This window comes from Melanostigma gelatinosum (genome assembly GCF_949748355.1).
Source record: "Melanostigma gelatinosum genome assembly, chromosome: 17".
Lineage (NCBI taxonomy): Eukaryota > Metazoa > Chordata > Actinopteri > Perciformes > Zoarcidae > Melanostigma > Melanostigma gelatinosum.
This window is the reverse complement of record NC_136650.1, coordinates 11,524,744-11,667,951: the sequence shown is the minus strand read 5'-3', so window position 1 is coordinate 11,667,951 and position 143,208 is coordinate 11,524,744. Positions and strand designations below refer to the sequence as shown.

The 143,208-nt window shown below is 43.2% G+C and overlaps 8 protein-coding genes across 12 annotated transcripts in view; 6 read left to right on the top strand and 2 right to left on the bottom strand.

Annotated features, from left to right (window-relative positions):
* Positions 1–65,554: 65,554 nt before the first annotated feature.
* Positions 65,555–91,969, top strand: pard6gb (par-6 family cell polarity regulator gamma b). Its single transcript, XM_079287490.1, has 3 exons — positions 65,555–65,843; positions 69,757–69,979; positions 90,348–91,969. Exons 1-3 carry the CDS (start codon positions 65,772–65,774, stop codon positions 91,421–91,423), a joined length of 1,371 nt encoding a protein of 456 aa, XP_079143616.1. The 5' UTR covers positions 65,555–65,771; the 3' UTR covers positions 91,424–91,969.
* Positions 91,970–94,342: 2,373 nt separating this feature from the next.
* bloc1s4 (biogenesis of lysosomal organelles complex-1, subunit 4, cappuccino) lies at positions 94,343–97,596 on the top strand. The gene is made up of 5 exons (XM_079288388.1): positions 94,343–94,704; positions 95,665–95,736; positions 95,853–95,954; positions 96,408–96,542; positions 96,678–97,596. Exons 1-5 carry the CDS (start codon positions 94,387–94,389, stop codon positions 96,774–96,776), a joined length of 726 nt encoding a protein of 241 aa, XP_079144514.1. The 5' UTR covers positions 94,343–94,386; the 3' UTR covers positions 96,777–97,596.
* Positions 97,597–99,448: 1,852 nt separating this feature from the next.
* LOC306791097 (nuclear transport factor 2-like) lies at positions 99,449–103,002 on the top strand. The gene is made up of 5 exons (XM_079287723.1): positions 99,449–99,497; positions 101,768–101,888; positions 102,311–102,382; positions 102,551–102,649; positions 102,863–103,002. Exons 2-5 carry the CDS (start codon positions 101,784–101,786, stop codon positions 102,977–102,979), a joined length of 393 nt encoding a protein of 130 aa, XP_079143849.1. The 5' UTR covers positions 99,449–99,497; positions 101,768–101,783; the 3' UTR covers positions 102,980–103,002.
* A 376-nt stretch (positions 103,003–103,378) lies between these two features.
* rrm2b (ribonucleotide reductase M2 b) lies at positions 103,379–107,699 on the top strand. The gene is made up of 9 exons (XM_079288324.1): positions 103,379–103,540; positions 104,024–104,188; positions 104,485–104,601; positions 104,740–104,873; positions 105,279–105,373; positions 105,778–105,911; positions 106,256–106,360; positions 106,516–106,629; positions 106,925–107,699. The coding sequence occupies exons 1-9, from the start codon at positions 103,493–103,495 to the stop codon at positions 107,075–107,077; spliced, it is 1,065 nt and encodes a 354-aa protein (XP_079144450.1). The 5' UTR covers positions 103,379–103,492; the 3' UTR covers positions 107,078–107,699.
* A 288-nt stretch (positions 107,700–107,987) lies between these two features.
* mtdha (metadherin a) lies at positions 107,988–115,050 on the top strand. Of its 2 annotated transcripts, none has more exons than XM_079287917.1 (12): positions 107,988–108,348; positions 109,219–109,317; positions 109,400–109,511; positions 109,756–109,923; positions 110,092–110,142; positions 110,432–110,593; positions 111,341–111,418; positions 111,574–111,645; positions 111,839–111,966; positions 112,220–112,330; positions 112,470–112,569; positions 112,705–115,050. In XM_079287917.1, the coding sequence occupies exons 1-12, from the start codon at positions 107,998–108,000 to the stop codon at positions 112,770–112,772; spliced, it is 1,500 nt and encodes a 499-aa protein (XP_079144043.1). In that variant the 5' UTR covers positions 107,988–107,997; the 3' UTR covers positions 112,773–115,050. The 2 variants fall into 2 exon arrangements, with proteins under 2 accessions (XP_079144043.1, XP_079144042.1); XM_079287916.1 differs by having other exon boundaries at positions 111,338–111,418.
* A 2,051-nt stretch (positions 115,051–117,101) lies between these two features.
* laptm4b (lysosomal protein transmembrane 4 beta) lies at positions 117,102–126,741 on the top strand. Of its 2 annotated transcripts, XM_079288754.1 has the most exons (8): positions 117,102–117,358; positions 118,488–118,605; positions 120,136–120,209; positions 120,304–120,426; positions 120,678–120,776; positions 122,584–122,679; positions 123,106–123,136; positions 124,745–126,741. In XM_079288754.1, the coding sequence occupies exons 1-8, from the start codon at positions 117,266–117,268 to the stop codon at positions 124,981–124,983; spliced, it is 873 nt and encodes a 290-aa protein (XP_079144880.1). In that variant the 5' UTR covers positions 117,102–117,265; the 3' UTR covers positions 124,984–126,741. The 2 variants fall into 2 exon arrangements, with proteins under 2 accessions (XP_079144880.1, XP_079144881.1); XM_079288755.1 differs by lacking the exon at positions 123,106–123,136 and having other exon boundaries at positions 124,745–124,952.
* Positions 126,742–129,740: 2,999 nt separating this feature from the next.
* Positions 129,741–132,056, bottom strand: rpl30 (ribosomal protein L30). Its single transcript, XM_079287881.1, has 5 exons — positions 132,005–132,056; positions 131,842–131,890; positions 131,170–131,315; positions 130,578–130,708; positions 129,741–129,841 (listed from the first exon to the last, which is right to left on the bottom strand). Exons 2-5 carry the CDS (start codon positions 131,860–131,862, stop codon positions 129,789–129,791), a joined length of 351 nt encoding a protein of 116 aa, XP_079144007.1. The 5' UTR covers positions 131,863–131,890; positions 132,005–132,056; the 3' UTR covers positions 129,741–129,788.
* An 8,018-nt stretch (positions 132,057–140,074) lies between these two features.
* Positions 140,075–143,208, bottom strand: part of LOC306791019 (2-iminobutanoate/2-iminopropanoate deaminase-like) — a 3,705-nt gene continuing 571 nt past the window's right edge. For all 3 annotated transcript variants that reach the window (XM_079287616.1, XM_079287615.1, XM_079287617.1), the window contains 5 exons: positions 142,626–142,731; positions 142,254–142,308; positions 142,078–142,146; positions 141,029–141,084; positions 140,075–140,535 (listed from right to left, as the gene is read on the bottom strand). In XM_079287616.1, the coding sequence (XP_079143742.1) occupies positions 140,449–140,535; positions 141,029–141,084; positions 142,078–142,146; positions 142,254–142,308; positions 142,626–142,731 (373 nt within the window). In that variant the 3' untranslated portion in view covers positions 140,075–140,448. The remainder of the gene's footprint in view (positions 140,536–141,028; positions 141,085–142,077; positions 142,147–142,253; positions 142,309–142,625; positions 142,732–143,208) is intronic.

Below are 143,208 nucleotides of genomic sequence, written 5' to 3'. Positions count from 1 at the left end.
TTCAATTTCTACACTGAAAAACCTATTCACATTTTCGGCGACGGCCATCTTAGAAAAATCTAGGATTTTCAGGTGGATACCGGGCTTTTCTGAAAGAGTAGTTCCTAGGCATTATTCATGCCAAATTTGATGCTTGTATCACCGAGTGAAAGATTCTAATGGAATATTGACTTAATCTGCCGCACTAAAGCTGTGGAGCTATGCGTTTTGAATTTACTTCGAGGCAGAGTTAGCAGGGATAACTTGGTTTACTCTGTTTCTGTTCGATGCACCTGCAGTCATTTAAAGTTCTAACAATTCATTTTAAATCAGATTTACAACAACCTTTGTGTGGTAATTACATCAAGGTGTCAAGAAGACAAATCAGAAAATCAACAAAGATCAAGAAAAATGAGGAAAATCAAATAACTGAAGGAGGGTTTGAGGCGGGGGAGGGGATCTTGTGTAAATGTGACCCAAGTATAAACATTGCGTTTTCCAAGACCGCAATTTCCTGTTTTCCCAGGCGATTAGAGTGAAATGTAAGCCTGGAGGAGTCACGGCACGGTCATTTTCCTCCTGCGCTTTAAAGGGGGCTGGAAGAAGAGCGTTGAGGAGGGCCGAACTGCTGAGCTCAGCCGAGCCCATCATTTACATATGTGTGTGTCGCTGCTGAGCACACCCCGAGCACATTGTTTCACTTAACTCCCTCCACGCGCTGCAGAGTGTTTGTGTGTGTTTGTTACGTTGCAAACCGCCGCACAACAATTCCCCCCGTGTCTCATGAACCCATTTAGGCAACTTACAGCGATACATACATGACATCTGCTAGAAAATAACGTGAGATGATTCATGGGAGTGAATTTGAAGACATTATTGTGTTTGCTTTTGAAATCTTATCTAATAAGACATCAAAAGGGTGTGTGAGGATTACACACACAGTCTTAAAAAAGCATAGCGGTGTGCTTGCAAACACATTATTCTCTTGTTTCATAAGTGACTATGAAGCTCCTTATCGGCTTTAGGTCCAGAAACAAGGGTCGGGCTGACCAGACCTTGGTCACGTGAAAGTCGGGGTTGACTGGGTGCTCACAGGGAGTTTTCCCTGGGAATGTTTTCAGGATGAGGAGGCCACGCTGTCCTTCACCACGGGGCTTCACAAGTCTGTGTGAAAGCAGCACCCACACCCCCCTCCATCAACTGCCTTCTCTTCAAGTTGTCATGGTGATGCAACCTTTACCAAACTCAATGTGATCCCTTTGGAAGTCAGATCATTATCCACACACGTTGAGGAAAATTGCAGCACTCCCACTAAAAGGATTCATTTGTCATTCAAATTAAATGTGATTTTCTTTTTCCCTCTATACTTTGGCCGTGACACTTTGTGTGCTGAATATGGCACCAGCTGATGGTTATTGTGAGGATGTTTAATTTAAGATTTGATTAGTTTGCGTGACAGAGCTCCAGTCGCCATGTTTCCCACAGCATGTTCCTGTTTCTTAGTCATACGTTTTTTTGTGAAAAGTGCTAAAGATGGTACAGAAAGAGGAAGTGCTCTTGAAGTAAAGGCCACGTCAAAAATCAGTTAAAAAATAAAAATAAGACGTGTGACAATCAAAGAAATGTGCTTGTAAAAGAAGAAAAACAATCTGCCAATGGAACGATTGAAAATCAACTTGGTACAATTTCTTGAAGAAAGCTGTAATATTTAGGCCTTTCAAAATCAGAAGAGAGCTTGAACTTAGCTGGGAAAACTACTTGAACTGTATTTCACGAGTATGAGGAAGTGTTGTCTGTCAAAATGAACCTGTAATGCTCAAAAGTAGTATTGCTTAACCTTTCACCACATATTCAAGATGCTTGTGTAAAAACAAGTCCCTATATCTCACTGACATGGTACTTGTGTGTCTTATATTAAGTGAGATATTTTGACTTGGTGAGATTTGGGTCTATAATTGTTTATGTTTATCAGACAATGATGGACGATCAAAGTCACATGAGCTTTCTTACAAACTCCTGTTTTTTCCAAAAGTGTTGTAATAAAGTATTCTCTGGACTAATATACAAACAACGGGACAATAAACGTCTGTCTTTGGGAACCAACATTCTCTAAAACGGAAAACGAGTGATATCAAAATGATATGTGACTTAATTAAAACGTCTAGTGCGCTTCACAAAAAAAGACATAATGTTGACTCACGAGTCGGCAGTGAATCAGTGGTTAGTGCCCCATTAGACAGTGAACCAACAAGAAAGCGGAATCATTTGACAGTAAACGAGGCTTTGGATCAAACATAATGTCCCATTCCAAAGAAATATCCATCTCTATTCTTCTCCATTCAAACAGAACCAAATGTGCCGTTCACATGTGTAGGCGTCATCATGCAACAGAGTATACACCTGTGGGATAACCTGACCGGCAAAGCAGCCCACGGCATGAGTCAGTAAGCCCTCACCGAGTGTGTGGTTCCTACCCACCGAGTGTGTCACTCCGCTTCCCTTTTCACCACAATATGCTGTCAGGGCGACACAACGACACGTCGGAAGAGGAAACTTTAGTCACCGAGTGTGTTGGAGATGAGCCTCGATGAGTGTTTTCTGATCCAGTTTACAGTAATAAGTCACTACTTGGTAAAGGCAGTAAATGACGGCGCGCTATCTTCGCCTGGTTTTTAATATCAGCATTTCTCGCAGAGATAAAAGGACATTTGGAAGTCCTCAGAGATGCCGTTATCTGATCTGCGCCTTTATTGGAGTTTCTCTCCTGCCACCGTGTCTCGTTTTGCCCCTCTTTATCTCTCTCATTTCATCCGCCTCCCTTTTTCTCTCTATCTCTGTCTTTTCTTCCGCGGTGCTCAGGCTTATCTCTGAAACTGCTCTCTTTTATTCTTTCTCTCACTCTATTTCATCCATTGATCACGTCTTTCGTGAACGACGTCTTGGTTTATTTCTACCATAATTCGATTGTTCTGTTAGTTTGTGTTGCTTTGTACTTCTGTAAAAAAAAAAACCTGAAAGAGAGCTGAGGAACTGCAGAAAGCGAGAAAGTGGAGCTGAGAGGTTGCCTCGAGAGAGTGTGCCGTGTTGCCCTCCCCCCCTCCCCCTTTGCCTCCCTCCTCTCCCCTTCCGTCTCTCTCCTCAACCCTTGTCCCTCCTCCCCGTCTTGCCTCCCTGGTGTTTATTGCCACTGGTGTGTGTTTGTGCGCCTGTGTATGTGTATGTGCAAGTCTGTCTTTGTATATGTGTGTGTACGTGTGTATGTGTGTGTGCGTGTGTGTCCATGCACAATGGATGGAAACCCCGAAAGTTGGCCCCATGACAAGTGACCCCCTTCTTCTCCCCGACTCCCCGTAGCAGAAACCATCAAGAAAAAGCAGACAGCGCTTCACACACAAAAAGAGAAAAGAAGAAAAAAAAAATAGAAAGCGAGACGAGGAACAGAGAGGGGAGAAAAAGAGGGATAGAGCAGGGAAGGAGGGCAAGCCCAGCTGTAAGCAACACAATGCCAACGAGAGCTTGGCAGAGGCTCAAAGCTGCTCCGAACGAGTGCCTCTAACTAACCTCCCCCCCCCGAACTCCTTCACCCCTCCCTGACAAATTAAAAGTGTTTGGTGCTGTAAAGCATGGGGGAGAGAGGGAGGGAAGAAAGAGGAGGAGAAAGGAGAGGTGGGGGGGGGGAACAAGGGAGAAGATGATATCGGGAGAGGGGACACGGGAAGGATTAGGAATTAATGCGTTTCTGCACCGGCTTAATCCTAATGATTACACCAAAATAAATACAACTCAGTTGTAGTTTCTTTTTTTTAGTTTTCCATTTGATGTTGGTGGCAGATGCCAGGGGGCAAAGGTGGTCAGAGCAGGTCTCCAGTCTGAATGGACCGCTGTTTTTTTTTCTTTTTTCTAAACACGTGCAAAAAAGTGTTTCTAATTATTGCATTGTGCAAATACAGCATGCTCCCTGTCTTTTCCATTACAGCTCTCAAGGAAAATCAATCACGGAGGAATAAAAGAGCAAAACGAAAGGAGGAAGGTGCGTTCCTGTGTGTGAGTGTTCTCAAAAGGTGTGGGCATATCAAGATACAGGGGATGAACAGATCCCAGTGATTCACAGTTTGAATACTTCACACACCCACAACCAAAACACATACAGACTTGCAAACACACACACACACACAGACACACACGTAAAAGAGTCACGCCAAGCCGCTCGCACAGGAGGAAGCCTCAAGTTAAATGAACCACAGTTGAACCCAACCTGGCGCTCAACCTGACATCAGCACTTCCATCTTCAAACCCGTCCGTAACCATAAAACATGAAAACAGACCATATGAAGGCATTGATCTTGTTAATGGCATTCCACATTTGGAGCCGATCCTTCGCCGTCAACACTTACACATCCTCCAAAAGACACATGTGGGCTCACATCTGTGGGGCATCTTTCTCAAATCTTTGGTTGCACTTTCACTGTCCCCTAGCAGCAGCTGTGGCTGTGAAAACGTTGTGCGTGTGTGTGTGTGTGTGTGTGTGTTTTAGAGGCAGTGAGATTGCTACCGAGAAGTTCGATGTTGTGTCTTCCAGAATAGCACAGGCAGATAGTTCAACTCTGGCAGAAGAGGATTTAAAAAAAGCTAAATGGATCAATTGTTTCGAAGCCAGAGTTTGTGAGATTATTGTTTTTTTTAACAACCTTTCATTCTCTTTCTTGTAAATCCTTTCATCGAACAGAAACTGCAATAATCAAACCACAACAAGCCTCCGATGTAGGGTTTGCCTGTTCCAAAATTCTTCAAATCATTGGTGATTAAATCATAAGTGAAGTTTGTTTTGGATTGATTGCAGGGATGTTGCTCTTATTGTAGCTGAACACATTTTAAACAGCTGTCTGGATTTGACTGATTGGGTAACATATGATTAATCAGGTTTGACTAAACTTGATTAGAGTTGAATGACCCGAGCTGGTTTTAATTGACCAAATCTGCCATAATACATTTGAAGTGACCGCGTGCTTTGGGCTCCGATTGCGTGAGTCAGGAGCTTGTTCAGCAGTGTTACCTTGAGAAGGTTCGGCTGGTCTGGAGTTTCTAGGGATTGAAAATAGGCCACTGGAACACGACGTCCACCCCTCAACGGTCTGAGAAAGAGGCCCAACTCCACCCAGCCCTTCCCTCTCCTCCTGCCCTTCTTTTTCTTTTTACCAGAGTGTGAAAGGGAATACTCTGCCCCACCGAGACGGCCCCACATTCCTCCATTACAGATGACAAGCCGCCCCCCCCCCCCCCAAACGCCACAACCCTAAACCCAGGCCTCTGCCGACTCTGCAGCCTGCTGTTTCAAATGCCTCAGGTTTCACCCGGGGAAAATCCAACTTTGGCAAATCATCAAATTCGACCCCCACCCCGTCAAAGACTGCACACACATTCAAGTGTACTCCTGATTGCCCGTGCTTTGCCTTTCTCTACCACCCGTTGAAATCCTTCCAAAACCCATCAGAGGTGTCGTGATTGATGGCAGCGAGTGTCCGTCTTCCAATTGCTCCAATTAGGTCAGACGCTCCAGTGAGGCACAGCGGCTCTCCATTAGTCCCGTCCAGCTTTGTTTCTCTTCTCAGACCAGGTGGCGAAGGGTGCTGTTTGGGCGGACTTTCTGTGTTTTGTCTGCTGAATTGTGGTACATTATGACTTCTAAACACGAGGGGGGCGGGCACATGCCGTGCCGGCGGGGAGCTAAGGATTTACAGTCCAATCAATCAACATTGTCATGTTTAGTCTGTGCTTGTCTTTCACTACGGGAGGGCTGTCTGCTACTCTTCTGGAGACAGCCGCGTACACCAGCCTTTTTCGACGTCTGTGGAGAGTTCTGGAGAAGTTATCCTCAGAATAACAACAAATTGAGATCGCCTCAACTCAGATAGCGACAGTGTGTGTTCAGATGTAATACCCTCCCCACTCACGAAACCATCATTTACATATGTGCAGCCCGACGGTGGCTGTAAGTAACCGTGAATCTATGGGGGCATTTTGTTTTTGTTTCATCAGCGTGTTCCCAATCACAAATCTACTTGCAATACTGCAATGTGTGACTGTGTGTGGTCTCTTGATTAAAAGATGATTGCAAGAATAAAGGGAAGGGAAGCAATGCGTCCTCCTGATGGATCGGCTCTTATCCGATCCAAGGGTTTACTTTGGTTCCATGTTGCTCTTTTATGATCAACCACAGTCTCAGTAAAGCTCGTATGAATCTATATCAAAGACGACAGAGCGCTCTCAAATGGACAAGTAACATGAATGCAAACACAATGCCTCGAACTGGGTTCCATCCACACAAGCATATCCACATTTCTTTGTTTCCACATTTGTTGTTTATGTCCACATTCAAGTCCCTGTTGCGGGCTCTTTGAACAGAACACCAAATCCCTACCTGCTTACTTCAAAACGATCAATAAAACATCCATCGCTGTATTATTTCTCTTTCTCTTGTTTCCCGCTCCGCATTGTTGTAGTTTGATGAAAGAGCGCAAATATTTCCTTTCAGTGCATCGCAAACCTTGACCACACGTCACCCTCTTTATCTCCCATCATCCTCGCCTCTGTCCACTGCGTACAATGCAATCAGTGAAAAATGCCATGGAATTCCTCATCCATCATCTTTGGTGCCACGAGGAGAGGAACTCGCAGGTCGCCCCAGGACACATCCATTCATTAAGCCGCTCCACCCCAGAGGAGGAATTGGACCGCGGGCTCCCAAGTGTATCAGCGTGTCACCTTGAACAAATCCAGATGATTAAGTGACAAGCACTCCCACGTGAGGACGCTTTATTTCCCAGGAAACCCCAACACTTCCCCTCCTATCCAATTTTCAAGATGCAAATCTTGAAATGTTGTGATGAGGAAAAAAAAACATGCCTCTCTCTCTCTCTGTCTCTCTCTGTCTCTCTCTCTCTCTCTCTCTCTCTCTCTCTCTCTCTCCCATGCAAGCAGTACTAATTGCCTTTCATAATTAGCCCGGTGACAATAATTGTTGAACTGATAAAGCCGAGTGCTGTGTGTGTGTGTGTGTGTGTGTGTGCCTTTTGATAAAGTGGGTCATCAATGAAATGCCCCAAATTTATATCATACCAGGACAATTCCTATACGCACATTTCCTGACAAGTTTTCACATTGTTTCTCTGCTCTTGTCTTCTGTGCATGCAGTGAGGGAGAGCGTGGGTGGGGGGGGGGGTCATTTTATAAGATGCATCCCACCAATGGAGCCTCTGCAACCTCACAGACAAGAAGCTGGCATGTAAATTTGGGGAAAGCAAGACAAGGAAGAGTTTTAATTAGCCTGGTTAAGTAGGCGCTCGCGAAGCCGCCGGGGCTCACCAGGGGGATTACGACAGATTTATTTAGCCAAGGCTGCAGGAGACGCTGCGATATGATATATTCCAACAACAACAATAGCTCTGTAATCACGCTCCAACCCCAGAACCCCGGCTAATCTATTCCCGTGTATCGAAACGAGCACTCATTTTATTCCCTCTCATCTAGAAGTCAAGAGTTTTGTTTTTTCTTCCCCCCCCCCCCCCCCTCTCCTGTGTTCAACCCTTGTGGGCAATTTAGGGAGGCACTCAGACATGCTAACACAATCAACAATCAGGTCGTTTGCTCTCTCTAATAGGCACTCTGGTTTTCAGTAAAAGAAGCCGTATTGTTTATTTGATTGTGTTCACCGGGGGAGAGTCCACTGGGGAAGTATTTGTTACACGTGGAAGGCGGAGGTGGGGTTGTACCGGCAAAGAATTGTTGCCTTTGTTTCGGAGAGACTACTACAGGAAGTCTGAACATCGAGGCACAATGCAAAAACCATAAAAGTTGCTCTCAATTCAAAGCCCTGTATTCAGAGCTTAGTGTCATTTTGGGACGCTTGTGGCGCACTTGAGTGAGAATGCGGTTCAGCCCCCCCCCCCCGACTTGAAAAGCAAATGGCTTTTCAGTTTGTATTGTCATCATACAAAAACATGCCAGCAATTTAGATCAGGACATTTCTAGTGGCGCTTGTACACCACGAATGTTTGTCCGTCTAAATGTTAATAGCTGCATCTTTGTAAATGTTGTGTTGAGCGCATGAAAAACAGGATTGTGAGTTTCATGCACTGAAGTAAAGTGTAAGGGAAATGTCACAGGTAACAGAAAAAAAAAACAGCACACAGTGTGATGCTTATCTGCGGTGAAGCCTACCCACTGAAAAATCTAAATCGAAAGCCCACAATGTGTAAGAGAACAAACCAGTCTGGATGCAAGACGTAATCCACTTGCAATAGCAGCCCATGAGGGAATTCAGCAGGCCTGTTGTTTGTCTTTGCAAGTTTGTGACATGTTGTCACCTGTCCAAATACCCATCAAAACCATATGGGACCACACACACACACACACACACACACACACACACACACACACACACACACACACACACACACACACACACACACACACACACACACACACACACACACACACACACACACACACACAGTAATTATTGACAACACATAACACCTGTTTCTATTCCGCTTGGGTAGAGCACTGAAAAACCCATATGAGACATGCTGTTTTTCCTGAAAGGCTTTAGAGGACCAGGACACAGACACACACACACGACTAACAGCGATCTACGTGCAGTAAGTCTGTATAATGGTGTATGGTAATTTTTTTGTCTATTTTACTGAGAGTGTAGTCGTGCAGCAACCCAGGCATTTTAAAGGGTTGAATTAGAAGCAGCAACATTTGTCATCAATTTTTGTTTTGACAGGGCCATGTGGCAATTTTTAAATTGTGAGTCAAATTGTGTTTGACGAATATGACACTGTGTGGAACAGAAGAATAATTACCATGAAGCCGTTGTGGCAGCCGGAGGGGCAACCTCAGAGGAGAAGTGGTAGAGGGACGATATTGCCGGACATGGAGGCGGAGCCCCATGTCAGGGAGTGGAAAAGAGCGCCAAACCACCATCAGCCCAAACAAGCAACACCTGAGGAGGAGAGCCGAGGGAGCGACCACACCCTATCGGAGGAGGAGGAGGGGACTATAAAAGGGCCCCGGACACAGGAAACTAGGGGAGAGTAGGAGTGGAAAGAGACGGAGACACAGCAAACGCATTGGAGACAACTGGCTTACCCCTTGATCACCCTGGAACGTCTGACTACCCGCCCGGCTCCCGACCCCTGCCTGTACGACTACCCTGCTCCTGCCCGCGCCCTGGACCGTATGAGGAATACCCGTTGTGCACCGAACCGTGGAAGTGAACCCCGACCATCCCTCTGGAAAGCGGACAGTGTATTGTTGAGTGTCTATCCTACCTCTATCCACTCTCTATCTTCAGTAAAAACCTCACTTGCACCATTTATCTACCGACTGGTTGTGTTTATTGGTCCGTGTTGTCGTGAAACCCCCTTGCCACCCCGGGGGCTGTCACAATTTGGTGGAGAATGTGGGCACAGTCCGGTTCTGGCAACACTGACCGATAGACCGACCAACCCAGTAAGCATGGCCACCCCGGTGCCATTTCAAGAGCTGCTAGCGGGGCTAATCGCTAGCAACCAGGAAACCCAAAAACGCCACGAACAAGCCATGCAAGTACAAATGCAAATCCTCCAAGCACAGCAGCAACAACAATACCAACAGCAAGTACACATGGAGCAGTATATGGCGGTACAAACCGAACGCGCGGAGGCGATGCAAAGCGACATCAAGGGCATGTTACAGACACAACAGGAGCAACGTACCGTGGAGAAAGCCAACCCAGCGCGCTTCCTTCTCAAGCAGACGGCAGCTGACGATGTGGAAATATTTTTTCAGATATTCCAGACAACGGCACTCCGGGAAAAATGGCCAGAAGAGCACTGGGCTGAGTTGATAGCCCCCTTTTTGATCAACGAAACGCAAGTAACGTATCAGGACTTAGAGCGCGCTGGAAAAGTTGACTTCCGGGTGTTGAAAGCGGAAGCGTTACAGCGATGCGGGGTCACGCTGGTACTAAAGGCACAACGATTTCATGAATGGACATATGACACCTCCCTTTCTCCGCGAGCCCAGATGCATGAGATCAAGAGGATTACGACGGCCTGGCTGCACGCAGAGCCCACCGAGGTGTCGCCCACCGATCGTGTCGTCATGGACAAATTCCTCAGATCCCTCCCGTATGAGGCAAAAAAATTGGCCGGCCAGAGAAACCCCCGCAACCTCGAGGAACTGGTAGAGATCATGGAGGGTTACCACGCAGCACAAGCGTTAGTGCGTGGGGGAAGAAACCCGAAAGTGGAGGGGTCCACCCGCAAAGAAAAGATGAGAACGGAGGAAACTACCTATGTGTCTCCCTCCTTTCCCCCAGGCTTTCCCCGACGTCGGCCGGCGGGTGGACCGGAAGAGAGGAGGTGCTACCACTGCGGCGAGATCGGGCACATCGCATGGGAATGTCCTCACCGCCAGGACGCACCCATGACCACGGCCAGTGAGGGGAGTCGCCCATGCGGACTGATTACCGGATGCTGGGCCACTCACGAGGACCTCATGCCCCTCACCCCGGTCAAAGTAAACGGCCGCGACGCCTCCGCGATGGTGGATTCCGGGAGCGCGATTACCTTGGTGAGACCTACGTTTGCTCAGTACCCGCTCCTAACCGGCACCCGAGCGGTCACGTGCATCCATGGGGAGACCCGCGAATACCCCACCACCGCCCTCGAAATATACACGACGAGGGGTAGATACGTCGGCACTGCAGGAGTAGTGGAAGGACTCCCCGTAGAGGTGCTGGTCGGCCGAGACCTGCCCGTGTTCCAGGAGCTGTGGCGCAGCCTGGTGGTGAAACCAGGTACGACCCCTCACCGAAAGTCCAAGAAGAAAGCCATCTGTGGGCTGGGGGAGGAGATCTCCACCGATCCCCTATCGGAAGGAGTCGCCAGTGCCGTGGCCCGGGCGTTGGTGGAGGCCACCCAACCCAACCCCGAGGACGTATATGCCACAGCCGTCGAGAACGACGGACCCTCCAGCCCCAGTGAGCCCGAAGGAGAGGCGCCACCCATCCCCGAGGAGGCAGATACCCCCTCCCTCGAAGAAGAGGAGCTGGCCGGGCTGTTCCCCCAGGACCCGGAGGAGCCCATCTTACCCGGGCCCCTCACAGGGAGGTTTGGGACGGCCCAGTTGGAGGACCCCAACCTAGCCCACGCCCTTCGGCAGGTGGCCGCCGTAGACGGACGACCACTGGACGGGGTAAGAGACCTCCCTCCCACACATTTCTCCATTTATAACGGGCTCCTCTACCAGGTAGTAATAAAGGACGGGGCCCCCCTCAGGTTGTTACTGGTACCACGTCCTTTCATACCCTCTGTCCTCCAGTTAGCCCACTCCCATATCTTAGGTGCCCATCTAGGAGTGGAGAAAACCCTGGAAAGGGTGAGGGCCAGGTTCCACTGGCCCGGAATAAAAAAAGCCGTGGAGGATTACTGCCGGAGCTGCCCCGAATGTCAACAAGTGGCCCCACAACCCCATCACAGAAACCCGCTGGTGCCCCTGCCGATCATCACCGTCCCCTTCAGCAGGATCGGGATGGACCTAGTGGGGCCCCTACCCAAGACCAACCGGGGACACAGGTACATCCTGGTGATAGTGGATTACGCCACCCGGTATCCCGAAGCCATTCCCCTACGCTCTATGGCCACCAAGGGCATTGCAAGGGAGCTGGTGATGTTGTTTTCCAGGGTCGGAATACCGGAGGAGATTCTCACCGACCAAGGAACCCCGTTCATGTCTAGGATCATGAAGGATCTGTGTGGCATGCTGAAGGTGACCCAACTGAGGACGTCGGTGTATCACCCCCAAACGGACGGACTAGTAGAACGATTCAACCAGACACTGAAGAAAATGTTGAAAAAAACCATGGACCAGGACGGGAAGAATTGGGACCAACTGCTACCCTTCCTGATGTTCTCCATCAGAGAGGTGCCCCAGGCATCTACCGGATTCTCGCCCTTCGAGCTCCTGTACGGTCGACGACCCCGGGGGCTACTCGACCTGGCCAAAGAAGCCTGGGAACACCAACCCTCCCCCTACCGCACCATGGTGGACCACGTCGAGGAGATGAGGGTGAGGATGGCATCCCTCTGGCCCATCGTCCGAGAACACATGGCCGAGGCACAGGCGGCCCAAGCCCGCGTGTACAACCGGGGAACCCAACCCCGAGTGTTTAACCCAGGGGATCGGGTGTTGGTCCTGGTACCCACGGCGGAATGTAAGTTTCTAGCCCGATGGAGGGGGCCGTATGAAGTAATGGAGAAATTGGGGCCGGTAAACTACCGAGTCCGGCAACCAGGTCGGAGGCACCCGACGAAGGTTTATCATGTGAACCTGCTCAAGAAATGGGTGCGTAGGGATGCCATGCTCTGTTTCTCTCTCTCTACCCTCCCAGGAAAAACGGAGCCAGTCGAGGTACCCGTGGGAGAAGAGTTGACCCCCCGGCAGAAGCAGGACGTCCGGGAAATGGTGGATCGGTTCCGGGACGTGTTCTCCCCGGACCCCGGATACACCACACTGGTGCAACACCGGATAATCACCGAGCCCGGGAAGAAGGTGAAGCTAAGGCCGTACCGCATCCCCGAAGCCCGCCGGGGGGCGATAGAGAGGGAGGTACAGAGTATGCTGGAGGCCGACATCATCGAACCCTCGACGAGCGAGTGGTGCAGCCCTATAGTGTTGGTTCCGAAACCCGATGGCTCGGTCAGGTTCTGCAATGACTTTAGGCAGCTCAACGCCATCTCAAAATTCGATGCCTACCCGATGCCCCGGGTGGACGAGATGATAGAGCGCATCGGGAGGGCCAGATACATCACCACCCTCGACTTGACTAAAGGCTACTGGCAAGTGGCAGTAGCCCCCGAAGACAGGGAAAAAACGGCCTTCACTACGCCCATGGGACTGTACCACTATAAGAGGCTGCCGTTCGGTCTCCACGGAGCCCCCCCCACGTACCAGAGACTGATGGACCAGGTACTACGTCCCCATCGAGAATACGCGGCAGCCTATCTGGACGACATCGTCGTGCACGGGGAGGAATGGGGGGCTCACCTCCAAAGACTGGAAGCCGTCCTGAAAGCTCTGCGAGGGGCGGGGCTGACAGCCAACCCCAAGAAATGTCGCCTCGGCCTCCGGGAAGCTGACTACCTGGGGTACACCATCGGCCGCGGCTGCGTCAAGCCCCAGGTAGGGAAAGTCGAGGCGATCCGGGAATGGCCCCGCCCCCGCACAAAGAAACAGGTACGAGCATTCATTGGGCTAGCTAGCTACTATCGACGGTTTGTTCCCCAGTTCTCTGCTCTTGCAGCACCCCTGACGGACCTAACAAAAAACCGGCTGCCAGATCGGATCGTATGGACGGCAGAGACCGAGGACGCCTTCGAGAAGCTGAAGGAAGTACTCTGTTCTGAACCAGTGCTGGTGACCCCGGACTTTACGCAACCATTGGTGGTACAGACAGATGCCTCCGAGACCGGGGTGGGTGCCGTCCTGTCCCAGCTGAGGGATGGAGAGGAGCACCCGATCACATACGTAAGCAGAAAATTATTACCGAGAGAAACGAGATACGCCACGGTCGAGAAGGAGTGTTTGGCCATCAAATGGGCTCTGGGGGAGTTGAAATATTATCTGCTGGGACGACACTTTACCCTGGTCACGGACCACGCCCCCCTGGTATGGATGTCCCGTTCAAAAGACAATAACGCCCGGGTCACACGCTGGTTTTTATCCCTTCAACCATATGCTTTCTCTGTTGTCCACAGATCCGGGGCCGCTCATGGAAACGCGGACGCCCTGTCTAGACGGGACGCCCTAGGTTCCTGGAGCAGTCCTCCCCCCAGGTCGGATTTAAGGGGGGGGGGTATGTGGCAGCCGGAGGGGCAACCTCAGAGGAGAAGTGGTAGAGGGACGATATTGCCGGACATGGAGGCGGAGCCCCATGTCAGGGAGTGGAAAAGAGCGCCAAACCACCATCAGCCCAAACAAGCAACACCTGAGGAGGAGAGCCGAGGGAGCGACCACACCCTATCGGAGGAGGAGGAGGGGACTATAAAAGGGCCCCGGACACAGGAAACTAGGGGAGAGTAGGAGTGGAAAGAGACGGAGACACAGCAAACGCATTGGAGACAACTGGCTTACCCCTTGATCACCCTGGAACGTCTGACTACCCGCCCGGCTCCCGACCCCTGCCTGTACGACTACCCTGCTCCTGCCCGCGCCCTGGACCGTATGAGGAATACCCGTTGTGCACCGAACCGTGGAAGTGAACCCCGACCATCCCTCTGGAAAGCGGACAGTGTATTGTTGAGTGTCTATCCTACCTCTATCCACTCTCTATCTTCAGTAAAAACCTCACTTGCACCATTTATCTACCGACTGGTTGTGTTTATTGGTCCGTGTTGTCGTGAAACCCCCTTGCCACCCCGGGGGCTGTCACACCGTTTTGTCTACTTTAGGTGTGCAGATTTCTAGTAAATGTGACAGGTGATCGTGCAGCTCCGGAACCCGTTCATGGACAACGTATCCTCCTCATACAACGGTTCGTATGATATCCAACAAAAAGGTGTTTTTTTGTGCGTTTTTTCTGCAAATGTCCAGGAACATGAGTGTGCCTGCGCAAGCTCCTGCGATGAGTTTAGGCAACAAAATGACTTGGTTAGGTTCAGGGAAAGAACGTAGGGTTGAAAGTACACTAGAGAAGAAAGAAATAAGCCAACAGGGATTTCTGGCTTCACACGACACACAAGCAGCAATCTGCTGGGTGGAAGACCGGTGTTTTAGACCCACTCATCCACTGTTGACCTCACTATGTGAACTTTATCACTCTTTATACTCCGTCACCTGCTCTTGCTCATGATTACATGGATTACAAACGTATTGATAATGTGGGTTATAACCGAATTACAGTGCATTAGCTTTCGTAGGTACAGCTACGAACAGCCAGCGTATGAGAACAGCCTGTTATGGGCTACAGCGCAGCAATGGCTCGGGGCAGTGTGTCAACTTTTATGTAGTAGGCCAGATTTGGGAAAAGAGGCTCATGGGATCTTGTCCACTGAATGCGCTTCAAAGTTGATTGAAAACAGAGCATGATAGATTAACACACTCCAAAGCACTGAAAAAGCATTTGAGGTAACGTGTATACCCTGTTAAAAGCCACCATATCCACACACATACATAAACACATGTAGGTGGACGGCAGGCCAAAACACAGACATGCTCCTGGGAGCACAGTGAAGCTCTACAGGCCGACCTCACCCCCTTCAAACAAGCCACAAAGGAAAACATGATCTTAAAGTAAACAGGAGGCAGACAGAGAGAGGGGGGTTGGAAGACAACCACGATTTAACTACAGAGTGACGCACCGTATATAGATGTGTGTGTGTGTGTTTGTGTGTGTAAAGATCTGTCCATCTTTATTTTGTATGTTCCCACTTACTGTACCTGAGTGTGCGCGTATAACCATGTATTTAAAAGGTGCTCGTGTGTGCGCATGCATGCGTCTGCCTCCATATGTGTGTGAGTGAGTAAACTCACCACAACCCTGCAAAACACACGCACACACACACACACCACCCTCCCACATCGCTGATGATGGAGCGCCTTTAATAGACTGTGTGTGTGTGTGTGTGTGACTGTTTTTGTGTTGGACTCAAATGAAAGTGAGACAGAGGCTGCTGAGGGCGGCCGATGCTCTCCGTCCACATGCTTTGTGATTCAGCGGGCGTTGGTGATGTGGGCAGAAAAATCGTGACCGAGGTAAAGCTGGTCCAACGCGCCGCCTCGCTCATGCGCTGATGCCTCATTTACTCACAGGCCTCATTTCATTAAATTCCCCCCAAAAAACTTTTTATTCCTGCCACAAGTTTTTTTTCAATTTCAGCACCTGAAATTGCATGATAAATGACCCGACATCTGCACAAGACTTGACCATATGAAGCACTTTCTTGATCATTTTCACCACGGTTGCATAATGCAGACACTGCAATTTTCTGGCTTGAAAACAATGCGCTCAGGTGATTTATCAAAAGTGATTAAGCTGGAGGTGCACAGCTGTTGTGCTTATGGAGATCCTGGCAGGTTTTGTTACTTTCCACTTATTAGAATTCTCTTTTTTCTCATGAACGTCGTAGATCAACGCTCTCTTTTGGCTATTTGTGGAAGCAGGGGAAAAGGCATATTTGACATGACAAAAAAAACAGACATGACTGAACGTACTCGGAGGGAAACTTACAAATTAGCCTCCGCTGAGGATTCTGACGTGCCTTCCCAAAATGAAAGGCCATGACAATTAGCATGAACCTCCCGTCCCGGCTCAGCCGTCTGCCAAGCCAAGCTGAACTTGAGGGGGAGCAGGCGTTTTTCTCACTGTTTTAACATCCTCCCTTTTTCGTTTTAATTAACACCTCAGTTACTCGGGGTGTTTGGGTTTCCTCAGAGGGAGCGTGCGGGAGCCTGTTTTTTTTTTTTTTCCTCCTGGAAGATCGTCACACCTGTTCAGTCAGCAGGTGTTCCAGTCATCTCTGCTGAGCAGGAAAAAAAAGACCAGAAAATTCCAGAAACAGGAAGCATAGGAATCTGACACTGAAGTGATTTGATCAGAAATGATAGGAATACATTAAATGTAAATACGCAGACAAATCTGGCTTAATTTGCAGATTCTTTTCATATCTAAAGATATTTAATTTTTTCCAAGCAGTTTCTACCCATATTTGTGCCTTTTTTTTCCTCACTCTGTCTAAAGCAGGCAGCAAAACAAGTCAACACCATTGTCAGGCACATTAGCTATTCAGTTATTCTCTTTTTTCTTCTTCACAGAATGCTTGAGTGTCTGCATTTGAATATCGACCAGGACTGTCACACAGCTTTCAGGTGAGCGCAGAAGCAGAAATATACAACCCAATAACAGTCCTTGGCAGCTGCTGTATTTTTCTTTTGTTTTCCAAACTAGATATGAGCACATATTTTCCAGTGTTAACGCTCGTACGGTATAATTTCACGTCACAGGACTTGTATTGCGTTCATTAATCTACCCCACTTGACAGTTATTTGGTCCAAATTTGATTTGCGGCTGTTGGTTTTGATCGCGGACGTATTGGGAATGATTTGAAAGCATTACGTCCTCCCTTGAATCCATAATAAATTTATTACACCTTTATGGAATATTGCAGAGACAGGATTTGTGTGGTTTAATATTCTGTCTACAGTCATATGCTGGGGAGGAGAGTGATGCAGATGTCAAAACCTTCTCTTGCTTTCTCTCTCTCTCTCTTTCTTTGTTTCTTCCCCTCTTTCTTTCTTCTCTACTTTCTAATGTCAGAGTTTATTTTGTACCATCTATCGATCTACCTATCGTTTTGTCTCTCGTCAGTCTCTCTCCCTCCTTCTCCTCAATCTCGTAAAATGTCTCTCACTGTTCGAGCACATCCTCCTCCCTTCTCCCAATTAGACATATGAAGTCATCCTCGGCGTATCAATTGGTGACTTTTACACCCATTAATATGCCATAATTATTTCATTTCAGATTGATCTGCCTGCGCCATCGCAGATGGTGTGCGCACTGAAGCTCCGTTCCCTCCGCTGATCAAAGGGAGTCATTTTAATTGGAGCCTTTTCAACGCTAATTGTTCTCTCCGTTGTAAATCAGTGTCTCTTAGTCTCCCCAGGTCTTTGTTAGCAAATTGTCTTGGCAGTTTCCTTGTTTCATCTTGGATGGAGTTTTATTGCATTGCATAACTGTGTGATTGACTGTGCTGATTGCGATACGCAATCAGAGAATTTGAGGATTTGATCCCACTGCCAGTCATTTTAACACAGATGATGGCGAACATGTGCTGCTACTCGAATATTATTGATAGCTGGGATGATGGTTTCTGTGTGATCCATTGTCTAACTAAAGAAATACATAAAATGTTTTACTCTAAAAAGTGAACGCCAAGAAAAATGAATCAAATGGTGTTGAAATGTGTCACTGGATGCTCCCCCAGACTCTGCAGTTCTACAGCTTTAAATCAGCTTTTGGCTTTTTGTCCAAAGCTCCAGCCAACAAAAACAGCACCTGCCTTTGCATGTCCATCAGTAGCCCATTAACTCATGTCTGGTGGAGCAGACTCTTTAAACTGACCAGAATGTGGCTGGCTCAAAGCCTCTCCTGTTGACGTATGGAGATAAATGGACTCTGGCCTGCATTGTCCTGCTGACACGCCCCCATTCAGCTTCATTGGTCTTTGTGACAGGCCAATGGGGGAGATATGCAAATGAGATTCAGAGGAGAAAAACTCCGAAATATTTTCATTTTTTCATGCATCAACCTCGCTCTACTGAATTTTTTTCTTTTTAGTTTTTATGTTAACCCCTAAAAAAAACCAACAAGTAAAAATAGTCCTAAAGGTGGTCGTTAAGAGGACAAAAACTATTCTTGTTTGTGTCTTGCATGAATGATTTCTGACCTGTGACCTTCCCTAGAGGGAGTGGGTGATGGTTTTTTGGGTTTGGGATTAGGTTGGGGGTTGGATGACCGCCGGGCCGAAGGCAGGAAGTGTAAACCGATACGTATCAGACCCTCATTTAGATCTGAAGCGATGGATTTTCATGCATGACCGCAAGAAGAGCTCTACACTTCATACACACTTGGTAAGGCCATGGTGCACAGATCATTAAAGCAGAAATAATCCTGCAGTCTGACTTTTGAGCCAGTAAAACACAAGTAAAAATCCATCACTTCAGAACAGCTGTTCCGCCGTGCACTTGCCAGCTCCTCTGTGTATTCACAGAATGTTTGCGTGCGTGTGTGCATGTATCCGCGAACAAGTATAGGTGTGTTTGTGCATGTACGAGTGTGTAGGAATGTCAAAAGACTTCTCAGCTCTAATGGGTCAGCAGGAGAGTGTTTTGTGGAAATCCCGGTTGGCCAGTTGGTATTTCTGTTACTGTGAGAGTCCAAATAAGTGAAATCTAATAGGCTTTCTCTCCCAGAGGAATATTGAGCAGGACTCAACAGATTAAGACCTGCTGACTGATGGCAGCTTAAACTATCGTGCTGTTACACTCCCAGCTTCTCTGGATAAGCGTTCCAATGTGATACCAGAGAAAGGGTGGAAGGAAAAGAGAACGGTAGCAGTTGTAGTCGTTGGCTCCTCCACTTGAATTGTCTTGTGTGTCTTTACATTTCAAACTTTTCTTGGTGGAAGATGCATCTTTAATCACTGACTTTGGTTTTATTTTCTTCCTGGCTTTTGAGGCTAGATATTTAACTTTTTGGCAAGACTTGTGGCGCAAATGTCAGTCTGTCTGTTGGTCTATAGGTTGGTCCATCGCTGCTATTGAATAGATTGCCATTAAATGGTATACATACATTCATAGCGACCAAAGGATGAAGCTTTGGTGACTCCCAGACTTTATCTTTACCACTATCAAATACATTTTTTGGTTTTAGTTCAACTATCAACATCTACAAGATGGATTGGCAGGTCATTTTGTGCAGACATTCCTGGTCCCCAGAGGATTAATCCTTGTGACTTCGATGATCCCCTGACTTTCTCTCTGGTGCCACCATGAGGTTGCCATTTCTTGGCATGACCACAACATTGCATGCATTGCCATGAAATTTGAAACAGACATTCGCGTCCCCCTCAGGATGGATTGTATTAACTTCTGTAATCTTTTAACTTTTCGTTTAGCCTCGTCATGAGGTCAACATTTTCATTTTCGGTACCAATTAGCGTCAAATTCATCAGCAGCTTACAGTGAAAGCAGCATCCAATACACATTTGATAGGATTCAAAAGAATCCTCCTGATTTGAAGTTTAGGCTTTCCATGCACATGCTGTACCACGCAGTGCTTGTGTCATTGAAACCAACATGAACTATTTTCAAATGTTATTTTCCCCGGCCGATATTCCAAGATCCCAAAATTGTTCATATTAAGACTTATTTAGGGGGATAAACCAAAGGAAAATCTTTTGTGATATTTTAGAGTAATACTTTGGTTTTCAGAAGCAAACCACACCCTAGTCATTTAGTTTGGATGTTGCAGACTCAAAGTAGAGAAATGCCCTCTGGTAAAGTAGCAGCAGATTCCCGTCTTACCCCCCTACAGTGGTCTTACTTCCTCTCAGAGCTGAGATCCCTATATGGTCGTGCACCTCTCTTTCACTTGGGCAGCATTCATCAGTCCAGGCCTGCTCTGTTGCTATAGAATGTGTAATCACTCGGATATCGACCGTCCGAGATGTAGAAACACCGTGTTCTGCCAGTGGAGTGGCAGAGAAGAGAGGAAGTAGACGGTGTGTGTGTGTGTGTGTGTATATGTGTCGGTGTTCATGGGTGTATGTGCATGTCGGTGCTGTATATTCCCCAACTCACAGTCATTATGCTAGCACGGTGTGAACTGTATCTTCATCAGGCTGCGAGTGCTGCATGTTTCATACAGTAAACCACGAGTCAATGAGCATGCCATACAAGGAAACCAATTGACCTCCGTTGACTCTACATCAAAGGCTACACTGACTCTTGTAAATTATTTCACAACTGGCTGAGCTTTTCTTAAACAGCCGACTGCAAAGACGTAGATTTTAAACAGTCAGCAGTGAATAAAGGAAGATAGTATAGAGAGAGACAACCATTTATAAAAACATGAGTTGTTTCACGACAAAGCTTAAAAGCCCAGAATAAAAGCTCTGATTTTTGACAGCGTGAAAGAGGACTGCGTTTAGGAAAATATTAAACATTCAATTTGTCAGCTACATAAAAAGCCAAATTCAAATTGAGAGATCAGAGAGTATATAAGGGATGATCTACAGAAGCTTTTGGGATACAGTAGGGAAACAGCAAGGACAGACTTTTTGTCCATGTTTCTTTTAGGATGAAAGCTTTGAAATAATCTCTCCTTAAATGGATTGGAGCATAAACCCCATCTTGAGAAGCCGGATTCTGTGTTTTGGTTCATTAAGTGGCAGCAAACGCCAAGATGTATGGATGAGAGGCCTTGTACAGGTGCCATGCCAATGCCCTAAATGGTTAAGTGCCCCAAGTGCTTGTTTGCCTGGCACCCAGACAACTGGCACAGTGAGGTGGTCCCCTGAATTACATTACCGTCATTGAGAAAAAGTACAAACGGCTGACACAGAGACCACTTTCATTCAAATGAATGCTTTCATTTTGATAGTATACAGACAGGAGAACTTGTGTTTTATTGGCCTTGGCCTGTCCGGCTCAATTTACCAATATATGCCCCATTTATCCAGTCTTGTCTTTCAAATCAGGTTTCCAAAGAGGGAATGGCATTTCACTCTCTTGATGCAAATCATTTTTGGAATGGCCACGGTAGAGAAAACGGATGCAGAAATTGTTATCCCTTGCATTATCAAAAGAATAACATTCCTCTCCCCTGATTGAATTGCTTTTTTGAAATGAAATAACATAATACCCACAACTTTATAACGCCGTCCCTAACACACAAAAGTAGCTAACTTTACATAAACAGCAGCAGCGTAACAATGAAACCACAGCTCAGAGGATGACGTCCGGCACACAGCGCCGTCGCAGAAGCGTGGCACTCATTAAGAGACAATTAAAATGCTCCCAATCTCAGATCTTGCACATTTAAATTATTTGCAAAACTTCTATGTTACATTTATCTACTCTGGGCTGGTAATAGCTTGTCAAAGACAAGAGGCCTTTTTGTTCCAGGAAGTCCTCTATCATGCATAACTTGCAGACTTATAGGATGGGGATGCCCGTGAGGAATCATGTCCTTTTCCTGCACAAGTGACTCTTAAGCTGCCATCTCCACATGACACATAGCTGTCTACACCCTCCACATGCCAATGGGAGTTTACAGTGACACGAACGTCAGTGCATGGGTGACTTGCCACTCCAAATTGGGACAAAAAAAAGGTTAGGGCTAAGTTTGCCCAGGCACTGATTTGAATCAACCTAGCAAGCAGAGCAGAGCCAGGATTTATTCGGTTTTGTAACCATTACAGAAGCAGTGAAAAGATCATAATCTTCTTGTTAGTCTAAATCTGAATTTATCAAAGAGACGTATGTTTGGCAGGCATTGCGCAGCCCTCATTAGCAAGGATAGCTCAAATGAAGTGGAAGAGAAGTTGTGTCTTTCGGAGAGAGGCAGAGGCTCACAGATGGCCATCCGCGCATCATTAGGCCTTCGAAGCCTGGACTGCTAGCTTAGCTAAACCGAGCAGTCCACTCCAGCCCACGGCTAGACCCTGGTGTGTGTGTGTGTGTGTGTGGGTGTGTGTGTGTGTAATATATCCACAGGTGCACAGGCCTGCTCCGGACGGAAAAGAGAGCATTAGCCCGGGGCCATGGAGGCAGGGAGAGAGGCAGAAAAGAGGGGCAGGGCAAGGCTGTTTCAAATGCAAATGGCCTGCCCTGTTCCTCACAAAAACGTCCTCCAGTGGCACAGCTTGTAAAATATTGCACCCTATGGCTTCATTCAAAAGATACACCCACTAAGCAGGGACTGTAGAACCACATGGCCCCCTGAAATCACTCAACCATATCATGGAGAAAAGTAAGCTCTTTTTCAATGAAACGAGTCAATGAATACACTGAGTCTTATTAGCCGAGCAGTTACGGTTTATTTCCTGTTTTACCCTTTTGGACTGTATGTTGTAACAATGTATTATAGGCCTTTCCTTTTGTGATTATTTTAAGAATTGTACTGATAAATTGACCGTTCACTGAAAATAAAAAGATATAAAAACAACCACAAAAATGTGGGAAAGCAGAAATAAAATAAGTTTGCTTTTAGAAAGTGTGAAGTACCCTGATGGGAACTAGTGCAAAGCAAATGACCACAATATATCATTTGCTTGCTGTGCCAAGAAGCAACTGCCTCTAAGATCATTGCTCTACTCACTTAAAACACCTCCTGATTATTAAAAGCAGATATAAAAAGATCTTGTCTGTGTTCCGCAATGCGCTTCCACGTCTTTGATTAACAGTTCATCATTAGAGTTTAAAGCAGCAGAATGAAAAACACCTTTTTATATAAATGTAGTTGCAGTAACCACCTCCATGGCTGACATATCATTTTTCATTGTGTGGATTAAAACATTTCCTCACAGATTTGTTGTTCCTTGCATTCAAATCAGGGGCATATTTCAGTGACGCTCTAGAGAGAAAAATCACCATTTTTCCCCTAATGGTCTTCTAATCTATCCCCCACTTTCCAAACCTGCAAATGAATCTCTGAATGCAAAACTTTGCAGGTTCGGATGTTGTGTCATTACTCACACACCAGTGTGACTTCCCAACATGTAGCACTCAGTAGGAAGTCTGAAGAGTGTTTATACATCTGCTATGGCTATCGCAGCAGCCTGATGACCAACAGGCTTTTTGAAAACGGACTTTGTTTTTCGGACTCCCTCGACATGTCGCGCACTGATACATAAACTAAAGGAAAAGGTTGTGCTAGTCATGACCGAGATACGCTCAATGGCAGTCACATGCGTTGTATAGACTATGAATTATGGCCTAGAGAACCCACTGCACAACTGAACCATAAACGACAGGCTCACCCACACACAAATACACACACGGCACATAGAAACTCTTACGCACACATACACAGCCTTTGACAACAGCGTTACGACTGCCATGAGACAGAGAAGCCTGAGAGTTGGGGTGTATTTTCCCAGCATGCACTGAGTGAAGAGGCAGATTGGACTCTGATGGGACAAACAGATGCATCAAACCTATCCGTCCATCTGATCTGACGTAACACTGGCCTCTATATCAAATACACGACTGTCGGAGAAAGGATCTTCCATACATTAGAGGGATTGAATCATAGACTTATTATGGTAATGGTGTTTTTCTGAAATGAACACTATGCTTCACATTAAAGACATTTATCAAGGGACAAACTGTAAAATAGTCAGCAGCCAGGTTGCTTAAACACTAATTATATGCATATACAGGTTTCAAGAAGTTTAAAAGAGAGGATAAAAGCTTGCTTTTGTTGTATGAGTGGAGGGCACCGTGAATTGTACGTAGGAGGAGTAGGAAGGCTGCAGGTCGGCGACTGTGAGTTATAGACTACAGAGATGGCATTTCAGTCTCTGACAAGTGAAGAAGAGCGACTCCGCAGCCTGACTGAAGAGCAAGGGGCCTCATTATGTAGAGAGTGGCTTTAATATATAGCATGCAGGTCGGCGACACGTTTCAGGCTCAGTGCTCTTCAAGATTGAAAAGCTTTGCCTACGGATCTGCATGTAATATTAAAGCCGCTCTTACGTCTATTTTCTGTACTCTACGCTTTTTGATTTGTTGACTTCAAAGGCTTTGATAAAAATTTGACTTTTTGCATTCCATTATTTAGTTTTTACTGAGTATGTTGAACAATGTGCTTGTTAAGTTAGGAATAGCTGAGGTTCTGGTAACAAATGCTGTGCGGTAGTATCTTAATTAATACGACCTGAAATTTAATTAGCAGTGGCTCGGATCTTGATCACTCGAATTAGACACCTGCAGCACACTTTACATTTGTCTTACAGCTGATGTCAACTGTCTTTGCTTTTGACCTTTCCAGTCCACCTTTCTTTAATGAGGCACTAATCAAGAGTCCCCTGAGGATCAGAGAGCTTGCAATTAATAAGTCCTTAAATACAGAGATGTAGGTCTCTGGTGGTATCGTCATCGTGGAAGGCAAAATGTCAGCTCATAACAACAGAGAAGACATCGGAAGGGAAACTGTATCAGTGCCTTTTTCACAGCAGACATTTTGACATGTCATAGTAGGAAAAGCACAGGTGTTACTGCAGCAATACCATGGCTCCGTTTTAAAAGTGTCTGGAGATCTTAGACAGTTTCAGCCAGCATGCACAGGACCCTGAGACTTAAGCAGTCAAATGAAAGTCACGAATCATTGATTTTATATTTACACCTGGGCGTTTTCTGCTGTGTCAAATTGTCTTCAGTGAAAACGGCGCATTTACAAACTGAGAACCACCCACAGATGAATATGTAATTGTGTCAACTATGGACTAAAAGTGCTGAAACCTGCAATAACTGATTTTTTGACCACATGGGGGGGGGGGGGGGGGGGGGCAGCTGAAACAAGTTGTGAACACAATAATGACATATCATGACATCATGGCAACTCCCATCCTGCAAACCAGCCCTCGATCAGCACCACGGACAGCATCCGAAGTGTCAAATGTATCAATGTTAATATAAAACAGCCTGCCCTGGACTCATACAGTAGGTGCACATTTTCCAACATCTGAGATGTAACAATTACCTGACTATAGATTCAAATCTCTGATCCCACCCCACCCTGTACTCGCCCATCATACTGTATGTTCATCCTCCCGGCCTTTTTGCTCAGCAAAGTCATAAACAACACGATTTAAGAACCGCGTCCTGTTCTATTGGAACGTCCTGGCCTCGAGGGACGCAGTGCGGTTTGAGTTGACATTTGTCAGAAAGACACAATTTGTACAAGCGGTTACGTCTATGTTGACAATGTGGTTTGTTTACATGACCTAAAATAAGTGCATGTAACGGACACAGTGTTGACAGAGATCCTCCGATCTGTCGTCGGACGCTCTCTGTCTGCATTGTTGCACTGTCAATATTTAGAAAACTGCTGCGTATTTACACATCCAGCAGTTACGGAGCGTCGTTATTATTCATTTGAAGTTGAGTTCTTTCTGTAAGTCCACTATTCACTCTCTTTTAGCTTTGTTTTTGGTCTCTACCAACAGATAAATCAGGCTCTTTAGCTGCTAAACGCTCCACTATGTTCACCAGCTAGTAGCCGCTCACTGTGTCTGTCTGCCATTTGGTGCCGGGCAGGTGGTGCACATTGTGTTTTTGGAGCACTGAGAACGTAACTACGAAAGCGGTGAGAGTGAAACTGAAAGTCCTTTGGAAGCTCCGTCAAGCTGTGGGTAGCTGCAGATGAGAAAGTCGCTTTAAAAGTAGGAAGTTGGACTGACAGTGTAAATGTTGACATATTCCTTTCAATTGTAAAACTGGAAGACAAAGATCAAGTCAAAGATAACGGGTGAAGTGATGGGAGTTCTCAGCCTCTGTTCTGCCTTGAGTGGCGGCACTCGGCAATAATAACATCATTACGGGTGCAAACATTATGTAGTGGTCTACATATTTGAAAAGGGGGGAGGAAGTGAGACAGAGAGATGCTTGGAGAGATGTGTGTGTGTGTGTGCATGAATAGTCATGTGTTTGTGTGTATTGTGTTTCCTTAAGCCTGAATACATCTCCGCATCTGATATTGACTTTTCCCGAGCTCACTGACCTCTGCCTGGATAAGCCACTGTATCCTTCCACCCAAACATCAGGTCAAACATTGACATTTTCTTCTTCTGCGTGACTAGAAAACGCACAGAGAAGTCCTCCTCTCAGCCATACCGATCGAAAACAAAATAAGTTTTGTTCTCCCCCAATCATGAGCGGATAGAGACCCTCTTTCTTGCCCTTTAATCAAACGGGCAATGGCTTGACATGGCTGGTTAGCTCCCCGATAGAGTGCTCATTGTGCCTGCGTTCAAGGGCTTGTCTGCGAGCAAATCACGGGTTCACTGGATGTGCATTCCTCCCTTCCTCCCTCCCTCCCTCCCCCATCCCTGCCTCTCTCTCTCCATCTCTCATCCCCTTTGAAAATGTCATGTTGCATATTTATGTTATAGAGGCCCGGTTTATCAGGGACAACGTGAGAACAAACATTGGTAAACAGTCAAGTTGAAGGAATGAGAAAGACTTTACAAAGGTTTCTCTACCGACTGTGGACATTCTGTTGAGACTAACCGTTTACAGGTCAAAGAAGGCTGATTTGCCTCCTTTTAAGGTATTGTGTTCCCATCAAGCCTTTCGTCTTTCAGCCTCTGGCTCAGGTACATGGCAAGGCTGCTCTCTACTCCCCAAACCCTTTCCCCCCCAAACAGGGTCGAGAACAATAGGTTTCAAGGCGAAGGCCCTTCGTGCTTGCTGTCTAGCTTGTGATGAACCCTCGGGGGCCACTGCTCATGAGAATCGGCTTGTTTTTTTTTCCTTCTCTTTTTTAAGGCTTCTCCGGAGGCACATGTGCTCAGCTCAATTCAGACGCAGCTGCAGATGAAGAGGGAGAATATCGGGGGGCGAAGCCTGGTGAGATGGAGGAAGAATGAGGACCTAAGGGGAGGAAAGAGCTTGTGAAGGAAGTAAGAAAAAGCAGATGAGAGAAACAATGAAAACCAAGCGAGTGAGAGACAAAAATAACAAAGATGTGAGATAAAGAACATACAGAGTCAAGTGAGGGATTGTTTAAAAGGTGAGAGAACAAAAGAGGTGGAATGTGTGAGAAGGAAAGAGATAAGCAGAGAGGCAGGGACTGAGGCAGACGGAGATAGAGAGCGCTGCGATGGATCGAACTGCACACTTCTTTCCATGTTGCATGCGAGAGAAAAAGAGACGGTTGAGAAACAAGACATTGTGGTTTCCCTGATCCAAATATAAGTCTGTGGTCGGACTCACTAACTGCTGTGGGTCTCTATCGAGTGTCTTCTCTTCTGTGCCTCATAAGTAGCCCAAAATAACACATTTCCATTTCAGGAAACATTTTCTTTTTTTTATCTGACAATATCTATTGTTAACGAATGAACTCAGATGCTCGAATCCATTGTGCATTCAACTTGCCATCGGCAAATGTAAAATAAAGACTGCTTTCAAAGAGCAAGCAACTATATTCTTAATGTAACCCGGACACATTTCAATTTCATTATGTAGAAAAAATAAACTCAAAGGATTTCTAGTGAGGGCAAATACAAACATATACACATCCTCATCTCTTGGATATCCTGCTCTGCTAATCGTCATTTGTATGCTTTGTTGATTAAATGTTCCCCGAATATATTCCTCATTGTTCTCTGTAAACAACATTGTAATAAAGCTAATGATGTTTAATTTTGGGCTGTGCAGCAAGTGCTCTAAATACTTTTTTTGCGAAATTCCATCTTTTTGCCATAAACATAACAATAACATCAACATTTGTATTCAGACTAGGGTATGACAGTGGATGAAAAAGCATGGGCATGTGGGGATATGCGTTCCCTCCCCCGAAAAAACAAAACATGGATGGAATTGCAGAATTGCGGCAGTGTATGGTTGATTGCGTGCAGCGTAATGTCTCAGGGAGACATCAATTATTGTTTCAATGTATGTTTTAAATCTCCTTTACTTTTTACGACTGAATTGTATTTCTTACACTGTTTCTTTAATTGTTTTTAAATCTCCTTTTCTTTTGCCTCATGTTTTGATGCTTTTAATGGTTTTATGTGAAGCACTTTGAATTACCTTGTTGTTGAAATGTGCTATACAAATAAACTTGCCTTGAATAGAAGGGGGAAGAAACACAACTTCCTTTGCCTCATCAGTCTCAAACAGTAAGCTTGTGTTTCCCCTTGTAAAGATCACAACTCTTATGCTAAGTCGTATACTTTGAAGTTGCAAGTCAACCGTTTCAGATCGTTATCGGCCTCATGCAATGAAAAACAAGTTTAGAAACAGAGGTGGATATCCGGCTGTAACTGTCCAAACCCACATGCCAGACAAACAGGAGCATGTTAGAAAATGTGCCGGTTTATCATACAGGCATGAACATGGAGTTTAACATCATATCGATCCCTCATATACCTAGCTACCCGTATTCCTCCTTCTGTGTCTTTCGGCCTTTATCTCCCCGAGTCACGCAGAGGATACGTAACGGGTAAAGGGTTCATCGCTGCCACATCAGAACGCAATTGTAGTGCAACCGTTGATATGAATATTTCCAGATTGAAATAATTGGTTTGCACTACCGTTTCTGATCGATACTGGGTCATAAAAGCAACAACACACACACACACACACACACACACACACAATGGCATTCACCTAGAAAGCCACAGGACTCTGTAAGGAAGTTATTAGCCAATATTCCTCACGTGTTCTTTTAATGAAACGTGTAGCCGAAGGGAAGGAGTAAAAGTGGAAACCCAAGCTCATCTAAGGGCAACCCCGCTTAACAGAAAACATCTGCCACTGTTTCTGCAAGTCATCTGTGCGGCTTTCAGTCCTGAAGTTCAAGGGGAACTCAATTTTGGATCAATTATCTTAAACAGCAGGACATTTTTCTTTCCGTCAACCACGATCACATTCATAGCTTCCTTTGTTTAAGATTATTTAATTTATTCTTATTAACAACCTGGGAGATACATGTTCTTCGTAGTTTCGAATGTCTTCATTTGTCAATAGTTTTGCACCAATATATGAACAATGAACTAAAATCATAGTTTTCTGCATATATTTTCAGGCATGATTTGATCTGCAGGCTACAGTCTATGATGCACCTTTCTCCGTCAACTTGACTGACAGTTTCTACAATTCAAATTGCGCTCAGGTTACTTTTTTTCCCCCCCCAAGTGAAAAGAAAAAATCCTAACGCGCATCCCATAAAATGAGATTTATGAACATTTCAATACATGCTGCGCATACATTCCAGCTGTTGCTGTCAAGCTGTGGAGATTATTTAATTGTTATGTACACTGCGGCTAAGATAACGCACCGACAAGGTAATTGAAATGTTATTTCAATCTTATCTGAGATGATTACTTCAACACTACATTTCTAATGCATGTTGAATCAGGCAATTACATGCGTTTAACGAGAGCTGGCGAGTGAGAGAGTGAGAGAGACTGAGGGGGGGAGAAGAATTAGCAGACAATAGCATGGGAATATTAAGTGTTTCAGCCAGTGAGTGTGGGGTCAAAGATCACAAAGCGCTTATAGGCATATTAGCCACTTGGTTATGATAAATTATGACTGTGTTGCTATGGCGACCACTGCACTCATAACCTGCATCCAAGAGGGCCTCAACGAAGCGGCGCAGAAAGCGTAACGCAGAAGTCTAACGTCGGTTCTGCTCTTGAATTTGGTTAAAAATGAATGATTTTATTTCAGAAACTTAGAGCAGTAAGACCCAGTTATGCAGAAGACAGAGTTTGTCCACTGAGATGTAACTGTGAGAACATGCTCTGTATCAAACTGCGTGTAGTTTTAGACTGATGCAAAAGGACAAAAAAAAACGTTTTAATCATTTTGTAGAAAAACATGTCGTCACTGTTTTATATGATGGAAAAATTGAGAATAAATTGACTTGAAGAGAAAACAATCAAGCAAACAAGGACTTTTTTTTCTTATTCTTTCTCCGTCTTTCTATTGAGAGTGCATGTGTAGGTGTGTGTGTATGGTGTGTGTGTGTGTGTGTGTGTGTGTGGTTCTATGTGAGTGCCGGTAAAAGTCTGGATTCCCTACTGTCTGCCTTATTACTATGATTTGCCACTTACTTGACAATTAGACGCGAGCAGCTGGATGTTGATTTTTACGAAGCGGTGGGCGCTTGTCGCAATAGGCAAGTCACATCCCCCGTGAGCTCATTAAGGATGTGTGGAATGCCTGGCTGATTGGCTGAAAATACTGGAGATGGACAGCCAGGTCTGTGCTGACGATAAAAGAGAGAGAGACAGACAGGGAAAGAGCAGGAGGGACAGATGTGGTGGATGGAAATACAGTGAAACCTCCCACACTGCACCTTAAGGGATGCACTGCTATCATTGTTACCTCGGAACCTTTCTAAGTTTACATGCAAGTGTGTACATGTCCAAGTGTACATGTGTATACCAACATGTCCGCATGTGTAATGTTTGCCACTATCTACCCATCTGTGTTAAATTTTCTAAACATACACACACACACACACACACACACACACGTCACATGCTTTATAATTAGCTGATTGAGCTCTAACTTAATTACCATGGGCGAGTCTTCTGTACACTAATCAATTTCCACCATCTAGTAATGGCTTAGCGCGCAGCACTGGCTGTCAATGGCAGAATTTGTGGGGATGAAGCACGTGGTCGTCCTGCTGTGGGAGGGAGGGAGCGAGTGTAGAGTCTGATTAGAAAATGTGATGCGTCGGGCCATTTACATGCAATCTGCGTTTTCAGCGTGTATCATATGTGTGTGTGTGTAGGTGTGTGTGCAGCTTTGCATGCGTATACCTGGCTGCTCTCCTTTAATAGCCACACATCCTGCTGCTGCCTGGTAAGACTGGCATTTTTACAATCTCGTTAGCTTTAACACTGCCTGACACAAGCTGGCCAAAAAACTCCCAGCCATTTCCTCTGTCTAGCTCCCCTAATCCCCCCTCCCTTCCCCTTTGTACTCACCATTTTTTTACATTTTTTTTTTTTTTTTTACGATGCTAGTGGTCTGGTTCTAGGGAACGCACTGTTGGCCTGTCACCTAAGGATGAATCATGTGGTGCCACCAGCAGGTTCATATTTTAGTTTTTTAGTGAAATGTATCAACAACATTAGCTGTTCTATCTACAGATTCTATGAGTATATCCATAGCCTTCTAAAGTAGTCTCCTGGATGCGGGGGTGGATGAAATTATAACACAAATGGTTTTCTTATTTCTGCCACTTTGGATTTTATCCAATGAACAAACGATCAAAACATACACAGGCCATCCGGCACCTGGTTTGTTGCACACTAAACACAAAGACGGCTGTTGTAAATCATAAAAGTGACAGCTTATGAGTAGCAACTCATGTGACTCAGGTGACTAACAACAAACGTAACTTACGACTGAAAATGTCAACGCTTACTTTTAGTTTCGCACAGGACACCAACACCAGTCTCCTGGACAAAGGTCCTGTGTTTGTTTGCATGCAGACATCCCTCCCCGCAGCAATGCTTTACAGCTCTCGCTGAGCCATTGCTTAACTATAGGCCACCACAGGGGAAGATTATAGGACAGCAGTGTTATTTTGACCGCCTCTCAGACTTTCAGCAGTTTGGTTGAATTTTTTTTTTACTGTTGACTGTAAATTTAGATAGCATGGACCCAATAATAGAGGTGAATTGCTGCCCCCTTTTTTTGTTTGGAGCAATTTATCTTCAAATTTAAGAATATTTCAGAGGATTAAAATCAGTTTCACCTCGTCTCAGAGAGTCATGTTCGGCAGATTTTACGCCAGCAAGAAGCACAACAGGAGGTCCTATGAGTGGATGGTCAGCCTTGTAGCCCTGAGGTTATCATGTCACACACATACAAACATAATGCACACCAGGGAACCTGTAGGAATAGGTGTTGAATGGAACAGATGCAGAGCCATGATTGGACATCCATTTAGCTTTCATTTTAGTATATTACATGCATCAGTGTGGAGGTGTTTCACTTGGTAGGGTTTTGTTGTTAGTGTTTTAAGAAGGGCACAGAAGGAAGGAGGGTATGTCTGTTTAAACAAGAGAGTGAGGAGAAGGAAAGTGGAACTGCACATGGGTTTATGTTAGGAATAGCAGGCCTGAAGATGAAGAGAGTATATGCTCCTCAAGTGTTGACTGCACATCTGAAGGAGGTGAGGGCAGTCATGGGAAGCCTCCTCCAGCCATCTTACAGCGGAGTGTATATCCACTGGGCCCCAGCACCAACTGCATCCCCACGCCCCCAACTCCCCCTTCACTGACGAGCTCCTCAGCCACTGGACAAGAGCTGCTGCAAGTCAAGCATGAAAGGAGGGGAGGGGGAGCCGAAAAAAATAAATTAGGGGTGTGTTGGGGAGAAAATAGCAGGGGGCATGAACTGCCAGCTGTTGTGTTCAACCCTGCACTTACCCTGGAGTAAAAAGTGCCAAAAATGTAATCTTGGACTGGATCACAAGCCCAAGATTTACTTCAGGTGTTAATGTGTAATTTATGACCCACTGACCATGTTCCGATATGTGCGCGTCTAACGCAATAAATCAAAATTTCAACATGTTTTCATTCAAGTTTCTATGATATGAGCTCCACTGGTACTCAACTGATGCTCTGAAGAAAAATCCTTTTGCTACCATTCAGGGAAAATGTGGTCAATTTCAAGGTAACATCAGCAGGGTGGAGACATTTTGTCAATGTCATTTCAACCTGAGCCTTGAGAGAAAGTAGAGTGTTCCTTGAAAGCGGCCTTCAGTATTACACTGAAAGTAATCTGTTGTAGCATTGAGCTGGCAAGTATTCTGTTTACTTGAAAGGAATCTTTATGAAGTCATTACGACGTCCTTGGCATCATAAAAATGTTGCTTTGAGCAGGGGCAGGTCCTAAAAGCTTCTCTACTCTGTTGTTCAGGCCTGCCCTCTTTCTCACACTCCTGACTCTCGCTGTTTGCCGTCCCTGCATGAAAATGACTCTCGGTGTGTCAAGCTATCTGTCCATTTCTGCTCTCCAGACAGTCCTCTAAAACGGCTTCTCGGCTCATTAGGATGCATACAATCTCAACCCCTCCCCCTCAAAAGTTCTGACTCTACTTATTATGTTTGTTTGCGATTATGTTTCACATGTTTTTTTTTCTCCACAATGACAGCATGTCTGATTGCAGCTTGAGAGGGAGTGGAAAAGCAACAAGGCAAATCAGCCCCCTGAAGTGATATGTATTGGCTGGGGACATGTATTCTTCCAGCGTTCTCTTGTGCTGTAATCAAAGGGAGTGGCGCACTGTCTGCGACTCCCATCACCAGAGGCTAATGGCTAATCAAACAGGAGGGCTGCCAACTCTCAATGGCTTTCTCTAGCTGTCCTGCACTCTCTCCTTTCTTTATTCACAATTAACATGCATGCTATTTCCAAATGCGATACGTTTCGATTGTCCCGATCAACATGCTGATTGACAATATGAAATCTTTTCAAAATACATGACTTCATTTTTCTGGCCTGATAACACTGCAAAGCTCGAGGTCGCTAACTTTCAACCTCTTTCAGATTTCCTGTATTCCCCCACGATGCTGTGCAGCTCAGGAGGTGCAGCTTTAGCTCTCGCCCTTTGTCTTGGCCTTTGTGAAGAGCCACAGTTCAAGGGTCACAGTTCAAAGGCCCTCTGACCCACGGAGATTTTGAAACGCCACACCCCATCAGTCCTCTGGAGCATTCTGAGGCGGATTTGTATGATTAATCAAAAGGCTTTCCCCAAAAGGCTGTCCAAAACCAAGCACTGACCCATCATGAGCTCCCAAAGCACAGACTCAAGTCAACACAGCAAACTTTAACACTTCTCGATTCATTTGTGGGAAGATAATGTCAGTGAAAGGCATTAAATTACAGGAATCCAGCCCATGTTGCGCGTTGCGTACAAACATTTCCCCCATGAACAGACAGTATTTACATGTGCTTGTGTTGTTGGGGGATAATAGTACTTTCTATTTTGGCTTCAGGCTGGTGTGGTGTAGCACACAAAAAAAAATAAGAATAGAGGATCTGACAGGTATCCTCAAACTACTGTTCACAAAACACCTTTTAATGCCATTACCACAGCTTCACTAATCCACGAGCAGGAACATTCAGTGTGACAAAAAATAAAAACTATTCAATCAAACTTGGAAATATTACACCAACAAAAAGCCTGCTACAAATGACAGCTGCTCTTTAATAGACCCACGGAGCCACTTGCTGTGTGTGCTGCTTGTATGGTATTTATCAAAAGTGTTCACAGTCTGGCTAATCTCAAACTAACTTGAGGGAGTTATAGGTTAACAATTAGGGAGTGTTCCGCTGCTGGAGCTCAGTTTGTGTCCCAATAGCAAGGCAGCCTGGATTCAAGAGAAATTGGCTCTTTTTACTTTCAAGTTGTTTTGTATTTAATGCCTTCCACCCAACAGATGCCTCCGTGGCAATATATTTTAATGGTCTAGCCTTGCTCCAGGCCATGGAGGTAGGATGAAATTGGAGAGTCTGGTGAAGACTAGAGTTACATTTAGTGAGGCAAGCAAAGTCATTATTCAGTGATAAAAATTTAAAAAAAAGTCTTAGCAGTTGCAAATCCAACAAAAACAACAACAATAAGCTCGTTAATAATCATTAAAAACAAAGCTCATCGTTTGACATGTTTCAGAGCCCCAATATGTCATTTTAAAAATACATATAATGTGGTAATCAATTTGGTTTTATTTTTTATGACTCAGGTATTTGACAGAGGTTCTCTCTGTCTCTTTATGTCCCAAACACACACACACACACACACACACACACACACACACACACACACACACACACACACACACACACACACACAGTGACACACACAGTGGCCCCAGGCATGGCATCTGGGGCACAGTAATGTGGCGAACAAGTTTCAGGAGACTCCCCGCTGGTCTCAGGCTGCGGTGCCGACCGCCTGTCAGCCAACCTCTGGCCACCATCTGTATCCCATTAGAGCCACAACAGGGCCGCGGAGCAGAACGCATGAAAAGAAAATCCATTGTGTTCCCCTCAAAGTCATTCTGCATTATTTAATTACTGAGCACACTCCATAAACTTCATGTTATTAACACAGTGGGAGCACATCAAAGTATATTGGATAAAGCGACACCGAGGCGCGATCAGTTATTGGCTGGTGCAAACAGAGAATTCAGGCCGATGATGGTCATTCATTTGATGTAAATTCTCATTGGTTTGTTTGGGTAATTAGTGCATCTTTTTAACTAATTACTCATCTGTAACGTTGAAATGGTTTACTTATTTTTGCCATCAGCTAAGGATATGTCGAATATCTGTTGCTGCATGGACAACCAATAAGTCTGCTGGCTATACTTTGATTGCTACTTTGATTTGAATTCACTGAAACAATCACGCAGAGAAAAATAACCCCTGAAGATGTTCTTCTTACGGAGTTCCCTTGGCGTAAAACAAATGCCAGAAATATCTTTATACAACAAAGATTTTTTTTTAATTTGCCCACTGTGAGTTTCTTGGTTTATTTGTATTGTCAAAAGACTTTTTGTCTGTGCATGGAAACTCTATGCCAACAGCCAGATGACTGCAAAGTGGATTAGGGGTCACAGGTTTTGAGGCCACACTGCATGACCTCAATCAGTGCTAAAGGGGACGTTCCCAAATAGCTAAAGCTATCCAGATGATGACCTCTGACCTCAGCTTTGCACCCACCAACCTCTCAGTGAAGTGGACTATGCCTCTGGCTTTGGGGGACCAAACGCCTCTGGCACGGCCTGAGATTGAAGCGAGGATTAGACTTGGGGGCCAACCATACATACACAAACACAAATGCTGTCTATTTTCATCGCTCACTTGTTTTCTCTCTCTCTACCTTTCCTACCTCCTCTCTCTCCTTCCTCACTCTCCTCCCTAACAAGCAATAAAGCTTTTGTGGTCGACTGACTCCTGCAGGCTGCTCAATTGGGGAAGTTGCCTGTCTCCAACACTTTATGTTGTTTAGATTTGCAGAAAAATAAAACATAACCTGCCACCTGCCTGCTCATACTCTGCAAAAGAGGCCAAACACAACAATTAGCCAGCACAGAACTGCAAAAAATGCCATTGTGGTGCGTCTGTGTGAGTGTTAGGGAGAGAGAGAGAGAGAGAGAGAAAAAACACACACTGCACACTTGAGATATATAAGCACATTTCCACTCTCAATGAATTCATAGCATGTGGGAAAACATGATGGCCTGACCTGAATAAATATTGGAAGGGCTGTGCTCCCGTCCAAAAATGGAAATCAACCGATTGATTTCAGGATAGCGGCGCGCATATTTTCTGAAATGGCTTTTATCACAGCCAATGAAAGCCATATTAGGAACTCGGACGTCTCTGTAATGTAAATATAATGCCACTAATCCGAAGGCGCAAGGCAGCTTGAAATCTCCTCAAGCAGGCGTGCACGGGCTCCTAAATATGTAATGCCATTAAATCTAATTAGAATACCACTGTCTGACCAGAACGGAAGCCAGCGTGCACCTCCCATTGAAAGATAATTAAACAAGCACAGTAAGAGGAAAGCAGATTAGTTTTCACCAAAATTATCCAGTCGATTGTTTCTGCGAACGTTGCCATTTGTCAGTGAATTATTCTCTCTCTCTGCCAGCTCGGCAGCGGCGCGGAGTATGTCACACCTCTTTTGTCAAACTGAAGACATTTTTGTCATTCGCCTTGGCGGAAGAGGCCTTGTACATGACATTTGCACCTCCATGCCAAACCCCTGCAGCAGGCAATACAGTGGGGGGGGGGGGGGGGGGGGGGGTGGGGGGGGCACGCTGCCTTTGATAGAGGCTGTCTGTTCGTGAGTGGCAGAGTTGGCCCAGATTGGTTTCATACCCAGAATCAGCTTTTATGTGTGTGTGTGTGTGTGTGTTCTTTCAGATTGTGTCTCTGACATTGAGGACACAACAGAATTTACACACAGAAATCACAGCATGCTTCGTACTTCACACCTATAGACAGGTCTCCTTCAGACTACGATCAGCTGTTAATCGACCTTAAAGCTCTGAGCGTCCCAAGTCAGCAGAAAGTGCCTCATAACTCTGCTCATTTTAGGGGTCAACTTATTTCAACACAAGTTCTTAGGCTTGTCAACACTTGTATAGTTTGACATGTGGATATTTTTCTTCCTACGGTATTGATAGAATTCATACTGTTACAACACTGCCTCCTCAGTTGTTTCAGCGAGTGCCCCAAAACAACATATGTTTACGTTGAAAAGACGCAGCCCTCCGGGGGCCACAGTAAATAATATGGGCTGGACGCTGGCATGAGGTTGTTTAGGGCCACAACTGCTTTCAATGCGCCCAAAATCAGTGAGACTGAGAGCTTTCCGCCAGCTGTTGCTACTCATTTAAGAACCAGCTGGCTACTTTATTTAACTAATTTGATATTCGAATAAAATTGCTTTGATTAACAAGTTGCGATTTACTATGCATGTCCACTTTACGATCACTAGCCTCTGCTTCAAAACAATGCATGACGATAGAGAAACGTGCCTATCAGTAACAGTCCCTCCGCTACATGCTCTATGTATGAGTGTGTGTGTGTGTGTGTGTGTGTGTGTGTGTGTGTGTGTGTGTGCACGCTCAGCTGAGAGGTTGTGTTCCTGTCGAGTAGAGAGCGGAAAGTTATCTTCAGTGTTTGACAAATATTAGCATAAATACAGCCAATTAGACGGACTATTCTGGAAAATACAGATGGCAGCAACTCCACAATTGTGCTGTAAGCATTAAAAACTCCACTGGAAGCGTTGCATTTTCTATTTACGCCACGCAGGCATTTATGGGCTTTAATGAATGAACAAATTCATTCATTATTTTTGATTGACTTTTTACAGCAGAGCCATCTCTCTGTTGCAATGCAAACACACACTAAAACAGGCAACGCTGTCACATGATCAGGCCTCTGTCATATAAAGACTCAGTAAAATGTCCAAGAACACTTTTGAATTTTTTGCCATTAACCAATTTTACAAAAATGTCAGATGCCCCAAATCACGTTTTAAAAATAGAACAAGATGTGGCCCAATGCCACTTCCTGCAGTAACATAAATGATAAACTTTATGTGTTTTTTCCCATCATACATTTTATCCATGGTGTACATTTGTGGTTATCCTGTCATTGAGTAGCAATGCTTTGTGTGTAACAAAGTGATTCTTAAATCATACTCTCGGCCGGAGGGACTTGATCATTTATCTCGATTATTTATGTGTCTTGACAACCAGCGTTATCAAGACACATAAATCAAATCAGCCTGATGCTTCCTGTAGAATCAACGCCAGAATAACTCATCAGCAAAGCAACGCCACGGAGGTGTGTTGACGCCACAGCGTCTGCAGACACAAACAACCAAATTAAAAGCAAAATAATAGCAGCAGAGTTTTTACATACACACGGGATGCTTCGCTGCTAGGAAACGTCAGTGGCTGCTGACGTCGTCGCCTGGAGAGAGGGTTCGGTAACGATTTTGTTGTTTCACACGTAGCACATTTACCTAGTCCCAGAATGCAAATGTTGGTGATGTTGGTGTGTTTTTTTTACCTTTTTTCATTATGCTGAGGCACAATAAGGATAACCATAACCCATAATGACGTGGTCCTTCATTTTTCTTGCTGTTCACTATACCTGCTGCCCACGACCGCCTTTTCTGTGGCCCTCACACACTCAGCCACTGAAGATATGTGTATCTTTTCGTATCACTTTTGCGAGCTCTGCCCTCCTGCGGCCACAGACACACCAGCAGCTTCATCACCGCTGCAGCTGCCGATTCGGCACCTTCTTAAATTCCGTTCGAACACAATTTATCAGAACTTTTCTTTGAATGTAACAGAAGTGAAATGACGTATATAAAGTGCATTACTTGTGATAAAAAAAAAGTGCACAAGAAACTACACAGTTATGACAATAAATGTAATTTGCCCACCACCGCAAATACAAATATTGTAGGTGCAGCAAAAACAATATCTTGCATGCAAGCAGTTCTACAAGTTAAAACAGTGTTCCGTTCAACATAATTCAGTCCCTCTAACCCTTGAATTCCTCGTTAGCGTATCATTAATACCAACATAAACGCTCAAACGTACATGTGAGACATGGCTTCCCACCTGTGTCAATAGACTGTCAGTTTATTCTGCTGTAAGCTTTGGTGCTAAAGGTTTTCATGCCCGTACGCCTCGAGGGTGCAAGTCGAATAAAGATTACATGTGTCATTGTATTAAGTCGCGGCAGCTCTTGTTGTTGCACACGGTAATATAGGGCGACACACGTTTTACATGAGTTCCACTGACCGGCGACTGCTCCAAGGTAGCTCATTTCATTTAAAGCGCAGACAGAATTAATTCGGTAAATGGCTCAGAGGTTAATCATTCCCCCCCCCCCCCCCCCCCCCCCCTTCTCTTTTTTCAGAAACGTTTTTTTTTTTTCTTCCGCACTGTGCTCACATGCTTCTTAACACACTTGTGTGGTGATTTTATCCTCTCCTAATTCTTCTCTGTCCTGTATCTAATTGTGTCTTGCTTGCTCTTTCTCTTAAATTAAATCGGTATATTTAAAATTCAAACTAGGTTACTTGTTTGATTTCTTACAGCCTTGCATGTATAACTCTCCCTCTCACACACACACACACACACACACACACACACACACTCACACACTGATTAGAGGGTGGTCTGTAAAGCCTGAGGTTAAGTTGATTAATTAACGTTGATATAGATTAATTAGCTGTAGCGACACTTTGATCTATGAAATCACCTCCATATGTGCAGCCAGCTATGTCTTTAGCTGTGGGGTAGTGTGCGTACGTAGGCAGGCGACTGCATGTTGGACTCTGCATGTGGTTGAACGTCGGCCTCCCGAAAAAGAAACAGACACAGACGATAAGCATGATTGTAACAGCTGAAAACAGAAACTGTGCACCCAAAAGCGTGGTGGTGGCTCAGGCAGCTCATGCATGCCTGCTGCTGATCTCTCGTCTCTGTAACCTGAATCACCGCACCATGAGAACTCTTGTTTTACTGGTAATGTTTGCCTCAAGGCCTATACGTGAAATAGATTAAGTTCAAGAACTGTTTCCTCAGAAAACCAAACAAAGACATTTTGGTTTGTAAGAGTTTATGAAAGAACACCAGTATTAATAAAGCACCAAGTGGAGGAAAAGAGACTTCCTTCCTTCCTTCCTTCCATCGCTCTCTCCATCTCCACAGCAGAGAGGGTCTTCCACTGGCTGGCATCATTAAAAATCAATATGGCTTTTTATTTTGAGTTTGAACTGTGTGTGTGAATTGGAGGGGGGGGGGGACTCTGACAATTCCCTGGTGCTAAGCCCTCCAAGTCACATGCGGTTTGTCAAGCTTTGTCAGAGGACAAAAAGGGAGAGCGAGGCAAGGAGGGAAAGTGTGTGTGTGTGTGTGTGTGTGTGTGTGCGCCTCCCTCCCTGCCTCGCCTGCATGTGTGTGTACACAGTATATAGGGGTGAGAGTGCCGAGGATGAGTGGGGAGGCATAGCTGTCGGGGTCTCCATGGCGATGATGCTAGTTAGCTAGCTAGTGCTCGGGGGCCCTGGAGAAAAGTGACAATACAAGGGACTTAGCAGCAGCCGCAGCTCAGCAGCCGCACTGCATTAATGAGATTTTTCACACTTATTATACACACACACTTGCAGCTAGCGCCATAGCTGTCGAATGGTGTGTGTGCTCATTGTGCGCACACGCAGGCCCCGTTTCCACGAGCGTGTGTGTGTGTGTGTGTGTGTGTGTGTGTGTGTGTGTGTTTGACAACAAAATTAGGAGCAGCCTGTGATTGTTTACGAGCAAGCGCACAAAAAAACACAAACATTTGTTTTCACTCTCAATCAACGACTCTATCAAACTCTGCCCGATCACAAACACACACAAACTACTACACCGACGTAAACAAACAAACAAAGACTAAATTATACAGCGAGACCCCAGGCTGTTATTACAAACCATTATGCGCCTTCATTGTATTGCATTGCTTCATCTCCAGTGTAATGTTGCTTGGGAAATGAATCCTGTCGCTCTTGTATCTCTTAGTTTAGAAAAGGAGACGTGCAATGCTTCAGCAGCTGTAAACACCGCTCCCATGACAGGCAGAATGGAAGTGCAAAGACAGATGAGCTGTGTCGTCTGTTCTTTTTTATCACTTGTTATTTTAATGCACGCCGTGACCGCCTTTAATATCTCATATGTTCTCTTTGTTGGCAAATGTGCAACATGAAGTTATGAAATAAGAAAATGATCAGCTTGTAAAAATGTATGCATGCCGCGGTTTAAGTGTGAATAGTCAGAGTTGGGACAAAAAGATGTTGAGAACAGGAAAAAAACATGTGGACAAATCAGAAGCAGTTTGGTTAGCCATGAACCGAATTGTTGCTGTTTGAGAAATCTTTCATTTGAAACAAATGACAGTAAATTGAACTGATCACACGAGTGTGGTCTGTTTGGCTCGCGCTCATGTGGTTGTGGAGACGTCTGTGAGTTTTCAGTGGCGAGAGATTTGCAAGATAAAAATGAACCATCTCATATCATATTTACAACACTGTTGTCTTGTTATTTTTAAGAATTAATCATTTGGACATGTTTTGCTGCATTTTGAGACAATCTCCACCAACGAACAAGCCAACAAAGAACACGAGCGTCACGTATCTTGTCTCGTTTGAGTATTATTATGTCTGAATGACAGTGTCTTTATCATCCGCGAGGATGTGAAAAATGAAGAGTTAGAGGAATATCAGAGTCTCCATATTTAAAATAAATGAAAATGCGTGTGTTTCTTTCGATTTATGTGAGAATTACAGACCATGTGCGCTGTAAGCAGAGAAGCAGAGTCTTTATGACGCCCCGGCCCTGCCTGACAGAAAGACGAGGAGAAGCACACCGAGAGGAAAAACAACTGCGTGCAAAGGAAATGAGAATCTCGTTCTACAAAGGAAGTGCTCCACTGCTGCTGGCTGCGGGCTCACAGATTAAAGCAGCTGTCAATTGATCAAATATTTGCATTTTCCTTCCCTCTTTATATTGTGTGCATATGCAGTTGTGAGTGTTCATGTACACACTCGCACATAGAAAAGTATGGGCACACACACACACACATGCACAAACGCTCGGCACCATCCATTTTCATCAGGGGCTCTCTCTTGACGCTGTGGGAAGGGGGGGGGGGAGCAAAGATCAGGGGTGAAAGTGCATAGGGCTTGCCCTTATCACCGTGGTAACATCGCTCTCAGGGGGGGGGCATTCTCACCAGTGTGAGGTTACTAATTCCAACTGTGGAGGCGTCGTCACCGGTGAAGTGTGTTGTAATTGTAATTGTGTGTTGTAATCTCAATGCAATGAGAATACTCATTACATGTGTTGTAATCTCAATGCAATGAGAATACTGGATGCAGGGCTTCCATATTTTCCAAGCAAAATTCTAAAATTAGTTTTTTCTTAAATGCATCGGTGTCTTTTAAAGTCATTGTACATCCTTTGGCTTGTGCTCATCGAAGAATATTTTTTTGGTTCCTCCAGCAATACGTTCAAAAGATTCTTCCTCTGAATCTGTAGCACCACACTTGGAGCCATCTGTAAAAGATCCAGAACACTCTGGTAACCTGTCTGTGCTGTTCAGAAGTTTTCCATTCTTGACTTTGACATTCATTGACATCTGGGGGTGAAGGGTGGAGGAAAGTGTAGTCTTTGGGGGGTGGGGGGGGGCCTGGGTTGTGGGCGTTCCCATGCACACCCATGCTTTCAACGATCCTTGAAGATTTCCATTCTTGATTTCCGTCCCGTCGTCCTTTTTCAGTCTTTTGTCTTGAATTAATTATATGTGGTGAAGCCGATAACGTTCCTGCTTTGTACAGAATAATGCTCCAAACTAACTCGTCAAAAGGGAAGAAGTGAAGTTTATATTTCAACGCGAAACATTAATCCTAACTGCTACTGTGCAGGACCATTGCAGGTTAGTGACCATCACCGCAAATGAAATCCTATTCACTGTCAGAGATTAAAATGAGTTCGTACAGTTCATCGGGCTAAATTGTCAAGTTAGTCGCATTCAAGTATTTGCATTAAATCATCATGTTGTTTATTACACAATGCAACAGTGCTGCTGACTCTCCCCTAATGTTTGACGGTTTCAACAAAAGCAAATGAACAGTTATGAACACGTCTGACTGGCTGTCCGTACTGAGGTGCTAAAGGATGGCATTAAAGTTTATCATCCTTGTTTATGACCGATGAGCCAGCCAAGCAATATTTCACTGGTGTAAACAGATTGAGAAGCTTAAATTAAAAAAAGATGTTGATTTGAATCCAGGAAGAGTTTGTTGTTCACCAACTGCCACTGAGTTTAATTTAAAACAAACAAGAACAAAACGGATCATTTCGTCATCATATGGTGTCATCAGTTATTTGTGAAGAATGCATTTCAGATAAATCCTCCCCAGCAAAAAAAAAGAGTTAACGTGAAAACAGGTAAAACGTTGAAACAGTGACACTTCAAGAAGCACATCATGGACGGATTTTGTCATGTATTGTTTTCATAATAAGAAGGAAATGCTGGATTCTTACTCTGTGCGTGTGTGTGCGTGTGTGTGTGTGCCAGTAGAGAGCACGTGTTTACAGCCCATGTAAGTGTTTGAGTGCCTGTGTATGCATGTCTCACCTCCTCCTCACCCTGCTCCGCTGAGAGATGAACAGATGGACACAGTGGTGGGGTGGGGGGTTGGAGGACGGAGTCTATAGCGAGGCGCATAGACACAAAAGGAAGGAGTTCTCTATCTCGTCTCCTTCTTTCCACGGAACGCGAGGCGCCAAGCTGTGCCACAGATGCGCCAGACTAACAGGTGACGCAGAGGTGTCTTCGAGGGAGCACGACGGTGGGATGACGCAGATCGAAACGGCGACATTGTGTTCGAGGAACGACACTAAAAAAGGCACACGGGTGGCACAATTGTGATTAGCAAGGCACTCACAAAGGACTCTACAAGTAGGCGATATAACTGCAAAACTGACATGTTTACATTACAGTATATGTTTATGACTAATTCAAGGATATCATGGTGACGCTTGCTTCCATTTTATGCTCCGTTTTATTTTTGCAGGGTGTGGACTTTCTAGAAAATGTGGCTCTGGCTTGAGAACAAACTGTAAGTAAGGCCTGTACAAATAAACCTCCATATACACCAGGCGACCATGTAGAAAAGACTCCGACCATCAATGTGATAAAACGTCTGCCGCAAAAGACTTCAAAGTGAAAGGTCAGATAGCAGGTGATTGGGAGGTTGACACCCAGCAAAGATAAGGCCTGCAGAATGATGAAGAGGGTTCGTTTACAGGACACTGTGAGGTGAAGCGACCCCCCCCTTTGAATGCAGTACACTGTTTTGCTAGGAAAGTTAAGAAAAAAGCTAAACAAACACAAAGTTTACCAAAAAAAATAATGGAACATGCATGAGAAAGGAGGTCTTGGAAATCCAAGTGAAACTTTGAATTTATTTTTTTTTTACTCATGAGAAAGATGACTCATTTTGGCGTTTCCCTTATGAATCATGATCCCTGGTTGAATGTGAATTGTAGTAGTGTCTTACTGGTTTGATTGGACTCAATAAGCATAACCACAGGGCTTTTCAAAGGAAATATGTTTCTCTGGCAACATGAAACTTAACCAAGCCAAAGAAAAAACGTAGCAACTTGATATCAAGATCAAACTGAACAAACCCAAACATTCACGAAAGCATGAACGTGCTCAAGCCAGCGGACAGAGATGTGTGGGTCTAAAAAAACAGAAGACTGCAGAAGACTTGTCTTGTCTTCTTGTTGCTTATTACACTGCAAACCCAAACAGTTGTGTCTCAGCTCTATCAGGCCTCCAGCCAGGCATATCTGTAAGCTGCGTGTTTACAGGCAACATGTGCCGAACTCATGCGTGTGTTTTCACAAGTACCAGCATGAGTTGAGTCACGACAGTGTTGCAACAGATTCTCGGCTTGACATGCAATTACAGTTTCTGTGACACCTTGTGTAAATACCATCACTGATCCTTCACAGTAGCGTGCCGATGCGAGAGATCTCGTCTTTAATGCATTCTTCTCGTCGCATCGAGTCAAAGTTATTTAGCGTGAAAACTTGGACACTTCCGTACATGGAATCCTCATAGCTTTTTTTTTTCGTGACTATTTTTTTAAGTTTCAAATAATAAGTTGTAATATATGGACACGCATTGGCCTAGGCCATTTAAAAAAACAACAAAGAGTGCATATTTAGGAAAAAACGTTGTGTTTACTGACTATTATTGGCCATATACTGTCTGTCTATATCCTCCTTTCTCCCTCCATTGAACTCCCATCCCATTCAGACGCTCTCCACCTACCCAACTCTCTTTTATCTCACATTCTGTCTCTACAATTCTCTTTCTTTTCCTCTCTCAAGGGCAGAGGAGAGGCAGATTCAACCGTGTTCCACCAGTGATCTGCAGACCAAGCAAATTGAGTAATTGCATGGAGCATGTGCCATCAGGGAAGGTAATATTTTCATGTCATTGGCGGCGTGTGTGTGTGTGAATTTCAAACCGTTCTATGATAAAGATAGTAATAAAGATATTTGTGTTTATGAATTTGTATCCATTAGTATAAATGATCTGCTGAACAAAAGTGTTTAAATGTCTTTTTCTTCTGAAACATACAAGCTGATGTAGCTTCATGTGTCTTTGTATACACGTGTTTACACGCTTGTTTACACGCTTGTTTACACGCTTGTTTACACGCTTGTTTGCCTTCTGTGGTTGTCCGTCAGCTTAGTTAAATGGACAGACATATCCGGCGGGCGCTCTCCGCCTGGAAGTGGATCTGATGGGTTTTTCCTGCGACTGTGTCAGCTCCGCTTTGCTCCGACAGTCTCCTCAATTTGAGCAGGAATTAGATTTACTTCCCTTTGCCGGCGCCGGCCTTTCATCAACAGATACGGGGCGGCGAGATTATATTTGACAAGTGCAGCATCGGTAAATACATGAGAAGATCTGTCATTTTTAACTTTTTTTATATCTGGCAATGACGAGGCATAAATCCTGAGGGAAATAGTAAGCGTTAGAAGGACGTCAGTAAGCTGGGAGACATCTGAGGGACACTGAAGGACGCATACAGGGAGCAGCAGGGAACTGCGTTCACTCTCCAGAGTTCAGAAAGAGGAACAATGTTGAATATTGTGTGTAGAAATAAATGTCATGACGATGAATTATCGGGAGATCGGGCTTTGCTTTTGTGAGTGACTCTGACTCAAAATGCAATTTTTTTTAGCACCAAAGTTAATATTACAATAGATTGTACCACTGAACCACTGGTTCTCCTCACACCACAATGCGATTTGTCACCACTGCTCATTATTTCTCCTCATTCCTGCCTGTTCTTGGTTCCTTGGACACCTAGCAGGCCCACAATAATATGGACTGTGCTCCGTCATGTGTGTATGATTATGTAATTCAAACCCGATCACTGTCAAAACCAGCAATGGGATCTATATTTCCTCTTATTATACTTGACCCAGTTTGGCCACTCATGTGACCTCATGTTGATTAAAGCTGACATGGCACTCCAGAGTGTATACAGAGTCTATTTTTGAAAATCCAATTTCTATACTATTTTCTCACAAGCTAATTCGCTAGCTGGCGTAGAAATAGCTCTTCATGGTCTTTATGTTATCATAACAATCTCTTAAGCGATCATTAAAACAAAGTACTGAAGCGTCCCCACCGAGAGCCGTAAAACAATTTAACTTCATATAAGTGGTGTCTGGCACAGCAGACCAGTTCCAGATACGGAATATTTGATACGCAGACGCACATACAGCATGTGAGGGCATGTCTTGTCGAGAAACAAAGATGTATTACTTGATTTCCTCGCCATCAAATATCCCAAGTCACGGCGAGATAGGCTATCTGTAAGAACAAGGGATGTGAAAGTGAGTCATTTACAGTAAGCTGAAGGGGAAACGGAGTGTTATTTTGAATATCTTCTGCCATACAAACACCTCAGAGCAATATGGGTATCATGTGTACAGAGGATGAGTCTAGTTCCTGTGGCGGGGATGACTTCATTCTGAGCTGAAAACAGATCCTCAGGGTCCTGATTCCAAATTCTTTCGCTTCTGGCAAATTCAAGTCACCTTATGAATCTTCTTCGCTCCTCACAAACACCCTTATGTTTGCGATTGTGATCTAAACACACTTGTTCCATGCATCCACACGGGTATTCTCTATTTTGACATCAAACACAAGCCGAGTCGACGCCACTACTGCAGCGCTCGCTGCATCGGCCTCCGCAAGGCCTCGTTCTTATCTGGTTTTCCACAGGGGGAAGCACGAGTTCTGAATTGTTCAGCTCAGCCTCTGCAGATAGCTATCATCCCAGACGCTATTTGCTCGCAGCGCTGCACGGGAGCCAAGATGGATGCATTAGCCTCGTCTTTTCATTGATGAGCAAAATAAAACTTTACGCTTGACAGCCTGTCCCAAAATGGATTCCTTTGCAACCTGCAGGTGTATCTGAGGTACGCTCATAATCCATCTGATGCCGTTCAAGCATGGGACAGCATGGCAGGTTTGCCTCTGGTGGTGAATTCCCCCTGTGCCTGTTTGTGTGTGTGTGTGTGTGTGTGTGTTTAGGTACAGTACATGGGTCTTTAAAGGCTGACTCACTGCAGAAATCTAGCATTTAAAAACAAACCTTTTCTTAAAAATGGATTTGTTTTGCAATCAAACTACACTGGCTCATTTACACGAGATATGTTAAATCATGATGAGATCAAGTGCAATGTCATATTTTACTGTCTCAAACACATCTAAATGAAATACAGGAAGCGTTGATGACAGCATTGTTGTATGACACATTGATCAGACAGTGTGAATTTCCTTGCAGCAGAAATAAAACGAGTGGGAAACATTCTAATCTACACACTCAACAAAATGTACGGTGATTACAGTGTGACACGGTCAAATAATCAGGCTTTTCTTTCTCTCACATTCACACTTGCTCTTTTGGTCTCCCCTGTGCTTATGTGTGTGTGTGTGTGAGTGTATGTGTGAGAATATATACAGTATGCCAGAATGTTTCATTACACTTAGATGAAGTACTGCCCGCAGGCAATCATCGATTGATCACAGTTTTCTTACTTATTTAGTGTGTCATATACTGTGCGTACACACACACACACACACACACACACACACACACACACACACACACACACACACACACACACACACACACACACACACACACACACACACACACACACACACACACACACACACACACACACACACACACACACACACACACGAGTAATCACACAGAAAGGCTCGTATAGGGGCATGAAAAACCACCAGCAGAGACATGTAGAAATGTACAACACACAAACCCACATCTACACGTACACTGAGAACGGTAAATCGCAGTGGATGCTGGTTTTGAGACAGATAAGCGTGAAGAATTATGCTGATCATTGTTAAGCAATGCACAGACATGGTTCTCCTTTGTTTGGGCTCTTATGATCCGGAGAGCAGCGAGGGAACAAGGCGGTGTTTTTTGGCAAGAAGAGTGTCTGCGTCCGTGCCTTGTTGAATCGTCACGAGGCCTCGTCGTGGGGCTGCTGGTGGCGGAGGCTTGCTTTGCATGCTGCGTCGACGGCTGCACGATCGCTGCGTGTTTGTGCACAAGCACGTGTGCTCGTGCGTCTGAAAATAAATGTGTGTTCAAGGTGTGGATGAGATACCGCAGTGGTTTGACATATATTCTGCTGTGTGATGACACACACACAGGATGTAGTAAGTGTAAGATAAATGTGCCTGAACATGCATTTAACAAGGCGTCTGAAAAACATGTCGAAAAGTAGAGGAGGTGACAGAAAGGTTCATATGAAACTATGCGACGCATTTGTAATGCAGCAAAATCATAGATAATGGTGTGTGAATAAAAGGGAGACCTGATGTGAATACTACGCTGTACACTATATGTTTAGTTTTTTAGATTAAGATGACACTTCTTTGGAATGTTTTGGTTTAAAGAGGACTTTACTTTATCCAGGAGCTCCTTTTTTTTTGTTGAGCAGCTCTAAAAATATGCTTCTCAATGATTAGTTACTCAGGTTCACCAACACTTAATCTGGCCTGGACCTGCTGCGACTCGTCATCTAAACGGTCCTCCCCTTAAAGCCACATCACCGTTGCTCAATTTCGCCACATTTAGTCCGGCCCCCTTATCGTATAGATCTACTGAGGACAGACAATAAAATCCTGTTATCATACACCAGTTGAAATAGGAGTCATTTAATGGGATGTATTAAACGGCCAATTGAAGTGTAACGTGCTACGATTTTATTTCCATTGTAAGTGATAGTGGGACGTGAGAGCATAAACCCACAGACCATTAAATGAGCTCAATGAATTCATTTCATGCACGCACATGTGTGTGTATGTGTGTGCGAGTGTCTCCAAATGATTTAATCTTTGGGGGGACATCCATTTGTCTGTGCATATTTAACCAGCGTACCTGGGGGTAGAAGTCCTTGTGCGCTGTGTGCATGTTCATGTGTGTGCATGTTCATGCGTGTGCTCCTTTGCTGTGTCTCACAGTCGGTCTGTGTGTTTGAAAGGTGGCACCATCCCAGAGCCAGTCACCGCCTCCCCCTCATCAACCCGCTAATCACTGTGATTAGTGACTCATTTCATCATTACAGGTTTCATACCACACACTGCTTACCTCTGGATAAAACCATTCCTGGAGAGAACTTCTCTCTCTCTCTCTCTCTCACACACACACACACACACACACACACACACACACACACACACACACACACACACACACACACACACACACACACACACACACACACACACACACACACACACACACACACACACACACACACACACACACACACACACACACACACACACACACACACACACGTCTGGCTGTTGATCACACACTCCTCCACCTTCACCGCTGCAGTCTGCCATCCATCACTGTGCCACTGGGGAGAGAGAGAGAGGGAGAAAGGAGAGAGAGAACGGCAGGAAAAGATGATAAGGTAGAGAGAGCGAGAGCGAGAAAGAACACAAGAGCGAGACAAAGGAAGGAGTGACCACGTCTGTCTTTTTACCTTGAGCTGGGCCTCTCTTAATCCCCGGCCATGCACGCACACACACAAACGGAACACGATATGTGAAACCAGAAAGCCTAAAAGGCAACCACTTCCTCGAGGGGCAGCTTGCGTGTATGTGTGTATGCATGGCACGGTGGCGAGGTGCACCAGAAACTATATGCTGCTGTACGAGGTCAGGTACGAGTGTAAACGTGTATAGCAGACTCACGGGAACAGACACACGCATATAAGCGCTGCAAATTACACGTACACGAGTTTCAAGATTAGATATAGCTAGCTGATTTCATCTCATTTAAATGCCTAAATAAAACAAATTAAACAAAGAACTAATGCACATATTTACTGAGGCATGACATATGATCATCTTTTAAGTATTTGTTTGTCTTTTAGCTCAGGGGGTTTACTCTCTTGAGGTACAAGAGAGTAAAAAGTGCTGAATGTTTTGTTTTTTTGTATTATATTTCAGAATGGCTAAACCAAAACTACACACAGTTGGGGTGTTTTCTTACTTGCTTTACCTTGGGCCTTAGTGCCACTTCCAAACAAAAAAATGCCTTGGTCTGCTCTAAACTTCAGAGGAACTTCCTCCAGTAAACATCCTCATAACTAAAGCAAAAATCAGTCACAACAATGATTTATACATATATATATATATGATTTATACAACAATTTGTGTATACCGGTATGCATGCGCTTTATGCATGTGCAAAAGCATCAAGCCGTCTTTGTACACCTTTCCTTTGTTTCATTTCCACCGTTCCGCTGCTCATGTGGTGTGTCACAAGCTGAGCCAAAACACCTCGTTAGCTTTCTTTGATAGCTGATCCTACATCTGTGTTTCGATGGCACCTTGTCCAACCTGCTACGAATGATCCAGCCTTGCAGGCCCCGACTCTGAACGGAATCCTCCCCGTGTGCCAAGAGACTGTCGAAATAATAATCCCACCTGGGGTCAGAGTACATTAGCAGTCTCTTTTACGAGGTAGCATACCCCCAGAGCCTTTCAGAGAGGAAAACCTTTAGAACAATGAAGATTGTTTCCTGGAGGCTCTGAAGCAAATAAATTCAGCCTGTAGGGACCTTTGAAGGGCACATGGCGCTCTCACAGAGCTCCTGTAACTTCTCAGCAGCAGATAAGTGTTAAATTCTAATGCTCTGAATCCCTGCTGTGTATCTGCTGCCACAAAATATACACTCATGAAAGAAATATGGTGGCTGAAAGGAAATGTAATGGCCAGGTTTTGAGAGAGCTCCTGTACAAATCGGTGATGGAACAGGTGTGGAGGAAAGATACTAAGACAAGGAAGTGCAGACGGTTGGGGCGAGGCTGTCGGGTTGTGGTGGACTAATGCTAACCAGACCTGCGCTCGTCTGCCTTCAACCAGCGACACCTCGTAACGCTGAGGTGTATGCGTGTTTAAATGTGTGCATAGGGGGAGGTATAGGGACTGGTCTGCATCATGTTTAAAAAAAAGAAAAGGAAAAAAAGGAGACATTTTCTGCAGTCTGCAGCATCTCCCCTTCACTAACACTGTTACATGTGCGTGTGTGCGTGTGTGTGTGTGTGTGTGTGTGCGCGTGTGTGTGTGTGTGTGTGTGTTTGGGTTGTCAAAACCTCCCACCATATGGGCTCTTTTACCAGGTGACCCAGCGGACTGCATTACTGGGTGACAGAGATGCACGACGAAGCCTCATCTATCTCCACATCTGCAGTATAGACGGGGGCGGAAGAGGAGGGGGGGGGGGTGTGAAGCTCGCATGCAGAGCATTGATTATTTTTCTCGCAGATGTAGTCGAGCACATTACATCAGCTCAAATGAGCTAAAAATTTTAATTGTACCAACACTTCTTAAGATTTGTACTATATTTGAATTAGTGTTTTGACTTTGTCACTCGAATTATAGTAGTAGTAGTAGTAGTAGTAGTAGTAGTAGTAGTAGTAGTACAACTCACTATTTCTTGGAATGAGCATTAATTTCACCGCAGGAAAGGACACACACACAAACACACAAACACACAAACATAGCCCCAACAGCAGTTCTCCTTCCTCTCCGCTCGTCTCTCCCACGCTTACCTTTCACTCCTACACAGTCTCTACTCCGATACCGCATGAACACACTGTAAACATGTCAGCTATTTCAAAAAAACTGACTTGTTCTGGCATCCACCGTCTCAAGAGGAAAGATAGCAGGAGTGAATGTAGATCATTCTCTTCACGAATGAAATAAGGCCATTGTTTCAAGAAACAAATTTTGGTTTGTAAACAAGTATCTTCTCCCAATCCTGAACCCTGTTACAATAAATGTAACAATTTTGTCTGACAGCTGTTATTTTCAGTTCCGTTCACATTCTTCCTGCGTCTGCCTTTGTTTGGAGCCTGGAAATGAGGTGACAGGGAGCTTCATGTACACTTTGTGTTGCTAGGCGGTGTGGCAGCCATCAGCCAAATGATCTCCAGTTGTGATATACATACAAAGCATGCACAGATGTTCCCCAAACCTTACAAATGAATAGTCATGGTACTGTCTTTTTGTTCTGCAGCATCTTCAAAGTGTCTCCCGAGTTCGAGGCCTCGTAATGGCAAACAGAAAGTCCAGAAAGCAGCCCGTCGGCAAACAAACAGAGAAAGAGGGGAGGAGGGGGAGAGAGGTGAGGGCAGTGGGAGCTGAGTGGGGTGAGAGGAACAGGGGCATGTTTACCTCTGTTCCCTTGAGGCACCGCTTTAGGGATGTGGTGGGGTGGGGGGGGAGGGGGGGGGGGGGGGGGGGGGTGGTTCTTTGTCGGGATGGGGGAGTTCTGTGCGAGACTTCACGCGGGGTTAAAAATTTGATATTTGGGGGAAGTGAAGGTTGTTTAGTCCTCAACTGCCCTCTTATCAACCATCCGTGTGCATGTTGATCACTTCCTCAGACACGTTTCCTCTCTTTTTACACACTTACACTCAAGATGTGTGTGTGGGGGGAGTGGACATGAAAGGTTGACAGTATTTTGGCCTCTACTGTTATATAATAGTCAGCTGTAGGTGAAGGTTTTGTAAAAACATGCATCCTTGCCGGCTTCAGGTCAGTTTATCTCCTCTCTGCTCTGCATTCCCTCTGCTTAAAAATAGGAGTAAAACTTTAAAGAATTAATTTCCAAAGCGCTCCATAAACCATGGACTTCTTTTAATATTCTGTCTTTCATTTTACAACAAGTAAGTATCATGACTTACATAGTGAGCTTGTAAAAAAAAAAAAAAAAAAAAAGGAGGAAACATATTAACCAACACTGGAATATGAGCTTATTGTTCTCTGCTTCTAATTTGACTCGATCCACATCAAATTGATGCTTATAAACCATGTTAAAGCCCAGCCCACACCACCTCCAACAGCCCCCCTCACACTGCCTGCAACTCCTCACCCATCTCTCTCTCGCGCACACACACACACACACACACACACACACCAAAGGCCCCCACCAACAAAGAGAAGGGGGCAGCAGAGGAGCGAGGGAGGCAAAGAAAGGGAGAAGAAGGAAAATGTACGCTTGACTAATTCTTGTATTCAGAGTCGGTAGTCCCTTCCCCTCCCTCTCTTCTGGCCGTGTGTGTGTGTGTGCGTGTGTGTGTGTGAGAGAGAATTGGCACACTCTAACCTTGACATTTTAGCATCACGGGGGCGATGAATGAAAATGACCACAATACACTTGGGAAGGAGGGAGTGCGGAGGAGGGACGGGAGGAGACGGTAACCGGGCGAGCGAGGTTTAAACGCTGATGGAGTCACGGAGAGAGAAATGTCCATTTATCTATAGGTTTGTATGCGTGTGTGAAGGGGAAAACAATGTTGGTCTGTGTACAGCTCCGTATGTCTCACCGTGCGTGTCCGCAGCCAGAAGCGGGAGCAGCAGGGAGCGATCTCTGCTCTAAACAGCCTGCCGGTTATTTAAAGGCCTTGGGGCCTGTGCTAGATTGATGTTGTTTTCTTTCAATCAAGGGGCCGTGTGGGACGCGCTCACACTGCTGGCATAAACACTCCTTACTACTCGAGCAAGGAGGACGACAGGCCCAGACACTGTGTCTGTGTCTGACGGCCTCCTTCTCCATGTCCGTCTGCATCCGTATGTCTCTTTCTGAAGGCATGATGGGAACTTTTCACAAACTTCTCGTTGCCTTCACGTAGCAAAACATGTTTCTCAAGCTGTCAACTGGCTGTTTGGGCATGTTTTCCATCAAAATGCATATGTATGCCCATGGCAACAGCGCATAGAATATGACAGAGATACATTCAACAACTGAGAAGGAAGCGTGGGGATTGGAAAGAAGTGCAGCAAACCTTGAGACCATCACCCGCCCATGGAATCTTTGGACCAAACGCCAAAGAAAGAAGAGTCAAAAGCTTCAGGGAGGAGAGGGAATTGAGCCGAGATAGAAGCTAAGCTAACCCAGCAGGGACCTGAGGCTAGTCCAGTACCCTGCCTGCTGTCCGGGCACAGGAAAATAAACATACCGTCTGCTCTCTGTGTGTTCACCCAATCCTCAAGAGTGTTTTCAAGATCAGGCCACCTGCTTTTCCTGCCTCTGAAGGCTTTTGTCGTCTTTTTGCAGCAGCTCAGTTCTTCGGCCTGGCGTCTCACCATCGATTCATTGACGCCGAGCGAATGTGCAGAAGCTCTATTTCCTTCTTCGACAGCCAGGCGGATCGCTTTTAACTTAAAAGCAGCATCATACGCATTTCTTCGTGTACCGGTTTTCTCCATGGCGAGCGAGGAGAGATGCGTGGAATGAATGAAACTCACAGTGGCTGGACACGCTTTTATCCGTCCGGGGTCAAATCACGAGCATGCATTCATCCGCCGTATGCGATCGGCTCCGCCCAGTGCGAATACAGGTGTGTTATGTATTCATCCGCCATATGCTCCGTGGTGAGACGGCGCCATACAGCGATCATAGTTCGTCGATTGTTGGCCACAATTGTGGCAAATCTTCTAGATATTATCTTATGATATGATCACCGGAAATAGTCCAGACATATTAAAATAAAAGTCCGAAAAAAAAGGCCGCGCAACATAATTATACCAGCCATTGTAAACACAATTATACATGAACTAAGATCATACAAAACATTTATTTCTCTCACTCAAAAACACGCACACAAAAAAACTCTTGAACAAGTTTTGTAGAACAAGTTTTGTAGAACTGGAAAAAAAACCTGGAAAAAAAAAAACCTGGAAAAAACGAGTCTGCATTTGGGTCCTTGAACACACCACATCATGAACCGGGGCAAATCCGCCCCTGCCCTTGCGTTGTCGTCCTCATTACGCTGCCCCCTTAATCTCGTACTATCCCAGACTTTCAGAACCCGTTGGTGAAGGTGGATTCTGTCACACTGTTCCGCGCTGTTAGGATCCACTGGCAGACTTGAGAAAAAGCTTATCTTCTCTGCTCATAGCTCTGAATAGCATTTACGGCTAACTGGCTTGCTGCTGTTAGACCGGAACCGGAAGTTGCGGTTGTTGTTGTGGCAGAGAAAATCCGTATATAAAGCGCACCGGACTATAAGCCGACGCCTCAAAGCGTGGGGTAAAAAGTAGCGGCTTATAGTCCGAAAAGCACGGTCGATGAAATAACACTTTAGGCGATCATCCCGGATCAAGCTGCACTTGACTGGCGAACCACAGGACAGAGAGCAGGACTCCGCTGGAACGAGAGGAGGTGGAATCTGTGTTTACATCAATGATGCTTGGTGCTCAAACACAGTCAAAGTTGATGGGTAATGTTTCCCTGATTCAAATTTTTAACACTAAAATGTCAGCTACATTATCAGAAATATGTCTCATACATGCGTTTCACTTAAGCCTTGTATCACGTGTGCAGGAATGTTTGTATGTTCTGTTATCATTATCGTAATTATTCTGTAATTTTCTTTTTGTGCAAAGCAGTTTAAATGGTTGTTGATTTAATCAATTCTTCTGTTTACATATTTTATTATTCTGTGTCACTTTGATGTGAAGTCATCTGAAAAAAATCAGCACAGAAAATAAAGTTAAAAGATCTTTATTTATCCAAAATGACCCTAAAATATAATTGTATGTCAGTATCAGTTGGGATATTTGAAGTTATATCTGGTCAGACTGGTAAACAGCGCAGAACTAAAGAGAAAGAGGAAGAGCAAATTGAACAGCTCCATCCACAGATATAAAATTATAATGCATAACACTGTTTAAAAAGTATGAAAATAAATTTTGATCTAAACTTCAATGAGGCTTTTGTCACTGGTTCATCTCTCCTCAGCCAGCCTGGACTTCTCATGAGATACAGCGCCCTCGTGAGACCAGAAGGCAGTAACCGTGTAGACAATGTGGAAGATTAACAGCTAACTCAACAATGATGTCCTCCTTTACATCCGATAGCCACAAGACACACACACACACACACACACTTTGTCAAAAGGAATCATTTACCAGACTAGACTGAGCCCTCAAGGCGTATACACAGTAAAAGCATGGAATGTCTCGAGGTCTGTCAGTAAAAGGCCTCTTAATTTTCCACCAGTAGATATTCTATGAATACATTGTGAGTTATTTCTTTAATTTCCCCAGGCTGTCCCAAGTATTCTCAGACAAATTGTACATTTCCAGCCTTCAAGGCAAGGAAGCACAACAGCTCTATAGTTTTTTCTTACAAGTGAAAGATTCACGCTTGCACTTTTAAAAGATAAATAATCAATACACTACACATCTCCCACACACACTAATGTGCCAACCCAGCCCCTCTCTGAATATTGTATACTTAAAGATACAGAGAGACATTGGAGGTAAAACATTGTAGAGTCCGTCTCGCTCTGACTTACTGATGTTCAGGAGACAAACTATTTCCACTCCTGTGGGCAGAAAAGTGTCCAAATCTACTTTATATGTATTTGCACAGAAAGTCTTTGAAAAAGAAAAGTACATATTTAAATCTATAAAGAGCAGTGGATTTAGCCTGGTATATAGGACCAGATAAGAAAGCTTTACATACTGTCGGTTTATTCCACTGATTTTTTAAATTGTAACAGTCCAGCACTTTCCTCTATTGGCCTTTAGAAAACTACAAATTACTGTTTATGTACTGAAATAAAGGGAAATTCGACACATAGGTCAAGAAAAATGTACAGTTAAGAGCCACATTTCTAAAGGTTTTTCTTGAGGAGATGATTGCATTCAACCATACACCACATCAACTCTGATTCTGATACACGTGACATTAAGACACTACTAATGCAGTGCTTCATCAGGTACAAATACTTTCTCCACTCCAATGAACTTTCACCGAAAAACGACGAGTCAGCCGGATGACTTTTTAGCAAAAGCATTTTTAAGAAGCATAACAGCTTCAAAATTCACAAGAGGACGTATTTTATATCGTAAAACAAAATATCTTTCGTTTATATAACCCACCGACCTTATTTCAGGCATCTAACCAAAAATCCATCAAAAAAAATCCATGAGCTTAAAGAGGAAGTGCAAAAATGCTGACTCATATCCGTGTTTGAGGACTCATTCCTGCACAGAGTGGATGTACGATTGGCTGGAGTTACGTAACCACATCGTATTAAGGAAAAAATGCACAATTTCTTGTGATTTGAACAAGTGCAGATAAACTTTCAATTTTATTTTCATGTAAAGACACAACCTTAATGTTTTTTTGTTAGTTTCAGACTATGCTACATTTACATCCACTCAGTTCTCTTTTTCAGTGGCTACACTACCGTAGAATGATTTGTATTAATAGTTTTCAATTTGTATTAATTCAGTTGTGTTAAATCAAGTCAAATCGTGCCCTTTCGCCATCTGTGTTCACCCCTGAGGGCTGCTGTCCTCCTACCACGTTTATCACCATTTGCACTTGTAATGTATGAAGGGACCCTCTAATGTACATATATTATGATTAAACTGCTGTGTGTTAGGGGACAGAGACTCGACGCATCACACCCAAAGTTACTGATACAGTGCAGGAGGAGGGCTTGTGCTGAGGACATGGCTACTCCATTATCCCCACCATCTTTTACATCTCCATGGCAACTACACCAACACACACATACACACAAAGTCACACATAATTGTCTCTAAAGAGCAAAGAAGGAAGCGAGTATAACTCGGTTTACTTGTGACACTGCTGGATCTCGCCCCTTTGTGATTTCCAGCCAATTAAGTAGCTGTGGTGCAGAGGCCAAATGAGAACGGTTACGATTATCCGACAGCGTATCGACCTGCATGTTATAGTTACTGCCAGCAGAAATCCAGAAATTATTACAGTCGTGGTGGAAAACAACTAAATTATGGGATGTGTTGGATGAAATGGCTTGGGTGGAAGCAGACACACAGAAAAGCACCAAGTAGCCTCCGTGCCTTTTTCTCTCTCTCATCGACCTGACCTATTGATGTACTGAATGTTGGACGGCTGAGTCAATAAACAAGAGGAAAAGTTTTTGAGGAGAGTGACTGAAAGAGTGTATCCACATGCACTCCGTCTCACTGTGCGTGCATTCTGCATGCGTCTACCTGCATGTTTCTCTTTCCTCTCTCTCCCTACAGTGACTTTGTACGTGCACAGTCTCTGTGCTTCGACTCACATCTCCCGTCCTCTCGTCTCCACTCTACAGACTCGCAGAGCTCAGTCGTTAATCTTTAATGCTCACTCAGGAAGCAGACACGCTCAGCAAGGCGTGTGCACACACACACACACACACACACACCTCCTGCATCCCCCTAGCGACGCCATCCTCATTACCAGCCTGTGATTTGACCTTTCACCCCTGGACCAGATGGCTGATGTTTTCATTCTGGAGGGAGGAGAAATTAACCAGGAGTGGTTCCACATCGCACTGCGTCACAAGGAAGGAAGGAGGAAGAGTGTGTTGGAGGATGACGGGGGTGTTTGTCTTTCAGCAGGGGGATCACATCGAACTATTGCTGAATCAGGAAGGGTTATTGGGCATTTATAGATGTTTTGTGAATTCCAAGCGTTTTTTTGGAGAAACGGATTGTTACTAATGAGAGGAAACTGCTTGTTCACCAGCAGAGTAGATTTTCTGACCAACTTACACACATCTAACAAAGGATTCATAACTAAATGAACGTAAATTGTTCCTTTAAACATAACAGTCAGTATGAAAGTTGCCCTTACACACTCTCAATTCATCCATTGGCCTGTAGACTTTGCTGACTCCAAAAACTGAGACAAAGTCCAGATGAGGCTGCAGGTCTTTGCCACTTCACACATCAAAAGATTCCACAAATCACACACCGTGGATAAATGGCAAAGTGCAAATGGGATTGAAGCTCAGCAGGCAGCGATGTGTGAGGGGTGGCATTGTGTGTCCTGAGAAAGAGCTGAAAAAGAGTGAAAGCAGCAGAGAATTCACCAGCACGTACGTGACTGCGTGCATGTCCGTGGGTAGCTACCAGTGTGCCAATGGCACCCTCCGGTGGTGGTGAGGTCCATGATGGGGGTATGTGCATGTTTGTGTTTGATTATGTGTGCTCGTAGCATACCAAGTCAAACCAATATTGTGTGTAAAGATCATCATCACTTATAATGTCTCAATTGGCTTAAGAGGTCTAAAACAGGAATGTTTTTAGATGAATGGAAACGAAGAAAACAACCAAAAAATGTCAACACACAGAAGGAAACATTTGTGACAGCAGTGAATAAAACATGAGACAAAACGCACTAATATTCAGGCAAAGGGTAAAATAAAAGCTTCACCTGAAAGACAATGGCTGATGGCAAGCTGGAGGTTGCACACATATTAATCAGTTTGTCTGGAGAAAAATGTGTGAGGGTGAGATTTGAAAGTTGACATAGAAGTATCAAACCTGAGGCCAAATAAAAATGATCCCAGATGTACTTGTCTTTTACTTACATAAATACACAAAACATTCTCACTCCCAACTCGTCAACCACCCATGCTCGGTCCCTGGCCCTTAAGTTCCAAACTATGATTCTCTAGGCACCCCTCTGGAGTCAGTTGTGCACGTGGCAGGGATGGCGTGTCAGTTTCCACTAGTTACATGCATGGCGTCTCTTCAAAATAAACTTCCATCTTCACAGGAAGGTAGGTTTAGGCAATAAAACCATTTAGTTAGGTTTAGGAAAATTCACATAATTTTCCAAGTGACTAACAACTCACGTGATTTATGACCGTCGCGGGTAAATTAAATGTACTTTTACTTTCCCACTGGACACGAACAGCCGCCTCCTTGGGAGCAAGACGGTGTTGGAATACTGAAAGAAGTTGCGGACCTACAATGGTGCCTTGAGGCACACCACAATCAAGATAGGTAATTGAGCAAGAAGCCTTTTCTTTAAAAGGTGCAACCAAGAATATTGATTCGTCAAGGTAGGATTCAAACCACATTAGGGCACTATAAGATTGATGATCTAATTTTATACATTTTAATTTATTATTTTATTTCACTGTAGAAAGATGTACAACCCAAGCAAGAGTAGATCAAGGAGAAGCTAATAATGCACACAATGTTCCATTTCAAGGTTGCATAGTGCTTGAAGGGAGACAGAAGTGCCTTGAAAATTAGATTTATTTTTAACAAGTTAGGTTAAGGTCCAGTAGCACCAGAGTGAAGCAGTCCAGGATCCCATGAATTTATATTCCTGAGCTTCTGCCAACAATACTGCATGTGATCACTTGACTGTGTATCTTTCTACCACCTCCACAGACTCTCAGCAGCTATACCTCGTTTTTTCCCTCCTCATCCCTCTCTCTGTCTCATGCACAGACATATACTTTAAGAACCCCACAGTGGGAGAAAAAGACAGCGAGTGATGGAAACAGAAAAAGATTACTTTTCCATTTTGCAACTTGCACTGTGCCTGTATTTCATTTTGTCCGCCGGAGTCGACAAGTCAGAGGGCCCGGCTGGAGAGTCTGACGGCATGACATGACTCAGTGTGATCCCGAGGAAAGGCTGTATAGCTCTGCTTATGTTAAAGCCAACCACAATGTCTATTCAATATGACCTGAATGCTGAGATCACCCGGAGATCCCTATGAAAGCAGCATTTGAGCATGTGTGCCCTCCTTTCTCTTTAATCAGAGAGGGAGTGGAGCAGAACAGAGCGGATGGTTGAATCCGGTGCTTTTCTGACGATCGGGCTGACTTTAGGCTGGCACTGCTGTCGACTAAATACCCGCCAATAACCAGCTCCGGATGTTTCTCTGCCTCCATGCGGAGGATGGATTACTGCGAGTATCTTTTCATCTCACTGTAATCTTCTCCTCTCACATTACCACCAGAGGACCACCTGAATTCAGACATATGGAGCTGGATTAAAACCACCACAGTGCAATGAGTTCTGAGTATAAAGTGACTGTATGGGGGGGCGGTGAGACGTGCCGTCGGAATGCAATGATTAACTCAGCCTCCCAGATTTGTTTTGCCTTTTTTAGCTTCCTTTTGTCTACCTCCTTTACTCATTCATTCTCTCTTTTCCTTCTTTATTACTTCATTTTCTCTCTTCCCCTTCTTTATGACCCCTCTGTCTGTCTTTCAGTGCACAATAATATCAGTAAAAACTAATCTATTGACTTATTTATACAGGATCAGTGCTGATTCACAAGAAATGAATTCAGATGAAAGGATTCAAATAGTAAACCACTCTTTCACCAAGTGTCAGTAGACCCAACACTGCAATAGCTTTGAAGCCTTTACATTCATATATGTTCAAAATAAATCTGGTTTCGCCTAATTAGCAGTCATCCTTTCAAAATCGACTTGTGCAGGCCACAAGTCTGTGTTGTCTTTCTGCTGTGGGAAAAAAACAGAGCAGGTGTGTATTTATGTTGCAACGACAGAATCCTGAACGCCGTGAGACATGAGTCAGACATGTTTGGTTTGGAAGAGAAGAAACATGCTTTATAAAGGTTGTGACAAAGCATCTCGACCTAAAACAATATATATTATATAATGTGGGTGTGTGCCGACATCTGCTGGTCGTATGCGGGATTACTGCATTAGGGAGCAGAAAAATGACCCAGGGACTAGTTTATTGACTCTCACACACAACCCTGGCTGCACCTACTTTAATATTTTTTATTTATTTTCCTCCGATACATTACATACGTATATATGCATGTATATTGAGTGGGCACCATACGCTTTACGACAAAATGTCCCTACGTCTGCATTCACCATTGAACATACCTGAATATTGACCATAATAAACACAATTTCATCAGGTGTCTTCTCTTCATATTAGATCACTTGTATCACCTCACATCCAAAAGTATGCATGCTCCTCATGTTTGATGCAGCAACAATATAATTCAGATTTTCCATACCACCATGGCGTTTCTACTTGCAGCTTTCTCGAGAAAGCTCGTACAAAAAACTTCACACTCTACACGGGGTCCTTGGGTGCTCAACAATACACCTTAAATATGATGTTTAGATGTGGAAAATATTGAATTGTGTTACTATTAAACTTGTTTTACCCTAAACTAACTCACAAAAGGCCCCCAAAGTACTTCAAAAATACGCAATTCAACTGTGTACTTCTTCGTCAGATAAGGGATTGTTTTTACTTCGGTTAAATATTTATATGTTTCTTCCACTGCTGTTGCTATATACATTACAGAGACGGTGGTAAATAAAGCAACTCCACACACACACACACACACACACACACACACACAACTTAGGTTGACAAATCACTGAATGGGCCCCTGAAAAACACACCCAGTGTGCAATTACTAACATTTTTTAGATATTTAGCAGAGGAATTATTTCTAATTAGGAAAGTTAGAAGCTTGCTTTCACACAAACACCTTGGCTATAAAGTAGAACACGGATAAATTAGCTGAAGTATTTTTGTTGTTGTGATAAACGTAAGCGTAAAGTCATACACCAGAGAAATAACATTACAGATTTACTGACAGGTAAAAACGCAAAGCAGAGGCATACTCACAGTCACACTGGTGAAATCCATTGATTGTGCTTCCAGGTGGCTGTCTGCTCCTGTTGACTCCAGGGAAGAAGAGGCAGGTTGTAACTGAGTGTGTGCAGCATCAAACAGTGAACCGCTGGCTTCAAGCGACATGATCTACTCATGAAAGGTACTCTGAAGCCCCGCCCCCGCTGCTGAACAGAGCGAGGTTTCTTCTTCGGTGGTTTTTAGAGGCCGTTGGCATCATCCAAAAACTTGCATTACCGTCCGCTGCTGGATTGAAAATGAGACTCAACATATAGAGAGAGAGAAAAAAAGAAAATAACGAAAAGTCTGCACTTCCTCTTCACTAATTCCCATGTATGCAAAAACTCTCTCTCAGCATGAGCACTACTTCATAAAACCACAGAGGAAAAGATTGGTACACCTCATTTGTGTGTGACTACACCTTCAGTGCATCGCTGTCAGCATCTGACAGTTTACTTGGTCAACACACTCCTTGAGCAAGTAAACAAGAACAGTTTGCAGCTACTGTGGGGCATTGCAAACAGCAGCTGCTGTACACAGGGCCACAGGAATGCTGTACAGCAGGTCAGCAGTCAGGGGCCGCCTCTTTACCCCGATGACTCAAGGGAAAGGAAGTGTAGGACTTTATTTTTTTTGGGGGGGGGGGGGGGGGGGCGTTGACCTGCACAACATTTTTCAGTGACAATTATACTTCAGTGTAGCTGTTGCATTTTGACGAACATATTGTATTGCTGCCTGTAGATTGAACACTTTCTGGTGGACTTGTCAAAAGCTACGGGCTCTGGCATGTTTTCCACAGGTGGAGGCTCTGAAAATGATTTTACTGATTGTGCATTAGACTACATAAGTAAGTTGACGTTTTATTTTGGTCTTAAAAGGTGAATCAGAAAGTTATGAAACTTTGTTGTAATCGTTCACAATATTCCTGGTGTCGCATGGCCTGGCTTTTCTGACAAGTTGAACAGGTGCTAACAGATTATGAGCTGTTACCTTCACATCCTATGAATCACAAAGTACTGAATAGAACAAATACGATATCACTAGTAATGGGAGTATGAGTATGTTTGTGCTCCTTGTGAAGAAAAGTGCAGGACCCTTGAGGAAACAAAGCTGAATCAACTCAACAGCACAATAGGGAGCATTTACAGAGACAATGATGGTGGCATGTCTCCTGCCTGTATAATACTGTCTGTGCCTCTGTCAAACCTCTAACATTTTAAAAGGAAAAAAGATGTACATATACATATATATATACCAGCACAGACACACACACACACACACACACACACACACACACACACACACACACACACACACACACACACACACACACACACACACACAGACAGGAACCACACCGCAAGTACAAGTTTGGGTTTTAATACTACAATCTAAAATCACCTGGAAATAAGACTTACTTGGGAGTCAATGTTATTCTTAATTCCAGTGTACACTACCTTCCATCATAATTAAATACCAGTCCTTTTAAAACTAGAGGCTTTGAAAACATGTGTGTTGAGAAATGCGTCCTCTGGCGCACTGGAGGACCAGTGTGCGTAGTGTTGCCTTCAAGTACTATCGGAATCTTTGTATCTATTAGTAAAGTGTAGTAAACGATCAAAATAATTGTATATACATGTATATAATAAGGGGATTTTAAGTGTAGCAGCTCTGCCTTGGACATTGTAAGCCATCTTAAAAATTGTGCTCCATATTCATTGAAAGATATTTGGTGAAGCATGGCTGATCTGGCACGATTGGCTTAATCTAATAATATTTAGTGAGGTATATTATTTGTCAACATGCATTTATGTAAATATATTATGTATAAATGTAATAATATTGCTGTGTTAAGTCTTCATCATGCATTGTATTCTTAACAGTCGTCCTAATACATTTAAGCTTATATTAATGGTGATTCGGCTCTTACGTGCGAGGATACTACGAAGCTGAACATTACGAGCAGTCAGTGGAGGCCTCATGGAATCCCTTTTTTTTTTTTTAGGAGGGCTGATGTCATTTCAAAACTTAACTCACACTCCCAAGTCAACGCGGTGAGTTGCTCACCTCCTATTCTCCCGTAAAGTCCTCTCTCTGTCTGGTGGATCGCATCTAAAGAAAGCTCCAGGAGGTGAAATCAGCTGAAGGAGAGACACAAACTTCCTCTACCAGAGACGAAGCAGAAAAGGATTTAGTAGCAGAAATCCCGGGACCAGAGCCCCTCTTTCTGCGGGCAAAGGCGCCTGAACTTTTTTTTTTTTTTTTTTTCTTTCTTTTTTTTTTTAACTGCAACCTCCAAAAATACAAAATGAATCGGAGCTTTAACAGATCGCAACCTCTGCAGACTGCGGATTGTAACGCCGTGGAGGTGAAAAGCAAGGTGAGCGTTCAGGGTTTTGTAATTTGGAGGCTCTAAACGGGGATTTGAGGAGAAAATGAGTTCACATGCTCGTCCCGTAACGGAGCTGGAGTTTTGTCCGACAGAACTGTGTGCAACTAACACACATTTCTTCCCCTCAGTGACAAAAAGCTCTTATCTAGTTCATGATGTTTCTGTAATTTGCACAGATTATTGTCTTCTTAATTCCGACCATGCAGATTGTGCTGATTTGCCCCCCCCCCCCCGTCACGAAGCCGATGGGGGAAAAACATTGTCGTTACTGGTTTAACATTAACAACCTAGCTTTTGCTATTTGTTACAATTTGTAAAAGGTCGTATCTGTTCAATCGGATGTTTTTGCAACATTCGTCGCTTTCACTGCGGGTTTTGCGCTCCATAGTTTCCGCCTACGCATTGTTTTGAGTGGTTTGTGAGAGGCTAACCGTGTAATAGGGGGATATAAATTAAATTCACTCGTAAGTAAATGACCACAGTTATCCATCACTGTTGGGCTTATTTAATGTAGACCACCAATTTACACATGTGAGCAAACTTCACATGAATTATGAACCTCTTCTTTGTCAAACCTCACTAAATACACTAGAACGACAATGGACTTTGGCTATCACTTTGATACGTTTGTCTGCAATCAAAGAAAACGTTTCGTTTTTAAAAGTTTGTCACAGAACTGACAACTGAGCATGTGGGCTTAGTGAGCGTCATCCCAGATAAACACATGGCACTGTTTCTAATCCTGACCACAAAGGGAACAACCCGGGAACTATTTATACTTTTGTCACAGCCGCTCAAGGACTTCTTGTAACCAACATTTTCCTCTAAATTCCATTTAAGTGACGACAACGTAGAGTGGTATTCATACGTGTGTGTTTACGCATGCCAGCGCCCGTGAATGTGTCAGCACTTATTTGATGGATGAGCTGCTGCTCCACAGTTGACGTGCCAAATTGAGATGGACAAGAGGTGACTCACTCAGTCCAGAGGGGGATTTTTTTATTTTAGTTTTGGCTGCCTAGTTTCAGTGGTGTGATGGGACAGGCAGCGACCCGGGGACAACAGATACGCTGATGGTGGGTGGGAAGAAAAGAGGGGCTCGTCTATTCTGGGATGCTGCGAACAACATTCTTTTAGGAGCTTGTTGTTGTTGTTGTTGTTGTTGTTGTTCTGAGGCAGGGTGGGTTTTGTGTTTTGCTCCACAGAGAATGAGTCGTCACTTTGAGATCGTGTCTTTTGTAGGTGTGACTGACCAGAAGCTGCAGAACAGGCATGTTTAATGCCGTCATGGAAGCTGACTCACTTTCCTTCAACATCACATGTTTCCCTTTTCGGATCAGATAGAACTCATCGCTCTTATCGCGTCGTTTTGTTCCACTTCCTCTGGTTTTGTTATGAGCAACCCTAACAGGTACTCGACATCAAGTTGAGCGTCACCTGACCGGACCAGAATGACGGCTCTTATCTTTGGAATACCTGTGACGGGTAGCTCCACTGCGGTTTGGTCTTCTTTTTGAATGTGTAAAGGCAACGATTAGGAACATCCCAAACACAGTTCTGCAGCAGCGTGGGGTGTGTTGCCGAGGGTGTGACTCGAGCAGTGACTAGAAAAGCCCATTGAAATGTTCAAAATGAATTCATCTTCTATGCATATAAACTGAACATTTTCAGATTATTTAGCATCTTACTTACGATTCTTATGAGGCAGATGTGAATAATCTGCGTTGACTGTTCTAGAATTTCATACAGCATAACAGGACCAGTTAATGTTTGAGAAATAACCCCCAAATTGGATTGCCAAGGAGTGATTATTGGTGTGTTTCTGTTGTCTGTGTTGCGACTGGTTAGCGTTTGGTTTTCTCAGGGCAAAGTTTTCCGAGGTTGAGCTTATCCGGGTTAACGCTGGAGGTGTCTGGCTGCCTGTCGTGGAGCCACGGCCAGGAGCTGGTTTCACTCACGTAGAGCTCTTATCAGAGACGGAGAGGGATGTTGGGGGTTGGGTGGGATTTGTTTTTCCTTCCCTCCCTCTGCCCTTACTTTGATTCATCCAGATGTTCAAGTTATTTTCTTCTTTCGAAACATGTCGTTCGCATATTCTCAGTTTGAGGCCTGAACCCCGAGTTGCACATCACGTTATTCGTCTTTTTAAAAAGCTGTAGCTGATTTCTCAGGTGAGTTGTATCAGGTAGGGACCAAAACAGTGTTGACGAAAGACTAGAAGTCAGTTATGTTCCCTTTTCTTCAGTGTGTCAGAGTTTAGTGTCTCCCGACGTGTTTCAACCTGTTGACATCACTTTGCCCTGATTGGTCGTAGGGGGGGACAGGTGTTGTCAGGGTTAGCGGTGATGTATTCTTAGGTTTGGGTTCGGTGTCGAGGCCCCGTGATTCATCATCACGTGTTCAGACTTGTTCACACCAGAGTTCTGCGTGTAAAAAAAACAGATTGTTCAGACTGATCGCAGTGCCAAGAGAACATTCCGGTTCAGAGCAATGACGACGCTTACTGACATGCAGAAGTGTGATTGTGACTTGGTAAGTCAAGTGTTGACGTCTTAGGGTGTTTATTACGGTTCGGTAACGTGTGTAGGTTTCACTTTGCCAAATGTTAAGGACTCAAGACATGGCAATCCTGTTTGTCAACGTCCTGTGTCATCTTCTGATGTCGGCTGAGTTTTATTTGCTGGAATACAAGTTACGCTTTTTTTGTTTTTTAAATGCGGGTTCACATGTTGTTCCCTTCAGTGAATCTGGAAGCAAACCACACACCCGCCTGGCATCCCCCCCTAGTCTCCTAACTCACCTCCTCTTAAATTCATGTGTCATCTTCTAATTACAGAGCTGGTTAACGTATCCCCCCCCGCTCTTTATACTCTCCTCCCAGTCGGTATACTGCTTCTCTGCAGTCAGCGGTTCTCCTCTTCCTCCCCGCCTCCTCGCCGCTGCTCCATGATCCTCATCCCCACACTTCTCCGCTGTGAGCGGGTGATTACAGTAACAAACGGCACCTTCGTGTACAAATTGCTTCTGTGATTCAAGACTTGTGGAGCTTTTTGAGCCTCGGTTGTCATCTCGGCTCCTCGAGTCGGTTCTTGTCTTTGAGTCACATGATGACCCCGCAGTGACCCTCAGCCGCGCTCTCATTGCCGCGTCGATGACGTAGCCGGAAAAGCGGTTGCACAATTGTCCAAGTCTGTGCGCTTGTGGGTGGGTGGGAGGCGTGGCTGGCAGCCAGTGTAATTTATTTGTACTGGGATAGCTTACTCATCCACCTGTATTGTTCTATTGTGCAGATTCTTCTTCCCTTTTTCCTGCTGTGGTCTTGCTCAAAGTTACATGTGATGTGCAGCTGATGTTCTTGGCGGGCGGTGTGATTACAAAGCTGCAGGGAACCCACCAGGAAATAGTTTAAAGGTGGTAGCTTCACTATTACTGTTGGCTATAGACATGAGAGGGACATCAACCTTCTAATGTAGCTCTCTGCAAAAAAGCAAATGCATATAAAATACTTCCCAAAATGTCAAACAAGTCCTCTAAATGTATTGTATTTGCTGTGTGAAAAGCACCCCGGCTCTTTTACACCTGAAGGTTAAAGCTTCAATTCATTAAAGCGTGAGTGGTGGGGTTTTAGACCATCTGGGTTTCCAAAGGATTGCAGGCTAACTCAGTTTGTGTTGTGCTTAGAAACAGCTTCCCTTGTCTCATAGTGTACAACAGGTCATGGCCGCTACTGTGACAGAGCTCAGCGGACTTCCACCCTGTTATTTGATGTGTGCCAGTCAGATGGGTTAGATAAGTGCATGAGGTCGGACAACCCGGTTTCATCTTCCTGTTTGGTTGTCTGAGTGACTGTCCTTTTTTTATTTTTTTTTAACGTCCCCCTCTCTTTTTATTTTCTCTTCAGTATGGGGCAGAATTCCGCCGGTTCTCGGTGGACCGGGTCAAGCCCGGCAAGTTTGAGGAGTTTTACAAGCTCATTCTGCACATTCACCGCATCGCGAACATGGAGGTGATGATTGGCTACGCTGACATCCACGGTGATTTGCTGCCCATCAACAACGACGACAACTTCTGCAAGGCGGTGTCGACGGCTCATCCGCTGCTCCGGGTCATCATACAGAGACAAGGTAGGTTGTCCGGAAAGTCTTTAAGACGGCGTCGCTTCCTTTTTAGGCTCTTTCTTATATTAATCGCAAAAAGTTCAAATAAACATTGGAGGTTTTTACTTTTTTTTTTTTTTTTTTTAAATATCCTGCAACTGGTAAACATTTGAATCTATTGCAATAACTGCATCTTGGGCTGCAACTACTGTGCTGACTTGAATCAATTTCCCCCCACAGAATATTTCCTCATCCAATTAAGCCTCTCTTCCCGTTATGGGAACTCCTTTTTGTTTACTTCATGCAAGGCTTTCTGAGTGTGTGTGTGTGCGCGTCTGTTTTTGTGTTTCCTGCCCTCTTATTGGCTGGATCTGTCTCAGTCTGTCTGCCTGGCTAAGTCTTGTCTTATCCAGAGGAAGGGCTCGCAGGCAGATGAACACACACACGCTCTCTCTCTCTCTCTCTCACACACACACTCACACACTCAGGCTGGTGCCTTGGCAGCCCCATAGAAATCAGGTCATTGAGCAAAGCCTGTATCCCGGCATACCAGACATTACTGAGAGACAAAAGATCTGCATGAAAAGAGAGACTCCTTACTGAGTTCTCCGTTTGTGTGTGCGTGCATGCGAGTGTGTATTTGTTCAAAGACCACCACGGTACCCAGACTGGGTCCGAGTCTCTCTCTCTCTCCCCATCTCTCCCTCATTGATCCCAAGTCTGGAGTGGGCCTTGACTGCCAGCCAGCCAGCGAGCATACAAATGCATCTATCACCATTCACATCTATTCATACCCTCAATCCTTTCCTGGAATGTCCCTCGCTCGGCTGTGTAATGTACGCTCCAGGGTATTGTTTTAATTGTCGTCCAGTGGTTCAAATACAAAAGCGAACCGCCGTACGGTGAATTATCTCGTCGCAGTATCTCAGCAAGAAATATGGTTCAGATCTTCAAGAGGACCCACCAGACTCCTCCATTGTGTGATTCACTGTCTTCAGAGCTCGTATGGCTGGGCGATGAATTAACTTATTATAGCGGGCTGATAAGACATCAGCCAAAGATGTTAACATGAAAGTTTAGATTGTTATTATGATAGGGTAATGTTTTTTTATGATATATGAACTTAAGAAACACAAATTCATATTTGTCTCATCAGATTGTGTCTTTCGGTGCAAACACAGCATTCCTTTAACTCTCTGTGTTTACTTAAGTTGTGTTTACTTCAGTAGTGTGCAGAGTTTCCCCCAGTAATGTTTATAGCAGAGGTAATCTCACGGTCATTTCAATACATGATGGACTGAAACATTTTTCCACACCTGTTGAATATACAACATTTGCGGTGTGATATAGAAACTCTGCTCTTTCCCCTCGCATGTTAACGTTTTATTTCATAGAATCCTACGGTTAAAAAAAAAAATAAATAATAATTTTAAGCGAGCTGGCCCTTTTCCGCTACAAAACATTGCAGGAAATAGTTTGCAGTCACAGAGGCAAAAATTCTGTCACTCGTATGCATCTTATACATCCAGCCGTCCCATGAGATGGGTTGTGTACCAAGCAAGCTTTACATTGTCAGTTACCCTTTCTGGAATATATATAATACTTCAAAGCACCAGAGGCAGATTATTTTACGAAGGGGCCTATGTAGTGGTGGTGTGAACAAAACGCTGATGTGGTTTAGGGGTATGTGGACTCTTGTGACTGATGCTGAGGCAATCTGAGCATCTTAAGCCTCACTGCAGTCTATTGTAAGTCGCCAGACAAAGAAGAGTGTGTTTTATTGTGAGTACCTCATGTCTCAGAAGAGCTACCCGTGTGTGTGTGTGATGATGACGATGACTGTGTCAGTGACAGCCTGTTAGCACAGGTCATTAGTGGTGTCAACATGTATCTTCTCCGTCTCGGTCAGCAGACCACCCCAGATGAAAGAAAAGACTTCACATAAAGACACTGTGACTCACCCCTCAGTCACAGAAGGGACATTGAGTGTGGTGACTTGGACTGGTCTTTCACATGCATAGGAGTGCGAAAAAAAAACTTTGATTTGGGCTGCCTGTCCTCTTAACCGCTCCACCCACATATCTATATCTCTTATCTCCATTAAAAGTAAATTTATAAAAAAAGAAAAAAAAAAAAAAAAAAGAACGTTATATTGTGTAAAACATGCATTTGTTTTTTTCCAAAATAAGCTGCCACATAGAACATAATGTAAAACAAGTTCATGGATGTGTTGTACAACCATGGTATTTAAAGGCTTTTATGAGAGTTAATAAACACTGTGAGGAGGGGGAAACTACTGGCCGTTATCTTTTTATATCTTCAGTATTTCATTTCCTCAAGTCAGACCCTCGCCTCTACCCCGAGATCAAACCAGAGACGGGTTTCAGTGACTGGCCGTGTGTGTACTTTTGTCCATGTAACAATGGGTCGGTATTATATCATGTGCGCGGCTCCCTTTTATCTCCCTGACTCCCCCCTTCCGGGCTTGGTTGCCATTGTTTGTTGGATCACTTAAGGCACGTGCAGCAGTTGTGTGGTGACACAACAATAATCCAGCTGATGATACCTGTTACTCCCCATTGATGGTAGCTTGTTTAATGATGGCTTTACATACAGAACAGAGGCTTAACACTTTGTGGCTTATTCCCAACAATGCACAATGGCCTCTCGGCGTGGATGATTGCACGGTGCTCACCTGTAGTCAGAGCAAGGGGAAGTTAAGGGTTAACACCGTGTTGTTTTGTATTTTAAACCAGGAAGTCCACTGTTTGAACATATGCGTGATGTCAAAGGCTAGTTTCAAGTTGTTTGCTTTGGTTACAGTAAAACCTAATTTATTTTTTTTAAATCTTTGGTTCTGCTTGTCTCGCCTTGACTTCTTAACAATGGAACAGTCATTTATTTATTATCCTAAATAATTATTTTAATATGTCAAAGAGATGATCCTCTAAAGGAGTAGCCTCCTATCTGCAGCCACATAACAAGTATTACTTTTCAGCAATGCAAAACCATTATTAGGTGCATTGCGCTGTAACACTTTTCAAATTGGACATATTTCACTTTAGCACGGTGCACTCCAGTAGAATGCAAAATGGGGGGGGGGGGGGCGATGGGAAGAAACGGGATGCATCAAAAGATTTGTGTGCAAAGAGTGAGCGAGTGAACGGGCTCTGTATGCGGAGGTGGGCTTCTGTCGAATGTGTTGGTAGTGACTGTAGCGGTTCAGCCATGTGCGGTCAGCTGCTGATTGATGTTGGATTTGGGGTCGCATGCACATTTCTTCGCTTGAAAGTTTATCGAGGGAAAAAAATAGAATATTCTAACTGCAGTTGACTCAGCTTTTAGTTTCTTGTTTAATGCATTTGTTTTTCCAAGCGATGGGTCCTGCTGTCACATTGTGATCAGCGGCATGTTAAGTTTACTCAGCTAATCTTGTCAAAGCTTTATGGTGCGTATATCTAGGGAAACTACTGGAAGTACTAACTGTTCATTCATATTCTGCCTCTTGTGCAAATTGGGAGATGGATAAAAGAGGAGGAACACTGCCGACGCAGTTATTTCAAGATAACTCTGACAGGAAACCAGACACGAAGCTCATGAATTTCCGCACCAGCGTCTTTTACCGTTATCAGATTAAAGACGAAATGTAATTGATCCTTGGGAAAACACTGGACAGTGTATATCTTTTATATTCCCACAACTCTATTTTGGAGTAGAGTACGACCTGTGAATGAAAGTTGTTAATGCGCAGAGTCAGACGCCGTCTAGCAGGCGTTGGTGCAGAGCTACTTAGCTTTCCCACACTACAGTAATGACCGTAGTAATCTTGATGATAGATTTGTATGATGCACAGTGGAGGACAAGTATGGTTCAAATCATGTGTGTTTAAGTCGATGTGAATTTTACCTGTAATTACACTAATGGTCGACAAAACCGGCCTTGATCCAAGCTAAACACAGGCCTGTTTTTTGAAAAGCTGAATTTTGTGGGGGGGGGGGGGGGGAAGATGTAGTTGTTTTTGTAGACAGTGCCAGTGGCCTGCACACAGACTAAACTTTCAACAAAGAGTAGAGACCCCTATTTGGCAAAGGGCTACAAGTTTAAATAAATAGAGCAGACGGTGTAGGCCAAGGTCGAGTCTGTGTGGCTTCATATCTTGCATGCTGAGTGTCGGGGGGGGGGGGGGGGTGTTTAGACGGCAAGCCGACTGCTCTCTACACCTGTAGACCTGTAACCAGAGGGCCAGATATCAACGGCGGCCAAACTAAAGAGAGATGTGGCACCACAGCACAGCACAAATACAAAATGCCAAAAATAAAACTGCAGCAACGCGAGTTAAAGCCGACATCCAGACCGGTGCTGGTTCTCAACAACTTGGACCGCACAGCTGCTTGGAGATCAAATGAATGCTATCGTTATTATGTTTCTTCGGCTGTCTGCACTTTGCTGACTTTCCACACTTGGCTCTCTTGCTTTTTGTGTGTTCTCATCAGAACAGAGCTATTAAACTCAAAACTATAAAGGAAGTTCAAGAGGAAAAATGAATGCAGCGTGTTGTAATTCCTTGAGCGAAAAGTTCACAATATGTTTCTGTTTATTTGGCATCATCACCCGGAGAAGTTGTCTCTGTTCAAACTGTTGGCTTGACTTTGCTAAAAACACATGCAGAACATTTTCAATGGTTATTTTCTTTCATTCATAAATACACTTACAGAAGCTGGATTGGTTGCATCAAGGCCTTGTACCCGATCGGCCTAATGTCACTCATATCACCGGTCCAGTGTATCAAATCAATTCATCTGTATAATTTATAGTTATCTCTATGAATCCAAAAAGCAGCTATTAAACATGTCCGAACCACAGTCTCTGTTGTGTTCCTAACTGTCTGTGTGCTGTTATCGTGGCTGACTGCAGGGACCCTGTCAGCACATCTGGCCACTCTCACACCATGGCCAAAGGGCTTCTGACAACACTGTGTGTGTGTTTGCTGTGTGTGCCTTTATCCACATGCCCTGTTCACTGGCTGGGATTGTGCAGCAGATATGTCAACATGCCAGTGCTCAGTCATGGTAGCTGTAGGTTAAAGCTTTGACCCCAACATTTCATCCATGCGGACAAGAAGAAGAGCCACCTCAGTAATTAGTGTTGGCTCTCTATCCCGGTCAGGCCTCACAAAGCTGATTTAGTCCTTGGACACGAGATTAGTATCGATGATTTAGAATGTAATCATGCCAGTGGGCAGCTTCTTTTTTTTTTTAAATTTATTCTTTTGATGTCGTGCTCTTGGCTTGTTTGTATTTTGTGTGCTGTTCAGTGGTTCATAAGCTCGCATACCAGCCACACAATCAAATACCATGATGGGCAGAAAGAATCCTTTTCCTCATTCCAGCAGACCTATTTTGGTCACGTAACGGCACTGCCTTATTGCATTCCCTCAGTGCACTTTGTGACTCCCTTAACAGAACAGCCGAGTCATTTAGTGTGAGTTTGAATGTGGTCTGCTTGTACTGCCACTACCTCTAGTCTTCGTGCTTGGTACCAGAGAGCGGCCTCGGGCTCTGCAACGAAAGGAGCTCGGCAGAGTGAAAGGGCTCACCATGAAACAACAGGCCCTACTCACTGCCGAATGCTCCTTGTAGGAAAAGAAGACGGCAGCTGTCTGTTAAACTGTAGCTCCCTTTGCCTTTTCCCGAGTGGATAAAGTGCAATTCCTGTCAGATAGGACGCCAACAAACCGTACAACTCGTCAGTCTGATCATCTTGCTTCACATTCTTGAATGCTGTTTTAGGTAGCTCTTTAGAACGATACTCGTTCTTTTCACGTAAGAGCTCAGGCATGACTCAAGTGTCGAGGGCAAAGGGGGAGAAAACCACGGCAGACTGTGAGGAGTCAGCCTGACGAGTAAGAAAGACGGCCGGGCAGGGAGGAAGGAGAGAGGACTGGGCAGGTTGCGTCCACCTCCATCCTGCGGCTTGGCTGTTATCCTCTTGTTGCAATCTGAGCCAACAGAAATCAGGAATTTTTCTGGAGAAGAGGGGGGTAGCCCGTGCAGGCAGAGCTGTGGCACAAGCCAATGTCATGCACGGTATGAGACAAAAAGGCTTTTATTCGCGCTTTGTGTAAGCTTTACACGGATACTTTAATGACACATCTGGGTCACATTCGGAGGGGCAGCAGCATGGGGAAATGCACCTCCTTTTGAAAACGTCTCATCTGGGGCGAGTGAGGTGTTCAAGGCCTCGTCAGTGGCGGAAATCTTTTCCTGCTTGCTGTGTGTGTCACAGCGCATCTCTGCGCCGTGCCAAATAAATCCTCGTCTCTACCGGGAAAGGTTTCGGTAGTGTGTGTGTGTGGGCTTCTCAATAAAACCTGTGTGTGGCCCCTTTCGCTGCATGTCTTCAGACAATGCCAGCCACAGTTAAAGTGTGATGGAGGTGCCTGGTGCCTGCCAGGAGCAGGGCCGAGACGAAGAAGCCGTGTCCGATGCGTCGCTGCCTCTCTTTGTGCCTCCGAGTGCAGAGCCTCTGCAGACCAGCTTGGCTGACGCTGTAAATCGTGTCGGCTGGCACAATAAGGGACGAACACAAATCCACACCCATCCTAAACATGCAGCCAGATATGCAAGCATGCACACAACACATTTGTGTTACGCGTTTGTGGACTGAGACATATTATAATAATTGCACCTCGGAAGTCTTTTGCTGGAACTGTAACAAAGCAGAGGAAGCGCACATGTGCTTTTGGACTTTTTCTATGCATCACAAATGCCAGCTGACGCACATCTTCAACTCTCCTCTTTGTTATTGAGGTGTGGGAGGGAAGGTCCTGTGTTTTAATTAAACTTGTGAGAGCTGTTGTCTTTGGCAGAACTATATTGGTGTTTGTGTTTCCTAAGTCCCTGCTTTCATTTTGGTTTACGACCCCTCTTTGAACCGCGTCCTCGCCCCCCCCCCCCCCCCCCCCCCCCAATGAAGTTTCCAGACATTGCGGGACAGCAGTGTCTGCGTCGGGGCACTCCTCCTGGCATCTGTTTGTCACGTTCTATGTGCATTTCATGGATTTATTTTGACATTTTTCAAACCAAGAGTCAACCATGACTCTTTTTGGTTTTGCTTGGTCACAAATTGTCGAAGAAAAGTAGCTGGGTTTGTTGAAAATTCATCCTTCTGACAAAACCGCTCAAATGTTTGACGCTCTCATTTCCTGAAGGATGTGGTGGATTTTCAGTTCTTCATATCGAGCTAAACACACAGCTTCTCTCAATGGAGGAATGCTCTCGCACCTTGACAGACCTTCTGTTATGACTACTCCGATTCTCAAAAGCTCCGTTGAAATTGACCTCATGCTGCTGCTAAATAAGCTCAGACGCAGGCTTTCTCGAAATTGTATGCTGGATGTGATGACTATAGCCGGTCCTTCTGGGACAAACAAACAACTTCCTAAGCCCCCAACAGCAGGCCACTCCTCTGCAGCATGAACCTTCAAAGAGAGAAAAACAAGCTTGAAATACTTCTTTGCCTTATTTTTTTCCCCTTTTGGTGTATGGCTTGAAAAGTGGACCGAGATTCTGTGAAATTTCCAACTGTGTGTTTTTGTTCATTCTGTATGTTGGTGTTTGTATGTTGTCATAAACATAAGGGGCAGGGTTTGTTTTGGGATTTCCCCGTGTCATAACTTGATAGAATTAACCGGTAATCATAACACGTCTGTTTTTCTTTACAATCTGATTTGACTTTATTTTCTTCGAGCTGTTTTATGTGTTATTACAGATTACTACAGTAATTTACCATTTCATTCTAAAACAACATACTTAAGAAAGGAAGAAACAATAAATGATTCAGTTTCTGGCTCACAGTTGGAAGAGAAGATTGGTATCGCTCTCATATTTGAGATATTTCAGAGGTGCAGTTAGGTGGATTTTGTTTTGCCTGAATCTAATTCTGGGAAATGCATTAACTTGACAGTAAGGGTTCAACACAGACATTAAACCAGCTGTAATACATTTAACATCACAGGTAAATGAGTTAAACCAATGTAAGGATGGATTTCCCCTCAAACGGGACGGAGACAATACGGAGACTGGTTGTATAAGAGTATGCAGTGGAAAATACCCAGGCCAAGATCAGAAACGCGTCATGAGCAAAGTGAGGGAAGAGGGTGAAGATTTGGGGTTGGCGTGAGAGGGGAATATGGATGCTGGCCTGGGTGGATGTTAGTGGGTTTCTGAGGGAGGAGTTGCTGGTTTTTGTGCAGAGACGGTTCGCTGTGAGACTGCTCACTGCAGTTCCTCCTTAATTACAGCTCTACTGGAGGACAAGGCCAGGCATGCTCTCTGTGTGTAGTGCTGGAAAACGCTTCAAAAAAAATCACACATACAAATTGTGATGAACACAAGTGCAAGCTTGAGCAAATTATTTGTGTCCTTTTGGGAAATCTTAGTTTATCTCACAGCTGGAAAACATTGATTGTCACTGACGGACACATCACATCTGGTTTACTGCAATCTTTCACAATTTACCACCATATCGGAGTGTTTTTTTAAATTCTAATCCTCTAATCAACAGAAGTACATATACTTCGGGTTCTGGCGTGAGAGGCGACATATAGCTCTCTGGCCTAAGCAGGCTGAGCCATGAGAAGTGCACGGTAGCGAGCACAACATCAACCTAGGATTGCCTCTGCAGAGGGTTATTTTTGGTCGTCCATAATTACAAAGGAGGGACTGACTTTGCTTCACGACAGCTCACCCGCACCAAACGCACTCGCCAATGGCTTCGGGTTGGCTTCAGAGCCACCCCGCTTACTCTAGCTTAACGGTGTCTTGGCTACAGCAACAGGCTCATGCGAACTATTGGTGAGTTTAGTTAATAAACGACTAAGTCTGTCAGCCCCCCTTATTTTGTCAATTCAATAAAGGTTCTCGCCTTTTGCTTTGAAATGAGTGGAGTTTGTTGTGCATACTGCTGCTGATGCACATGGAAGGCGCATATATAAGTACTGTGTATTGCCAACACATGCGCTCCTTGTTCCTGAAACCAACCAGACCTTGTAGCATGTGATGTTATTTGATGACCCTGGTCAGAAGTTCACAGTCCCTGAGGCTAAAGAACCTCCATAACTAAATCCACTCAACAGGAAAGCCTGTGCAAACAGGGCTGTAAGGGCTGTGTTCAAATGCAGTGTATATAAACACTCGTGTCTGAGTTGAGGTCCATGTTTTTTTGCTCAGTGGGCTCTCTGGATCCCTACCCTCCCCGTACTGGAAGAATTAAAGGAACGATTACTGTCTGCTAAATGAGTATAGCCATATATATAGGTCATGAGAGCTAAAACAATGAGACAAGCTGTCACGCCACCTCACCAGTCTGGCAATTGTTCAGCCATAACACGCACTGGAGTGATTTGATTGGCTAGAATGGAGCCAGTATTTCTGATTGGCTATCACAAATCACCAGAGCTAACAGTAGCCATTGCAAATCCTCTTAGATCAAAAGGATCGAAAGCAGGCGTCTTATCGGTGGGTTTTTTCATTGTGTAATTGATTTTGCTTGTAAGAGTTTCATCATTTAGTCATATTGGATATTTGGTTGTGATGTTTTACTTTATTATCGTCGGTCTCTTAAGATATCAGTTGAATGATTCAAAACTGCACTTTTTCACAGCTGCATTTTGTCACATACTTGTGATTGATTCATCTCTGATTCAGGGTCAGCTCACCAAGTAAGTCCTAAAAGAAACTGTGCGAAATAGTTTTTAGTTTTTTAATGCAGTGTATAAGATGTCAATGCAACATCTAAAACACCAGTTATGCCTCTTTAACCTGGAGCAAAAGAAGTGAATCACATCAGCCACTGTTGCATACCTTTTAGTCATAGTCACGTAAAGGTGCACTCGTCTGGTTTACTGTTCAGTATAAAAACTTCAATAAACTACTAAGCAAACTGAGATTTAGCCTAAAGCCTTGCTCTTCTTTAATATTTGCCATCTTATGAGTTCCTGAACTGACTCACAGATGTCTGGCAGCAATAGACGGACACACTGTGAGAAGATGCTGCCCCTTCTCCTACCGACCCCCCCCCCCCCCCCCCCCCCCCCCTTTTGCAGACATGTGGGCCACGAGTTGGTGGTTGAATCAGGCCAACTCAGCAGTACAGGAGAGGAAGGGAAAGAATGGAGGAGGGGAGCAATGATCCCTGACTCTTGTCCTGATATGAATTGTGTCCCAGAGACTCGCCGAAACAATGGACACTGACAGCTCATGTGGAAATACTCCCACAGACAGTTTTGTGTGTGTGTGTGGGTGAGAAAAGAGCGAATAGTGATTTGGCTGCAGAGACTAGATGAAGTAAACTACAAAAGGAGTCAGTGGAGCAATGCATGGAGCAGGAAGGACCAAGGATATGTGTCACCACGCACAGGAAGTGTCCTGTTATGCTGCGTGGTTGCGTAAGAGAAGGGTGTTGGTGTTTCAGGTGCAGGGGAGGATGGGACTAAGGCCTGTTCAAGCCTGCAGAGGATTTACCTAATCACACCCTATGAATGCCCCCCCCCCCCCCCCTCACCTGGAGGCCAGGAAGGGGCTTTTTCATTGACCCACGTTCATTACAGTGTCGAGGTCAATGAGGTGCTCGCGTTAATGGCAGGATCCACCACGTACCAGTGGAAATCTCATGCTGAATCCCCTTAAAAGAATTAAGAACGGTGATGTCCAAGTGGATCACCAACAAAAGTGGACAGGAAGTCCATTTTCAGCCAAAGCTATCGTTCTGATTTTCTGCAAAACAAGGCACACTGCCAGAGCTTCTCAATAGAGGAGGTGTGTGTGTGTGACTGGGCTTTTGTCTGCTTGGATAAGGATGAAAAATGATCTCATTCAGCTTTGGAGACAACATTTTCTCTGGCCACTTATAAGTCGGGTTGCGGTGTGAAGGATTATTTTTCTTGCCCACAGTGTGAATGAGATGAATGTCTCCAGAGGCAGCGTCATAGTAGAGGATCACTTTTCCTGTGTGTTGATGGAAGACCTTCTCAGCAAGGCGTCTCCTGTGAGACAGACTATCTCGCCCTTTCTCAGTCTCTCCTTTTTTTTCCCCTCAAGCCGGCAGTTTTTAACAACAAATCAAAACTGGCTGTGTGATGTGATGTCACTCTTTGCACCTGTTCACAGAAGAAAATTTGTCAATTTTCAAGTGTGTGTTTACTTGCTTGGTTGTTCTCATTTCCTGACCTGTCTGCTTGAATATCACATCCTCCGGCTTTTCCTGGTCAGTTTGCACTGTGTGTGTGTTTGTGGCAGGGAGAGAGCCAGACAGACCATAATCTTCCTAGTCTGCTTGTTGTCAACGGCAGCCGATTTAGAAAGTGACTTAAACTCAGATCAGAGGATGAAGGTGGAGGTTACAAACTAGGACGGTAGTAGATGTCTTCCTGAGATCACTTGTGGTTTTGAGGAAACCGAACCAGGTCCAAATAATACCGGGTCGGGCTGGGTCTCATTTCACTACCTGTTGGAAGAGTAAAGACTTCTAGACTGCAGTGTGGATGGATGGCTGAGGGACACAAACCAGACACATAAACGCATGCAAACCAGAAACTACAAAAAACCAGAAACCACAAAAAGTCAACCTGTCTACTGTATAATATTCCTACAGTATTTTTAGATGTGTCAGTTTCTATATTTGGCTGCCAGATATTGTTAACCATCTCATGTTGGCTAAATACACACAGTGAGATATGTTATCGCAAGCCTGTGGTTTTCTTCAATTCAGTTGGTTTACATAATGTCGTAAATGTTTCAGTTCACGACTCCTCCAGAGCAACCACTGCATTCTCTTTACATGTGGGGTTATTATTCTTAGCTCTCGCTGCCAGCATGGCTACATTTGTTAGCTGTCACGAAATATGTGTGACGCTATTTAAATAACGTGAATATTTTCAACACAACAGCAAGTGCATCTATTCTCTTAACAATAAAACTATCTCGGCGAGCTATTGCAAATGAACCATATTCCCTTTTTCCCCACTTCTTAAGCGAGACCTCGTGAGTAATGCTCACACAGGACTCGTCAACGTTGTTCTCTTCACGAAGCAATGTTAAGCAAATTCAACTGAGAACACATCTTTTCAGCCTGGGGACTCATTCAACATTATTTGATGGCTGCAAAGCTTGTGTTTTGGTTTGTGGGTGTGGGGAGATGAATTGATTTCATTCAGCATTTGTTGTGATGTTCGTCATCGTATATCTTTTGAGTTTGTCTCTTGTGCTTCTTGGCTGTGTGGAGCAGAATATAGAAAGATTGGATATGAAAGAGCCGGTTCTTGTGTTTTCTCATATTTTAGAGTCATTCTTGTTGTCTGTGTTATCCTTGAGTCTGACCTGCTCTGTCACACTTTTAATCGCTCAAGTGGACACTCGTGCAAACAGAAGGCCAGACAGGTGGCAGAGACACAAGTCCAAGTCTGCTGCTGTGACGTGTGTCACCGCAGCACTGCCAGAATCCATTTCCCCTGATCCCATCTTTGCCAAAATGCCTGTAAAAGTGTTTGTCATATGATTGCACTGGTGTGTTTAATGTCTTCAATCTTGTCTTTGAAAAAAAAGATTGGGCCGCCTTTTACCAATGTAAAAAGTCCATGATTTCCATGACCTGTTGTATTCCACACGGAGATGTATTTATATCTTCACATTACCCCGGGTACCTGTTGGCCAGATGGCGGCGGAGACTTTGTGGAGCTTAAATCAACGGCCTGTGTTTCCTTGGTTGGAAACGTGCATATGATCGGCAGAGCGGCAGCTGGATTAAAACCGCAAGCAGTAGTTATATTGAAGAAAGAGAAGAAGGCAGGAAAGTTAGTGACCCCCCCCCCCCCCCCCCCCCAGCGCTTTTCCTCTAAAGGGGGAAACACTTAATGGAGTGGAGATTGTTCCTTTTGAAAGTTTGAAGGAATGCAAGACCAGTCTACTCCATCGTTCTCCTCTTCCTCCTTCTTTGATGTTCCTCCCCTCCTCTGCTGTATGTCTCACACACACACACACACACACACACACACACACACACACACACACAAACACGCAGGTTAATCTCCTTATGTACGCACATGCACTCTCACACTCCCTTCTCTTAAAATACCTTTCTCTTGGTCTTAACCTCTGTTCCCCTTGTAATTTGGCGTGTTTATTGGCTGTGTGTGTGTGTGTGTGATCGGGTTTGCTGATACCTTACCTGCAGCAAGTCTTAAACCTGTGACTCCCGCCCCACCCAACCACACAGGCCGAGCCAGAACGGAGCAGACGAGGCAGCTCCGTTTAACGTGTCCCAGATGTGCAGCCCGGCCCCTGTGTGCCGCGGTAACTGTTAGAGTGAACTCAGTGCGGGGATTGAAGGAATGGCGGGGGGTGCGTGCAAAGAGCTACCCAGAACACATTTGCATGCAAAAGTTTTGTCTTGTTTTATCAGGAGGACAAAGCTTGTCTTGCAGACTGTTTTTTTTTTTTCCTGAGTCTCACCTGATTCTTGTTTGAGTTTTATAATCCTTTCTTTTTCTTTGTGTTCTTTTATCAGTGGGAAGCATGAAGCAATACAAATGCCCACCGACAGATGATCTTTTTTTGTTTTTGTAGTCTTGAGGGCAACATGACGGTCCAGACTCGAGGCTCTATTTATTTATGTTATCAGTTTTACCCTCCTGTATGCAGTAGTGGAAGAGGGTTTCAGATCCTTTACTTAAGTAATAGTAGTAATACTGTTAACGTAGCGTAAAACTACTCCTATTGTATGTCAAAGTCTTTCATTCAAAATAAGATGAATTCATTTATAATTTAAAAAAGTACTCGTGATGCAGAATGGCTCCTTTTTTATTTTTATTTTAATATCGAAGAGTTTCATCTATAACAAAGCATCATATTTTATAAACTGAAATGTGTTGCATGTTATCTTTTACTTTGTAAGGTAACTCGTAACAGCTGTAGTGAAGTACTTCAAAGAAACATTCAAGTAAAGCGCAAGAACCTCAAAATTGTACTCCCAACTCTGTACTTGTGCAGATGTACTCAGTTATGTACGTGCGTTCTCTTCTCTGCACCTATAACACAGCATGCAGAAAGATCACAGAAACTTCCAGTAAGCTTCTACCCAAACCTTCAGTGCAGCTGTCGATTACAACCACGAACGTTTATCAAGCTTCTCCAAATCTCCACCCAAGGCACTGCCTCAACCACCCTTGCAAGAATGTGAAATATGTTTGTATGTTGAAAAAAAAAAAAAAGTTCCTCTTTCTTCTGTCTGGATTCTTTTTCCATGTTGGTGTTCGCTGAACGTCGTGGCAGCGGTCAACCCCAAAACACACAGATAGACTTCCCGGCCGTCTCCAGTGGGGGGGGGGGGGAGAAAGACATCCAAGAATACTGATTGTTTTGGTTCATTCCTCACATTTATATGTAAGTCCCTTTTGGAAGGGGCTCCACGTGCACTTAACATTGACAAAGGTGAAAACCTGACCTGTCAACTCAAAAAGTTTTTTTGTTGCTTCAGTTTATTTAGATGTGAGAGGAATGCAGCTTATTTTGTTGTATTTGGATGCGTTGTATGAAACCACTGGAGACAGTCATGAAAACCAACTATTTCTGAGCCCACGCTATGAGGAGAAAGGGCTCTGTATTTCATTAAATCATGTCTTTTCTAATGCGAACAGGACAAAAAAATGCTAATGTGGCTAAGAGGGATACGTTTTAGTGGACATGCACGCTTATTGTACTGGGCTGTCTCGTTTTTTGCTGTGCTCTGTCATGTGCTGTTTCATCCCGTTCTACTTTATGCCATATTCCTGGTGGTTTTGAAAGTGAGAGGTGTGTGCGTGTGCGTGTGCGTGTGTGTGTGTGTGTGGGGGGCCCAGGAATGAAGCCCACTGCCACAGCATCCAGTGACCTAATGCAAAAGGCAGCAGGGTCGAGCACTATTCACCATTCTCTCTGCGTGCCTCGACTCTCCCCCTCTCCAGTGATTATGGTGTCTCATGTCACTAAGCACTTTGTCACGCTTGGCCGAAAACCATGATGGGGGGGGGGGGGTTGTTGGGGTGCAGGAATGTCACTTTCATAGATGGACTGTAGCTGGATATGCTGCAGGCAGCGCAACATGCCGTAGGTCATGGGTTGTAGTTTTAGCATACCGAAGTGAACTGACGAACATATCGTGGCTGTTCTGTGAGAACTGTGCTTTTAAAATGAAAAATGTAAAATATCAACTTGTCATGATCCCATCTGCACAGTAAATACAAAGCTGCATTTAGCTTAGTTTAGCACAAAACGATATGCCGAGCAATAAAAAAACAAAATTTGCCTACCAAGCACCTCTGAAGCTCAAAAATGAACACGCTATCTCATTTGTTTAATCTGTACAAAAGCCAAAGTGTAAAACTGTCAATTAGCCTTTTAAGTTTATCAGAAAAATTTGGAGAGACATTGTTTTCTCCAGACATTGACAGTATGGGGGGGGGGGGTCCACCACTGAAGCTGTTAGCAGGGTGTTGATGTTGTCTCACGTGCACATAGTAACGAGGCTTTCCACTGATAGAGTTGTTTTTAAAATGAGAAATAAGGAAAAGTCTATCAAAATAACCAATATAGTTCTTGAATAGAAACGAAACAAACATTTTAAATATTACAAATGTATTTACAGCTGCTTTGACTCAGCCAAGCAGAGCTGATAATTGGAGCTTTTTTTTAAAAGATGGATACAGCAGGTTCCTCCATTTACTGCCCACCAAGACAAAGATTTCCATTCATACAGATGAACATTTGCATTCACACACGCTAGCATCTGTGACACTGACAAATCATGAAAAACGATTATACGTTCTGGCTCTGGTTCCAACACATGTATGTACCAAACCTACTTAACATAGTGAGCCAACTTTCACAAAGCCCTGTGTGAAATATCACACGTGAGGCCGGGCCCCAAACACCTCTTCCAACATTAGAAGTCCGAGCTTGCGCTTGGTGATTGTGGTGCCTCTGAGGAGAACCGAACGCATTTTGAGTCATGTTGTGGCTGTGCGCTGTGCTGTTGAATATTCACTCGGGAGCTAATGTTCTCACGTCGATGCTTGCGGAGTATAGCGTACACGAACACGCATCATACAAATTCCCTGTGGATTAATTTCCATTCCATTACCGACGCAGAAGATGGATTTGAAACGCTTCATCAAAAGTCGAAGTGTGTTTTTCTTTTGGTTAATTGCCGTCGTGTCGAGTCGGTAGTGAATGTAAGAAGACCTGCCAGGAACAAGTGTGCACAGAGCTTAATGGTTGATCATAAAACTCTTTAGACTGCCGTCTTTTATGGGAGATGGTGGAAAAAGCAGTTGGACTTTAAAGGGCTTTCTCTTCACCGCTTTGGTTAACTAGCGGCAGGGAAACAGACTATTTCTCTTCTTTTTCCAACAACAGCATGAGGCATTTCAATCGCAACTGAGAGCCAGATGCCAACGACTTAACTGGCTTGTAATTGGGCTGTTTTTCTGCCCCCAATGCAGCATTACAACAAGAGATGTATATATAATTCAGGACCTATTTACCGGTAGATGATGATGTCCGGTAGTTCTCATTTAGTATGGCTGTGAAAAAAGATCAGCAATATGCCAGTGATGGACCGCACTACTAAAAACGGCATCATTGGAAGCTTCAAATGGCCGGTTGCTTCGGTTCAAAGCAGACCACGTCTTTCTTGAGAAGTCATGCAGGTCTTCAACCTGTTCGGAGATATCCCCAACTACGTTTTCCACCACATTCCTCGAGTGTCATACTCTCACTCTCACTCACACACACACACACACAGAATCAAACACCCTGCCACACACATCAGCAGGGAGCAGAATGTAGGAGTCACCCAGAAGCTGTCTTTCCACCTCTGACCTCTTTCTCCTGACCTGTTGTGGGTTAGAGTTTTAGCATCATGTGGTTTTCAGCTCCAGTATTCCTAAATTAAACACCTTTTCATGATTACTTTATGCCAGTATGGCATGACAAAGTCGAGGTTTACAATGCTAGAAAGCAGAGCAATTTGGAAAATCCCTCTGTAAAATTCTGACTTTTTTTATTTTTATCCATCCAGCTGTGTCGGAGCTCTCGAATTACTCTCACTGATGCTCTTTACCACAGATGTTAAATGTTGTTTAAGTGAATGAATGGGTTTTTTTTCCATCCCTGTCAGCATTTAGCTTCGCGATTAGCTGTTCTTGGCCGGCGGAACCTTAAGTTTCAAACTAACGGAAGTTTAGGGTAAATACAAACAGCTGGTATGTGCATGCATGCTCTGTGCGTTTGTAGATTGTGCGTCGACTACATTTCATATTCCACACTCTGGTCAGTAAATAACATGTGTTGTTAAATAGCGTCGTGAAAAAAGCACCAAGCTTTTCTAACAGGCTTTGATCTGAGGTGCTGTTTAGTCTGCAGATGCCTGGGAGTCACCCGATGGTCTTTGATTAACGGATTTACCCATCATGCTTCAGTGTAGCAGGGATTATGTTTGTCAGGAGTGGTTACGATAACCTGTGTGATCAGCTGGAACGTGCACAGTTAGTTTAGCTGTGTGTGTGTGTGTGTGTGTGTGTGTGTGTGTGCGTGTATGTGTGTGCGTGCACCTCTGTGACTCCCACACCGCAGGATCAAGTTAGGACTGGAAAGCTGTGACACCTGATAGTACATCCTGACTTCGCTTCTTTGAAGTAATCAGTGACCTTTATTAGAAAAGTCTTTTTTTGATGTGTAATTTAAAGAGTAATTTTCTGCCTTCATCTTTGACTGCAGTCACATTTGGTTAAAACTACACAGTACAGTAGTTGAAGCACATGCCAATAAGTTTACAATAAAACATACCGGTACACAGAATTTCTACTATGGAGTGTGTTCTGCAGGAGTTTTCTTTTCTTTAGTAGCAGAGAACATAATGTTTAACTTTGCTATGGAAAACCCTATTTTGTTTTGATGAATGCACTCATCCTGAATATAATACCCCAGACAGACAGACAGACATTTGAAATTGTTGTTAGTTACATTGCTGAACAATAAAGGACATCAGTGAAACATCATTTAGACATAGACCCTTTTTAAAATGAGTCAGTGTACACCCAGCTTTAACGCCTGCTCAGCGCTACTTCAGTCATTCCTCTTCAGCTCGTGCCCCAGGACATATCAAACACACCCCATGTCTTTGCATCTGTGGGTTTCTTTTAAACGAATTATGCCAACATGGGCTTCTTATGGGATTATGCAGAACAGCTGTGAGACATTATAACCAGAAAGCATGCTTATAGTTGTACACATTTCTGTCCTACTAAAGACGCTGGTGATGTGGTGTGCCATGTGGTTTCAGACTGAGGTGTGGAAGGTGGAGGGTGTTACACCAGAGACCTGTAATGAGACTCTGCAGCGATCCCCTCCAACATGGTTCCCATCAGGGAGACTTGCACTTGTGGCAGAAATTCCAGCCCTGAAGCTAATTATTTGTCTGGAGTTAATCAAATCAGCTTTTGCCAACACATGTCCCGCAAACTAGGAATACCATGCACTTTAAGTTTGATGATATTCAGATTGGTTGCTTTTTAAATGGCATATTGAAAAAGGACTTTTTTTTTTTATTTGAAAGCAGCAAAAGTTGATAAGATACGGCCTTTTCTTTATCTAGTATAACGCAGTTTTGGCACTGCAGTGTGGCTTGACTCTGTGAGCACTTAACATTATTTCATGCTGTGCCAGGAGACGGCAATCTACTTTATCACTAACACTCATTTATCATTGTTATTTACCCCCCAATGTAGTCATCACCCATTCCCCATGTGTACTGTGGTCCGTGACACTGCTGACACACACACAAGCTGCTTCTCCTCTCATGGCAGTGACTTTCACACTATTTCCCCCCCTCAGACCCTTCATTTGTGAGGCTGTAGTAAAACATGCTGCTTACTCGACATTCTTGCACAGGAGGAGCAAGAGGTGATGGTGGGGGGGAAGAAAACTTGTATTAATGATGAGTCGGCGTTGCTCAGGGAGGTGCATGGCAGACGTCCACACTCCTCTGAGGCCGAAGGGTCGACTGGCCAGCTGGCTCTGCTCGGAGGCTCCATATTCAGGGTTCCCGCCTTCCACACAGTGTACTTTGAAGACGGGCCAAAAATTTCAACGCGCTAGCCCGTAATAATTTCGGAAAGCAGGTGTCCCAAACAGCAGGGCAAAAGATGACTCCTCGCCGTTGCCATGGAAGTACAGCAGCCGATGCTCCCGCCTGGGGACCCTCACTTCCTTTCACGTCAGGCTTTGCTGTGTCCAGATTTCCTGTCCGCCTGAGAATTGAAGATTAGAGAGCAAACAAGTTCTTTTTCTTTCTGTCATGGAGCATGCTCTGTATCATTTTCTCGCTATCATGTCTTTATCAGAACTATAACTCAGTAAATGCATTCAGGCATTTTTTTTTCTGCAAAGCCTCAATCCTCCCTCCTTTATTTTATCTAAGCAAGTCCGTGAGCATGTTTGGCAGCGGCTATGTTGTTCTGAAGAAGTAATTCCTCCATAAGGGATTTCATTGTTTTATTGATTGCTCTAAATCTCTGGTTGGAAACATCGTGCTGTAACTGAGATTAACACGCTGATCTTCCCTCGCAGCTCATTCTTTCCATGTTGTTGTATGTCCTTTGGGGTCTCTTTACTTCCTTGTTTGTACTGAGGATAGGTAATGCATGTATGTGCCTTTGTAGAAATGCACACCGGAGATCTCTACAGCTGCTGCCTGGTAGCAAAGGGGTGGGTCCCCTCTGTCAGCACAGGCAGGAATGCTCTGCCCACTCAGCGTTTTATACGAATATGCGCACACACAGAGAGAGTCTTACTATTAGCCTTATGTGAATCCAGTTCACATGCTCGCATGTCATTTTTCATACATAGGTTGGACTCTCTTGTGGAGTAAACCAGCAATAAGTCAGGCTTTGTTTTTGGCATCAGTGATGACGACTGTGCTAAGCCACACATGGAATACAATCCATATAAATGATTAGCAGGTCTTTCACAGAAAAGTTATTTTCAAACACATCTGTGCATAGTTTGATCAAAGGTTGTTGAATGTGTAAAGCAGGCGGTTTGATTTAAAGATGTAGGCAAAGACTCATGCGCATGTTTTCTAGTTCCGGGATGGAAACTTTTCTGTTGTCAGTTTGTTTTAATTTTCCAGATCCTCTTCCTCCATCTTTTTATGGTGTTTAGATTTTCCCTTGTTGCCGTTAACATCTGTACACATGGAAGGAAGAATGTTTTCAATTTGTGTTGCCTGCATATTAACAATGATGAAACCTCATTTCTTACACTTTTTGTTTCTCTTGTCTCCCTTTTTGTTTTTTTTACAGAAGAGGTCGACTATGCCAACTACGGCACCAACACGATAACTCGTAAGAAGAAGGCGGTTGTCGTCGCACTGCGCAATAATGACCTCAACCGCAAGCGGCCACACATCCGCATCGGCATGCCGCAGGACTTCCGGCCCGTCTCCTCCATCATTGATGTGGACATCCTACCGGAGTCTCACCGCCGTGTCCGACTGTATCGTCACGGCTCGGACAAACCCCTCGGCTTCTACATCCGAGACGGAACCAGCGTGCGCGTGACCCCACACGGGCTGGAGAAAGTCCCCGGCATCTTCATATCTCGCATGGTGCCTGGGGGGTTGGCTGAGAGCACCGGGCTGCTGGCGGTTAACGACGAGGTGCTGGAGGTTAACGGCATTGAAGTGACTGGGAAGTCCTTGGATCAGGTAACGGATATGATGATTGCCAACAGCCACAACCTGATTGTGACGGTCAAGCCGGTGAACCAGCGCAACAATGTGGTCCGCAGCAGCAGGATCTCGGGGAGTTCAGGCCAGTCGTCTGACAGCAGCGGATCGACGGGTTACCCGAGTTTGTCGGTGGCCTCTGTGGGGGCGACGTCCTCTGGAGCACATGGTTACCAAGACGATCTGGAGAGTGACGAAGAGACCGATATTGTCATTGAGAGCAGCATCAAGCGGCCGTCTCAGAGGTCCAACGCTTCCCTGGCGTCCAGTGCGTCTCGCACGCACCAACAGACACCGACAACCGCTTCAGGCCCAGCGGCGCCTCCAAGCCCGCCCACACGTCCTCTATCGGTGGTCTCCACTGCCTCCTTTCACTCCCAGCCGAGCCTCAACGGAGGGTCCTACCACCACCACCACCATCACCACAGCAGCCTCAGCTACCAGCTCCACAGAGACCTGAGCCTTCAGCACCAGCAGTCCCAGCACCGCCATCACCAAGCACAGCCTCCGCATCACAGCAGCAACCCAGCCCTCCGCCACAGCAACGGCAGCCTGCACAAAATCCTCAGCTCCCTGAAAACAGACCCACGACACAGCCTCGCACTGCCCAGGGGAGGGGTGGAGGAGGACGGCACCGTCATTACCCTATAATGCTTGTAAACACACACAGAGACAGAAACATCCCAACTGCTCAGAGACTTAAACTGGAATACCAGGCCGGATAAATATGAGCTTTAGTGGGTTTTGTCAGATACTCATTTTGTGACTTCAGTTTGTTTTTACGAGATCATTGATAATTGGAAGTTACAAGCCAGGAAACAAGGAAAATGTATTGTATATATTTCCTGTATTTTTTAAGGTCGTCTTTGTCTGAAATCAAAAGATTTGTACGTGTGTATGTCGTAAGCATCAGAACAAATAACTGTTTTTAGGCGAGTCCACTGTATAGTAGAATTCTGAATGTGCCTACAGCCTAATATCTGTTGTTAGTGACCACTTTTATTAAGATCCTTTTCATTCTTATTACTGGGACCAACTTGGGGTGGCTTATGGATGTTTTTAAAGAATAAATCTATTTCTTATATTCTGATAAATGCTGTTTAGAGTATGATTTTCTTTTTTTTTTAATTGTTCTTTTATGCGTTGATGAATGTGATCAAATCCTTGTATCTGTTCCAATAAATTATTCTAAGTCTGCGAGCTAGAAATGTGATGTTTGGTTCAGCAGTTACATTTATGGATGATGGTTTAATTTTGGAGGTCCAACAACTTCATAGCCATCAAGTGCTAGAGCTATAGTAGTTTCTTTTACTGTTAAAACTACAAATTTTCTCATAGTTTTTGAAGACTGAACAGATTCAGTGATATATAACGAAAGAAAAAACAAAGGTTTAAAGTTTAAGACATGAAAGTTTCTGTGATTCAATTAGTCTTAGATTAACACCTTCCTCAATATCCTCACTTTGTCACTTGGTTGTGGGTGCATAAATTTGCTATAATTTGATTTGTTTCATCAAACATTTGTAGCAAAGAAACGCTTTGTCCACTAAACATACAGGAGATGCAGGTTTAAAGGAAACGCAAAGTTGCATCCTGAGATATTTCCAGCTTCACAGGGTTTTAGCATAGAAACAACACAAAACATCAGGTTTTGTGTCTTATAAGCCCCTCAGAAACTATAGTCTGAGGCTTTTCTCCAGACTCACTGCTGACAGTCATCAAATCATTATGACAGCAGCGTCTGTATACGAGGAATTCATAACTACAAAACATGTCGTGAAGGGGTGTGACTTTTTCTGGAAATTACTAGTGTTCTCACCGTTCTACAGTAAACGCGTAAAGATATTTTCATTTCAGTGAACAAACTACACAAAACACTGATTTCTGATAATACGACTGTTCAAAGTTGAACTTTAGAGCACTTTTCATTCCTTATTCCTGTCATGTAAATCTGCAGTTTGTTGCATGTTCATGCCTGTTGAAGGCAGTCGTGAGGTTGGGTAGGATTCGGTCAAGTTACGTCACGAAATAATGTGCTCTGTACATCACATGGCGAAGACAGAATATTAAAAGATTGACTGCATCTGAAAAAAAGGAAGTCAGTCTTAATCATAATCCCAGCTATTGAACATGCGCTTTGTCCTCGGTCAGAGGCCCGCTAGCAGCAGCAAACGCCTTTCACCTCTCTGCTAATGAATGTTTGTCTGCTGCGTTTACTGAAGATGCCCCACTGCTCAAACAGCTAACAGATCATTGACACCAACTGGTCTGCTTTGGCTGTAGTCTGCAACACCAATCAGCCGCCGATTTCAGTGTATTGGTTCACCACAAATCCTGGATGTCTTAACTGTCAGTCTTTGCTATCAGTGTCTTTTACAGAAACTTTAAATCATGGGAAATCGACATATAAAGTATAAAAGTAAATAGCAGACATGCACATGCAGTGGGTCCTTCTCGATTGAAATAGTTTTAGCACTGATGAGTGAAAGAATAACTATGCTGTGCTCACATGTGACACAGATGGTCAGCTGGCAATTTGAGTATCAAGTGTAGAACGATTAAAGCTGACAAAGTCCTGTTAAAGATTACATTTTAAAAGAACATCAAAAATAAGGAAATTCCAAATTTGATGTGCAAAAAAATACTCAAATGGGATCACTTGACCATGTTTAAATATGTATTTTATTTTGAAGGGGGATTCATTGCTGCATCTTCTCTCCAAATAAGTGGATCAATTCTATTTGACAATTAGTATGTTGAAAGGTGTGACAAACTTTCTTATAACCAATGCCATAGTTAATGTCTGCATAACAGTTTCCATGCAGTAATTCTGACTGCCATCTGCTGGCCGAGACTGCAACATAGCATGTCATGAAATGTACAATACAGGCAATGAAAATCAGTATCACAAAATACTGACATCTGCATTTTATCATTGACATGACCATTTTTTCAGATCAAGACTTTGCTTCAAGCCATTTTTTTTAAATAACACATCCCAACTGCAGATGTATACCACAGTGTTAATGATTACCATTCTGTTTCATTTGCTTCAGGGTTTGTGCTTTGTATTTGCTTTGACTTCAATCAATATGTTTATCGAATATTTATATGAAATCGGGACCAAGAGTAAAAATTTTGACCATGTTTTAGTGTCATGCCAGAGGTACGAGGCAGAGAGAAAAATATTAAAAAGTGATCTAAGAGAGTTGGGAGAGGAGAATATAACTGATATATTAAAGAAAAGCTTTGGTGAAGAGTGTTGGAAGCCTCTTTTTGAGTTTTTAGAGGCAACAAGACGAGTGAATAGAATTTGAGAATTATATTAGTTTTATTTTGGTTTGTTTTGTTTTGTGTTTGTTTGTTTGTTTGATTTTGTATTAGATAAGTATTCCTTAGTCCACACTCCAGATTAGTGGGTGGCGGTAATGCACCTAAAAGTTGTTTGCCAACCGCCATTAAAAACAAAAGAAGAAGAAGAAGTAAAAATTTGCTTCTGCTTTGTTCGCGCTGCACTGTTTTGACCCTTACGAGTCACCATCGGCCGAGCAACACACGTGATCCAGTCAGTTGACAGGGCAAAACTCAGCAGTTGATCAGAAAGACAAGGCGATATGGACCATCATCGGGTTGACAGGGTGGGCCTTCTGTCTCCCCTGGAGGAGTCCAGCGCTGAGATAAGTCGGGACAGCGGCATCGTGTCGCAAAGTGCGAGCAGCTTGTCCATGGTGAGCGAAACCCTCAGCAGCGGTACCGTGTCGCAGAGCCCCAGCTTTGGCGCAGCCGCCAACGGTATTCCTCAAAGCCCGAGTCTCAGCGAGGCAGCGGAGCCCGGGACACCCGACCAGCAGTACCCGGAGCAGGACGACGAGGTCCTGAGACACACCGCCCTCAGCTACTCCTCCTACATCAAGGCGACAGCTGGAGAAGAGGTATGTGTGCACATGGTTAGCTTCTTGTTTACGAAGGAACGTTAATGTAGCACACACTTATATTACTGCAGTGTGTATACTTGGCTAATTGATTGCTGCAGGTAACTAGCGGTGCAGGTATGGACCAAAGACTGAACATGATTGGTTGCTGGGTCTGTCGTCAAAACGGTGAAGTCCAGGTCCTAAAGTGTGTATCTTCTACTCTTAAACTAGACAACATTAGGGGGAGTTTAAAGGGGTACTCCATGAAGTTCAGTACTATTCAGCCTGTGAAACTAGAGAGAGGTCGACTATGTTACATTGGAGCGAGCTGTCAAAGATTAAAAAGAAGTAACCCAGATGATGTCATCGTGTTATCTCGCTCAGATGGATGTTTTCCTCCCTTTTTTGGTTTTACGCACAGCAAAGTCTTCCCGTGTAAATGTAATAATATGTGCTATCGTGTTTTCCTCCCGGTAACACGGTGTGATTGGATGCTGTCAGACTGATTTAAAGTATATCTGGGTTTTTTTAGGAAAAAGCAGATTTTGATACACTTTGACAAGACTTACAAGTCAAAAGTGAAGTCACGAGAAATTGGAGTCATGACTCAAGACCGACTTACTTGAGTCCAAGTCATGCGACGTTCAAATAAAACTAATAAAGATGAACATAAATTGCCGAACTGACAGTCGGTTGATAACAATGTCAACACCAAAAAGTGCACGTCTTCAGCTTAAGGAGACAGTTGACTCGTTTTTGTAGACTGACCACATTGCTGTCAATAACTGGAAATTCGTGATACCTTGTTTTGGCCCTGTGGTCTCAATTTAAAGGTTTTTTATTGAATTCCAGCTGGAACTGGTGTTGAAGGGCACAGAAACTGTCACATAAGCTGGTTCAGTTTATTCTGTGTATTTTCAGTAGCTATGGTTTCTACATAGTTTTCGTGACTTTTCTTTTCAATGATTTCTCCTCTAGATACTGTGCTTGGACAAGAGCTTGGACGAAATGCTGACGAGAGTAGATGAGTTTGTTGGAATGCTGGATATGGTAAGCCAAGTCAGGCTATTACACTGATAAATCGTATGAATGCACTGTATCTAATTTTTGTTTATTAATATGCCTATTTGTTTCTCACGTCCTTTTTGTGTTTTTTTCCCCTCTAGATCCGAAATGATACCTCCCAGATAGTGAATGAAAACCTACCTCAAATCCAGCAGAAGTCTGATGAAATGAGACAAATATACAGAAGAATTGATAAGTTAGAGGTAAGTGATTATTTTCATTTTTGCAAGATTGAATACTAGCTTAATAATGCTACTTAAATAATACTACAAAGTAGTTGGTGTTTTCATACAGGGTTGTAACTTGTCCATTCATCATCTAAAGTCTTTTTTGTTAAATTCACAAAGAAATGGTCACAAAAATGTTCCGGCAATGTAATATTTCTCAATTTATTCTATTGTTATTATTTTTAGTATTGGATTCTCCTTATTATTTTTTTTAATTCAGTTATTTCAAATGTATTTTACGAGTTTACTAATCTGCCTACTATTTAAAAAAATAAAATAACAAATATCACATTATTGTGAAACTTTTAGTTTTATGTCGGTGTGATGTTGAATTGTCTTCAATGCAGTTTTTATCACGAATAAATGCTGCACATAATCTCTGTTTGATCAGGTTTTTGATGTATTAATATTATGCTGGTGTGTCTGCAGGCCTTTGTGAAGATGGTGGGGGCCAACGTCAATGCAATGGAGGAGCAGGTCACGCAGGCAGAGGGAGACCTAGGAACACTTCCGGGTGCTTTCAAGAAGATCCTCCGCACAATGAGTGTACCGGGCTTCTTAAACGTGAGCGCGCCTTCATGTAGTTGAAATAGCCAGTGGACTATGGTGTGAAACAGGGACCCTTTTCCAATAAACATTTAATATCTACTCCAGGCAGTGCTATTGGATAATTAGGATTCATTTATTGTCTCTTCACAGAAACCGGCCAGCCCAAGGAGACCAGCACCACATCAGCGTCAAGAGATCCCCAGCGTGTTCCAGACGGACGATTACTTCACATCCCAGCCAGAGCAGTGACGCGCTAAAACATGCAACACATCACATGGTTCTAACCTCAGAGGTCTGTTGGGTGAAACTTGTAGAGACAACTTTTACTGCCATCCACTGCAAGAGGATCTTTTGGTGCGGCGGCCTCAAACGAAGCAATAGCAGCCTTTTCTGAACAAGTCACTGGAAGTGGACTGTGGGAAGACTGCATTTTTTGAGTGTCATTTTCCTGGCAGTAAGAGCACTGAACTGTAGCAAAATGATTTTAAAAGTGCCTAAATGGGTCCTATCTCTGTCAACGACGTCAGACGTCCGATTTGTGACGAGCCAGGAGGACAAAGTCATCCCACTTGCCAATATGCTGCTGTAAACAAGGCACAACAGAAGTATTTGTGAAGATCTTAAGATGTATTGCGTAACGAATTAACCCAGCTTTGTTTTTTTATAAATTACATTTCTGTTACTGGTGTTTGTAAAAACGTGCACGCTGTTAATTAATTAATTAATTTATCTGTATTTCCAATGTCTCATCACTCTCCCCGAGCAATGCGGATCTCATCCAGTTCAGCATCTAACGTCTCCCGTTTTCATAATATTTGCTTTGTTGTTAGCCTGAGTTACTGGCTATGGATGACAGTTGCCTCATTGACATGGGGCTACATATTTGATAGCACCTTTTCAATAAAAGCACACTATAGTTGAGTTGTTAGTGTATAGTTCATGATGAAAGTTTGTGCCAGGCTTGGAGCCTCGATGGAGTTTTGTAACAATAACTGGAGGTTGCTTGGGTCTCGTTCATGGGAGACGATACCTATGAGTTGTTATTTGATTCTTTATTTGCCAAAATAGTTAGGAATGAAGATGTTAAGTTTGGTATGTGTTTTTTTTTTTTACAACCAGACTAATAAAAGACTAGTTTAAATGGTTTGATTCTTTGAGCCTGAGTTCAGTTTTTCAGGCAGATTTCTGCATACAAATCCCGCCTCCTTTCCTGGGATTGACGGCCCGAACATCCAACCATCCATATCAGGCTCAGGCCGTTGAGCTTGTTGGAGACGGGACAAATCGGGGAGGAAAAGCTTCTTACAGACCAACAATATCAATTAGACTTGGCCTTCATTGGTCAGCTGTAATCGACGTCATCGGTTTGTCATATCTCCGAGGAAGCGGGAATGGGGAGCTGAGAGAAGCATTACTAAATTTATTCAGGGCTTTGATGAGAACCATTATGGATTATGGTTGCATGGTGTACGACACAGCAGCAAAAAGTAATTTCGAAAAATTAGACTACAACACAGAGCCATAAGACTTAGTTTGGGAGCAGTCAAAACCACACCCATCAATGCATTGCTAGTGGAATTCAGGTAACTGCCATTACATCTGAGGAGAACTAAGACTTAACGTAAATATAGCACCGACTGTTCTGTACAATTGTTGGGAGGACTCGACATTCTCTGGTAAAAGCTTTGGATGGGAAACATTTCAAATGAGATATTATACAACATAGTCCAGCAGCACAACCCAAGGTACATTTAGAGATAATCGAGAAGAGAATGGACTGAGTGGAACGTTGACATCGGATACTTGGTTCAAGATTACCTGAAGAAAAGCTATTGTAGTTATCTATAAATAGATATACAGATGGATCAAAACACTCAGATAATAATCATGTAGGAGTGGGCATATACATTCCAGAGTTCAACAAAGGAATTGTTAAAAGAATTAGTGTACACAGAAGAACTGACAGCAGTAATCCTCAGTCTTCAGTGGGTGGAGGAGGTTAAACCAATGAAAGTAGTAATATGTTCAGATTCTGCAGCTGCAATACAAAGTATACAATCCGCGCAAACAGTATGAGAGGATCGTTTAACTGTTTATATGTCTGAACTTAACAACATTTAGGGATAGATGTGCATTTCTGTTGGGTACCGGCTCATGTTGGAATAGAAGGAAGGGATGTTGCAGAGAAACTTGCCAAAAGCGCATTCAACAAAAATGATATTGTAGAAATTTGTTTTGGGAGGTCAGAAGCAAAATCAGTAATACAGCACGGAATAACGACATCTTGGCAGGAAATTTGGAATACTGACAAGAGTAGAAATTATAACAAAATTCAGATGTCAGTGAGAGTGAGAAGTGATGGAAGTAAATGTCGAAAAGAAGATGTTGCAAAGATAAAGACTGAAGGGCAGTGTGGTCGCTTTAGGAAGAGCATCAAAGGACTGTTAGAGACAGGGGACAAACAAGTTCAGGTTAAAAGGGTTTTATTAAAATTGTTGAATGGAACAGGTTTAATATCCAAAATATAACTTCTGTATGAAGTCTTTTTTCTTTTAATTTATTTTATTTATAATAAGAATGTTATTGTGTTATTCAAACACATAATATAAAAATCTGTGCAATACAAACAATTATTCTACCTGTATATATAGTATTTTAGTTATTGTGGATCTTTTTACTTTTCTGTTTTATTATTTATAATACTTGTTTTGATCTTGTTTTTTTACTATGCCTCTTGTTTGTACTATTCTGTATGCTGCTGTAATCCTGTAAATGTCCCCGCTGCGGGACTAATAAAGGATTATCTTATTTTATGTTAACAATTGTCATAAAGTCCTGACGCTACACACTCCGGTACACTAGGTGGCACCATGCAGTTTAAACGCTGGTTTGTATTCCGCCAATAAGCTGAAAACAAGGAGAGGAAGCGGGAACTCGGTTGGATCCATCTTCATGCAGCGGATTGAAAAAGTAAGCTGAAATTTACGGACACGGTAAAAAAAGAAACTGTTTAAGTAAAATTTCCCGACAACAAGTTGTGATAACGTGTTTTTGTTGAGACGAGTACAACGAAGATAGAATCGCAGATCTGTGCGCTAACGTTAGCCATGATTTACTTCTCACTGCCGCTGTCTGGCTCGCGTGCTCAACAGTGGACACATTTTTTGGGGTTAGTTTTTAGTTTGACAGTGGCTGTAGTAGCTAATTCCCTAAAGACCCTCAGCAGGAAGGACGGCTCATCTAAAGTAACTAACTTATATGTCGAACCACTTTTTGTTCAAGTTGAAGTTTGATCTGACTAACTAGGCTCGTTCGCGATGAACTGCGCCTCGCCTGTGAAGTAGACGAGAGGAAGCGGCAGCAGGGGGCGTTGAAACTATTGTGAAGTCGGACAGTTTTCTGCCGCCTTCAAAGATTAAACAGGAAGTCACAGAAACTGTTACTTCCTGTTAGATTTGTAGGCTGCTTGTAGTTTGCAGACTTCGTTCGGATTTATTCATGTGTGTTTGTAAATATATATTTGTGTGAAAATGTGCGTGTATTGTATGTTATCTTTTGTTATTTTTATGTCTGCCTGTGAAACACTTTGCTGCTCGTTTTGATATGTTTTATAAATAAGCTTTATTATTATCATCAATCACACAATATATGTTTTTAGATGAAGCCTTCATCACACAACATGCGACTAATGGCCAACAATCGAGCATGAAATATTACAATGAAACAGAAAATTAGGATTTTCTACAAAACGTGATCTTTGTTGTCAAATCAAAGAGCCAATCAGCTCTTTGATCCGGAGACAGCCAGGCGTTTCCCATCATGCATTGGGTCATGCAGTCGGTGTAGAGCAACTCGAACAAGCCTATTCTCAAGTCCTGGGACCACCATCACCACCACGTCACTGTCCAAATCTCTCATACTGTTTCTAATCATCACACAGTTTTGTATTCATTTTCTGATTTCTGTATTCAACACAATTGAAAGTAAATGTGAAAAATACACATCGAGTTGTGTTGGTCTTATATACAGGGTCATAAATGTAGGGTCACATGAGGCTCTGAGGTTTGGTGGATTTTCATTAACCTGCAGCAGAATAGCTTTTTCTGGCTCTCTTTTATGAACGCTTCCTATCAATTGGGCCAAGACTTTAGTCTGAGCTTTGCGCTATCGTCAGCGAAGCCATGATTGTGTAACTAGGATTCAAGGATAACTCTTTTCCTTCTGCAACACGGGGTTGCATACAAAATACAGTTGCAGCCCATTTGCTACACATGGGAAAACAAAACAAAAACAGTTGTGCCTTCTTTTTTTAACTCAGGAGGAATGCAAACAGCAGCAACAAGAGCCACGATGGAGCCTCGAGCCCAATACTACAAAGGGTGTTCAACGTACCCATGATATCTTTCTCTTATCTCGCTAAACTAACGCTGTTAACCGTGATCGTGCAAAGTGATCCCACTAAGGTGGTTATCAACCATGGGTTTCTCAATCTGGTTATAAGCGCGGTCAAATAGAAGGGTCGGTGTTTGCAGCATATGATCAATCACCAAATGGAGAGGTCAGCAGAGTGACATATTTTACCAACTAAGGGAACGCTAGTATTAAGACAAATACTATGAAGTTAAACTCGGTTTAAACTGATAAATACAGAAAGGACGGCTGACAAAAAGATTGCAGACTGTGTGAATGCGTAAATTAATAGGCTTATAATATCACCGTCCCCTCTGGAGCATGAGTTGATCATACTATAATTACATGTCTACAAATAGTTTAATACTATTGGTGTAGCCTAATCTTTTTCAAGTTTGAATGTCAACATTATGAATGAAGTTTCGAACCTCCCAGAGTCTGTTTCACACTGCCGGGGTGCAGAATAATGCAAAAAGAATTGCCATACATGCCATAAGAAGACCTCTAAGCAACACATTAATTAAATGGATTACACCCATGTATCATTTTTTTCTTCCAGCAGTTTAAACTGTTGCTTTTAATTTGGATTTCTTTTGTTTTGGCTTTAACTTCTTCGTATTTGTGTAACATTATCTAACGATCCTTGTACCGAGTTTATGTTGGTCAGTAGGCGGTGCTTTTACACCAGTTGATCTCTTATCTTGATGATCGTCTCACAGTCTGCTCCCCACAAATTAATAATAGTTAATCCGATCCCTATCCTTCCCCCGATGTTGTGTCTGCATGAGTTCAGCCTACTGCAACTTTGACGAGACTCTTCTCTTTCACAGATCCAAAGCTTCACAGATGGCCTGCGAGAAAGAAATATGGCAAAAGATTGGAGAGAGCTTTGTCCAAGAATATTATAACCAGTTTGACAATACCAACAGGACAACTCTGGGTAACCTATATGTAAGTGTTTTCAGTGTCCATTTAATGATTTTTGATATACTTCAGCATGTGGTGTCAACACTAACAAACCAAATTTCATCACACTTGATAACCACAGTTGAAGTTACTGTTGTAAACAATGAAGAACATTCATGGTGAAAATATATATGTATATATTTTTGTATTTTATTTATATATATATATATATATATATATTTGTGTGCATGTATTTAATGTAAATAAAGGACTGCATTAGCTTGAAACCTCACTCGTGGATGTACTGATATATTGCACGTCAGGGAGCCACAGTGTGGACCTTTTTTTATTTCTATCAACATTGCCGTCTTGTTTTTGGTCTCGTGCTTTCAGTGTTTCTTTGGATGTGAGCGACCCCTCTACATTGCTTTTCATGTACTTAATGTTAACATGCTTTTTTTTCTTAGAGTGCTGATGCCTGTTTGACGTGGGAGGGTTCAGTTTTTCCAGGGAAAGAAGCCATTTCTGGCAAATTAGCAGTAAGTATCTCTTCTTACTTTTTATATTTATCAATTTTTATTATTTTTTTTAAAGTACTACAGGTTAGTAATAACAGAATAAAGTAGCAGAGACATTTACTGGTGTGTGTGTGTTATGGTACATTTAATTAATAAATAAATAAAATAAATGTTGTTTCCAATCCACAGAGTTTGCCATTTAAGTCTATTAAGCACATTATCACAGAACAAGACTTCCAACCCACTATAGACAGTTCTATCTTCATCATGGTGTTTGGACAGTTGAAGGTAAGCTGGAACATTTTAGCACAAACTCAGTCTGGTTATCAACTGGCTGTCATTGCTAATTGTCTCAAAACACTTTTACTTTGAATATTGCATGTATGATCAAATATTTTTTTGTAAATAAACCCTGTGTGATGTATGTATAGTACATTTCTGCTTTAGCTTACATCACATTTTAAGTAATCATTGTGCTAACGGATACTTTCTCTGCAACAGGTAGACGATGATCCACCAATGGCCTTTCATCAGGTGTTTATGCTGAAGAGCATGCCACCCACATGGGTCTGCACAAATGATGTGTTCCGGTTGGGGATACACAACATACCATCGTAGCGATCAGATTTTTATTGGTTAACACACATTGAAATCCGGCACAGAATTCATACAATGGTTAAGGTGTCATTGAAAATTGAAGAGATTATATTCAATAGTTCCTCCGTGTTTACAATAAGCATGCTAATTGTATTAAATATGTCAAATTGCATTCCTGTCCAATAAAAGGATTTCAGTCTGAACTTCTGGCTGTATTTTCTTGTTTTACTCATTGTGCCCATGCCAAAGTATGATGAGTAGAAGGGAAGTAAGTGGGTGTCAGCAGAGTCTAGCTTAGTCATGAGGGGGACTTCTACCATTTTACTCTGTAACGTTAGATTATGAGGTTTTGTAATGTAGCAGGCTTTGTGTATGAGCACTAGAGGCGCTGCACCGCCTCTCTGGGTGCTGGTTTAAAGGGTTTAACCAACAACGCTACAGCGGCACTCACTCACACACAATGACATGAGACGGACTACAAGCTGGAAGAAACGAATTCTCAACACCGAATGACTTCAGACTTCTCCTCCGGAAATGGACGTGATGAATTTAGACTTGCGATCTGATAACCTTCAAGAGTCGGTAAGCAGCTTCAGTACACTAACGTTACTGTGAAGTGTATCTAGAATATACGTATCTTCTGGCAACTTACATGGAGGCGTGTTAGCTTGAAGGTAAAGACTTAACTAACTTAACGTTACATGAGTTTTAAGTTAGTACAGATAAATAACAAACATTTGAGCTGTGGCCTTGTCTGATCACGTGACGTTAAGCTAGCTAGCTCGCCTGTCAGTGACGACGTTGGCGGATGCAGTTGAGAAAATAAAATAAATAATAATAATGTTAAATTGGTTTAAGCAGTTATAAAGTAACGAAATAGAAACGCTAGCAATTATAATTGACGTTAGTTCTCTAAATAAATAAAAACGAAGTGATATTTGGCATGTCCTTTGTTTTGGATGTTTAGATTTGAATGAAGGAAAAACTCCGTTGAGACACATAATAAAATACCAATGATGTGAGGTGAAATGATGTTTACGTATACTGTGTTGTGGCTCTTTGTAGAATGGCTTCAAAGATAAAGACCCAGACTGCCCAAATGTGTCCGAGAAAGAGGAGGAACCTCTGCTCCGGGAGAACCCCAGACGGTTCGTCGTGTTCCCCATCCAGTACCCCGACATCTGGAAGATGTACAAGCAGGCACAGGCCTCCTTCTGGACGGTGGAGGAGGTGGGTACCAGCTATTGTGCACCAGGAAATATGGTCATTTTAGTGTTTATTCAGTTAGTTTAAAGGGGAAGTTTTACTGCCCAAATGTACCTTGATGAGAACACAACACAACAACTTAAGTTTCATTCTGTTTGAGGTCAAATAAATACTAATGAAGTAACAAAAAAGATGATTCCCACAAAGTACTATACATGTTGCTGCCCTCCACAAAAAATAAAATAAACACGGAGTCATCCACCTCACCCAGCGGAACAATCTATGAGACAGACCTCTGTACTGTTGATGTTGTCTTTCAGGTTGATCTGTCCAAAGACTTGCCACACTGGGATCGTTTGAAACCTGAGGAGAAACACTTCATCTCCCATGTCCTAGCCTTCTTTGCTGCAAGTGATGGCATCGTCAATGAGAACCTGGTCAGGGATTTCACTCGGCTGTAACAGATGTTTAAACACAGCCACGAATGGATTGAGATCAGATGACAGTTTGTAATAGAATAATGTGCCGGGGTAAAAGTATTTTTTTCGTGCTGATGTTTCCGTCTCATCTGGCAGGTGCAGAGGTTCTACCAGGAAGTTCAGGTCCCTGAAGCTCGCTCGTTCTACAGCTTTCAGATCCTCATAGAAACTGTTCATTCAGAGATGTACAGCATGCTCATCAACACTTATATCAGGGAACTGAAAGAGAGGTTAGTTTTTCTTCTCTCTTTGGTCAAGTCCTCCCTTCTGATGCTCAGTAGCACTGGTTAGATGGTAAAGATTGTGTCCATCTGTGCCTTTTAGAGCAAGTGCAGAGCCATACTCGGACAAGTTCTCCCTATATAACTAATTTGATGAAGATTTAATGTACCGACAGACGTGGAAGGCAACAATTTCATGGCCACTTCATCAACAGGCTATTCATAAAAAGTATTTGAACTCCATGTTTTAGAATATGTATTTTGTTTTACACGTTAAAATTAAATTCACTGTGTGGTCTCAATAAAGCAAAAAGGCAAGAGTCAGTACTTGTCCTAGTCAGGCCACTGTATTTGTTATGCTGGTGCTATGTGTCTATAGCTAAAGAGTCATTTTGTATTAATTGTGTGTTTCAGGGACTATTTATTCAATGCCATTCAGACGATGCCTTGTGTAAGACGAAAAGCAGACTGGGCCCTCCAGTGGATAAATGACAGCAAATCCACATTTGGTGAGGAAGATTGTAGCGACTACTATAAATGAAAAACCTGTTAAGAGGCTAAGTAGGCTCTTAACTGTGTGCAGCGTTCAAACAATCCATACCAAGTCCAGATGCATTTTATGTCAATTCTTAAAACAAAAGGAATTACAAGCAGTAACTGTACTGGACGTTCAACAGACAATATCGGAGCCTAGCTCACCTTCTCTGTCTGTATCCCACCGTCCAAGTGAGCAGATTCATGAAGTGAAACCACACCCCTGTGCCAATTACCTGAAGTGATAGTAACCAAAAGAACGTGTGCAGAGATACAACATCCAAACATATTTGAAATCACATAATGATGGGAAACTCTCACCCAGAGGAGCCGTCCATTATCTGTTACTAATAGTCGTTTTGACACTTTTTGCCCTCAGGGGAGCGGCTTGTGGCTTTTGCGGCAGTGGAGGGCATCTTCTTCTCTGGCTCATTCGCTGCCATCTATTGGCTCAAGAAGAGAGGATTGATGCCCGGCCTTACCTACTCCAACGAGCTGATTAGCAGGGATGAGGTGAGATGAATTCACAAACAAACAAAAACAAACACATAGTTTAATCTGTCAAAAGGACCAACAGTTTTGACTGCAGCTGGAATAAATTACAGTGGTGTGCAAAACGGGGATTAGGATTTAAATTGGATCTATGGCTACAAATCAGAAATCCGAGCCAGTTCACGGGGGAAGTTTAAGTTATCCATGACATCCTGCAGCACATTAGATAATACACCATATCAATCTAGAAAGGCATTGCTCTTGCATAACACTGAGGTAGCTATTATGTTGGGACACTTTTGTTTGATACACCTGTGTAGAGGTGTTTTTTATTAACTCTGACATGTTTTTGATGTGTTTCCTAGGGCCTGCACTGTAACTTTGCCTGCCTGCTGTTCAGCTACCTGGTGAATAAACCATCAGAGGACCGGGTGAAGGACATCATCACCAAAGCTGTTAGCATTGAGCAGGTGAGCTAATGTTGGAGGGAATATGCTTCACTCGACATATTGTACTTTTTTTAATGGTTATTTTACTTCGACTCCCATTGCAATAGACCAAAAGACCAAAATATTGATAACTCCCACCAGTTCTGTTCATAAGCACGTCTTGTTCGTTGTTGCAGGATTTTTTGACAGAGGCCTTGCCAGTGGATCTCATAGGAATCAACTGTTGTCTGATGAAGCAGTACATCGAGTTTGTGGCCGACCGGCTTCTCGCTGACCTCGGACTGGCAAAGGTAATTATCATAGAATAGAAATAATGAAAGCAGAATGGTCATCACTCATTGAACCCCTTTATACTGCGGTAGCTGTTACGTTAAAGCAGAAGACCGCTGGGTTGAGAAGAATTGAAGTCCACTATAAAATCTAGAGCTTTGCAAAAATGACCATAATGACAAATGCTTTACATCATTTCTGACAAAATGAATGTAATTTAATAACTTAAATAATAGTTGTGTTAATGAATTGTATTTTATGTTTGCTGTTTGTAATGGTGTGAAATGTAAGTAATCTTCTCTTCTGTAATCAAAGGTATACCAAGCTGAAAATCCATTTGACTTCATGGAGTCCATTTCACTGGAGGGGAAAACCAACTTCTTTGAGAAACGAGTAGCAGAGTATCAGAGATTTGGGGTGATGTCGAGCATGAAAGACTGTGAATTCACTCTGGATGCAGACTTCTGAAATGGAGACGAAATACTGTTGCGCAATATTTATATCGATTTATTTACTTTGAGCAGTTACTGACAAAAGTCTCTTTACAATACTATCACAGTATTACAAAGGACAAATGAATGGTTGACAGGTTAAAGCTTTTAAAGGGATTGAGAACTAAACCTGGAGTAAATTAGCAGCCAATACAGTTTGCAAAGTGAAACAGAGTAAACAAATAGATCCTTCAAGCCCTTCCCATGGCTGTTTTTCTTTTTACTGTTACAATGCAGATATGTAAATAACATAAAACACAAGTTTTGGTTCAATATAAATATCTTAATTCTTCTGTACCTAATTTGAAGATGGTTAAAGTGGCAATCTCAAAGATTATTTAAATAAATGTCTATGCTATACACACAATGGTGATTGAAAAAAAATTCTGTTCTGTTTAATTCTATTGTACACACACACAACAAATAGAAAAATCTCAAATATAATTTTTAAATCAAGCAAGACTGAAATCTTAAGGATTGCCACTTTAATATCTACAATATATTGTATCAAGTCTGCAGTTCTGGCAATGGATTGTTTTGTCATTTTTTATGTACATTAAAAATGTTTTTTATCGTAATTAAATAGTATTTGTGATGAATTACTGCATCATGTTCATTCAGCAGCTTTATTTACAAACGTTGGTGACTTATGTCAGTTATAAACACGGTGTGATTACACGGTTTAGGTCTGGTTTAATCCACGAAACTGGCTGTTATTGTGGACTTTCAAACTGTAAGAATAAATCAGTGGTTTATAGACTGCTGTGAAGTCTAGTTTTGTTGTGATTCTCCCAGCAGTCAGATCCGATTAGCCACTCCCCCGTTAGCATACGGACGCTGCTGCCAATGATTGCTAACAGTTAGCGTTAGCTTAGTGTTATCGCGATTTGGGGAAAGATGGCTCGGGACCTGCGAGGTTTTGCGCTAGAAAAAGCCGAGCTGCTTTCCAGCCATTTGAAGGAGCTCTTGTCTTCGGGACAAGGATATGTCCGGGATCAGTTCGGGGTGGATTTGGGTCTGAAACCTGACGTGTACCCGACGTGGGTCATCCTGTCTACGGCCGCGTCCGGTCTGCTGCTGCTGCTCTGTCTGTCCTGGGCCGCCGTCTGTGGCGGTCTGTTCCCCGGGAAAAAGCGGGGATCCCCGGGCATCCGAGGCAACAGTGAGCCCGGCAAGGAGGCCACTTTTGCTCAAACTGCTAAACCAGAAGAACAAAAGAAGAAGAACAAAAAGAAACCGCTTGAGAAGGTACCGTGACCCAGTTACGTACAATCACGGCTCATCAAAACAAGTGCGTCTATTTATTGACGTGTCAAAAAACAATTAACTTCGTTTTAACGCTTAACAGAAGTGTTTATTCAGTTGACATTAACGTTAGGCTTGTGTGTGTGTATGTATAGATATATAAGCATACACACACCCTGTGTGTCCTCATTGTTGTATCAAAAAAGTTACATGTAATGTTAGGTCATTTCACTTTGCTGCCATACACCATTAGCGTTACAGCCCACTTTGTTGAATAAACAAGCTAACGTTACCTAAGGACAATCACGTCCATACTGACACAAATATATCAGTTAACGTTAGCTAATTGAATCACGGCTTCTTGCTGAGAAGTGGATGCTATCAACCTAGCTAACGCTAGCTGTGTGTAAACGTATTCGAATGACGAGTCATTAGCTAATGATGGTTTATGCTAGCGAGTTAAGACGTCATCGTAGGCCGACACCTGAAGTCTGATGAATGAACTGTAGCCTACTTAAACCGAGGAAATGTCACGGTTATCACACATCTGCGAACAAGGTTTACCGCTTATCAAGCTGTTAATCGTCACTATCGCTGAAACACAAGTGCAGGACTAACGGTGCGTTATATATTCGAGACCACAGGTGTCAGGTGTAACCAATTACCCAGATTTAAAAAAGTTAACAGCCATCAAATGTGTCGTTTTAGTAACACAAGTAGATGTTTCATTTAAAACAAACTTAAATGGTTTAAATATAGCGTATATACAACAAATTTAGAATTCCGATGCACCTTGAAATTAAAAGGGAGTTAGATTATTCTGCCAATTAAAGCTGTGTGAAAGTCAATTTAACTGTCTTATTTCCCCCCCAGAAAACTCAATCCAATGGACAACCAGTGGCTGCAGCTCAAGATGCAGTTAAAGCAACAGCGGTTGTTTCCAAGCCAGCCCCACAGATCAAAACCGAGAAGGTACGTTTGAGCAGCAGCTGCCAACATTAAGTGGGTTTTTTTGTAACCCCCGTATAACTGTGGTTTCGATCTCTATCCACAGGTGCATGAGGTACAGGCCCCAGTGCAGGTGAAGAAGAACAAGAAGAAAACCAAGACAAATGTGAAACCAGTCCAGCATGCGTCTACAAATGATGGGAAGGAACCCGATGATGGTACGATTCAACTGTCAAAAGGGAAATTTCATAACAATGTCTAATTTTTAATTGTTTCACCAAGTACACACCCCTCCTGACATTAGTAATCACAACCTTTTTTTCCTGTCGTAGCCAGCCTCTTAGTTAAATAGTCCACCAAATGTCATCCAGAGTCAATGATCTAAAATACATCTTTATCATTGTTGTGCACATGGCAAGTTGCCTAACGATTTTATGTTGTTGTTTTTTTTCTGTCCACCAGGTGCATGGGAGACCAAAGTCAGTAACCGAGAGAAGAAGCAGCAGCGCAGGAAGGACAGGGGCCCCGAGGACTCTGGAAGCCCAGGAGGGGTGGAGGCTCCCAAGAGCAATGCAGAGGCCCCCGCGACCACAGCACCTGCCAACACTAAGAAGAACAGAGGAAACCATGGTATTCATCAGTGTGATGTGGCCATTTATTTAGCATACAGTGTTGCCAGGGCTAAGCTTCTCCTGCATGGAGCAGCTCGATGGGATCAGTTCACTCGTGCATAAACGAGAATTATCTTGTATTATTGAAAGTTTCTCAAGCTTATTGTTTTCCCACACTTTGTTTCAGAGTCCTTGCAGTCAAGAGCCGCTGGAAAGAGGGAGACAGCTAGTGGAGCGGGTAAAGACAAAGACAAACCGCTACTTTGTGTGACTGAGATGGGGAAACGATTCAACGTCTCCCTCTTTTCTCTTGATTTCGTTTTCTTTAGTTTTCCCAGCAAAGCTTTGTCTAATGTTAAGATGAGATGTAGGATATACGTGAAGCTGTCTTCCTGGGTTTGGTAACTGAACAAGCCTGTGTATACAATAGTTTTATTTTGGTCTGAGCTCTAAAATACAGAAGCTGCTAGACTACAGAAAGCTTCCAGTCTTGACTCCCTGTCCTCCCTCAATGTGTGTCCCCACAGTGTCCTCCAGCAGGAGAGAGGAGCCTTCAGTCAACGGTGGAGGTTGGACTGATGCGTCACGTCAGATGGGTTCTATGGAGGGAACCAAGTGGAGTGCCGTCCCCACTGCTTCCCATTACAGGGCCCCACCGAAGCCTCAGTCCTGGGGACAGGAGACACAAGGTACTACCTGGACCAGGATGAACCTTTTTTTACACAGCGAGTATAGAGTACACAGAGTCTAAACATTGAACAGGGGGATTGATCAGTCCCAGAATTATTTAAATGAGCAGCAGGGTGATCAGAGATTTTCATCCTATAATTTATCCTTTTCATCCAATTAAGCACGGCCAGTTCGACTGCTAACAATTTTATAGAAAAAAATCTAAATAATATTGAATTTGACTGAAATCAAAGTCATTTTAAAAACTACATCCAGCTGAGCCATCTGCTTGGCATAAGTATTGTAAGATACATTTGTAAAGGGGCTTTGTACGCAGGAGGTGGAATCATTAAAACTCTTAACTTTAAATCAACTGCGAGCTCAACAAAGACACCCACAACACAATATTACAACGTGCTTCATTTTATAAGGTGACATAACCGCAGGTATTACTTTCTGGAAAAGTGTCGAGTGATTTACTGTAAACGGAGCAAAGCATTGCAGCTGTCATATGAAAGCACTGAAAATAATAATCTGTGATAAAACCCTAAATAAGGCCTTGTTTTTACAGTGATGGAATATTTTTAACTGTGGAAGGCGTTTTTATACTTTTAATTGAGTGACTGACAGCACACAGCGGTTTTTTCCATCGACTCTTTGAGTGTAGAAAACAGTCTTTAAAAAATCCGAGCTCCACTGTTTGTCTGCCAGAACAGCATTGCAACCGAATATGATCAGGATGTGTGTCTGTGCGTTCTCACCAGCAGCGTGGAGTGGCATTGATGGCCGGATAAAGACTGACCTCAACCCTGTGACCTTCTCCATGCTGGGACTAAACACCACAGGTTGGTGTTGTGATCAACAGTTGGCTTTACCACCCTGTCACACCACACTCTACCTCCAGGATGCAGCTTTTATAAATGCCTCCATTTGGGGGTTTTCTAAACAATGACTAATTTCCTCTTTTTTTTTCCCATTCACTGTCCGGCTGTCTTCTTAGACCCGATATCAAACTCCATGGAGCAGCAGTGGGCGAGGCCTCCTGATGTTGACGATGAATGGTCTGGATTCAGTGAGTATTTCAGCAAGCCAATCCAACGCAGCCTTCTGCACAACAGCAGATTATAAACAAAGAAAAGTCCAAATGTTCCAATGGTTTTGTGAGATGAAGTGTAGTTTTGAAATGACATCCATGCGCAAAAGTACGCGTTTTGAATTTGTGATGTTGTATGTCACTGCCATCCTGATGATGTGGATGATCTTAGATGGGATGGCAGCGGGGGACCCCAGCTCTGACTGGAATGCCCCCGAGGAGCACTGGGGAAACTACGAGGAGCCCCCTGTGTTGGTGACACCAGCGGCTCCGCTAAAGGACCAGCCTGTCCCCAACAAGGTATCACTGACACTCACCCACGTGGCTTATCACATCTGTTAGACTTTTCTAAATTATCCCTTTGCAAGGCCTAAAAGTCCTTACAACAATAAATTTGGCTTTTTATATTCTGGATTTTATTGCCTTGTTTATTTATTTTGGCACAAGCAACATAATGCCTTTGATCCTCTCTGGTGATTCATATATTCTTGTTGTTTCCATCTCACAAAGTACTGTTACCAGAACTTGTTCATGTCTGTTTCTGTCGTGGCAGGTATCGGAGGATGAGAAGGACACCGACGATCCTTCCGGTGGAGCAGACAAATCCAAGAAGAAGAGGAAAAAGAAGATGAAAACGGAAGAGGAGGCTGCATCTGAGGCTCAGGCAAGAAAAAAACAAACATCAAGCTGTCAGATTAATATCTTGCACCAACGTATAAATAATTATTCTATTTAATTGTACATATTCACATTAAATGTAGGCTTCTCTGTTTTGTAATGTCATTGCGGTTCTTTGATTGTAGACGGTGAGCACAGTGACCCCGGTCAACGCAAAACCCAAACCCCAAGAGCCTCCTGTCATGGCCGCCAAAAAGCAGAATCCCAGCACATCGTCCTCTCAGAGTAGGTTGGCTCACACTTTTATATTCACTCACAGTGAGGGGGCGAGTCCCAAAGAGAACATGCATGGTCCAACGGTAACAATGAGATGGTTGTACATACAACTCTCTTTATTTTTCCTTTTGCATCTACTTGCAGAGAAGTCCGAGCAGACCGCGGAGCCTCCGAAGGCCTCCCAGAAGAAAAAGGTCCGAAGGGAAACATGAAGTCACACAGGTCCAGAAGGAGCATATGCAAATGATTGTAAAATGTGTCACATGCAATAATTACCAGGTACAGAGTTTCTTTTCTGAGATACATTAACAGTTCTTTAGTTACCGAAACAATATAAGAATAAAAGCAGTGGCTATCACCTGCTTGGCTAAATATAGTGATGAGCTGTGGTCCTGTGGACTCAAATCTTAACTAATTTGCACTATTTGCTACAAACTGCAACCAGAGTGGAGTTCCTGAGGGAGGTGGAGGTTCATGTTATTATCTTTTTATGGCATCAAAAGTTTATTTTTATTTTAATTTTTTCCCCCGTCCATAGGAAAATACAAAACCAGGTTTTATTTTTTTGTAATATCAAAGTGAAAGTTACAAGAGAAAGAAACCGTTTTGCTCCCCAGAATATTGCACTTTCTTTTGTTTCCCTTGCTTCTGCCCCGCTATCAATAACTGAAACGATTTTACAGAGCGATGGCCTTTAGAAGACAAAATTGTGTCGTTATGTTTTCCCTCGTTCTCTGGCTGAGGTGTGAGGACTACGCCCTGGCAGTCGGCCATGACAATAAACCTACGAGTGACTGCCGGGACAAAGTCCTGATTTGGCGAATCTCAGACTGCTGAATTACTTTTGCTCAGAAAAATGCATTTTGTACCTTTTTTTTTTTTTTTTTCTTTTTTTTTTACATTGTCGTCGCTGTAAGAAAGTATTACCACACGGAGCCGGTATGGACATGAGAAATTACCTACAACTCTTTCAACAAACAGATTACATGTGTGTGTTAAAATAGGTTTGCCTAGCCTTTAAAGTAATACCTCAAAAACATCTATCCTTTCAGTATAAACACTCACTGCCTGTAGGCTGTGTTTCTAAAAGCTCCTTTATGAAGAACGGCAGCTGTTATCAGGTTGTTTCTAAAAAAAACAAAAAAGTATTTGGTCATAGAAACTTACTCCACAACCGTCCCTGCAGCGTGATCCACCTCTTCACTGTACGTCCGTGTGTTTGTGTGTTCCAAATGTTCAATGTTTTGCCACAATCTGGCTAAATACACTCCTGCCTGAGCTTCAGAGCAGTGGGGAGAGTCATAGCGAGTTAGCCAGATTTTCTTAAAACTCCGATCAATTCAGAATACACGTGACAGCTGAAACGTAACAAATGTATCAGTTATGGATCGGATATTTTCCTCAAAGAAGACGCTTAATGATGAAATTTGGATTCACACTGAGGACTGTAGAGCACAGTAACAGTAACTGATATGAACCACCAGGAGGCAGTGTAATGTAAAGGAGTGTGGGGGGGGGGGGATTATCCCATAAAGCAGTAGCACTATTAAGTATTGTCCCCCTGCTGTTATCACTTTGAGTGTGTGTCTGTCTTTATCTGACTAGACTGTGTTGACTTATTAACTGTCCCCTCTGCACTCTTTTTTTTAATTTAATTTTTTCCTTCCAGTTTTGTGCTGGAGAAAGCCATGCCATATGTACAGATTTTAAGGGCTTTTTCCTGTTCTGTGATTGCACTGTGCAAAAAGCTGTATCGAGTTCCCTTCGATGTTGATGACTTGTTTTTTACTACCTTTTTGCAGAATGCGAAATGTATAATTTTGGGCGGTTTAAGGGGACACCCAGGATTTATGACGGGGGACTTTTCTTTTCTTTTTTTTAAACTTAAACAGACTGAACAACACGTGGATACATGACGTAGAGCAGCTTTAATCCCACATCAACATTGGTTTTAAACAAGACACACGATTACAAACAAATCCAAAAGGAATTTAACTCCGTTGCCTTAACCTGATGTTGTAAAGAAAGTGCATTGGCATCCTTTTTTATAGTTTCCAACCAACTACAAGTTTTGATGTCAGAAATTAATTTAATCTTGCATGACTTTGATAATAGTACTTCTTGTGGACATGAGATGAATGCTCTCTTGCTTTAACTGTTAGTACTTGGTTCTGGAGTACCACTCAGTGCATATACTCTCATAGCTTTTTTTAATGAGACGAATTGCAGCTTTTTCTGTTGGCACCCAATTTAGCGGACATTACCGGGAGTCCTGTTTTGTTGAAAGTCAAAGAGCCTCTGTGCTTCCAGGTGTTGATCGGCTGCTGGTTATAGTTCTTAGAGCTGATGGGACACGATGATCCGTCGCTGTGGCTTCAGGCGCCCTTTTTCTGTTTCATTTCTACTGATGATTAAAATGGATTCAATCAATTTATTTATATACTTGTCTCTAGGACACGGTTATGTCAATGATTTAAATTTTTATGGGGAGATACAGATGGTAGTTCTATGTTTGTTTGGTTAAAAATGACAAATAAATGAGAATTGCTTGATATTACCTGATCATAGAAATACATTTTTGTCTCGACTGCACACTTACTAAAACTATGGTTTGCATGATCCATTCATGTTTTGTTCTAGAAGCCTAAAGCTTAAAAGGAACATACCAAAATATATATAAGGTTATGAAATCAGTTTTTATCCTCAAGACGCGGTGATGATTTTACCACCTTTTAATCTTTTTAATCCAAAATAACCTGAAAATGGTAGAAGTATTTTTGCAGCGGAATTCCAGACAAGCACTACTGATATAAATGATTCTTTCACCCTGTCCTCTGGTGTCTTGTTTTCATGTTTTCTCTCAAACTAATCCCAAATCTGTGATTAATGAGGATTCACTGTGTCATGGAGCAAATCTGTGATTAATACAATGAGGATTCACTGTGTCATGGAGCAAATCTGTGATTAATATAATGAGGATTCACTGTGTCATGGAGCAAATCTGTGATTAATACAATGAGGATTCACTGTGTCATGGAGCAAATCTGTGATTAATATAATGAGGATTCACTGTGTCATGGAGCAAATCTGTGATTAATATAATGAGGATTCACTGTGTCATGGAGCAAATCTGTGAGCCGCCAGTGTTGTGATCGTCCCTGGTTGCAGTGACCATCCTGAGGCCAAACCGCATGGTACACTCCCAGAGCCTGACCTCCGTGTCTCCATCTCTCTGTTCATTTAGGATTTACCCGTTTTTAATCTCAATCTCTGGCTCATTCACCTTCACTTCACAGAGATATCATGTTTTTAATCATTCTTCCCTGCCAGAGGATTGTTGTACTCATCACTCCTGTTTGTGTGTGTATGAAAGGCCGCTATGTTACTAGTAAAGGTCACTCTCTAATGGGTGGTACTTCAGTTGCTCAAACCCCTGCTATGAAAATCACTCGCTAATGCTGTTTGAAAAAAAAGATCCATCCAAAGTCCCACGTGTCTGAAACTCACAGGTCTCTCACAGAGTTCTATCCTGAAACAAGTCAGCGGTGACTATTTAAAGCCAAACTAACAAATCAGTTCACCCGAACACTGGCTTTGGGATTGTATTGTTCTGCGGGTCTGACAAGGAAGGATTATAAGACTTTGTATTTCCAGTCATTATGTCAAAGCTCTCTCTCTTTACACGTACGTAAATACATCTGTTTAACATTTCAAACACTCTCTTTTGAAGTAAGTTAAATGGGAAAATGTTTAAAGCTGGAAAAACTGAACCATCCGTTGGTTAAGTCCTCTTCAGATTGCGTTCCAGCATTCATTAGAGGTGGCAGTCTGGTCAGTATTAAGTCCTGGCAGGAGAGGAAAATCCCCTTATGTGTCGATGATGCGGTCCACCCACCAGAGCTTAGAGCTGTTGTCACCGGCTCATCTGTCAGGCTTGGTCCAGGATGTTTGCACAAAGACAAAATGCAAAATGGAGCTCTATTGCACTTGATCAAGGTCCATAATTCAGCCCTGCACTAGAGACAGGAGGAAGCAACCTAAGGATCCGGCTAAATGAAGTCCTCCATAGTAACATATGAGTTATACATCTGTTTAATCACTGATCACAAAAAAAGTAATGTTTTCAGGGCATGTTCAGGGTTACATTTGCCAAAATTCATGGGATTTTCTTTGATGTGCAAACTTTTTCTTCTTGCTGAGGTTTGAAAACGGGAGTCAAAAACAGAAACTCTGGACTCGTGGCTGCCGGCCAGTTTAGCTTGTGACTCGAGTCAGGTGATATCGACTTCTAACCCTAAATACAACTTGTGAGAAATTCAACCCAAAAGTGGCATTACTCTGTCCGACTTCTCAAATGAAAGAGGTGTGGTTTACTACCTTTCATCTGTTTGGTTTTGATTTTTTTTGTCGAACTTTTCCAACTCTCATTAAAACACAACACAAATCCCCCCCCCCCCCCCCCCCCCCCCCCGTCCTCCCGTCCTCTGGTCACGTGACTCCCGGGGATGAGAGAGCCAGATTAACGCTCCGTGTTTGTCAGGAGTCCGCTCGCGGAAACAGTAGAAACATCGTCTCTAACATACGCTGGAAGGACGCCAAGTATTCCACCTTTATTTCTTTTTTAGCACGTAGTACCTTTGAATAATTCATTTCTTTCTTTTGGTGGCATTCATAAAATAACGTGAACATCGCAGCAGGATCAACGATGATTTCTCCGTGGGACCGGTGGTACTCGACGAGCTGCTGCCTGTGCTGCCATGTACGGACAGGCACCATTATTCTGGGGATATGGTACATGGTGAGTGAGGTTTTCATTCGATGTCAGGCACAAATGTCCACAAATACAGTGAATATGTACAATATTAGATTGAAGAATTGATAAATATCGATTGAGTTTGACTGAAACAGCTCAAATAGAAAGCGAAGTTCCTGCTGTTTTTCATTTGTTTTTGTGATTTGCCATTTTGAGGATGTCCTCGGGTGCTAGTGGATACATATAGTGTTAGTTAATCAACCGCCACTATTTCCGATCAAAGCTCTTATTTATAGTATATATATATATATGTATTTTAATGAATAGCATCAGCACATAAGATATATATATATATAAGCACAGTTTGTAACGTTATTCATTATACCGTTAAAGTTAACGTTCACTTATTGTTGTGCTGAAATAACTTTTACCAGCCCATCACATTTGGTTTGTTCTATATTTGTAGCAGTTTAAATATAGAGTTTGCTTCCGGTTTTAACCACGGGATGAAGTTGTAAACATAGTTCAGTAAGCCTGTTAAATCCCCGACCTTTAAGTCCCTCTCTCTTCTGTGACCCTACTACTAATCAAGTAGATGTCGTCCAGCCAATCCCAGGAAAACACACTTAATGTTGCCTCCATGAGGTGTTTTGATATCTAACACTGATGTACAGGATCATGGTCATTTCTTCTCATCATGCTGGTTGGGCATGATGCTGCACTGAACCTGTGCAGCAGTTCCACAAATATCAATTTCACACATAACAGTTTTCTTTCTAGCACCTGATGTTTTGCTTTTCTCCATTTTTGTGAATTACATTTATTTACATTGGGGACTAAGTTGCGCAAAACAAGCACTTTGAATCTGCATTTTGATTGGTATGTTTGACTATTTTCTTTAATAATTAATCAGTAAAGAACCAATGGAGTACTTAATAATATGAATTATAACAAGTTGAGCTGTTGGCCTGTATCACATCATAAAGAGTGACTCATTCAAAAACCTGTCTCAAACTTTTTCATCTCAATTACTTTCGTCACACTCCAAGAAAAAGCCCTGATCCATCTGATCAATTAATTCAGGAGGTTAACCCAAGAACCTAAAAAAGGGATATATATATATATACTCCAATATGAAATGTATTGTTAACATTGATCTTTATTTCCCCCACAGCTCATCAATGCGGTGGTCCTACTCATCTTGCTGTCGGCTCTCAATGACCCGGTTCAATACCGGTACCACCTTACCAGCACCGAGCTGGGAACTGACATCGATGTCATGGACGATGCAAGTGAGTGCAACGAATCCCCTCAACGCCACGTGTCTGACGTGGCATATCTTGGATTAGATGTCCTCGATGAGGCGTGCTTGTTATTCCGCATGAAAAGAAAAAGAATACCTCCACAATAATCCCAAAGGACAATTTATTTCCATTTTTATTGCATGGTACACAATTTAGATCAGGAGTGTGTGTGACCTTAATGACACAAGATGGCTAAAAAAGTTGAATGACATGCAGTCAAAAAAAATCCTAACACTGTGTTGGTCTTCAGTGCATTTATCTCTTCCCAGAGCACATATGTTTAATTTAAAGTTGATGTTACACAGCTTGAATCGTCTAACAATAACACTCTAAGAATGTGAATGCAAATTTAAGCCATATCAAATTAGTACAGTTAGTACATATCCAGACAAAATCAATGTTCAATGGCCCTATTATTTGGGGTTTATCTCCCAGCTCTGTATGACAGTGGCCGTACAGATCAACAGCACACACATCCCCATGTGTTTCTGCAGCTCTAAAACCCCCTCTCCTTTCTGCCCACCACTTCTTTTCCCACAGTGCAGGTCTCAGCACAAACACAGCTGAGTAGGCTCGGCTCCATACAGAACACATCAGCGTGAATGCGTGTTTGCAGTATTTTCCCCCCTCCGGCAGCTATCATCGTCACTCTGGAGCACCGCAGACCCCGTCACTGGCTCCTCTGAATTTTAAAAAACCGACGCGCTCTAATTCTCTATCGGATTTGAAAGGGCCGTCTTGACTGATAGCGTCGTGTGGACGACTTTCTTTTTTTTTTGTAGGTGTGGGGTGACTGCATTTCTTTCTGCATGTGTTGTTTATATATAGTATGTGTTAACATCTGTCCTTGTATCCAGTGTGTGTGTGTGCGGCAAGGGAGGGATTAAGATGGAAGGGTATCATCATTTCCTGGGTCTTAACACAGTTCTGTTCAAGGCAACGTTGCTGGGTGCTCACCAACAGTCACGACGATGTACAGACGTGGCTCTCAGTCCTTCATGAGTCAAGGAAATTGTAATGTTTTCATGCTGACAATGCTGAGAAAAACCCCACCAGGGGATGTATTGATTCTACTGTTTCACAGCGATTACTGTTTCTGAATACCAAGTTTGATAACTGTTGCATGGTGAATTTTGGATCCCTTTCCCCGAACAGGACACGTGCAGATATTCTGTTTTTAACTTGATGTCAGTGGAGCCCTGTACTGCTGACAGGCATCTCATCTGTCCGTTTTTACGGCTGTAACGTGACCGTCAGAGGGTTGTTACATTTAGCGCGTCTTGCATAACAATCACCCACATGCTGCTGTTCATGTTTTGTCCGAGGCAGATTGCGTGCTAAAAATAGCGAGGTTACTTAAGGTGCTTTTTGTTTTGTAAAATCCACGTCCTCGTGAAGACTTTTGGATTACCTCAGTGGACTTAAGAGTTCAAGTGAAATATAATGGCTGTTTTTTTCCACGAAACTAGATTATCTGTTCTCACATTGTTGCGTTTGTTTGTGTTTTTGCTTCTACAGATATCTGCATAGCCACTGCAATATCCCTGCTCATGATTCTCATATGTGGCATGGCGACATATGGTGCTTACAAGGTAAATCAACAAACGATCTGACCTCGAAAAACAACAACATCCTGCCCTTGTTCTCACTGACTTTCTTCATCTATTCTCAATCTCTCCCACACAGCAACATGCGGCTTGGATCATTCCATTCTTCTGCTACCAAGTCTTTGACTTTGCCCTCAACACACTGGTAGCCATAAGTGTGGTTGTTTATCCCAACACGGTGCAGGACTACCTCCAGCAGCTGGTGAGAACTATTTCCCTTCAACAGCTACATTTATTGACAATACTACTACTACCGTTGTATACTTCTACTACTATATAGTTTTGATAACATAACACAGGTCTCAGATATGTAGCTTAGGAGTCCATTTCAGACTTGTTGGTTGTTTAGGACTGATGGTTTTGTCGGGTGCTGATTTTTAAAAGGACACTTCCTGTCTTTTGTTTATCTTCTGACATTTATTTATGTGATTTATATCCCTCCCTCCCTTCCAGCCGGGGACATTCCCTTACAAAGAGGACATCATGTCCACCAACAACATGTGCCTAATTTTTGTAGTCCTCCTCTTCATTGGCTGCATCCTCTCCTTCAAGGTAAGCCCACAGAGTCTCTTCGTCACCGCAGATGCTCCCAATCTGCCCATCTTTGGCTTTTTTGTTTTGGATTTTGTAATTGAATCCACAACATCCCTCTGAATGACGTCCAAACAGATGAATAGAAAAACGGTGTACTTTGAAAATGAATTGATGATGCAACACATGTCTACATATTACACACACACACTGAACATTTGTTCCCTGAACTGCCTTTTTTTTATAGATTTACTCATCGTATTGCAACGTGATTAAGGCAATGAAGTATCGCGCTGTGCACACCTCATGCAGTATGAACCATATGGCATGTGTAATGAAATCTGCCAGTGTGAACAATCCCACTATCAATGTTCTTCATGAGATTACCACACAGTCAGAGAGCAGCAGGTCAGGGATAACAGGAAACAAACTCCTGTCAAGCTAACTCCCCCTTAATGCATGGATGAGTCTCTAGGCGTAGCTATGCTCTGGGACGAGATGGGACAGGAAGTTCCAGTCATCTGTACAATCAAATCAGGTCCGCTTCTTCTCCAAGCTCAGATTGGAAATGCTCTCGGCTGACGTCCAAAGCCAGAGCCGGGGTTTTATGATAGAAAGCAGCCACTGGAAGATGCACTGCTGGACTTACAGAGAGAGAAGAGCTATAAAGGTCATGTCTCAGGCAGAGAGCCTTGCTGCTCAGAGTACATGGGGCAGTTGAACTACTTTTATATGTGTGCTATAAACATAAATATAATCCTGAAGTTTGCCAAGCTAAATGAATAGAATCCCATTTTTGTTGACAGGCTGCATGTACAGTATACATTGGCTACTGTGCCGATGATAGTTGAGTCAGTTCCCTGGACAAGGGCCAGATCTTAAACCTCGGCTCTCAGCACAGTGGCAGCACCTGCTGAAGCTCCTGCCGAAGCCAACATCCTCCACTTGACTGCACTTTGCATACGTGACAGATAGAGACAGGCGGGAAGAAGGAGAGCTGGAGAGAGAAGGGAGGGATGCAGCAGATAGACAGACGCACGTGGACAGACGGTTGGATGGATACAGAAACAGCAATTATATGGGCAAGATGGTCAAACTCAGACTTTGTGGCAATGCGCAGCGCCAGCCTAGCACATTGTCGTCGTGATTGAAAATGTTCGGGAGTTGGTATCACAGCGAAGAGGTCAACTCAGCAGATGGTAAAGTGATTGGCGAGCAGGCAGCCTGGTTACTTGGTCGGTCGGTTGCGCTTACTGCTGGCGTAGGTACCGACACAGCGGGCTACTCACACACACACACACACACACACACACACACACACACACACACACACACACACACACACACACACACACACACACACACACACACACACACACACACACACACACACACACACACACACACACACACACACACACACACACACACACACACACACACACACACACACACACACACACACACACACACACACACACACACATACACAATGAACCTCCTGTTCTTCTGCCAAGCCAGACGGACCTAAACCCCAGTGCTACCATAGCTATGCTGAGGGCAGGAGATGCCTGGTGAGTTGCCTTGGCTAAAATGTTAATGGGCAACCAAGAAAGGCAACATTGTATTTGTACAACTGTATCAAATTGTCATGTATCCCTGACCTTCCTTGTTGCAGAGGCAGCTCATTTATTATATGATGCATGTCTGCCGTCAGCATCCCGAACCTTGATGAATGGATGACATCATAGCAAAGCAGCCTCAGTAATTATGAAAAGTGGAGACAATGCTGTTAAAGGTCTTTGTTTTTGCACCTCTCCGGGGACAGGCCTACCTGATTGGCTGTGTGTGGAACTGCTACAGATACGTGAGCGGCCGGGGCACCACGGAAGTCCTGGTTTACGTCACCACCAATGACACCGCGGTGAGTAATCACATCCACCCTCTAGTTCCTCAGCCTCAAGGACACACTGACAATCACCCTCACTCACGTCGTAGTATAATTGCATTTTTTGCAGCATTGATTTATGTTGGTGGCTTACAAGCTTTCGGTTCATTTCATAAGGGGAAGATAACTTCCATAAAGGCTTTGAAGTGTTTTTTTATATCACTATGCTTGGAGGTAATCGGGGCGGCGGGACAAATTGATTCCAAATTCTAGGTATTTGCCCCATTGTACACAATCAATGGGGCAAAACGAATGTGTGCTTGTGTATGTAAAGGCCTCTAAATTTCAAACATTGGTGCAAAAATAGCCCAGAATGACCCTGTTTGGCACATTAACTTCATTACAGTCTATCCGATTCTATGTTCAGCTGTGAACCGAATTTGCTTTTGTATGTTATTGCAGCTCAATGAGTTGATACCTCTAAATGTACAAGGTAAGGATCGTAGGCATTACTTGCACCATTATGATTATATGCCGTGAATTGTGCTTGGAGCAGCAATTTAGAGCCTGAAAAGTAGACTATTAAATGCAAAATTAAATGCAAATTCTCAAACAACTTCGTTAACCTCAACCTCACATTTGAGAAGTTAAATGAATCCATGTAACGCAGAAAAAAAATTTTTGTTCCGCTTGGAAAATCATTTCACTGGCAGACGATTTCACAACAATTAATCGACTGTTTCAATAAGAAGAAGAAAAAGATAGAATATCTGTCATGTTACAGTCCTTACATACATGTACAGGTGACGATGCTATAAGTGAGAATCTGCAGTTAGAAATGTTCAGGATTTGCTTAATATTAAGTTTAGCCATTTGTGTGTCCGTCTGTAATCCTCCACACTGATACACTAGACATTAATCTGTTTCTCTCGAGCTCTCGTCTCAATACATAGCACCTCATCTGCATGTCGCTTTGTCCTTGTTGTTGTTGTTGTGGCCCTGCTTCACACTACTGACGTTGTTTCAACTTAAGAAAAAAAAAAGACTCTTATTGCAGCAACGAATCCAGTAGTGATATCATATTGTGTATCATGTCGCCAAATCTCGTGTATTATGTGTCAGTCAGGAATCTTATGAACTTAATATTTTTAGCAAATGTGTTTTGGGCCCAAATCAGAAACCAAGACCACACTTGAATTTAAAAAACAAAGCGGCCGAGGCAACTAGGTCAGAGGGAAGGCCGCGGCTCAAGCTGTGTGAATTTTAATTGGAGAAGTATTTAAATGCAACAAATATCTGCGGCTCACCTTTTTACCCAGGTTAACCTCATAAAAGCATGAATAGTGACGACGTGGTTTTATCACCGCATTCCTTCTCTCCGCACACAGAGCTGAATGAATAGAGCGCCCCATCTATTTCTACTGTTGGAGAGCCAGCAGTGTGTCTAAATGGCTTTTTACTGCCTCTAAAATCAAGTACCCAGCTGCTTATCTGCCGGGCTTTTATATAAATGCAATTCAAATGCACAAGGGTCGTCTCCCCCCCCCCCCCCCCCCCTCTCTCTATATATCTCTGTCCATCCTCTTCTCTTCTTCTGGACATGTTACATAATTGTCTGCTTGTCCGCTTCATTTCAAATCCTCCCAGTGATGTGTTTGGCGGGCCTCCCTGGCTGCTTCACAATTCCATCCCCTCCGAGCATATTCTCTCTCGCTCTCTCTCTCTCTCTCTCTCTCTCTCTCTCTCGCTCGTTCGCTCTCACTGAATTAGCAGCAGTGCTGGTTTTATAACACCATTTACAGAGAAAAACCCTCTGATGGAGAGAAGGCAATCTGGCCTCTAAAGCCCAGGCATGTGTGTGGAAGTTATCCTTGCAGCTAGAAATGTATGAAAGAAGGAGAAGAAACCTGCAGCAGTTACTTGGGCTGTGGCTGAAATCACTTCCTATTTTCAATGTACATTATTAACTGTATCTTAATTCTGAGTGTGTGCATTTTATAGTGTCCTCACACAAATTGCCCAATCATCATAATGGGTAAAGATGTATTCGAGGTATGCTTTGAAACTGAAAGACTCTTTCTTGTTATCCGTTATATTTCAGGTTCTGCTACCACCGTACGAGGAGGCCTTTGCCATGCCGCCGAAGGAGCCCCCTCCCCAGTATATGGAGGCATGAGTGACGTCCTCGCTGCTGGACCCCATACCCCCAAACTGCTACCACGGCTCCCTCCTCCGACAGCAGGACCCCAGCGCTGGCTGGAACATGCTGAAAACGAGACAGAAGTCTTCAAGGCTGGTTTCAGCTTGGATTCCTGCCAACCTTTGATTAGATTAGGGTGACCCTGAGCCAGTATTGTCATCAACCGTTCCCCTCCTCCACCACCACCAACACTCTGGACGTTGTGACGTATTTTCCTCGCCTCTCGTCTCCTCTGTCCTACTCGAGGACAGTATCGCAGCAACTCCAACCACTACCGACGCTCCCTCTCTTGGCAGCTGCCGTCCCCTGGCAGCATGTCAACTCTTGCACCCCCCTGAACACTCTGTCCCAACGTAATTTGCACTTTTCTTTGAGTGAAACGTGCACCGGTTTGGCCAGCAACTGTTAATCCCCCAATACTGTGAATCTCCCTCGCGGTCTTTGTATAGAAACTACCTGGAGAGAGAGAGAGAAAGTGACAGAGAGAGGGAGAGGGAAAGCGACATACATGATCAGTTATGCAAGAGCACTTTTTTCAGAAATTGACAAATTCCTTAGTTGAATGTAATGTCGAGGTATTTTTGTATGACATTTTTGTATAACAGTGAAAAAGGAGTGAGTAGTGAAAGGCTTTCCTCTTGTGATATCGTACGTGTACTGCTGTCGCTTGTCTGGCAGGAAATCGTTTTGTAGAAAGGTTTCTCGACCAGTATCAACACCGTCTTCCTTTTGTATCCATGTAACACACTGTCTGTAAACCTGTAACCCACTGACTGCCAGTGAAAAACCTTCTTCATCCATTGATCTCAATCAAGATATTCCAGTTTGCCTTCCTGTCCATTTCCTGTCCGTTCCGAGATCTCGAAAGATGAGAAAGACGTCGGTGTAATTTGAAGCACAAAAACATAAATGTTTCTCACGCGACAGACTCACACCCAAAAAGGCAATACACATACTGCAAAATCTAACATGTGCAAACATCAGTATGTTAAAATGTCTGTCTTGTGTTCCCATCGAGCTGCTCTGTTGTGTGTGTGGTTTTTTTTACATGGATTATGGTGTGTAATCTGATCTTTTTAGTTGAGCTAATTTAGCTGGACTGAGGGCATTTTCCTATGAAGGCGGCGCAACATGCTGGCTGTACATGCAGAGACCGTTTGTGTGTTTGCTTGAGCGCTATGTGTAACTCCTTGTACCTTTTATAATTTTGAAATTAACGATGGATGGACATCTAAAGCACTGATTTAGCTTAGCGTAGTAGCACAAAATCAACATACAATATATTAAGCTAGATGCTTGTCTTTTGCCTCGAACTATTCAGACAATTATCAGACATAATAATGGAACAAACGATATTAGATTACCCTAATCCCATTCTCTCCAATAACTCCTGAGTAGTATGTGCTGTCGACTTCAGACTATGCATTCAACAACTGATACTAATGCTGTAGTTCATAATGTAGCCAGCCATTTGTTGGCCCTTTTGTCATTTTCCCTTTGTGAATTTTGACCACTGCTTTTGCAAATCCAACAAAGCTGAACATTAAATTGCACTTTAAAGTCAGCGTGAGCTCACTGGGAACTGATGTGTTTTTGTTTGTGTTCACCTTTACCACAGTATGCTGTAGATAAGTGGTAGTAAATATGACCGGCCACCCTCTTCTGGACGGTACAAGCTTCTAAAACACAACATCAGTCTATGTTGGCATTGTGTGATGTGACCGAAAAGCTGCAGATTGTAAAGTGGCTGAAGGAGGATTTCAGCTGCAGGGTTTAGAGAAGAGGCGTGTACAGTATCTGGACCAGTGGATGACTGATGCGTCTCATTTTATTAGAATCACTTCAAAACTGTTCTCCATTGCTTTCCATTCACACACATCCTCTTGTTGGATCTGCATGAGCTCGTCTTCAATTGTGAATATTAAAAAGCAAAATCAGCCGCTGTCTGCTTCTGGATTCATTAATTGAGTCAACAGTTTGTTTCTTGAAAAGAACCAATGAAAATATTCATAAATCTACTGTTATTTATATATATATATATATATATATATATATATATATATGTTATTTAAATTAGCCATGGGGGTAAGAAAATGGCATATTATTGCCACTAACGTTTTTTTCATAATGAATCTGTTGTTCGCCATCTTCTTGTTTTAAATCAAAATGAATCTTCAACATGGACCTCTTTCTTTTCGTTTTTACAGCAGACACTTTGACACAGGTGTCTCTAATAACACTAACGATGACTCCAGCATGCACAGTACCAGCACCCTAAAACCATGGAATTCAGCCGTCGTTAATTGAATCATTTTCACCTGTGCTTTTCCACTCGTGCCCTGTACAATGTTTTTGCAGGCGTGGACCTGAGGAAAACCAATGTTTGCTGGTTAGTGTGAAACACGTGTTGGCTACACTGAGATTCAGAATTGTCCAATATGGAATTATGTGGAGCTGACTGACGCTAAAATGCTGTTCTCATTCAAATTACAGTGTCTGTATCTTGGGATAGGGTTGTTGGCATCTTAGGAAAAAACACTAAATGCACCTCATAGGGGAAACTAGGCACAGTGGTTCACCAGAGGCTGACTGGGTTGATTCAATGCCAAGAAATTACCTCTAAAGCCACATCTAATGCTGATCCTTTGTTTTAATTTAAAAGTAACATTTATCACAAAAGAAATGATAAATCTATACAAATTGTACACTTAATATGTATTGCCATAAAAACAGTCAAGTTTTGAGAGTATGACTGTGATGCTGATCATGTGCTTACATCCTGCTGCCCTCAGAAATTCAGTGTCCCTCAGTGGAGAGGAACAAGCTGGCAGATCAACAAGGATTTACCCGCATGCCTCAAAATGGACGCTGGCATTACCTTGGGTCTGACAGCAGGCCACCAGACAGACACACTCACCTACTTTCTGCCACTGGGACAGGGCAGGAGGAGGGGAGGGGGGGGGGACCCAAATGGGTCACACTCTGTCTCTTTTCTTGCTTGTTGCCTGCAGATAGAGGGTTGTACAGTGACATCCGCTGTGAGAGGACACAAGAGCCCGAGAGTGTTTTTGTAAAAATCTGTCTGCAGACTTTATATGACCTGGAGAGCCTTTCAATTGTCATTTATAATGTTCTTATCACTAAATACAATATCCAGGATATGAATAAATATTAGATATTTTTGCACTCTTTGTTTCCAGTAATAAACCGACTAAATGTGTCCCACAAGGATATAAAACTTTCTATGTAATTTCCTGTCTGTTATGACAATGAGGGAAGTTTATGATCAATGTTGTGTGTGAGAATATAAAGCACTTAGCACCCTGTAAATGTTCACTGAGGTGAGAACTGTTCAATACTCACTTTACTCTAGTGAGCAACACGGCCTGACACTCTGCTGCCTTGTGATCTTGATTGATTTTTATTCAAATGACTGTTCTACATAAACTGGAAATAGCATAATTTGAGATCAGCCAAAATGTAACAATCAGTAAAAAATGAATGTGTTGGAGGACGCGGTACGGCCCTCAACAGGCTTCACGTTCTATTTATGGTGCAGATTGTTTACGCTTGTTAATTCAAATCTTATTCTACAACCGCTTTAGAAATTGTCCTCATTCGGTGCGAGGCATCTGCCGCACCTGAAACGGATCATCTGGGATGATTTAATTGGGAATCAAGAAAACAGCTTAGGGAAGCAGTGAGTGGAAAAACTGGGCCAAACCACTGGATGGGTGGTGGACGGCTTATATCTCCATCTCGGGGACGATGCATCAGTTTCAAACTTAGGCCAATGGCACGGACATCAGGTCTAGATCTGAAGTTCCAGTATTATATTATATATTGTCGGTATTCAGGTTCCTAGTAATAATTTGCTGAAACAAACATTCATATTAACAGTTTCTATCTGGTTACATTTGATGAATCCTCAAATAAATTTAAAACATATGCGTAAGAAAATAGCAATCAGATGATTTTTAGGCAAGATCCTAAATTATCTTTCTCATCACATGGTCCTAATGAGCACATGCCTTTCTCAGTCCTCATGGAGCTGTAGGTGCCCTCGTTATTCTGAGGACTTCTTGTCCATTTAGGCTTTGAAGTTGAGCTTGATATGGTGAAGAGATTACGTTAACCTTGAGTGAAGATTGTTTTGTCAACTATGATTCAATTATTTTCCTTGGAAAGAGCCCAAAAAGGCTTTAGTTAGCCTCCGTTTTATGTCCATCAGCAGTTAGACGATAAGGCTTTACCGACTTTATCCACCAATGCTACCAAACTGCCCTTCAGCAAGGCAGTCTTTCACACATTCTATTAATCGCTCTCTGAAGTCACGTATTTAACAGAGCTCCAACCATTCGTGGTGTGAACACAGCCTCTTTCAAAAGTCTGCTTGACTCAGAAACTAAATATAAATATATCCAACAAATTCGATCTATTTTATAATTTGTTTGTCTTCTTAGTATTGGTCAGTATATTCTCTCACACTCAAGCCAGAGGACATCATCGGCTTGTGTGACAGAGGCAGACGTCACACTCTAAATCCTTTAATACCTCTGAAAGGAGAGCCCTTACTTCTTTTACACCCCGCTAATACGGCTGACCGTCATCCCCGAGGTTTAAGGAAGTTAGAAAATATACCCTAAAAGATTTTTTGGACTCTCAAGATCAACCATTTAAAATCTGGTGTCCAGAATTATTTCTTCTGCTTTTAAGTCCCATATTGTAAACAGTGTTATAGAATTGAGAGGAAATCCCTCACATGGACATTGAAATTGTTAATTGAATAACGTCATCTGAGAAAGTCAAGATGACACTGTCTCTGGTGGACACCTGCATTGTCTCTGGACAGATGTGTCATGTATCTTGATATCAGAAAATAAATGATGGCAGCATGAACTGTTAACACCGACTTTATTTATAACAACGGGGTGGGGGACCAGCTCTACTGAGGTGGCTGCTGCTGGTCTGGCATGCTCCTGATGATGTCAGAATCGCCTGAAGAGTAAAGGAACACAAAGTCAGCAGAGCAAAAGAAAATTTGCCACGTACACAATGCAAAGACATCCAACTATATCCCTGCATAAAAATATTTTCAAATATGTCCTTTTAGTACATTATGTTGGCAATGAGGGTAAAAGTACCCAACTGAGCATCCATGAACTGTCCACAAAGCACTGATAGACTTATCTAACGAACCACCAGCCCTGACCTGGACCATAACTCATGAGCAGGTCCAACAGGGAAAAAGTTCACACAGAGGAAAGTGACTAATCAACAAGTGACCCAAAATGTTTTAAGTTCGGTCAATGGAGACATTTTTGCTGTGTCATTTGTTGAGCTGCATGTCAAACACAGAACTGCTTCACATTAGAAGCCACTAAATTACATTAAAAAAACCAATGAATCTCATGTTACAAACACATTCTCCTCTGACCTCTCTGTATCTTGAATTGATGTGTTGAATGCCATTGTGTTGGTAATAGAATACTAATACGCATATTGGCAAATATGTTCATTGTATGGAAATGCATATTCTGTCGCAAATTACTGAAATACAGTGTTGTGGTTGAAAACTTTATTGGTGTTTTTAGAGGTTACGGTCTGTCAAACAGACTCGCTGGGACCACTCCTCAGAGGACAATATCCCAAAAAGCTCACTCACAAAGCTCAATGTTTGTGGCGAAAGGATAAAGTTTAGAAATCAACTGCACCATACTGAGTAGGTACTCACCAGGGTCAATGATCGCCAGTGTGCACACCCTGAAGTATTTGCCGCAGGCTGTGCCGAGCTCAATGTTGTTTCCACTGTAGTGATGGACACCAGTCTTGGCCAGCATGGCATAGTACTCAATCTCAGATTTCCTGAAGGGGACAGAGACAAGGGAAAAATGTGAGTCAAAGCAGCAGATACAAATACAGAAACCTTGCCCTAAAGAAAGGACAAGACATGCTACCTTTGAATCTGTTAACACCAATAATCAGTGATTAACTGAACACGTTTCAATAGAATCAGCCTTTTAGACCTGTTGTGCTTCACAACATCGGCATTGAAGCAGACCTGTGAAACGGCTCCGATGCCTTAACAGAAATCAGACTAACTAAGTTTTTTAATCGTTCTTTGAACATGTAGCATAACTTTGCACGAGCACACCTTGTGAATGCAGTGTGCTAATATAAAGTTGTTGATGCTACATGGTCTTTCAACCATAATGACTCAGTCACATCAACACTCTGGTGTAACTACTTGCTAACAACAACTAACACTAAATGTAATTGTATACATTAATAGAATAAATATGAATGTATTGATATTCCTTGTATACCTGAGGGCTGGGCAGTTGTTGGCCAGGATAACCAGCTTGGCTTTTCCCTGACGAATCATCTTCTGGGACTGTTTGTAGCCCAGGACGTATTTGCCACTCTTCATCACCAGCTGGAGACGGGAGTTAATAGACTCCATGGACTTTTTCTGAACAAACAGAAACAGATACACATACCTCAAGTTAGTGACAGCACACAAGCTATGAAACGCCATCTAACCTGCAGCTTTTGTTCATCGTCGCGTTCACACTAAACCAAACTGTGGGAATAATACATTTGCCATTTAACAAAAAGAACACAAGGAGGTCAGCCCATTTAATATGTTGATAACGTAGAATTAGCAGGGATTGTTGACACCATATTGACATTTTTCTGTTAGATTTAGCAATGTAGCATGAGCTACACTGCCGGTGTTATACCGTTGCAGTATTATAGCTACTAGTCGACAAACAGACTGTGGATGGGAGTAAACGAAGAGACCGTCGATACATGCTTTCATATATTTGCAGCCGAATTGATTGAACACAAAATATACACTTTGAGTTTAAATAATACGTTTACACGGAGAGCTACATTGCTAGCTAGCAGACCCTGACAGAAACACGTCTCCACGTGAAGCAGCAGCCTGGCCCTAAAGCAGCGCGTGCACTACGGGCCGAGCCAACGCCACTCACCGTTTTCTTTGCGGCCACCATTTTTGCGGTTTAGTCCTGACCGGCCAACCTGCGGGCGAGAGGAGGGAAGGAGAAGACTATCGTTAATGTCTGGATGATAACAAAATGTAAAATTGAATGAATCCTGGTTACTTTTAATCAAAAAACTGAGAGCTCGTCTTACTGTAAGTTAACTCCAATATGGCCTCGGAGAGAAAGGAAGTCCCATGGTGCATTGCGCTGCTATCTCTTCGCTGGCCTGCGCAGACGAGTTCTGCGCAGAATACTCACTAAAGATGGTTCAGAGAACTTTAAATCGATATAGGACGATTTGAAAATATATAATTACAACGAATGAACAACAGTCTACAGCGAGTATTAATGAGACAAAATCCCCAACATAATCTCATGCTAAAATATATGTACAATAATGACAACAATTAACATTTGCAGAATAATTAAATAAAATCAACTTTACAAAATGCAACGTGGACAATGATTAAAAGCTAAACAAAAACATATCAAGGCCTAACTAAGTAATCGTTTCCATTATATTTCTGTAACGGCAGGGATCTTTTTAAAGCTTTATTCCATATATCCATTTATGCACAAAATATATTGTTACCGATATAATAAACATTTCCTTATTGATTTGACGAAGAATATACGTAGGTTTTTTAAAACGACTTCAACTAGCTACAACATCAAAATGCCAAACGGTCATGTATCAAAATGAACAACCCAATAAAACACGCCCTTCTGATGCTTAATGGGTAACTATTTTTTACTTTTGATACTTATAGGTGCATTTTGGTTTTGTTAGGGATTTTATGAATCATTGACTTTTACTTCTCATGGAGTATAGTGTGGTATTGCTACATTTAGGATTTCAATTCTTACCAGTAGATTAACTCTGGATTAAGATTTTTCTCAAAGGCACATCAACAGTGGGCCGAGTTAATAGTTTTTGCGAGGCCACAGGTTCCCTTTCCCCGCCCCAAGTGGTGGCGGCTGCACACTGACTGAATAATGTATTTTTGTCCCTGCGCCAGCCTCCTGGAAACAGCCTAAGTTACAGTACACAACAAAAGACACACTTCACCTGTTTAGTTACGTGTAGCAAGGCAAGGCAAGTGTATTTGTATAGCACATTTCAACAACGAGGTAATTCAAAGTAGCCACAAAACAAAGAGCTGAACGCGTTTTTGGAGAAAGAACCATGATGCGCAATTACGCACGGGACTAAAGGAATTGTATTACCAGCGTGTCTTTTTGTTCCCCTCCCGGGGATTATCTGTCTGTAGTTTTGAGTTATCTCCAGATACAGAGACGATATCTATCCACGACGTCATCAGTGCAGTTACAACCTCTCCTCAACTCGTAACTCTGAAGTTATAACCATTCCTCTATGTGCACAGAGCAGGATGGGATGCTCCACCAGTGCTCAAACTTCAGCGGTAGATACGACTGGACCCAGTGCTAAGCCCGAGGAGAGCAACGGAGCCAGCACAACAGGTGACGACAAAGCTTTACACTCATGCAATGTAATACATATGTTTGTGGGACATGTGGGAAGCACACATATATGTTATCAGCTATAGGTAGCATTCATTGCGAGCATGTTTTAAGTGGCCAGACACAGAACGCTATACGTTAATACCTGAAATATTGCTCTCAAAACAATATTATGTTGTCAAGGGTACATTGGAAGCAATGACTTCCTAAAAATTATTTTGACATGAACCTTTCATAATTTGCATGTAAAATAACAATAATATATTTTTGCATAGTGTGAAATCATCCATCACTAAACGTTCAAGCAGGAAGTTATGACCAAGCAATATCCCTGGCTTCACTTTCAAGATGTTAATGGCTGTGACAGATCTGTAAATATCAATTTTGTATGATGAAACCACTCAAAATGTGTGTAAAATGATTATTGACATCAGATTTATTAATAAAAGCACTTCTATTTTATTTTATTTCTGTTGATGCTATAAATAGCCTTATAAAATGTTGGCTGTAATGGTGTCATCGTGGAAGTTCACTGCCATTTCCAACTAGGGTAACATCATCTAATCACACTGTGGTGAACGCTCCTCTGATAAGGACCCAGTCCCAGTCTACATGCAAACGATCACCAATGTATCTCTGTGGGTACACTATTTGATGTCTGTATTTTTAGAGAGCCGGAGCTCCACAGTGACAGGATGGGAAAGTGTATTGTCATTATTTAACAGTGGTTTCTGGCTCTGTCCTCCCCGAGAGAGACAGTGGCATGAAAGCAGATTTGGTAACGGTCTACGGTTTCAACAGGAAATGGAGAAGCCGCTTTGGACACTTTGTTGTTGTGGGTCCGTGATGGCCCGGTTGTGGTGCAAACTAGCACACATTTCAAGATAAAACAAGGGAGAGTAGGAACTTCATTTACATTCCGAGGCTGTCAAATATGTATATTGGCTGAATCTTGTGTGCGATTGCAAGTGACTTTGTTTGGAGTTCTGCCAGCTGAAGAATTATTTGACAGAACTCAAAGAGGAAGCAGGTGAAAAACTGGTAAAAGATTCACTAAGCTGGATCGCCTCTGAGCAAGTGCCTCTTGCTCTGCTTCTCTCTTTGCATTCCTTAAAGAGATATTACAGGCCAATGCAATGAAAGCATGGAGACACATGCGTGCATGCATGCTCATATGTTGAAATATGTAGACTGTACGTATGACTGTGCTTTGTGGAGCGATATAGTGAGCTGAGGAACTGACACTGACTCTACTAATGTGTGTTCAGCCTCATGCCCTGCAGCTGACACTGACCTCTGACCTCCCTGAAAAAAAAGTTTCAGAGTTACTCTCAATAAAGTATCTCATCCTTGATGTCAGCAGATAATGGCAGAGCCTCTGACTTTGCGTGCAAATTTCTCTCCAGGTTTATCAGCTGAATGGCATTGACCAGCGAGGTGTTCGTCGTCTTAGAGGTCAGATGGAAATGTGTCAGGGAGTTTTCTTCTTTTTGCATGAGTCTCATTTCCTTCACCTGATGCTACTTTTCATCCCCAAGGTAGAGAGATGACATCCAGTAACCAGAGGTTAATTTATTTAAATGTTTAAAGAAAGCAGTCTCCTTTAAGGAAAGTATTGTGGCAAATATCATGCGAAATGAAAAGAGGAAAGGTTTCTCATTTGCACACACAGACGATCGACAGTCCAGACTTCTCGGATCAATGCAAATACCTGCAATGCAAATCCATTAGACAAAAAAGAGGTACAAGGTAGTCACGCACAGTATCAAATACACAGCAACCTGTCCAGAGAGCTGTGAACTGTGCAGTATGAGGCTGTCAATGTTAATTAACAACAATCCACATGATGATTAACCCTCTGCGTGTCAGTGGGGGGTCTATTTATTCAATTGTTTTACTTCCTTCCCAATGATCTGTGGCATGTAGCCAAAACATATGTTTTGTCATTTTCCCAGTCATTTTAAGGGGGAACAGTTGATCATATATGGTTACGTTTCTCGATAAGTGTACACATTGTTGTTGCTCTTTTTTGTTTGGCGATATCTTTGCATGATCCAGCGGTCAGAGACTGGAGTTTAATCTTTGGAAGTTAGGATTTAGAGACTTATATTTTTTGTGGGACACTTTTATTACAGACAGTAGTGAAGAGATGACAGGAAGCAAGGTGGAGAGGTGCAACAAAGGATTTAAGCCCATAACTCTTAGGCTTTATAGCTTAATAGATAGTTTCTACCCAAAGCAGACAGAATAATATCATTAGGGGACATGTTTACCATAGGTCACCCCAGAAAAAAACAATACGACCTTGACCTTTGACTCTGGTGTCATACTGCGTCCCACTGTGTTAAAAGGTCCTGTGCTTAATGCAAACTTGATAATCTTTCTCATCTTTATTACATTCAAAGATTTTGCCTTCTCAATCGTGATATGAACAGAAACAATCCGGTACATAATTCACACACTTGACTGCAGACAAAGTAGTCAGTACATTTGAACAAGTTTTATATTTAATATATTAGTTTTACATTATCATCACACTGTCTGTTTGGATCATGTTTCTTTTCAATACTTGTGTTCGTGACAGGGGCGGCCAATGAAAATGGCAAAGTAGCTGAGGACAGCGAAACTATTCCCGACCAGACACCTGCCGAGGGCGGCGATGCGAAGCCAGCAGATGAACCCGCTGCAGCTGCAACATCCGCAGACAACACCGCTGCAGCTCCACCCGCAGGGGAGGAGCCTCAGCCCGCTGCAGCCAGTCCACCTGCAGAAGCAGCCGATAGCGCCGCAGAGACGGCAGCACCTGCAGAAGCCGCAGATAGCTCCTCAGAGCCTGCAGCTGCAGCTCCTGAGCAAGGTAGGTTGTAGTCAAAAACATCACTAACCCGAACCCAATACACCCAAAAGACTGCAGCTGCAGACAAACATACTCAACCTTGGATGCAGTTTTCCTTTAAGTCTTCTGCAACATCTTTAGTTGACCATCCTCACTTTATCTCAGCAAAACGACCAGTTTGAAGCCGTTAGCAGAGCCCTTAAAAAGCTCTTTGTAACTGTGAGCTTTATTTTCTATGCAATTTACACTTTTATATACACTATCACACCAATTGAACACTTCTCAAAGGTGATACGGTTGTAGCTGCATGTTTGTGTCCGTAGTTATCTGTGTGTGTGTGTTTGTGTGTGTGTGTGTGTGTGTGTGTGTCACATCAATTTGTTTTCTATAGGGGGAAACATTTTAGAGAAAATGTTACAAGATGTCATTTCTCTTTAAAATTCAAAGCTTTTACTGCTTTTTAAAAGATTAAAATACAGATTTTAGGGCATTTTTCTCATCATGCCCTTCCTCTGTGAAACTGGTCATTGAATACTGACAGTCACAATGTGGGAAGGGGAACTTATTAGGGACTAAAGTACAATTGTTATTGTTGACCGGCAGAAACCTGAGCACCGCTTCGCCTCCTGCATAGCGACCCAATTAACGTGGGCTGCCACAGCGCCCTGGTACATAATGTCCCTTCCGCCCTTTCCTACAGTCCCACTGCAATGGCGGTAACCAGGCGGTAACCAACAACACACAGACATGGCTTATCAGGAACACACCGAGACGGCCATTCAAATGTGTTTATAAGTCACACATCTGATTATTTAGTGAGAATTTAACGATCTGTCTCAACATTGTAAGTATGGGTTGAGTTCACCTAATCAGGTAACAGTCTATTATCAGATTGTGCTAATTGTTTTATCAATTATATTATTATTTTATTCAGCTGTGGACTGAGGAAGAATATATTCTTCCTAAGTGTACACCTGTAGGATGTATAAAGTGGTGCGTTGGACTCACGTCTGTTGATCTATCACCAATGTATGTTGTTAAGGGCTGTAAACCAAAGATTTTACTTTAACTAGTAGGCGCAGGATTAGCTCCTGATTTGCGTAAATTGTCAGCACACAAATGGTTGGAAGGCATTGAATTACAGTGTCTTTAGCTAAGACAGCTCTGTTGTTAGGGGACGGCATTAACACTTCCTCCCACGCTGAATACATGATGTAGTCAGGATACTTTTAAGCACATAGCATTTGTCGTCTCTTGAGAAAATACGGAACCTGTTACCTCTCCTGGTGCTCTGGTTACAGGGGAATATGCTAAATTACTAATTAGTGAGTGCAACATAACGATCCCTGCTCGAAATTCCAAGAGAGCTCTTCAGAGGGACTTGTGATGATCTCTCTGCACGTGTAATGATCTAAACATGGAAGTGCTCCGAGGGGAGCTGTGTGACACAGTGCTGCATTACATTGACTTCTATCAGTTCACTTATTGCTTCATGATGCAAATGACAAGCAGCTGACGGGTTCACGAGATTAGCTCGTCTTTGTCTCATGCAAAATGTCTACCACTGTGACGCAGGCCATTGAAGAAAGATGGATAAGGTAGCAAAGCCAGTACACTGTGTGCTTATGCAATGGGAGGAATACAGTACATTGTACTTAGATTACTGCACATTGCCTCCAAAGATGCTGTTTTTCTTTTGTTGTGGTCTACCAATACCTTCAAGCATTTATTCAGTCAGTCATCCTCCGCAGGTGCCATCCCTTCTATAGTGCATACAGGTTCAAAACTCATCTGCAGTTTATGAATTCATTTAAAAATAATCAGTACTCTCCTTGACCTTTGTCAGCACTTGATCTCGACCCCCCTTTTGGTGTCCAACTCGGCCTCATGGGACGGCCTGGATGCAGTTTGTGTGTTTGTTTTGCCCACATGTTGTCATCGTGGTCTCATTAAGGTGCAATCTGAGTCCACAGAGAAACTCGAGCATGCCGACACATATAGGGCTTCCACAGGCCCCACGACCACGTTGGTGCCTTCGTTTCACAGCCAGAGAGAGAGAGAGAGAGAGAGAGAGAGAGAGAGAGAGAGAGAGAGAGAGAGAGAGAGAGAGAGAGAGAGAGAGAGAGAGAGAGAGAGAGAGAGGCTTGAGTGTCACATAAGCAGAGCGGACATGGCAGCTCATCCACCGCTGGATGTGTTGGTGGCCAGGGTTGAGATTCCAGTCTGTTCTCTGAATTATCCAGAGGAACAAGGAAAGAGATACTGCTGTTGAATGTTTGACATGTTCTTTATCTGGGAACACCCCAGGCGCACCTTTAAAATGTGATTGTTTGTTGTTTCCATGTACAAATCCTTCTCTTTCTTTCTTTCTTAACAGAGCAAGTTGAGGCCACAGCGACTGATTCAGAGCCCAAAACAGAGGCGGAACCAGGTGAGTGGCGCTATAATGTCAACACAGTGTCCATATAAAAACATCACCTGATGTTCTTCCCCTCTTTTCGTTTTCAGCTCCCAGTGAATGAAGTGCAACATGAAACGACTGCACAGATGAGTTTGTTGGAAACGTCGTACCTTGTTGTTTGTGTGAGTGAAAGCATGCGTTATTGTGTGAAAGACATCGCCTTGTTGCCAAGATGCACATCCTGTGCTAAAATGCTTTCAGTCAGGGTTCATCAGCCATCACTGAGCCTTGTTCCCCTCATGACGGTGTATGGCTGCAACTTCTACTAGCAAACTGTACATATACAGAGTTCTACGGCACTTCGTTTTTATTTTCAGAAGATGTCAGCAGTTCAGGATAGCTTAAATCAGGGGTGTCAAACATACGGCCCGCGGGCCGGATCCGGCCCGCCACGTCATTTTATATGGCCCGCGAATCCGCCAGACTAAAAAAATTTTAATTGAAAAAAATAAAAATTTAATTCAAAGTTAGATTTGATAAAAACAAGATCCCCATTGTCGAAATTATGAGATAGAAAGTCAAAAGTATGAGATAGAAAGTCATAACTATGAGATACATTCATAGAAGCAGCTCTTTGGCTGGTTACTTACATTTGAAATGGAAATGTTTGTGATTACATTGAAGACTACTTCAAACGTGGCTTTACAACACATGAAATACTTCACGTGGGATTGTGCAAACGCACCCTTGAAAGGATTTTAAGCATTGAACAGTTATTGTAATGACTTGTTTGATATTTTCTTTAACAGTTTGATCTTTGATAGAGTAATGTGGGTTTCTTAACCCTAAATTAAAAGGATTTAAGTTATAATAACAGAAATGTGCTTAAATATATTTTAACACTTGAATAAACAACAATCAAATGCAGAGACAGTTATTTACCAATATCTTAGGAGTCGTTACATTTACACAGTCTTACATTTACAACCGGCCCTTTGAGGCCGACCGTGATGCTGATTTGGCCCGGAGTGAAAATGAGTTTGACACCCCTGGCTTAAATGACATACTGACTTTGAAATTTCTTTCATTATCTTACAGAAATTTATAATCGCAGATTTTCTTGATTTAACTTTTCAACAAACGTATAATTCTATGGAAACCAAAGCCAAATTTGATTTATTAAACTGTTATTTTTTGGGTAGCTGGCTTTGATTTTACAACCATGTTTGTAATGAATATGAAGAGCTTTGAGGACTGTAAACATTAATATAAGAGCACAAATGAGATAAAAGTATACATGAAAAGTTTGTTTCTGATGTGTCAGAATTTCTTACTGGAAGACGCCCTGAAATCTGTAATAAGCGATGAACTGTCAAAAAATTCAAGAGGCCACATTCAAAGTGACATCTAATACATGTACTTTCTTTGATATCTTAAAGCAGGTTGAATACGTATGTCAGTGGTGTTTTAGGGCAAAAATAACCAGTCTGGGATCAGAGGTTTATTAGGGAGAACTGCACTTTTATAATGAGCAAAACAGACGATGGAAAACCAGAAACAGCACAAAGAGGAAGTTGATTTGACCCTGAATCTGGCCACTGTGACCAGGGAATGTTAGACTGGTTGTACAGATACAGTCACACAATATCATTACGTTTTGTTTTTTCCTGGTGAATTAAGTGCTGCTCTGTTGTTAAGGGTTTGAATCTAAAGTGTTATAATACTGACTTTAGTTCAGTCAACCAGCTACACTGACCAACTCATTTATGCGAAAACCTGAGAAGTTAACAAGATCCTACTTTGGCCTTTAATGTGTCATCTGGAAATACATTAAGGCTTCCACGGTACAACTATAAAAGGTCACGTGATGGTTCGACTACAACTTGTTTGTGATGTGGCCGTCTAGTAAGGAGTCTGCGAGAGGACCGACAACAGCAACCGCCTCAATTTCCACCAGCCCACCCTGAAGACAAAAAGAAGGAGACAATGAGGACATAGGAAAGGAAGGCATTGTGGGTAATACCAATAACATTCGATAATTAGCACTAAACACAGTACAACTGAGCTGATGGGAATGTATGAATTAGTTTTTGCAGGTATTTTGTTATAAACAGACCTGATGATGCCACAATGAAAAGTCAGGGGATCACCAAAGTTATAACAATTCATCCCGAGGGGAACATGAATGTCTGCACAACAATTTAATGGTGATCCATCAAATAGTTGTGAATATATATATTACAGTTCAACCAAACAATACAATATGCATTAGCACCATTTCCCACTCCGCTTATAGTGAAAACAGCTGCACACGGATGATGGGAAACACATGGCACGGATGAATGAGCATGCATCTAGCTACCATGAATCTCCACAACAACATGTGTATTGATGTCTATGAACGATGCCACAGGGTACTGCAGCTCTATGTTGGTGTACAGGTTTTGTTTACTTACTCTGGGGAGAGCAGCGACTTGGTAGGCAGCTCTGGCTGGGAAGTTGCTTCTGAAAACTGGAGTGAAAACATTTACATTATAACAACACCAGGTAAATCTAGGACTCTATATGCAAATGAGTTATTTGATTTCTGGGTACAACTTTCCAATGATGCATACTTCAACAACAAAACAAAAACGAGACAGGGAAAAAAAAGACTTTGGATCGCATTTGTCCTCTCTTTGGCTGTGGTTTAGGGTTGTGTCAGGAGGGAGGTGGGAGAGCTCGGAGACTATACCCGAGGGTTAATGGCCAGTGCTGCAAAGCCTGCTGGGAGGGTTGAGTTACATCTGTGTGCCTGCATGGCGGTGTCCATTTGGGCACTGCAGCTTCCATTACACCCGTGTGTGTTGTGCTCCAGGAGGGAATGCCCAGACTGAGCGGCCTGAGAGAGGAGGCTGCGTTCATGCAGCAGAGGAAGGGCTGAATGAGCTCGTCTGTCAGGCGACTGCTTCGCCCGTCAACCTGTCATCTTCTCAGAGATGTTGGTGAAATATGAGACACCGCATGTATGCATCATGGAGTGTGCCACTGGAATAATGACAGACGTTGTGACACAGTGTTTTATTGTAAGTTACCAGTAAATGTCACTTCATAGGTGGAACACTATTTACCCATCCTTAGGTTTAACGCAATGCTGTTTTCAGCACGGACCACACTGTATGTTTTGTTAGATGGAATATGATTTGTGTACCCATTAGCTAATGGAATAACAAAAAGTTAAATGTGAAAGATTATTTTAAAATAATTTGGCTATTCTATTTCAAATAGAAAAAATGAATTAATCATTTAAAGTCATAATAAGGAAGTAGTTATAAATTGGCAGATTTAATAATCTTTTCACTACATTGCTTTCAGTCTTATAACGCATCATGTGATTAATAATTTGATTCATTAAATTTGATTCAAAAAATACACAGCACATTTTACCAATTTTATTAGAAGACCACATATTATATTTTCTATTTTAATCTCCGACATTTAAAGCAAAAAGAAAGTGTTTCCTCACATGTTTTGTAGACCTCATTGACGCTGTTGAAGTCGTTGATGTCAGCGAGCAGCACTGTCGTCTTCACCACTGAAATCAAAGAGTTCACTCCGTCTGACGGTTTGTTTTGTTTGAACATTCAAATCACACGAAAACAATGAGCAGCAGCTGAGTTCCCGAACAGGCGGACATCTCACCGTTGGTGTAGTCACAGCCAGCAGCTTTAAGGATCTCCCCCATATTGACGAGAGCCTGAGGGATGAGACATATTGTGATCAGGTCCGTGTACGTTTTGATCGTTTTTTTTTGTCTTTTTAAAACATGGTACTTCTGTATTTGCGTTTGTTTCCGAATAAACGATCAAACAAACAATCAAAACTATCTGAATCAAAAGACTTTCGAATTATAATCCAAACAGACATGAAAGGAGCGTTGTATTTCTCTGTGGAGGTCAAAAGCATGTGGCACACATCTGAGTTTCTTGATTATCTTTCAGTTACTTATCATGTTGCTACTCTGGGAAATAATGTCACACTGATGACTGAAATAGATGATCTGTCCCGCCTCACCTGTTTGGCCTGAGCCGTCACCCCTCCATCTACCAGCTGACCAGAGGCCACATCCATCCCCAGCTGACCCGAGATGTACATTGTCCTGTCCACAACCACAGATTGGCTGAAGATGAAACACACACACACACACACTTAGACACACCTTAGGATACTTCATGTGAGAGAAACAAATAGTGAACATAAATTGCAACAAACAAAAGTATTCCCCTCTTTAAAAGGAATAATATTGATTCAATAAAATTATGTTGAATTATGTTTTGGTGTATGTTCCCACTCTCTCTTCATCTGCTTTATATACTGCCGAATCAATTAATATCATATTTCCTCATTCATAAATGGAGAGCATGTAAATGTGCATGCTGATATATGGTAATGGAGATGACATAAAAATGGTGAGCACACAAAAAACCTTTTAGAAGAAGCTGTTTCTGACACAAAACTGTACTCTATCTGCACTTTAAGAATCTCAATGACCTGTATTTCATATTTAAACCCCACATCTATTATGTGACACGTTTTTGTGGTAGTTCAAGTCAAATGTTAAGACAATACCACAAGTTCACCACCAGACACCAACAAT

What these genes read in the sequence shown, in the direction of transcription:
- pard6gb (XM_079287490.1), top strand. Translation starts at nt 65,772, where the DNA reads ATGAATCGGAGCTTTAACAGATCGCAACCTCTGCAGACTGCGGATTGT. An exon ending in CCGTGGAGGTGAAAAGCAAG is followed by an intron (nt 65,844 to 69,756) that starts GTGAGCGTTCAG and finishes TTTTCTCTTCAG; the next exon opens with TATGGGGCAGAATTCCGCCG. An exon ending in GGTCATCATACAGAGACAAG is followed by an intron (nt 69,980 to 90,347) that starts GTAGGTTGTCCG and finishes TTTTTTTTACAG; the next exon opens with AAGAGGTCGACTATGCCAAC.
- bloc1s4 (XM_079288388.1), top strand. Translation starts at nt 94,387, where the DNA reads ATGGACCATCATCGGGTTGACAGGGTGGGCCTTCTGTCTCCCCTGGAG. An exon ending in TTGTTGGAATGCTGGATATG is followed by an intron (nt 95,737 to 95,852) that starts GTAAGCCAAGTC and finishes TTTCCCCTCTAG; the next exon opens with ATCCGAAATGATACCTCCCA. An exon ending in GTGTACCGGGCTTCTTAAAC is followed by an intron (nt 96,543 to 96,677) that starts GTGAGCGCGCCT and finishes GTCTCTTCACAG; the next exon opens with AAACCGGCCAGCCCAAGGAG.
- LOC306791097 (XM_079287723.1), top strand. Translation starts at nt 101,784, where the DNA reads ATGGCCTGCGAGAAAGAAATATGGCAAAAGATTGGAGAGAGCTTTGTC. An exon ending in CAACTCTGGGTAACCTATAT is followed by an intron (nt 101,889 to 102,310) that starts GTAAGTGTTTTC and finishes TTTTTTTCTTAG; the next exon opens with AGTGCTGATGCCTGTTTGAC. An exon ending in TGGTGTTTGGACAGTTGAAG is followed by an intron (nt 102,650 to 102,862) that starts GTAAGCTGGAAC and finishes TCTCTGCAACAG; the next exon opens with GTAGACGATGATCCACCAAT.
- rrm2b (XM_079288324.1), top strand. Translation starts at nt 103,493, where the DNA reads ATGGACGTGATGAATTTAGACTTGCGATCTGATAACCTTCAAGAGTCG. An exon ending in GCATCGTCAATGAGAACCTG is followed by an intron (nt 104,602 to 104,739) that starts GTCAGGGATTTC and finishes CTCATCTGGCAG; the next exon opens with GTGCAGAGGTTCTACCAGGA. An exon ending in CTGACCTCGGACTGGCAAAG is followed by an intron (nt 106,630 to 106,924) that starts GTAATTATCATA and finishes CTGTAATCAAAG; the next exon opens with GTATACCAAGCTGAAAATCC.
- mtdha (XM_079287916.1), top strand. Translation starts at nt 107,998, where the DNA reads ATGGCTCGGGACCTGCGAGGTTTTGCGCTAGAAAAAGCCGAGCTGCTT. An exon ending in GCTGGGACTAAACACCACAG is followed by an intron (nt 111,419 to 111,573) that starts GTTGGTGTTGTG and finishes CTGTCTTCTTAG; the next exon opens with ACCCGATATCAAACTCCATG. An exon ending in CAGCACATCGTCCTCTCAGA is followed by an intron (nt 112,570 to 112,704) that starts GTAGGTTGGCTC and finishes ATCTACTTGCAG; the next exon opens with AGAAGTCCGAGCAGACCGCG.
- laptm4b (XM_079288754.1), top strand. Translation starts at nt 117,266, where the DNA reads ATGATTTCTCCGTGGGACCGGTGGTACTCGACGAGCTGCTGCCTGTGC. An exon ending in TTCTGGGGATATGGTACATG is followed by an intron (nt 117,359 to 118,487) that starts GTGAGTGAGGTT and finishes TTTCCCCCACAG; the next exon opens with CTCATCAATGCGGTGGTCCT. An exon ending in TCACCACCAATGACACCGCG is followed by an intron (nt 122,680 to 123,105) that starts GTGAGTAATCAC and finishes ATGTTATTGCAG; the next exon opens with CTCAATGAGTTGATACCTCT.
- rpl30 (XM_079287881.1), bottom strand. Translation starts at nt 131,862, where the DNA reads ATGGTGGCCGCAAAGAAAACG. An exon ending in TGGTGGCCGCAAAGAAAACG is followed by an intron (nt 131,316 to 131,841) that starts GTGAGTGGCGTT and finishes CTGTTTGTTCAG; the next exon opens with AAAAAGTCCATGGAGTCTAT. An exon ending in AACAACTGCCCAGCCCTCAG is followed by an intron (nt 130,709 to 131,169) that starts GTATACAAGGAA and finishes TGTCCCCTTCAG; the next exon opens with GAAATCTGAGATTGAGTACT.